Here is a 141,703-nt window from a genome sequence, read left to right on the forward strand (position 1 = left end):
GCCAAGCAGCCAGAAGGTCCTTTGTTCTGATGTAACAGGGAAGGAGCGGATGTTATCTGTAGCTGCTACATCTCAAATTTCTCCAGACGTCTGTGTGAAACTTACTGATTTAAGAGGCAATATTATACCCAGCTACGCCATCTGTTATGGGGCGTCTTGGCAAACGTTTAACCCTTCTTTGTTGGCACCCGTAGGCGTCCTGTGGAACCTCTCGTCATGTGACGCAGTGAAGATGACCATCATCCGCGACGCCCTCTCAACCCTGACCAACACGGTCGTCATCCCCCACTCGGGCTGGAGCAGCGTCTCACACCGTGACGAACACAAAGTGAAGTTCCAGTCCTCCCTGCTGCTGCGTAACACCACCGGCTGTCTGAGGTGAGCAGTGAACCAAACGCACCTCCTGCTGAACGGGTCCACTCAAGTCCAGTGATGATAAAACGATTAACAATCTAATCCCAAACATAATCTTTGCTGCGGATGTTGCTGCATATTTATCACCACCTCTCAAACGACATAAATCCATTCTCATTTCTCAATAGATTTAACAAAGTGCCGTGAAAAAGCAGTGGAGTCGACAGGCGTGCCGTTCGCTCATTAAACCGAGTCTCATTTAGAAATGCAAGGATGACTTTTGGATTTATTGGTCATCTGCGCTGCTTTTCTTTCTGTATGCTTTTCATTTTAATGATTCTGTAAAACCACAGCACATCATCACAGTCGTATAATCATCAATAAAAGCCTCGGTAATGGAGTTTTTATGCAGGCATGAAATCTTAAGTATAAATTTGACCACATTGGCCTCTGGAGGCTAATGACAGCAAAGTGATATCTGTGTGTGTCTTTAAAATCAAAGCATAGGAGAAAGGTTCACATTAATCAGTTTTACACCAAATGAATACAGCTGAACAGTGCATCATGTGATCCACACACACACACACACACACACACACACACACACACACACACACACACACACACACACACACACACACACACACACACACACACACACACACACACACACACACACACACACACACACACACACACACACACACACACACCGTATGGCGATGTTTCACACTGAAGACTCCAGATCAGCAGGAAGAAGTGAACGTCTGAAATGTTACAGGATGACTTGATTCCTTTTTAAGTGAAACACCACTTTTGAAACCCAGACCAGTGTGTCATGTTTTAGAGATGAGAGAAGACAAACTTCAAATTGAATGTGTTAGGGTTTGATAGATTTTCAATCTTTTAAAGCCCCATACAACCACATTTGCAGCCTCACAGCTGTCTCGAGTTGTCAGATAAAACTAACGCCGGTGGCAAACACGTGCCTCTTTCTGGTCTCTACCATCCATCATACATGATTTAAATGCTGCATCAGTGTATTTTCGGGGCAGTGGGGTCACCACACCTGAAACCTGATTAAATTTTACTGAGCATACTGCAGCAGCTGACCAACGGCAGTGTTTCTAAAAGTTCAGATTAACCCTTGAAAGGTAAACCTGCAGAGTGGAGACTTCCCAGTTCTCATGCTGCAAACTGGCCTGACTCCACGGGAAGCCATTGTTTCATGATTTAGTGTCAGGAGCCAATCACCTTCATCCAGGTGCAAATTATACAGCAACTTTATTTTAAACTACTAAAACAAAAATAGCTTAATTGGCGTTATTAAACACCTTTGATCGTGACTGAACTGCACACAAACTGGCTTCTCATTATTTATTCCCTCTGATTGCCTGGAGGGATTTTGAGCTGCAGGGAAACTGCATCTCTGTACACAGAGGCCTTCAGCGTTCCCCTGCATTCAGGCTGTAGATTGATGGTATAGCAAAGCATTGTGGGAGTCATGTGCTGTTGTGCAGTCCTCTCATGTCAGCTCTCTATTAGAGGTAGCCGAAGGTTCCTATTGGAGGATCAGCTCCCTTCTTTACTTGTATCTGGGCAGGTTTTAAGCCACCCTGTGGGGGAATCCACGCACTGCACCTCAGTAATGTGTGTGTGTGTGTGTGTGCTTGTGTGTGTGTGTGTGTGTGTGTGTGTCTGTGCTTGTGTGTGTGTGTGTGTGAGGAACCTGAGCTCAGCAGGGGAGGAGGCGAGGAGTCAGCTGCGTTGCTGTGAAGGTTTGGTCGACTCGCTGCTTTACGTCCTCAGAGCCTGCGTCAACACCTCCGACTATGACAGCAAGGTGCGGCACACACACAAACACACAGTTACACATATTTTTGTTGTCACAATTTATCCCCAGGAGACTTGACCTAACCCTAACACAACCATTATCACATTTTTAAAAGCCTAAAGGGACATAAAGGAAAAAAACTACATGTAATATTAATGTGTCAATGGCCTTTTATTTTTCTCAGATCGTGGAGAACAGCGTCTGCACCCTGAGAAACCTCTCGTACCGGCTGGAGGTGGAGATGCCCTCCTCTCGTCTCCTCGGCAACCAGGAGCTGGACACCCTGCTGGGCTTCTCCTCCCCGGCCAAGGAGCTGGACTACCTGTGCTGGGGCAAGAGGAGGCGTGGCAGGAAGAGGGGCGGATGGCCTGACGACAAGGTACAAACACAGAAGTGTCACACAGTGGTCTCTATCTGAAAAGAACAGTAAAATCATACTTTATATTGTACTTTCAAGTGCAAAAAAAGTTTGAAAGCTGTTCTTCTTTAGTCCAAATTACAGAAAAATATGGATGTGCAGCGTTTAAAGCACATTTTCAAACATGTTTTGTTTGTTGTTGCGTGTGTTTGGTGCAGTGGGACGGTGTCGGGCCGGGTTTCTCCCAGTCTCTGAGGGGGGCGGAGATGCTGTGGCACCCAATAGTGGTGAAGCCGTACCTCAACCTGTTGGCCGAGAGCTCCAACCCCGCCACGCTGGAGGGCGCCGCTGGGTCACTGCAGAACCTCTCTGCTGGAAACTGGAAGGTAGAACTCCTCTCCAAAATAGCAATTATACAAAACTTCAAGAGAACTGATTTAAGCGGTGTTTGTGTGTGTGTGTGTGTGTGTGTGTGTGTGTGTCCAGTTCTCAGCCTACATCAGAGCAGCGGTGCGTAAAGAGAAAGGTCTGCCCATCCTGGTGGAGCTGCTGAGGATGGACAACGACCGGGTGGTCTGCTCCGTCGCCACCGCTCTCCGCAACATGGCGCTCGACAGCCGCAACAAGGAGCTGATAGGTCCAAAGACACAATGGAACACACACACACACACACACACAATCAACAACTTGTACAAGACTGAGGCTTGAAAGCCTGATAATGCATCGCCCCCTATGGACGACAGTCGTGTTGAAGGTGAAATAACTAAACTGGTGATGGTAAACATCTGGAATAACCTGCTTGGAGTAAAGGACGGGGGCTAGAAATAAAAATGCCAACAGTCAAGAGGATAAAACAAATAAAAAACGAATAAAATGTGTTGCACAAAACATGTCACTGTCAAAAGTGCGTGGACTCTCCAACTGTGAAATGAACAAAATAAAAAAATGACAAGATAATTATCAATAAATGGACCAAAACAAACAGAACTAACATTAACGTCAGTCGGTTCAAGGTGAACATGAGTCATTTGCAACACTTTATTATATTATTGCTAATTATATTATAGTTTACTATTAATTATACCTGACAAACCTCACACAGGCTGTCAACCTGCAGTAAAAATGACGGCAGATGCACTTTATCGTAATTATTAAAAAGTACTTCAGACACTTTTAAAACAAATGTTTCAGTCTAAATGAAATCCTGTCTCTCCTCCTGCAGGAAAGTACGCCATGCGGGATCTGGTGAACCGGCTGCCCGGCGGCAGTCCGACGGTGCTGTCCGATGAAACGGTGGCGTCCGTCTGCTGTGCGCTGCACGAGGTCACTAGCCGCAACATGGAGAACGCCAAAGCTTTAGCGGACAGCGGAGGCATCGAGAAGCTGGTGGACATCAGCAAAGGTCGAGGGAAAGGGTACGAAAGAGCAGAGAAGCTTCATATGAAAACCTCTGAAAAACACGTTAGATCTGACTGATGCTGTAATTCTCTCGTGTCGATGTGGTCACAGGTACTCGGTGAAGGTTGTGAAGGCAGCAGCTCAGGTGCTGAACACGCTGTGGCAGTACAGAGAGCTGAGGACCCTCTACAAACAGGTCAGTACCAGGACAAAGCAGGTTTTTCTTTACTTCCTGAGACGTGTTTAAGGTAAACTAACTCTTCTTCTTCTTCTTCTACTTCTTCTTCTTCTTCTTCTTCTTCTTCTACTACTTCTACTTCTACTCTTCTTCTTCTTCTTCTTCTTCTTCTTCTTCTTATAAATACGTGTGAGTGTTTCTAACTAAACTGATGAGCTCTGCGTGTGCAGGACGGCTGGAACTACACTCATTTCGTCACTCCCGTCTCCACTCTGGAGCGAGATCGCTACCTTTCACAGCCGACCCTGCCCACCAGCCCGCTGCAGATGTCCCCTGTCATCCAATCAGGTGAGAAAACCGATGAATGAGGTCGAACTGACGCTCGTGTTGTGTCTACGACAGGTCGCATCCTCAAAGCAACGATAACTTCTGGTAAAAACGTCTTGTTTTTGTCTCTCAGGTGGAAGTGCAACGTCCTCGCCGGCGATGCTCGGGATCAGAAGACACAGTTCAAACTATCAGAGAGCGCAGTCATCTATGCAACTCGACACGTATTATGGAGACAACAGTTTACACAAAGGACAGTTCACAGGTTAGTAATGGCTGCATTGGGGCGTCCCTCAGGAGGTGGGTGTTTCATTAATACGCAAACATGAACTATGAAGAGTCATACAGTATGTTTACCTGTGTTTCTCGTGTCTGTGCTCTTGAATCTTTCTCTCCAGGGTCCGAGAAGAAGACTCCGTATTTCATTGGGACATATTCTTCCCAGTCAGGAGAGGATTTGAGAAGGTCCCGGGTAAGACATCACAGAATTCAGACACACTGGTGTGAACAGGCCTTTGGGTAATCATGATTCCCTGCTCATTAAAAAATCTTATCATTGTTCTCCTGCAGCACACAGAGCCATTCTACGACGAACCCGACAGGAAGAACTACAACAGCTACAGAATGTACCTGTCGTCCCCACAAGGCTACGGAGAGGAGGAGCACTACGAGGACGAACCGGTCCACCTGACCCCGTCCTCCCCCGATGGCTACGCCAGCCAGTCGCTCCAATTCAAAGCCAACACCAACTACGTGGACTTCTACTCCACCACACGGAGGCCTTCAAACAGGGCGAACAAGTTCACCGGCTCCCCCGACTCCTGGGTGTAGAAACAAAAACGGACACCGCGTACGTTGAGTTTCTGTGTCCGTGGGTGTTTTTGTGTGTGTGTGTGGTGAGTGCACGTTGGGTGGGTGTGCTGTATGGTTGTGTGAAAGGTGGAGGGTGCATGTGAATGTGTGTGCATCTGTGTTGAAACTGTAGGGCTTGGTTTGCCACATGCAGCTTTTGACTAAGTTAGACCACGTGCACAATAATGCAGATAAACATGAGCTGACTGCATCAGCTTCAGACCACAACACCTGGTGTGAAATCCCTGTTATGCATCGAGTAGACACAGTGCAACATGGCCATCCCACTGGAGTCCTCTGACTCTCTGCTTGTCAGGATCATGGATGGATTACTGAATGGGCCTACGAGGCACAGGCCCAGGAACCCATAGTGTCAGGGGCCCATAGTCACAAAATGTCGTGTAAAACCCCCACAAAACAATCACAAATAGATGCGAAATTACCACAAAACAACTACAAATGATCCAAAATGACTACGGAGATGCAAAAAAAGCACGAAGAGATGCTAAATGATTGACACACATCGATCAAAAACATACACACAATGACTACAAACAACCAGAAGCTCGGAAAACCACTAAAATAGATGCAAAACGACTATAAAAACAACCACAAAATGACAACAAGGAGGTGCAAAATGATGACAAGTATGCTTTGAGTTTTGGTGTCTAGTTCAGGGTGGGGGGCCTCTCACGTGTCTGTGCCCAGGGGCCCATTGGTTCATAATTCGCCCATGGTCAGGATGCAATGGTGTCATTGCTTCTAACTGGAGAATCAGCATCACCTAATACTCTCATGGACACCGGACGACCAAAACACACATTCATTTGGATTTTCTTTTGCTGCTTTGTGCTAAATTTAGGAGGAAACTACATCAGTGGTGCTGTAAATCACGTGACTCTAATGACTCTCACGACCCACACGTGACCTTAACGACTCTTAAGGTGTTAATGACCCCTTAACGAGAGGTTAAATGCCCGGGATGCTCCAGGTGTGTATGCCTTAGCACTTCGGGGTAAGAGCTTTTATTGTTTACAGTTTAGTAAAGGGAATTTAATGAATGCCACACAGGACATCACTCAACATTTCCACTTCATCTGCATTACGATGCACATGGACTTAGCCAAAAGGTGCTTTTTGACACAAACCCAGCCCTAACCTTGTTGTTTACCAGAGTGTTTGTTAGAGTCAACTGATTTCATTTCTCTCTGCAGTAAAAATGTGCAGTTTGTTGGCTTTATAACATAAATATCGTTCGCCAGCATCATCTTGAATGTGAGAGGAAAGGGATTTTATTGAAGCTGAACTGGGACAAATACTATTTAAAGGGATAAATATTAGCACCACACTTTGAGAGTTATCAAAACCACGACTCCAAACAGGGTGGAGGTCGCTCTGAAAATGAAATTTGACCCAGGTTTGGAGGAACTTACCGACGGGCAGAGTCACTCTTGGGGAAACCTTACAGACTCAGAGACCCGGGGTTACATCTGTAGCCTCTGCGTTTCTGTACGTTGGCCAAAAGTGTGGTATATCATAAAGTATGTGAAATATGTGAAAAAAGTGAAAATCTATTTGTACAGAAACAATGGTTTAACCGTCCTGTTACATTGTTGTATTCAATATGTATGTAGAGTTTATATGTGATCGTGTGAAGACGATTTTTCTATTATTTACTGATTCTTTTTATTAATTTACTTGTGATCTGACCAAAATACCCCATTTGTCTGTTCTGTCCAAAACTGATGATGATGTGCAATGTTACAGAGGGAAATATATGTATAGGGATTAAAGATTATATCATGACAAGACATCTGAAAGTCTTCTATCTTCTGTTGATATAAAACAACAAGCTCCATCAACGTTAAATAGATATATCTTTATTAGCTTCCATTGCATCAGTCGTGGGGATATTCAGAAATACGACGCCACAGCCAAATCAAACAAGGGCACGAATGATAAGTTTGCAAACTAAACAAAATGTACATCCTGATGAGGTGAATGCACGGTGTTTACAAATCAGTGTGTCCTCCCTGAGCATGCCTTTAACACAAGCTCTAGTCCATGCACTTACATTCATGTATTGGTCACGTACAGTGTGACTGTAGCGGCCCAGCTCTCTCAAAAACAGCCACAATCAATTAAACATCAAATAAAGGAGCTGATAATCGGCTCAGAGCGGGGATGTTCTTCGGCAACAGTCCCAGCGCCCTGTTGCCTGAAAAGTTTCCCTTTGTATCGCCGCTCCCAGCAACTAAAAGCATCATTGAGATAATATTGTGCATTCAAAAACATGCTAAACTGGCAGCAGGAAGACAACGCAGCACATACAGCGAATACATCTTTGATTAGAGGGAATCATTGATAACAAGCTTTTGTTATTCTGCAAATCCTTGCAAGGTGTTTTGACCTGTGAAAATATAGAAGTTCAGGTGTTTCTCAAGGCACGAGGTGTGGCAGAGTGGAAAACTAACTTTTCTGGGATTGGTCAGGATACAATATTTCTTTCGTCTGTCATCTGCTCTGTGTTTAAGGTCTCTGATTGGCTGGTCAGGACCTTTACAGAGTGAGTTCAGGGCTTTATTTATTAGATTTGAACGTAAATTTAGCTTTTCCTGCTGTCGTTGTATAAAATATCCAAACCAAACTGTGGTATTGTTCTCTGAGTCCTGGGAGACTCCTGATTGGCTGGTCAGGGTCCCTGCAGGATCACAGATACACTCATTCATAAATCCTTTAGGGTTAGGGGCTAGGGTTAGAGGGTTAGGGTTAGGGTTAGAGGGTTAGGGTTAGAGGGTTAGGGTTAAGGGTTAGGGTTAGGGTTAGGGGTTGGGGTTAGGTTAGGGTTAGGGTTAAGGGTTTAGGGGTTAGGGTTGGGGTTGGGGTTGGGGTTAAGGGTTTAGGGGTTAGGGTTGGGGTTGGGGTTAGGGTTAGGGGTTTAGGTTAGGGGTTAGGGTTAGGGTCAGAGGGTTAGGGTTAGGGGTTAGGGGTAAGGGGTTAGGGTTAGGGGTTAGGGTTAGGGTTAGGGGGTTAGGGTTAGAGGGTTAGGGGTTAGGTTAGGGTTAGGGGTTAGGGTTAGGGGTTAGGTTAGGGTTAGTTGTTAGGGTTTACAGCAGGATCCTACAACCGTGGGAATATTCAATTGCATTTCCTCCTGGGATTCAACAAGTGACAAAAATAAAACCATCGAATGTCCTTTTCTTCTAATAATTCTGCTTCCTACTGAAACATCTCTGCAGGGGACACACGTTTTTAATCTCCGTAGGGTTTGTTTTTTGATGATTGTCACCTGTGAGGAGACGAAAGAGGCTCAAAACCCTCCAAAGACAACACAAAGTATTAGCATAGGTGTCAGGTGTTAGTACAGAAATGCAGCCAGGGTCTCTCAGAGGGGGGGGGGGCTTTAACACACTATTTCACAGGCTGTGTGTTGATATGTTTTCACTGCACAAAATGGCTGCATTACATTTCCACCTCAACTATAACTCTCGCTGTAACCTTCAACTTAATCGAGGGGAGAGACTCAAAGGCTTGAGCTGCAATGGCGTTGACTGTTAACCCCTCCCCCCAAAAAACATGTCATTCTTAAAGCAATAGTTTGCACAAGGCCGGCATTACTCTTCTCAACTAACTCTACGCAAATACGTTTTAAACTGCTCCTTTAAATGAATGCTGGTCTGAGATTAAATTGTAACCTTAAAGATGCACCGGCCCTTCAAGCTTTGGAAAGCTGTACAAAGTTATCATCACATCACATCATAAATCATAACGCAACACCTGCTAAACTTCTCTTTTGAGTCACAATCTTTCAAAGAGAAACTCTGGCCTCGTTCAGAAATGGTGCGTGAGTGCATGATTATGAACACAGATGAAAGACTATAATCAGGAGGTTCACAGAACATTAATTAACTTTCTACACGAGGCCCTTTGATTAAAAACCTCCAGCAAATGAAACATGTTTACATCTCATATAAGTGTATACACCATGGGTTTCTGGATGTTTCTTCTCTGAGCGGTGACAGTCTGTTGTGATGGCCCCCCGTTGGTGCTCCAACAGGAGGGGCGGCGCTTGTGGGTCCAGGTGGGGCGGTGGGCATGCGTCAGTTATTCCTGGTCCGTCTGCAGGAAGAAGCAGAGGTATAGTTTTATGGTTTTGTTTTTCTCATCTCATCTTCAACCGCTTATCCGGGGTCAAGTCGCGGGGGCAGCAGCTTTAGCAGGGGACCCCAAACTTCCCTTTCCCGGGCCACATTAACCAGCTCTAACTGGGGGATCCTGAGGCGTTCCCAGGCCAGTGTGGAGATCTAATCTCTCCACCTGGTCCTGGGTCTTCCCCGAGGCCTCCTCCCAGCTGGACGTGCCTGGAACACCTCCCTAGGGAGGCGCCCAGGGTTCATCCTTACTAGATGATCCTGAACCACCTCAACTGGCTCCTTTCAACACAAAGGAGCAGCGGCTCTACTCCGAGTTCCTCACGGATGCTGAACTTCTCCCCCTCTCTCTAAGAGAGACTCCAGCCCCCCTCCTGAGGAAACCCATTTCGGCAGCTTGTACCTGTGACCTGGTTCTTTCGGTCATGACCCAGCTTTCATGACCACAGGTGAGGGTAGGAACCAAGACTGACCGGTAGATCGAGAGCTTTGCCTTATATTTTTAATCATCCTCCCTCTTTTCAAAGGGAAATATATTTATTTATACCATAATTCAGACATTAAATGGATTCGGAAACAAATAAAGAGACATTCACATTCACAGATACTAACTGGACCATCAGTTCAGATCTTATACTCACAGGGTGAACTTGCTGCTGTGGTTTTAGTTGTGGGTGTAGATGCCACCGGCTCTGATGGAGCTGCTGATGGGGGATGACAGTGGATGATGGCCTGGACGGATGGGCTTTGCTGAGGCACAAAACAAGGAAGAAAGAAAGTATCCAGTAACACGTTTTTACCTTCTCTTAAACTCAAACTTTGAACCTGACTGTGTCGGCTCACCGATCTGTGCAGAGAAGCCCCTCCTGGCCATGTTCTTGGCCCGGACAGCCTCTTTGATGCGGTCCACCTCCTGCTGGTAGCGCTTGCGGTCCCTCATGGCGTTCTCCTTGGCCTCCTTCAGGGCGTTCTCCAGGGCTTTGACTCGTTCGGCCGTGGCCCGCAGACGCTTCTCAAGTTTGGGCAACTCGCAGCGAAGGTCTGCATTGTCCCGAACCAGCTGAACAGTGGTGGAAAGTACATTTATTACTTTATACTTAAACTCTACCTGTTCTGCCTTTGCAGGAACATTTTTCATTTTGATTCACTACAGACTGTATTTAGCAACTAAAGTCATAAGTGTGTATATATATATATATATTCAGCTACACCAGTAAATTGTATATAGTATATGAGTACTTTTACTTTAATACTAACTGTATACGTTTAGTACAATTTGCTTTGTTTGTCCCTAGAATGCATCACTTTTACTTGTACTTGAGTATTTCCACATTTTTCTATTTTTACTTTTGATCCTTTCGATTTCTCATCTCTTGTGTGGTCGTCATACTTTGATTCATTCACCTGCTTGTGGACCTTGGTGAGCTGCTCCAAGTTGTTCTCCAGGAAGGAGATCTTCTGTTTCTGGGCCACGTTGCCAAGTCCCTCCTCACAGTCCAGCTCTGCACTCTGAAAGACACAAACACACAGCACAGGTGAAATTATACTGGGAACAAATGACAGTGAACACCAGAGGGAGGTGACGCACCTTCTTAACCCGCGTGGTGAGGTCCTGGACGAAGAGTCTGCGCAGGTTGTGCAAACTCTGCAGCTCTTTGGCCTGAGAACAAAAACAAAAAGATTCAGAAGGTAAGAATAACGCACAATAGACATTCACCCATGAGACAATTCAACCCTCATTCAAGGAGGACAGAAGACGGGCCAGAGGGCCAGAGGGTCAGAGGACCAGAGAGCCAGAGGACCAGAGGATGTGGATTCAATCCTTAGGATCAAACGTCTAAAGGAAAAAAGTCAGGTATACAAAGAGCTGTTTCAGATAGTGCAAGGAGAGAGTGGAGACTAGAAGACTGGAGGTTGTGGGTTTGATTCTTGAATTGTACTAAAGTTTTGAGGTCCTACATCAATATCGATATCAGCAGTGACATGTGTCAATAAGATCTTGACTGATAGACAATAGATTGTTGTCAATGTTGTACACAGAGAAGACTTAGTGTTGATACCAAACAGGGGTTCAGGTCCTGAACAGTTGGCTCAGTGTGAAAGGTGCTGGGTTGAAAAACGGGAAGTCGTCTGTTTGAAACTTAAGCTGTTCATTGAAGTTATTTATCAATAAAATGTTTATCTGCCTGACCAATGCATCAGTTTATCAGGGTGATATATGAGCTTTTATGACAGTGATTTATGTCAATATTTTACTCAGATCAGTTAGTTTAAGTGTTAAAGTGTTGGGTTCAAAGACAGGAGGTTGTTAGTTTGATACTTAAGCTGTGTAGATGGTTTATTTTTTAAGTACAGCACCATGTCAGCCATCTATGACCTGACCAATGCATCAGTTGGGCTCTACATTGTCAGGTTGAGATCTTTAGCTTGTGTTGGTGCAGAAATATCAATATCAGCAGTGATATCTGTCAATGTTGGATACAGAGAAGACTCAGTGATGATCTCTACCAAACAGCAAAAGACATACCAGATCAGTTAGCTTCATGTGTTTAGAGCTGGGTTTGAAGACAGTAGGTTGTAGGTTTGATATTTATGCTGTAGAGCAGATTTATTTATTTAGATACAACAACATGTCAACCATCTTTTGACCTGACCAGTGCATCATCAGGTTCTACATTTGTCAGGTTGAAGCTTGTTTTGGAACAGAAAAATAAATTTCTGTTAATGTTGTATCCAGAGAAGACTAAGTCGTGATATCGACCAAACAGCAGACAAAGTCTTAGGTCAGTTAGCTTAATGTGTAGAGTTTTGGGTTTGAAGACAGGAGGTTGTCTGTTTGATACTTATGCAGCAGATTTATTTATTTAGATACAACAAAATGTCTTTTGACCTCACTAATGCATCAACTGAGCACTACATTTGTCATATAAGCTTTTTTTTGGCACAGACAAATCTATATCAGCAGTGACATCTGTCAACAGAGAGTGGTGATATCTTACAAACAGCACACACAAACTCTCTCAGATCAGTTAGCTCAGCTTATTATGTGTTGGGTTTGAAGTCAGGAGGTTGTCTGTTTGATACTCTTGCTGTGCAGTAGATTTATTTATTTAGATACATCAATGTTAGCCATCTTATTTCCTGGCCAATGCATCAGTTGACCTCTACATTTGTCAGTTGCTATTATCAGTTTGCTATATGAGTTTTTTTGGCATAGAAAAATCAGTATCAGCAGTGATATCTGTCAGTGTTGTACACAGGGAGTGGTGATATCTACCAAACAGCATATGTGCACTCATATCAATTAGCTCATTGTGTAGAGTTTTGGGCTAGAAGACAGGAGGTTGTCTGTTTGACTCTTAGGTCGTACATTAAGTTTTAAGGACGTATTTCCAAAATAAATGACTAATTTAATGTTGAGCACAAAACGTTTTCGATCAGAAAGCTCAGGGAGTTCAGAGCTTAGTTGAACTACAAGAGGTTGTGAATTTTATCTCAATGTAATTCTCCATCTTTTAAGGTACAAATATAACATCAAACAAGGTATCAATGTGATCAAATGGTGTAAAGTAGTGGGAGAACGCCTTGAAAACAGAAGGTTGTTAGTTCAAGTCCTGAGTGGGGCAGTGACTTTTGAATTTTGGGTTTGATTAAACCCAAATGAAGTCAAAGTCAAATATGCCCAGAGCAGAGATGCAAGTGTCTGAGCACTGGTGGTGCAGCAGGCTTGACTTCGGCATGATGGGCGCCCATGCCGGGTTCAAGACTGACGCCACCAGTGTGCAGGTGTGGGTAGAGTTGTTCGGTTGGTTGGTTGTTCGGTCGGTCAGTTGGTAGATCAGTCGTTGGAATGGTGTGTCGTTAGAGGAGTTGGTTGGTCAATTGTTCGTCAGGTGTGCCAGGTGGTTCACATGGTGTGATGTAAGGAGAGTTTGGTCATCAGAAGTTGGGACAGTGATATCGTAGGTAACATCGTTAGGTGAGCTCGATCGTTGGTCGTGATGTAGGGAGAGAGCAATTGTAGACAGGCTGGGAGAAGGAATAAAAGATTCTTTCAATTTGAGTTTGTTTTTTTTGCGTTTTTTAGTAAAAAAAGCCATTTTTTGCTAAATTCATGTGAACTTTCTGCAGGACTTGAACCTGTGTCTTCTGGCTGCCAAATCTGGCATTAACCTCTACACCATCAGCTCCTCCACACTGAGAAACATCAGAACTTGTATTTGTCATGGAGTCGGTTCGATGCCTCCCACAAAAAAAATACAAGTAGAAAAACCTGGAAAACTCATTAAAAAAGAGGAAAAATCCTTATTTACAGTTGTTTTTGTAGTTGCAACATAAATCTCACACTTTCACACAAACGTCTTTCACTAAAAAGATAAACTGAATGAAAATATATAACATTAAGTTTAAACACATGTCACATGCAGGAGGCTCTACCCTTCAGTCCTTAAATAACAAAGGGATTAAACTCCCACATCAATGGAAACATTCAGTAAATGACATCAACTCTCACTGAAACATTAATGCAAATAACACAGAAAACACTGGAGCACTAAATGGTAAAGATGGTTTGGATCAAATTCACAATAAAAAGTCACAGTAGAATATTTAAAAGGGTCAAATCTAACATGTCCAGACAATGCTTCAGTCGGTCATAACAACAGAATAAATAAAAAATAAAGTCATAGTCGAGTTTGTCATGAAAAACCTCCCAACAACTAAACAAAGGTTAAAGTTCAGCCACTCACCACAGTCTCCTCCAGGCCCTTCAGGTCCTCTCTGGCCTGCTCCCTCTCTTCATTCAGAAGTCTGCACAGAAAAGTAACATGTCCAAATCAAAGTGCATTAGATCTGATCCTCAGAAATGAAGAGTACGGTTCGATGCCTACATGAGTTTCTGGAGCTTTGCATCCTTCTCCTGCTCTTCAGCCTTCAGTTTGTCGTAGTCCAACAGGAGCCGCTCCTGCTCCAACAGCAGACCCTGGTTCAGACTGTGAGAGGACGACAAGTGGCAATAAGTCACATCATTCAATTCAATTCACCAAATCATCACAACAGTTCTCTCAGGACACTTTACAGAGCAGGTAAAGACCACACTCTATGACTTATTTATGATTTACAGAGACCCAACAATTCCCCCGTAGAGTACGGTGGCGTTGAAAACCTTCACTATAACAGACAGGAACGTCAGACAGACCCAGCTCTGTGGAGGACGCACATCTGTCTGCACCAGAGGGAGGAAGAGAAGGAGAGAGAGAGAGAGACAAAGACAGACACAAAGACAGACAGAGAGACAAAGACAGAGGCAAAAACAGACCCAGCTCTGTGGAGGACGGACATCTGTCTGCTCCGGAGAGAGGAAGAGAAGGAGAGAGAAAGAGAGAAAAAACGGACAGATGGACAGACACACTTCTACTTCCATTTATCTAAAGGTCCTATACTGTAAAAAAGTGAGTTTATTTATTATTATAAAGCAGGCAAAGGTGCTGTGTATGACAACACTCAATGCTCAGCCCGTTGTCAGCACTTCTGTACGGTTGTGGTGTTACAACTGTACTCTATGAAGGCAGAGAGTGCTGCTACTGTGCTACAGAGGGTGGACACAGGTGTATTCAGACAGCATGAGAAAAATAACATGTCTTTTGAACATTAAAACATGTATGGATGGACAGAGAGAGAGACAGACACACCACAGAGTAACAGTAACCATAACAACATCTATAGTAATGTGGAAACACAGCTGATGAACCTTTTGTGGGCCCATTTTTACGCCTTAATTAGATCTCTGGTGGCTAAATGACAGATATAAAGGGGAGAGAAGGATGAATACAAATATATAAATAAACCAAACACAGGATTTGACTTTAAAAGCCTTAATCTTTGAATTCACATCAGAGCGTGAGCACACAAGTCGCACATTTAACTGGAGCTCCTTAACCAACTGAACTGATTCTCACAGGTCTTAAGAAGAAGTCACTCCCTGGAGTCTTTTCTCCTCCAGAGTGGGGACTGACTTTGAACCCACGACTTAATGACTTTCATGCTTTATTCTCTGAGCTTCACTTCACTCCGCACTCATGTGCTCTGAGCTTCGTCGTCTCCTTCTCTCTTTTGAAAAGCGTAAATCGAGCTCAAGCTGAAACCCTGAACCCTGTGCAGGAAATCATCTGGGCTGAATGGAGGGACTGTGAAAGGAGTATGACACTGGATGTCACCATTCATAAAAATGCTTTTTTACGCATCAACTTTCAGGCACAATAGATCACAATCCATGTTATTGGCGTATTGGGTCTAGGGCAGGGGTCTGCAACCCGCGGCTCTTGGGCTGCGTGCGGCTCTTGAGCCCCTTTTTAGCGGCTCACTGTAGCTTTGCCAAAAAATAACATGGAAATAATGTGTTTTTTTGCCCAGTTGACAGTCTTTCAAAGGGAACACCTGTTATCTTGGAGTTCAAAGTGATTTTTTTTTTTTTTAAATATCATGTAAAAATAACATATGCGTCACATGCTACGTCTATGGCTCAGTGCCTTTCCCTGCAGGTGACTTATCTGGAGTTTCTGGCCCGCGCTGTCAGTATGCTAACCATGGATAAACCCCCCCAAAAATGATAAGAGTGTTGCATGGAGAGCTTAATTTGCTTACCTGTATACTATAGTTTTTTGTAAATATCATACACCTATATATATATTAAGTTTAAATGTGTTTAAGCTTTCCAGACAAATTGTATCTGGTGGAAGAGGAGGCAAATGGCTCTCTTGATAGTAAAGGTTGCAGAGCCCTGGTCTTGGGTGAATCTGGGTCCAAAAAGCAAAACACATAATTCTACAATACCAAATAAAAATAGCCAGTGCTTCAGGTGTGTGAGTACTGATGGTGCCTTACTCCGTGAGTTCATCCAGCATCCTCTGTTTGTCCACGATCTCATCCCGCAGGCGGCCGAGCTGCTTCTGATGAGCCTCCCTGTGGTTGTCCAGCTGCTCCTGCAGTGTTTTCTGGAGGGTGGAGACACGGAGAAAACAAATGAGAGATTCTTCATTCATACATAAAAAATAAAACCATGTGACTGTTTGTTTCCAGCGGGGCTTTACCTTGATGTCGCTGTCTCCGTCCTGTCTGCTGATGTCCTCTTTCTCCTTCTCCTCCCCCGTCACCTCGTGTCTTTTCTCTGTGAATCGATAAAACATTGTTTTAACTCAGGCGCGTTCGCAAACCGGTGAAATAAACCTGCAAGTATTTAACTTCTTTCAACAGCAAGAACAGGAGGGTGGGCAGGCCAATAAAGACGATATAGTGAGCGGAGGTTTGGAGGGCTGACCCTGATTCTGCAGTTTGGCGAGCTCCTCGGTCAGAGCGTCCTGGCTCTCCTCCAGGTGCCTCTTCTTCTGCTCCATGTTCTGCATGTAGTCCGTCAGAGACTTGATCTTGGCCTGGTGCTACAGAGAGGAGGAGCACAGGGGGGATATGATTGAGAAATCACGATGCTGCAAGTAAGTATAGAGATGCACATTTCATTTGATATTTTTCACATGTATTTCAAATTCTAGTCAATATATCAGTTTATTTAATCTTTAATCTCTTTAATATTGGCGTAAAGGTCTTCTTGGGTGTTTCTTTGACAAAGACAATTAAGTGTGGGATTAAAAAGCAAATTTAAAATGTTATTTCGCTGCCTCTGGTAACTTTAAGGGGAGCAGTGGGGCTCAATCTTTATCATGTCAAAATAGTGTTTCGCTTTAAAACAAGAAAAACGTTTGAACCTCTGATTAGGAGCTACAATTCTCTGTAACATACATATTTAGGGGATGGTTACCTGGGAGATCAGTAGCTGGCAGGACGCAAGCTCCTTCTCATTGGCCTGGATCTTGCGGTGAGCGTCGACCTGAGCGCTCTCCAGCTGCTTGCTGCGATTAACCAGAGACTTGACTTCAGACTTCATCTTGCTGATGTAGAGGCGAGCCACGGTGAACTCCTCCTCCACCGCGGTGCCGTTACCCTTCGTCTCTAAGGACTGAGAAAGGGATGAGGAGGTTAGGGCGTAAGTGTGAGAGATGAAGCGTGAGCGTGTGTTTACGTGTGTGTGTCTGTCCTCACTGTGGCAGTTTTCATGTCACTGGTGCCGATGATGGCGCCGATGTCGCTGAGGTCTCGCAGCAGCAGGTTGAGGACCTCAGCAGCTCTCTTCCTCTGCAGGCCGTTTAGCTCCTGCAGCTGATTCAGCTCCATCTGCACTGCTGTCAGCAACGCCTGTCCACAACACACAAACAAGTCTAATTTCAATGCCAACCCTTTATTGTGTTATATAAGTAGGTAGTGCTTTAAAAAATATCAAGGTACAAGCAGAAAAACTTAGTGCAGTCCACTCACCGTCTTGTGCTGCAGCTCCTCGATCAGCTGCAGGTTGGTCTGATCTCTCTCTTCCAGCTCCAGGCTCTTCTGGTCATAGTTGACGGCCAGCTCCTCCAGGGCCTGCAGCACCTCCTTCACCTCCTCCTTGGCCAGCTCGTTCTCTGTCTGCAGCCGGCACAGCTCCTCCTGGATCTTCTCGTAGTCGCGCCGCGTCGACGCCAGCAGCTGGAGAGAACAACGTGTATACGTGATCTTGACATGCACACATTTATACCAAAACAAAGACTGTGATTTTCAGGGGCAGGCAGAGGCGAACAAACCTCTTCCTGGTCCATCATCTGCTCCTTGAGTTTCTCAGCCAGCTGACTGTGTTGATTGATCTCATCATCCTGTAATAAATCAAAATGAAGTCATTTGAAAGTGATGAGAAAGACATTTGAGCCTTCATCCAGATGTTTCTATCTCCCAACATCCGCCTCTCCGTCAGTGTCACCTTGTCATCCAGCTGTTTGTAGAGGTTACTGATGTCCTCGTCGTATTTGTTCCGCTCGTCCCCGGAGACCGAGACGCCTCCTCCGGGCGGCAGCAGGTTGTCGATGATGGGAGTGTTGTCGCACGGCTCTGCGCTCTTCTGATCTTTGGCGCTCAGCTGCTCCTCCTCAGGAACGTTCTCCCCTGCATGATCAGGTAGATCTTTTCCGTTAAATGTTCTATTGTCTTGTTTTTGTATTAGATCACATTTTTATATTGTTTTCCTGATTTAAAAGGATGCACAGGAGAAGCCGCGTGATTTTAAAAACAGAACAGCCTGTTAGCAGATGTGCGATCTTAAGAATTGATGCCGTAATTGTTATTGGATTTTTAATTGTGAGGAAAAACCGTGAGCTAATGAGAAGATGGAGAGGAGGAGGAGGAGAGAGTGAAAAGGTGAAGAGCTGCTCCATTTGAATGTATCGGCATGGAGCCAGTGGCTGAGTCATGTCAGGATCACTGCATCAGCATAATGTATGAACGTGTGTGTGCCAATTTGTTGCTAAGGAGGAGGAGTGAGAGAGAGAGAGAGAGAGAGAGACAGAGTGAGGGAGGGAAAGGTTACCATGCAACAGAGATGGAGAAAGGTGGAGAAGGCTGTGCAGGAGACACAGAGAGAGGACGATAGTTTGGAGCATGACCAAAACAACAGAGCGTGTAATGCCCCTAATAAAAACATACCGTATGTGCACATTATGGGATTGATTTACTTTAACATGACATGGTAAAAGGGACAATTAAGTGTGACTTTTAGTGCTGTGTAGCTCAAACTGACTATGTATTTATAATTACAGGAGAAAGCTGGAGAACAAACTCCAGCGAAGCAACATGAGGGATGATTGGAGTGGCATGAGAACCATCACCGGGCTCCAGGAGACTGGTAGCACGAGGTTGGAGGACCGTGTGGACCAGGCCAACGAACTGAACCTATTTTTCAATAGGTTTGATACTGCGGCCCATCCCCCACATGACTCTGCTGCTGGCTGCCCCTCAACTACTGCCACTTTACCTCCCCCTACTCCTCCTCCTTACAGGCCCCTTGACTGCCCCTCACCACCTCACTTCACACCTACCTATTGCACCCCCCCACCCAGCTGAGTCATCTGCAGCTCAACGTTACAAAAACAAAGGAGCTCGTAGTGGATCTGAGGAGGGTGAAAACACCTGTGACCCCTGTCTCCATCCAGGGGGTCCCTGTGGACCCTGTAGAGGAGTATAAGTACCTAGGGGTGTACTTCAATAATAAGTTGAACTGGTGTAAAAACGCAGCAGCTGTCTACAAAAAGGGTCAAAGTCGACTCTTCATCCTGAGGAGGGCCGGTGATGTGGGGGAGGAGCTGGACACCCTGACGACTGTGGCAGAGAGGAGGATGCTGTCTATCCTGGACAATGTCTCCCACCCTCTCTACGACACACTGGCCCAGCAGAAGAGCACAAAAACTCTGAGGTCTACGGAAAGATTTGGAAACAAAGCCACGCATCGCAATGACGTCATCAATGCGTGTGACGTGTTACGGCGTGATGACGTATAGGCAGCAAGAAGCATTCGCCGAGGCCCAGGTAGTGTGAGTACAAACGGGCCTGGAGGGGGGGGACAAGGACCTAAAGCACGGGGCACGGGACGGGACGGACGCACAGTGGAAGGGCGCCCTCAGTGGTCAGTTGCAGAATTATGCCTCATTACTTTAACCTGTATTTGAAACTATTCTTCTATCTAAAACGTGCACAGATTTGTGACAAATTAAATGAGACCACTCCTCTGAAAGAATTTATCTGTGTGTGTTTTCTTATCTCACCGTTCCTCCAGCGCTGGAGTTCAGCCTCCAGCCTCTGGATGATGCTTTTCAGGCTCTTGTTCTTCTCCTTCTGCTTCTCATATTTCTTCTTCCACTCCTCGGCCGTCAGCTCCAGGTTCACCGACACTGTGTTCTTAATGGTCTTGGCTCTGACACAGACAGGACACAGACACAGTCATGTTTGAGCCCCAGAACACCCACTTTCATTCACTGTGCTGGATCTTTGGACAGCCTGAACCTTCATCCCTCAGCAGCCACATCACATCATTCTCAGTGTTCATCAAAGTCATCCAAAAAAGAAATAAGGTGCTCCTCAGCAGAAGCTGCAGAGGAAACGTTGCTCACTGCTGCGACTCATCTTGTTTTAGCATCAGCTGTTGGAGTTTTCTCTTTGCATGAGCTACAAACACAACAAACTAAATAAACACATATGTGATTTTCTCTCATACATGTGTATTTTTAGTCAAACTGCTGTGTAACAGTGGGGGATACTCTTTACACATGTGCAGATACACCTGTCAAACACGTCTGAATGAATGAAATATATGAATAAACGGACTTGAAATGAAAAACAGGTTGAGTGTGTGTCATGCATATTGGAAATAGTGCACTATTGTGAATTATTTTTGGTTTTAGAAGACAAAAAAAAAACAAGAGAGCAACATGAGCCTCAGCCAAACACAGAACAGGGTGTGGAGCGTTTGGTCAGAGGAACATGAGAACAGAAATAAACCCAGGTGCACCGTGGGAAACTGAAGCCATCTGGGCACTAGTTCTCAGCTACGCTCCTAATGAGTCACTGTACTCTTCATCAAGTGTCCCAGACTGAGGAGCTGTGTGTTCGGTGGCACAGGACAGAAGAAGAAGTTCTACCTCTGTCCAAACATGAGCGTGGTCTTGGTCTCGGCCTCGTTGTAGATGGACGGCGAGCAGCAGATGATGATGGTGGTGCGACAGTTCCCCCCCAGAGAGTCCTGCAGGATCCGAGTCATCTTACTGTCTCTGTACGGTACGTGGGACTTCTGAGAAAGAGATGCATCAGACGTGTCACACACTCATTGTTCCAGTGCGTGGAGATGAGAGGTAACTGTGAGGGACTTACGGTTCCCTCCGCCAGAGCTGAAATGACGTTTCCTAGCGCTGACAAAGATTTGTTAATGTTCTTGGCCTCGTCCAACACGGCTCCCTCTGCTCCCGTCTTACTGACCTGTTCAAACAGCAACAATGCACAGATTAGACTTCACGTCGGCTTTACATGAACGCATCCTCCTGATGTCACTCAGAACGACCTTCTCGCTGCCCGCCAGGTCGACCAGGTAGAGCTTCCCCGACAGCTTCTTCTCCGTCTCCATGTTCTCCTGCTTGATGTTGATGAGGAAGATGCTGTGGCTGCGAGAGCTGTGCTCGTTCATGTCTGGAGGATAATTGAAAAAGAATTACAGTTGGTCGACAGACATGGTTCACATGTGTGAAGCTCAGGGGTTGGAGCTACTGTGCTTATACTTCTACTCTGCTACATTTCAGAGGGAACAGTGAACTCTTTGCTCTACTACACTGATCTGAGATCTGCTGTAGTCACCAGTTTCTTTTCCAAACGTGTAAAATGAGATTAAAAGGGCGTCTGTGACAGTTCTGGGACCCCCCCTCTGCTGTTGCTGTTTCCTGTCTTCAAGGCTGCAGACCTGCTGGAGCGTAATCAGCTGCATGGGACTCACCTGGAGCCCATGCACATGAGCCAGAGCCTCAGCCAGTGTTTGGATGTTCACGCATGCATGCACACTCCCACACCTACCTACCTACGTGTCCTTAAAGCACAACATCCATGCAGCACATGTTCACGCTTCCTCTGACTTTACAGATTCTGCAAATCTATTTGTTGCATTTGTTTTTTTATTCTGTGTCAAATAAATAAAGTTATGAACTTGAAACTACATTTACTAAAGTCAAGGATCTTTATACTTACTTACTTGAAAACACATTAAATATAAATATCTGTTACAAATTGTGATAAAGACGTCACTCAATGACACAGAACACACATATGAAGATACATACTAGTCACTGCCACGTGCCGATTGTTTTTGCCCTCGTCGATGACGTCCATCACCTCCTCTGGACTGGACACAAAACGCTCAGTACAACCCTGACAGAGAGAGGGGGGGAGAGGGGGAGAGAGAGAGAGAGAGAGGGAGAGAGAGAGAGAGTGCACATGAGTGTCACAGTCACACAAACACAGGGGAGCCACTGTTAGCTGTAAGTGAACACACTTGTGGTGGTGTCTGTGATGCATGAAAGTGTTGCTGTGATGCATGAAGAGCACAAACAGATCAGAGACATCACAGATATCACTTTGACTATTGTTTTTTTTTTACATCTGGCTGCTGAAATATCACAGCTCATGTGAAGGTGAGTCCTGTTTACACACCTTGACGTAGGGCACTCTGTTTTTGTCTTCATGCACGGAGAGGTTCGTCTTCGACACTTCAAACAGAACAAAGATCATCAAGGTCACGTGCTGCTTCTTCAAAAAAGACTTTTGCAAAACACTAAATGTTATATATACACTTGAGATGAATAGACACACTTACCATCCAGCAGGTCTCTGATTTTGTCCAGGTAGATTTCAAAATAGGAAACCTGCACACAAATAATAAAACTCAACTACCTGAACCTCTGCACCAACAGAGTGTTCTTCTAATGTGGGTCATTAAAGTCATTTAGTTATTCAAGCATAAAGAATGAAATGTTTAATGTTTTTCCGTCCTTAAAAGAGTTGAACAGACATCACAGTTTGGCGAACAGATCACCTTATATGCAACAAACAGTGATGTGAAATCTGTGACATCCAAAGAACAACTTATAAATCGTTAAATATGCTGCATCTTTGCATGTTTTGAGTTATTGTCTTCTAATGTTTTTACCTTGATGTGAAACTCAAGGTTCTCGTCCATGGAGTAGATGTGGTCAAAGATGTCGTGGGCAATGCGAGGGATGATTCCCATCAGCTGGGGGTCGTGCAGTTTGCCCTGAACACAGCAAGATGTTTTAGTGCTGCGTGTAAACGCGTCCACATGCATGAAGGTAACTCTCTTCTCAAATGCTTGTTGAGCTCTGGAGCCGGTCGAGGGAGCATCAGGGTCAAAAGGTGGAATTAGAGCTTAATGTACAGACAGAGGTTTTTCATCACGGGCGCACAGATCACATCAGAGAATTAAAAAGAGGCTTTAAGCTTCAGTCTTGGTGGATTATGCGCCCTAAGTCGACTCTCTGAAGTCATTTGCGCTCATGATGAATGATGCATCTCAAGAGGCTGACTGTGCTGACGACAATTCATCTCTTTCCACCTAAAATCTGCACATCGCTCACACAAAAACTACTCAAACAGCCTCTGAAACGGTGACTTTGGACGTCAGTGCCTTGCTCATAACTTCCTTATAGAGTCAAACTCTGCTGCCAGGCTTTTGATTCCTCAACTTCCAGCCATTGTATGATCTTGACTGGATTTAGTGATTGTGGTAAGTCTGTTACACAATCCCTACTGCGCTCGAGTTCTTGGATTGGAGATAGAGGCTCAAAAAAATAAAGGTCATTATTGAGGGTCTTTATTCGACGGCTTTGACTCTGGGATTTGGATCGGTTGATCGATTGACTCATCATCTGAAGACCTCCCCCATGTGTCTGTGTGCTGTGTCAGGAACTCTGGACTCTCACCTCCATGGTGTGTGTCTTCCCGGAGGACGTCTGTCCGTAGGCGAAGATGGTCCCGTTGTAACCGCCCAGAACATCTGGAAGGACAATGAGTGACATGTCATTTCTCTTGACTGTCTTTAGTGTTTGTGCACATACACAGTAAGACCAATGTGTCTTCATACCTTTAACTATCTGTTTGGCACACTGGTCATACACTTGTCCCTGCGGCGTGTTGGGAGGCAGCACGCGGTCGAACACGTAGGGTTTACTCTGTTTCACAACAACACAGGACACATTGATTACAGTACGTACATGACAATACATCAAACAACATCTTTATCTCCGTGTCACTTATTTTATCTGAGATTATTCCATTAATATATTCTGATCTTATTGTTTTAAACAAAACAACACAAGAAAAACAGGTATTTCACCAATATATCATGTTGTTCAGAAGTTTTGACTTTGATTAATTAAGTTCAAGGGCTCAATATAATGATTTTAACTCGCTGTATTCAGGGGAAATGTTTTATTCATGTTATTTCAGGACTTTTATTTGGAGAAAAGTAAACTTTTTTGGGGCGTTTGCATCGGCAGAGTATATAAAATGGGGAAGATGCACATTAAAAAGGTTACTGCTTACTGATTCTTGAGTCAATATCCCATTAATATCACATTTTACTTGCAGTAATGCAGGTTTGAGGTACTTTAAAACACTGTATGTGTATGAGCAGCTGACGTGATAAGAAGATATTGATAAACTCGATCGACTTCGGCTAAAAAGAAATGCTCGTTTCTCTCACTGCAGCAGCTTCCAGCCGATCCATCATCCCTCCTGCCCATGTCCAACCATGCAACCCTCTCTGTCTCTCAGGGGTAAAAGCCGAGCTGCTGTGAACTGCAGCTCTCAGCACTCTGGCGCTGTCTGAACCGTCTGAACCCCGAGACGTAGCAGAGTACTGACGGGAACAGCAGAAGAGGGGACGGACTCAGTGTTGTGCCTCTGCAGTTTGACTGATGGCTCGGGGCGGTGACATGCAGTCTGGCCTGACAGTACAAAGAAGTGTTTCTGGGCTGTGATGCTACAAAATGAATAATGCAGAACGTGCTGGGCTGCTGATGGGGAAGGATCTGCATCTACACACTGTGGCAGGGTTCATTTCCTGTATGTCTGTCTCCAAACTTATAGTCAATTTTATAGATTTGTTATTTTTCTTGTTTATAATGTTTTGTTCAAGGACATGTGAGAAAATATCACATCTAGGAACTTGTATGTTGGAGGAGTTGGTTGATATGAGATTGAGGATTCAGGTGTGAGGACTCACACTGTCCTTGAGTATCAGAGGGTTCAGGTGTGAGGAGGTCTTCGTTAGCGTCCTCCACCTGGACTTCCAGGGGTAGAAAACAAACACTGGGCCCAAGAGTGGTTCTCAATCAGTGTGACATGACCTTTGACCCCTGACCAATAAATGATGACCTCCTTATAGAGTTTTGTGATCAAGAAATCAATATCAATAGATTTAGGAGGTGTGAAAACACATCATACCCCCTGTGATTGTTTGCGTTATTGCTCATCTCTGCTGTTACACCTTTGAATGCCCAGTTGGTAGCCTGAGATTGTTTCTGCATGAATATGTTTATGATAAATTAACTTTGTTTACACTGATGGGATGGAGTTTTGTGTTTCACATCAGCCTAAATAGAAACATAAAGACTTACAGAGCATCTGGGTGGAGCATTATGGTATCTCCACCGTCACATCTCTGTAATGTTGAAGGACATCATTGTTAACCTGCATTAATATCTCATTGGCTCATTGCGCACTTGGCATCCCCGTCCTGCACGCAGAGCCAGGTGACTTTCCTCTACTGCAGTGTTTGTATTTGCAGCTCCACACACACACACACACACACACCATCACCATCAACACCAACACCAACACAACAGCGAGCAGAGAGACTTGCCGTTATCACCACAGTGTCGTCGTCTTTGAATTTGGGGATGTATTTGTCTCCTCTATTGATTTCGGCCTCGTTCAGGGGCCTGAAGCGGCACATCACCCGCACCCCGCACTCCGCAGCATCCATCATGGCTGCTGCTGCTGCTGGCACTGTTTACACCGCCCCTCCAAATACAAGAATACAAACAAACAAACAACAGACTGGAGAAGAACTGAATTTTGGGCAGGGTGGTGCCCAAAGTGAGGTTCAGGGACCAGCAGCGCGTCCCGGGCCGGGCGAGAGTTCAGTGAAACCGAGACTCAGATCATTTTTGGAGAGCAGAGCCTGTCCCGGATGATAACACGTCGGGTGTCCTGGCTTCCTCACCGCGAGGAGCTTTAGGTTTATCCGATGCGCAACGCGTCCTTCATCCAAACCGAATCTGTCCGGGATCCCTCCGCTGCGCCATCCGGTCAAACCGGATCAACCGCAGCGCTGCGTCCAGGTGAGGAGCTCGGACATCCGTGTGCAGGCCTCCCTTTACCGCGGGACGCACCGACAACCGTGCACAACCGGGCGGATACGTGTTTGTGAACGGCGGGGAGAGAGTGAAGGGTGCTGCCCGGTGCACGGAGCGAGAGAGAGAGAGGGGGGGGGAGAGAGAGAGAGAGAGAGAGAGAGAGAGAGGGACAGAGAGACAGACAGACAGAGACACAGAGAGAGGGGAGAGAGAGAGAGAGAGAGAGAGAGAGAGAGAGAGAGAGAGAGAGAGAGAGAGAGAGAGAGAGAGAGAGAGAGAGAGAGAGAGAGAGAGAGAGAGAGAGAGAGAGAGAGAGAGAGAGAGAGAGAGAGAGAGAGAGAGAGAGAGAGAGAGAGAGAGAGAGAGAGAGAGAGAGAGAGAGAGAGAGAGAGAGAGAGAGAGAGAGATGCGCAGACAGCCGCAGCGTCCTGAAGGCGCGCTCCAGGCCCGATGCCGCGGGGCGCGCCCCCGCATCAGCACCATCACTGAGATGCTCGCGTGCACACGCACACACAAAAAGCTGCACTCACTTCTTGTAAATCCTTAAATAAACATTTACTTTAAGGTGAACAGGTAGAAAGTGAGTGCAGGGAGAGACATGATCATGGGTTGAGGCTGTTTATGGGCTCACGAGGGCTCGTGACTGTGCAGATCCAGACTTTTTATTAAGAATATAATAATAAAGACATAAACAAATAATAATAATAAATAAAGACAATAAACTATTGTATGTGAAATACACACATGATGTATTGCTTAACCCAGCCTAACTTTAAATAAGTAGCCCCTCTCCTTTATGAATATTACATTAATTAGAATTACAATATACGCCGTTAATGATTCATTTATGATCTATAACTGTGCATAACGTGTGTAACTCTACTTTTGTTATGACAAGTGGAAACATTTGGACTTTGGGGTAAAAAGACAAAGCATTTTCTTAATCTGAAGATCTATTTTTTTAAATATTTTGGTTAAAAAGCTTATGATACTCACTGTACAGCTCACTATCATGTAATTTAATAAACATTACTATGTTTTTATGTCAGATTTCTTACCATTATTTCTAACCTTATTCTCATATATCCCAGGTGGAGTTAGTTGAATTAAACTCTATTTGCCCACTAAAGGGCGGTGTGCAACAAACAATAGTTTTTAAATCCTTGTTTTCAACACTTTGAGTCTTTAAACCAGCTTTTAAAAATAAAATAATAATAATAATAGCACAGAATGATGAAGAAATGAGGAAAAATAGACATTACACACCAGATTGTTCAAGAGTGACCATGTTTGCCCACTAGAGGGCGGTGTGCAACAACAAAAAAAGTTTTAAATCTTTGTTTTTAACTCTAAACTTTGAGTCTATAAACCAGCTTATAAAAATAATAATAATAATAATAAAAGCATAGAAATATGAGGAAATATAAGGAGAACAGGCAGTAAACAAATAGACGTTACACAGCAGAGTGTTCAAGTAAGAGTGACCATGTTTTTAATATCTTAAACATCTGTGCAACATTGTTCAAAATGTTACATCACTGCATGACCTGTAATGTTTCACAATATTTACAAAAGAAAACGCTGCGTACATCAAACCATTAAAAAAAAGGAGTCAAAACAATCTCAAAATGATGGACTCTGACAAACTATCCCTAGCCCACATTAATGCAAAACAAGGAAAATAAACAAGAGCAATCAAGTGCACATCATACTTCACGCAAGTCTATTTTCTGTAAAGTATATATTAGTGAGAAAATATATACTTCATTACAAGTTGAAAAAATAAAATACTGACAATGAAAGTGTGGGAGAGGGAGAGGGAAACGAGCTTCAGAGAGCAGGAAACAATCAAATCAAATAAAAACCACACTCACCTCAACACACACACACACACGCGCACACGCACACGCAATCACAGGTGGGAGAGGAGGAAGAATAGACCGCACAGACGATCTCAAACACAAAGATGCTTTGAACTCTTGACCACAAATAACATGAAACTGATAGAACAGATCCATAACACATGGGTTCCCAACGTGAGACCGGGTTCCTGCATGTCATTGCACAAAAAACAGGGTTTGGGGGGCGGAGGGAGGAGGGGGCAGAATGAACTTTACCAAAAGAGCTCGTGTTCTCAACATCAACGTCACATTTTTGAACAACGGCCGGGAGATTTCCTGGCCACAGGTTACAGTAAAAACTCCACTCTGACGTTCTTACGCGTGTGCACACCGAGAAAAGAGAGCGACATCGCTTTGAGTCGATGACAATGCGATACTTTCTTTTACGTTAGCACGCTGCGTTGCTACAAATCACCTTCAAAATGTCCGTTTTTCAGTGTGCACACAGCGAAGAAGGTAAGAAATGGTGTGAGATTAGAAAATACAGTACAACTTAAGGTTCCAAGACGTGTGAGACGCATGAAAGAACATTGTTTACCTGGCTGTAACTCATCGTCTGACTTTGAGGCTCCTTTGTTTAAGGATATAAAGGTACATTATAAAACTAAAGTACATCGGTGGGGCTCCTTTGTCACGTGTTACGGTTATAGTCTGGGGGTGTGTATCCAAATGTTTCAATAATAGTGTTTTCATGTTTTACTGAATGAGAAAGTAAAGACTCGTGTTAGAAGGGAGTGTACTATTTGGCTTTAAGGTCATCGTGAGAAACATTAGTTAGTTAGTTTTTGTTATTTTGATCTTAAATCAAAGTGAAATCTGAGCCTGGGAGTAACAGTTGTGTGTTCGGACGTCTGGAGAAAGGTGAATATTGTTGAGCGCGTACGAGGAGATGCTGACAGAAGAAAAGGACTCAAACATTCAGAGATGCAGTGTTTCGAAGCTGTTGACCTTTGCCACACATTGGTATATTGCACTTGATAATTCTGTAGTGATTTCAGGTTGTTGGTTGGTTGGTTTTGATCTGGAGGAGCAGGTGTGTGTGTGTGTGTGTGTGTGTGTGTGTGTGTGTGTGTGTGTGTGTGTGTGTGTGTATGTGTGTTGAACACTGTTTCTTTTTAAGACTGATCAAGTGATGATTCGGCGTTGCTAGCTAGTCGTGTTCAAACTGCATTGGTTACGAGCAGAAAACGCCGCCTGCCTTCTCAGATGTGCATATTCATAAATAGTATGGTCTTGGAGGCAGACGTCGTTACATTTTCTTCCTTTAACTGAGAAGATTCATGACTCAACAAAAAGCCTCACTGTAAAAAAAAGAAAGTAAAGTATCATCTGTAATGCTAACTTAAATAAAAAGGGAACATGACCTTTGCAACGGACTCTGGACACATGATCTATTCACTGTCAAAGGAACAAAACATACATACATATACACATATAAGGCTTGAGTTCTCAACTCTTGGTAGTATTATTGCCATCTAGCATATCTGTAAAGCTTAAAATAAATATGGAGTACTGTACATAAATAATTTACATCAATAACCAAAAGAAGAAAAGAAAAAATCACAAGGCCCCTGGATGCAAGAAATGCTGCCACTGCTCTTGAAAACCGAGTCCGTCTTCCTTTTGATAATCTAGATTCTGCCTCTGAGGTCGGTTACTCTACCTAAAGCTATAAACGTGGCAAGAACAACTACAGTCGTGGAGGAATCACTGTACAAACGAGCAGGAGAACATAATCAAAACAACCAAAGTGACAGAAATCATCATCGATGCAGACGGGGATTCTTGGTTGTGGCTGAAAAGGAAAAATTCACCCAAAAACACCTCACGCTGTGATTCTATGTTGCATTCAGGGTTCACGTCATTTGCTGGAAATACGTCCAAAATAAGGAAGGGGAGAAATCCGTGCTGCGTGTGTGTAAATGCAGTGTTACAGTAACCAGGTCGGTGCAGAGCACGTCAACTTAAACTCATAGGAACAGCTACGAACGAGCTCGTCAAGTGGGGCTGCAACTGGTGATTATTCTCATTTTACATTAAACTTTTATGACTAATGGTTTAATTCTTTGAGTGAAATGCCCCAAAAACTGTGAACAAACACCCTCATGCATACCCAATGTCCAGGGTGATGATGGGAACGGTAATTATGTGAAATCAGAAACAGGAAAACAACCGTTTCTTTCAGTTTTTGCTTGAAAAACTACAATTAAGACATTATCAAAATAGTTTCAGCTTCACACGTGGCGCTCCTGAGCCTCTGTTTGGAGCTGGAGCAGGTGCATCATTAACGTTTGGTTCACCACAAATATAAATTACACATTTTTGCAAAACTCCTGAAGGCACAAAATGTCACTATGACGCTGTAAAAGTGTCTGGGGGTGAATTTTTCCTCGTGTCAAACGTCAGCGAACAAACTCTCGTGTGCCGCGTCGGATGATCGGTAAACCCCGAAACAACCACCTGCCAACCAGATTCTGTTTTCAGCACAAACTGGATCATGATGTTCCTGCTGGGGCGAATGCGGGTGAAGATGTACCCACATTTTCCCGCCCTGCTTCAGGGAACACTGAACACTTTCTGCTGGTAAAGTTCATTCTGTTTCTCTAAACTGTTGCTTCCCAGTACAAATGAACACTTAACTGGTGTGAAGTGACGTCTGTAATGGAGAACTCATACTCATGCCTATCCTGCTGCTGTTCCCTTACAAAAAAACCCAAAAGAAAAGACAGCACGTCTTACAGATCATCATATAAAAAGCTTTAGGCTGTAATCTTATTTATCCTATGCATGCGGCCGTATGCCACCGCACTTCAGTATAGAAACCAAGACATTGGTACACTTCTGCTTTGTTTTTGTACAATAAAAGATAAAATGTGCATTAGGTATGCTTGTACATGACATTGTACAATATTTACATACAATTCTTAATAGCATGAAATTTCAGGATTATCTATATACATATTGAAAATGTATCAGAAATATTTGGACTGTCTATTCTTCTTAAATATGTACGGTAATGCTCGTAGCTTTTTTTGTTGGTTTTACGATCTTATACTAGAAAAAAATAGTTAATTCAGTGAGCTGTAGACAAATTGCAACCAATGTTTTCCTCTAGTTTTGCTTTTTTTACGTCTCTACAGTTTGAACTGTATCGGTGATTGGATTTCCCAGCACCTTCTATGGTCAGTCATCAAGTCAAGTCGATATCATGGAAAAGGGATGTACCACTGAAAGTCCATGTGTAGCACCTGTTAGAGAGCTCAGATCGCATCAAGGCTGAACGGACAAAGTCTCCGAAGGCTTTGAGGACGTTCTTGGGCAGACACATTCAATGTTATCTGGATATCTTCCTCCTCTTAGGCTTCGGGAGCTTCACCTGACGATCCCTCTGATGACAGACACACAGAAACACAATGGTGACGGCTGCACAGGTAGACGCAGTAACAGCAATACTGTACGATGAGAAAGGGTATTTCTTCATGTCTCTCGGAGATCATGAACGGTGTTAACACTCACAGTGCCTGACATCTTATCCAGTTCACTCATGGCCTCGTGGATAGCAGCTTCCAGGTGATTATTCAGTTTCCCCTGTCTGTTGAACATTTATATCACACATTATTTACGTTTACACTAGTGCAGCCACACAGGGAAACATTTGGGTGCTGCAGGGACAGAAACACTGTTGTGTGTCAACTCTAAACTGCACAAAAACCAACCAATCAATGGTGTTAACGGACCATTCACAGAATCTAATCAGGTCCTATTTTACCAATTATTTGATTAATTCACTTGCTGCTAAGATACAGCCTTACTTGCCTTTGTAAAGCAACATGTAGCTTGTCCAAGTTACATATGACACCTCTTTACAGTTAAACAGCCAAACATGTAATACAAGTTTGGCTTTTCATGCTACTGACTGAGTTATTAACATGATATGTACACAACAATTAAATGCAATACTCTTTTACAGGAGTCTGACTTCCATACAAGTCAAACTGGTTTTATCAAACTCACTGACTGAGGGTTGGATTGTGATCTAGCTAGCTGCAGCTGTTAAAATCAGAGACCGTTGCCATTCAGACAAAATTGTTGATCACAGACTAGCAATGAGAAACGTGCTTTCATCTGCCTTGTTTCAAAAATGACCACAACTATGAACGGTAAATCTGCCACTGTTATCAAACTGCAGAGGTGCTTGCTGAACTGGAGAGCTTTACAGCTGCAGCAACAGGAACTGCAAGTGTGGCTTTTGGACAATAAAGGCAATAATAAGACAGAAAACAGATTTAAGATGCAGTCTGTTACTTCATGCTCAATATACAACTGGAATCATAGGTCATCTGGTCTGTTGTTTTTATTTACTGAAGCAACAATATAAAGGGCTGGTTTACTTACTTCAGGCCTCTTTTTGCAGCTCGGTCAAGTGCCTCCAAGTCATGAGTTAGTGTTTTTAGCTTCTCTGGCTCTACCTGGATGGAGAAAAGACAAAGGCATTCAGTGCATTCAGGATTTTTTGGTAGCAGATTGAGATTTTCCCGTCAAATATCAGGAGACAATGCTGAATTTTTGGCTGGTAAGATTGATTGGCCTACTGCACCAGCCAGTCTGATTTAGTCTGAAAATTCAAGATGGCTTACAAGATAATGGCAGGTGGTCACGGGTGGTTGCTTACCTTTGCCTGCTCCCGCAGCTGCATAGCAGCGCTGTGCACTTCGTCACCGGCCAGCTTGGCAGGCCAGGATGGGAAGCCCTTCAGCTGGCCCCAGACCAGCTCTCCCATGTTGAAGGTTCTGGACCGGTAGTGAAGCAGCTCTGAGGAGGGAGAGTCCGGTTGCCGCAGGTCCTCCTCGCTGCTCAGACTCTTTGTGTCTGAGGGGCTGGGCGCCATACCGTTGAAGTGGCCGTTGTAGTGGCTGTATTCTTTGGATGTGGCCAGAGGTCCCTCCAAGCTAGTGGAGGAGCTGGGCGACTGGTCGTCCCCAGTTAGTTCCTGCCGTGGAGGGCCCAGGACATCTCCGTAACCCCGGGTGGTGAAGTGGGGGTTGGCACCGTTGATGTGGATACAGCGTTCCACCGTCTGCTCCAGACGCTCCTTGTAGTTAGCAGGTGTCCGGTTGCAGTTGTTAAAGCGGTAGCCATCATCGTGAAAGGCCTTCTCATGAGCCATGACCAGGCCGTGGTCGTTGGAGCCCTCAGTGGGGCAGGGTGGGGCAGGGGCCAGGCTGGCGGGTCGCTCCATGCAGGGACTACTCCTCACTTGGGTTGAGCACTCGAGAAACTCCTCACCACCCCAAGCACTGTTGTTGCTGTGAGCATCGAAGCCCCCACCGTGCTGCGTCTCCCCGTCCCACTGCCCTCTGGGAGTGCCACGGCCAGGAGAACGAAAGTAGTCGTTGGCCTCAGGGCCGTCTGGAATGCTCTTTCCAGGTTCCATGTTCTTCTGACCCCGTCCCGGCCTCACCTGTCTTTGTCTGGCTTGCTGGGGTAATGCCTCTCCTTCCTGGTGCCTGTGCAGGACTGTGCTAACTACTTGGGGGAGGTTGACGGGCTCCCCTATAGATGCAGTGAAGGCACTCATGGCGCTGAGAGCAGGCACCGGACTCGCCTGTGTGGTCCCGCTCACTGTGGTGGTAATAGTAACGTGCATGCCCTTGCTGGCAGCATCCACAACGGCTCTGTAGATGGCGTCGACCGACTCTGGGCCTCCGCCGGGGCCCCTGTCACCGCCACCGGTACCCGCTGGAAGAACCTCGCCCTGGGGCTGTTGCCCCTCCCTGAACTGTGGGTGTGACAGCATCCCCGGCTGTGGACACAACAGCAAGGTCACAACATGACAACAAATGTTTTTATTACACTTTCTGAAATGCAACAAAACTCATCATCCCACCTGGTAGCTCTGGTAGAGGCAGGCCATGGAGCCAGCGTTAGCGCTGTTGCCGTCTGTATAGGGTGGGTTGTCAGTGAAGTGCTGCTGTCCCTGGTAGGCTGGACGGGAGACCACCCCCTGCTGCATGCCCTGGTGGACCTCTTGCTGGTACATCTGACCTCCGCCGGCGTTGACGTGTGGCGGCAGGCCTCCCATACCACAGCCAAGGGATGCAGGGTTTCCTGCAAAACCATTGGGACCATATAAATCCAAATTGTCCGTTGGCCTACCACAACACGAGCTGATGGGGGATGATCAGCCCAGCTTTCATGACACAGTATCCGTTAAATTACTTGCATTTCTACTTCTTTTAATAGCATATCATTGCACAATTCAAGCAGACTTTGCAAATAACCTGCATTATCAAATGCATTTCTAACCAGGCGTTAGCAAGAAATACACTGCAAAAACACAGAACTATCAGACACATCTTGTTGTGTTAAACTCAGGAAAGGTGAGTGTGTCTCAACACAGACTTTTTACAATCAAAGAAAAAGTTGACAATCTGCTGAAGCCGCAAACAGGTGGACACACTGCCAGATGTGCGGTCCAGACAGACTAGTTAGCAAAGCATTCAAGGACAGCACATGAAAAAATATATAAAAGCCACAGAGGTATCAATGAATGAAGAGAAAGCCCAGCAGCAATGTTATGCAGACAAAGGCGAATCCTAGGCCCAACGTTGCGTTGTTGTGCTGTTGTTGTGCTGTGTGTGTGTGTGTGTGTGTGTGTGTGTGTGTGTGTGTGTGTGTGTGTGTGTGTGTGTGTGTGTGTGTGTGTGTGTGTGTGTGTGTGTGTGTGTGTGTGTGTGTGTGTGTGTGTGTGTGTGTGTGTGTGTGTGTGTGTGTGTGTGTGTGTGTGTGTGTGTGTGTGTGTTGACTGGCAGCTGGTGCGATGCTACGTAGCTGAAGGGCAGCTGTGTGTGTATTTTTTTCCTCCTCTTTTCTTTCTTCCCCTCTCTCCTCTCTAACGCTGAGAGCCGCGACTTGGCCAACCCCCTTCCCCCTTCCTCCCCACATCCTCGGCTACTGCTATGATATAGTGACGGCTGTTGCCGGGGGAGGTTGCCATGGGAACCGAGTGATGATTGGTGGTGCTGTCCACTGCCAGGAAGCTTGTTGGGGGAGTTGGGTGGGTGGATGAGGGGGGCTACGAGGGTCGGGTGGTGTGATTTTATTCTGCTGGGGGATGGGGGGGCAGTCAGCTGGGTAGCAGGAGGTCTGGGAGGGAGGGTTACAATGAACTTTGGAGTATTTGTTGATGGCAAGCGTGGGGGGGTGGGCACGTTCAAAGCTTGCTAGCTGTCCAGAAACAGATGGTTAGAGGCTGATGCTAAAAAGCCAATGACTAGGCCACTTCCAAAGAGCTTTCAGTGCTCTTAAGATCCCCAACATGTCATCCAAATTAGCTTCAAGCATGGAAAATCAACGCAGCTACTCAGAGGCACAACATCTGCCATTTGGTGACAGAACATTCTTTTATCCCAAGCCTGTGAGTGCTTATGTGCTTTTGCCACTGGGGCCCCCAGAGAGTGGAGGGCCCTTCCTGAGGAGCTGAGGTGAGTAGATTCACTGTATCTGACTTCTGCATTTCAAAATGCACGGATGAATTTGGGACCACTAGTGGCACTGCAGGGTAGTGTTTTCATATCACCCTTTTGACAATTATGACACAAGATGCTCATGTGCATGATGAGCACATTTATGCTGACTGCAGAAGGGGGTAACAGCTAATGGCAGTAATGCACTATAGATCGTAGCAAAGCAGCAATATAAAAAAAGAGCAGAAGCCCCACAAACCAAAAGCTATAGATGACAGATACCATTTTTACCTTTGCGATACCTAAACTTGCGTAAAGGCTAACACGAGTACTCTAACAGCTGTGTGTTACTATCCATTTTGGATATGATAGGATTGCTATCGTCGTTGGCCTGGCTAAACCCTTTGTACAACATTAAATACAGAGAATGAACGCTAGAACTGAACTAAAAATGTCTTCAGATTATCAACATACACACATTGCTGTCCAGACCACAGCCAGGGCAATATTAGCAGTGAAAAGGTCCATTGCTCAAAAGGATTTAGCCATTAAATCTGTAGAAACACATTAGTGCGCAGATAGTACAGAGTGGCTACATTAACCCTGAATAATAAAAACAGACACAAGCAACAAGGCAACTGGTTGCCTCTGTTCCTCCTCAGTGTTCATCTCCATATGGTGTTGAATCAGACGCTCCGGCATGTTGGTTCAATTTTAATGCCAAATACAATATTTGCCATGGCCGTTTACATACAGCTTCAGCCATGTCACGTTCTCTTAATTCAAGCTGGACTTCATTTTGAGGAACTGAAAAGGAAACAGGCGCTGCTAAAATCATCACCAGTGTGTCAATACATGTACATTACCTCATGGCCTACACAGAAGTACCTGAATTTCAGAGAAATACAGAATAACGGGACACTTAGTGATAAGAAGAGGTGACCTGCAGCCGACCTTGGTGGTGTTGTCATTATAAAGCATATGAGGACACACAGACGCATAATGAATACATAAACTCATAGTTCAGTCCCACAGCGGCAGGAAAGGGGAAAAAAAACAAGATCTGTCTTTTCAGTGCTTTCAAAACAAACGCTCACATGAATGCACACACAAACGCACACTAACACGCACGCACGCGCCTAAACCCTCATCAAAGGCTTCACTCTGGTCCCTATTCAGGGTCTATCGTTACTATAGCGACCAGCTAGCTGGGAGAAGCTCTTTAGAGCGCCCTATCTGGGCTGCTTCCCTTAAAGCGTGATCCAGATCCCATTTCCATCTTCTTACACCATTGACTGATGCTAGCATACAAATAACACAAAGAGAAACACTGGCTGACTGACAATTAGCTGAGCTCCCAAAGATGAGGGGCCTGCTCATTAGCTCAGAGATACTGGAGGAGCCTGACTGTCTAGGCTCGGGGCCTATCACCTAAATCCTTTGGTCTTACTTCACTCACAACCACAGAAACGACATCTTCATCCAACCGGTAGCTTATCACGAAAAAGAGCCATTAACGGCACAGGATATTAACATCATCATCATCTGGCCAGAGGGTTGGTGTACTGCCTTTTTGAAAAGTCAGTGTCATGTCAAAATTATTTTCTATGTTTTTTATAAAAGGGCTTAATTTAGTGTTTAGGATTGTCATCATTAATGATCAGGGGAGCCTTTTAGCATCTTATTTCGTATATTGCCATTTCAACAACTGATCATTTTGGGATAAGAGTGTAATAACTAGTGCAATCAGTGCCATGCTTACATAATAAAAATAACATATTACATATTATGGCTCTACTGTGTTATTTTAGTAAGTATGAATTCAAATGTGAACATTTAGCAGCACATATACATGATGTGGGTAACCTTACATGGCTCTGAAAAGAGCACAGTGCATCATAAACTGCCTCACCTGTATCCGAGATGGTCTGTGCACAGCTTCCATCGCCAACTCCATGTGACATAACCACCATTGTAGTCCTCCCCATGCCATGTAGGAGGTTCTGCTGTGAGGGATGAGGGCCGGGATGGGACAGCGGTGGGGGGTTAGTGTTTGGGCGTCCCAGTGGCATGCCATCAGGGCCCACTGGTACACCTCCTGGCCCCATAGGCCCACAGTTACTCATGGAGGAGGCCTGCATCTGGGCTATCATGTCAGGAAACTGGCCTGGACGAGAGCCCAGATGGCCTCCAGAGGTGTCCATGTTCTGGCAGTGTTGCATGGCATCTCCCGGAGCCCGCAGCCTCTGCTGAGCTAGGAGGTTCTGCTGAGGGCCACCGGGGACCATACCTGTGCTGTCGTTGTAGTGCAGCTGTGCAGATCCTTGAGGCCCTGCACCAGGGCTGAGACCTTGACGATGACCGTTCCCACCCATGTTGTGGGAGCTCTGGCAGCTCATGGACTGGAGAAGCTGGGCCATGGAGGTGTTTGGGGGAAGGCTTCCCAGTCGGCCCACTTTTCGCAGCTGCTCAGTGGCACTGGGCCCTGCCATGTGGGGTCCTCCCATGCCGCGTTTGTTAAGCATGTTGTAAACCATGTTGTTGTCGTGGTTTACAGCAGTGCTGCCTGATGACTGCTTCCTTTTGCGCATGGGGTCCCTCTGCTGGGCCATGAGCTTGTCTCTAAGAGCTGCCCGACCACTCTGGCCCTCAGGAGTGTTGAGCAGCATGGTGGAGTTGGGCGGGAGCATTGAGTTTAAAGTGCTGTGTCCCTCCATGCCTCGAGGGCCGCTCATAGGGCCAGGTTGTCCACCACCTCCTCCATTACCTCCACCACTGGCCCCCATGCCTGCCATACCACCAGCACCACCACCAGCAGCCATGCCAGCAGGGCTGTTGCCAGCAGCGCTGAGTTTGTTTTGATTTGCTAGCTGTGCTTTGGCTGCGGCTGACAAGAGGCTGCTGGCAGGGAAGGAAGCTGCATTTTGTTGGTTGAGGATCTGGTTGAGGGGCATCCCAAGGAGTCCTGGGTGGCCCTTCTGGGAAGCGCTGGGGGTTGACAGAGAAGAGGATGATGAGGAGGAAGAGGTGGGCGAGTACATAGGGTTGCTGTGCTGCTGGGTGCCAAGCGAGTTTCCCATCCCGGGCAACATCTGGGAGTCTTTGTACTGATGGTGTGGATCAGTTTTGTTGGTGGAGGGGCTGGAGGGCATAGCTGGCCTGGGAGATCCCATGGCTGACCTGGGGGAACGAGGTGGGACCTTCATGTTGCCACAAGGGGCCTGGTGCCCCGAGGGCATTGCAAAGTTCCCATGGTCAGAGGAGGTGGAGGATGAGCGTGAGCGATGAGGGGAGGCCTCCATTCTCCCAAGGGCAGGTCCTGCCATGTGGACAGGGGAAGTGACAGGGGAGGGGGGCATGGAGGAAGTTGGACCACCCTGTTGCGTCCTTTGAACATGGCCGCCATGCCCCACAGGGCCAGGCTTCACTGTGGGTAAAGGTAAGTTGCTTGGCAAGGGAACAATGGCGGGAGGGGGTATGTTTACATTCATCATTTGTACCTGAGAGTGGATGTTAGGCTGGAAGTTGGAGGGGTTAGGGGCGTTGATTGGTGGTTGGCTGACTGGCTTGCTGGGGATGGGGTCCAGGATGCCTAATGGGTCTTTTTCAGAAGTCAACTGCCTTTTCTGAAGGGCACAGGATGGAGGTATGGATGGTGGAGGCGGTACGGGATGCACAGGGGGCTGTGATTTATGGTGAAACACTGCACGGGGCATATCCATAACAGGAGGGAAGTTCCCCCGAGGCATGTTCATGTTCATGACAGGGCTTTTGGCAGTGGCCGTGGGGGAGAGGGGCGTGCTAGTCCTCCCTGTCATGGCGCAGGATGGCTGGCCCACAGGAGAGCCATGGAGTATTACATTGGGTGGGGAAAGCGGCGTCCTAGTGTTCCCGTGAATGGAGGCTGAGCCAGGACTGCCAGCTCCTGGAAACCCACAAGGATTGGTCCTTGGAAAGCCATCAGGGCTACCCAAAGTGTCTGCACAAGGAGACTGTGAGCCATCTCCATACAGCTTTACACTGGAGGGAGGTGGGCTCAGCATCCCTCCGTACCCAACCCTGTAAGGGGATTTGGGGCCTGGCTCCCCACTGCCTAGCCTGTGCGGCCTGGGGTACCCAGAGTAGAGCTCGGGCTGCTGGGCTCCACCCATCTCCTGGAGTGGATATAGCCTCTGCTGCTGCTGCTGTTGTCCAGCTGCCATCATCATCTTGAAAGGATTCTTGCAGTCTGGGCCAACAGCATTGGGCTGGCCGTCGTGGGGCTTTGTCCTTATTGCTCGTTGAGACATGGAATGCGCAGTGACCACAGATGATGTACCTTGAGGCAAAACAAAGCACATTTGAGGTAAATCAAAACCAACACCTCGGAGACAAACATTTCAACTAATTAAAAAAAACATAGATTTCTATTTTATTAAAAATCACTTGCTACATTGACTTACAATTTTTGAATAACATTCAAGAGATTTCCTCCAAGTTTCACCAATATTTGGCTGGTTGCTGGAGTTTCTTTCAGCGGAAACAAACACTAAGAGCGCAGATTGAAACGCCAGCAAACGGCTTACCACTGTATATTATACTATGTATGTCTATAGGCTGCGATCAATCCGAAACATAGCTTTTCAGGTTAAAAAGGAGTTGAAACAACTGGATTTACTTGTACCTCCCCCTGGACTGGTCAGCGTCAGAGGCGGGTGCGTCCCCATGCTCTTGTGCAGCGTGGCCACAGCCAGGAGCTTCCTCTTGTGAATGCAGAGCTTGGTGACGTCTTCATCTGCTTTCACATCCTCTGCTGTCCTCTGCTTGACAGCCGCCCCTGGGTCGAAGTTGAACACCTAAAAAGGAAAAAGATTGGTTGATTGATTTGAACAGATTTGGTTTTTGTAAAAATGCTCCCACTAATTCTTGCCACATCTTTGGTTTCATTCTTTGCAGGTGAAAATTATGTAAATTACAACCCAGCCCAGTGTATTTCCCTTATGCTCGTCTCTTGGGACTGTGCTGCCCTCACAGTGATGTGCGAGTGCAATGTGAATAAACTAACTTGTATATAGAAAAATGGAGGGAGGAGAAGGTTTTGGGGGTTTTACATCAGCTTTATTAAAACATAAATAATAGAGCAGAGGAGTCAACATCTTCCCCAGACGAGATATTATCAGTCTGATAATGGCATGATGGCATGGACATGGTGTGTTGGGGACAAATTTAGCTTCAAGAAGGATAATCGACTGGATTACTCTATGTAATGTGATACAGTGGATGCCTCACGACAGCCCGACATTTGTAGTTAGGTCCTTCACAGAGATCAGTGGAGGTGGTCAGCTTAAATTTATTTCATACATGCTGAGCATATGGAATGGGAGTGGAGATTATGCTGCAGGAGTGGTTTGACAGCCTTCTCTGGACATTTTTATGCTCTTTTCCGCCATGAAAACTGGCCACTGCTAGATTTAATTGCAACTGACACTAATTCAAGCTGACCACAGTCCCCGTGTTCCATGAAGGACAAAGCTACAAACGTTTTACAGCCACCTTTCAAGCCGATAGGGGTGACTTTTGATACGCAAGAACAAAAACAAAAGCATTGCTTTAACAAAAGCTTTGCAGAAGTTGTTTTCACCTTTGTTTGACTAATGTGACACTATTTCCTCCTCACAGACATGTTTACTTTGTCCTCATTCTTCCATCTACCCATTTTCCCTTCTTCCAAGCTGCTGTAACAAATGTCAAATACATAATGTGTCCTATCTTGAGGCGGAGACAAGAGTGGCTTGTCTGCTCTGAATTAAAATGCCACGTAGTCTGAAGAGGCATTTAACTAACACTCCTAAGTGACTTGCAGCAAGTGCTAATCTGTAATAAGTAGAAAAGTTCCTGATCACCTATGATAACAGCTGCTCTACACTGCAGTCAAGCTTACAAGCAATCACCGAAATCAACAAACAGAGGCTTTTAATTCTTGAAAAATAAATGAAATGTTAAAATTAACAACCTTAAAATCTTATTCGGGTATAAATTTAATGTTTTCCCATTCGTGTTCGCCGAGTGCATCAATCTAACACATGCCATAGATTCAAATTAAAGTCTACAGAATATGACCGATTAAAACTCACGCACAGCTAGGCGTGCAGTGTCTCCACTCAGTGCGTTTACATGCACATCAGAAACCCGAAAATGGCCTTAGTCAGATTTTTTTAAGTTCCCCTCGTATACATGAAAGGTGGTTGAATGGGGAAATGCGAGTAACTCAACCTCCGGTACAGTAGGTGGCGCTTCGCCAACATACAGCTAGTCGGAATACAGCTTTTTTTCCCAGTTCACCTTTTTACAAAAACACAAGCGGGGGAAAATGGCCGACTTTTGGACAGAATTACAACAGAAACAGGTCTTTGTGGTAGTGATGGTTCTTGCTGTGGCGAAGTCCTCCCTCAGTTTAAAGGAAACACTCAATTGTGCCTGTGAATGTTCTCATTTGTCCAGGTCGTCGTTATTCTCAAAGCAATTTCAGTCAAAAGCAACTGGACTTGGTTATTTGTCTAGGAAGACGTTTCACCTCTCATCCAAGAGGCTTCATCAGTTCATGTACGCATCTGACCAGGCTGGGACTGGTCCAGGACCAGGACCAGGACCAGGCTGGGACTGGACCAGGACCAGGACCAGGTTGGGACTGGTGTGAGATCCAGGTATTAACCTCTCACAAGGCCGATGATGTCAATTGTTGTTGTTTTTTACGTTGTTTTCGCATCCTGGTTTATAACCCAAGGAGCATGTGCAGACGCGAAACCCGAAAATAAACCAGGAAGGCTGTTTACATGCACAGGAGCATGCCCATAAACCGAATACAATGGGGATTTTAAACTGCATGTAAACGCACTGACTGAAAATGCTGATTTTTTTTACTCTTGGAGGAGAAATAAGTCAATCTGCAAACAGCAGGGACGGGATCAGACACGAGTCCCGAAACTAAACCCAAATCCTGTTTGACGTCACCTGCTATGGCAAACTTAAACAACATGTGGTCGACGTCTTTTCCCTTTTTACCTTACAGAGATCAGCTGATGAACAAAGCTTGTTATAAAAATAATGGCCAAGAGCAACATTTCACGTACAAGCCACCTGCTAATGCAAGTTAAGGTGTGATTGGCAGCTTTTAATCCACCATGGGGGGCTTGTTTTGCTGTCATTTTTGGACATCATTTTAATTTAATTTGCAGATTGGGACTTTCCATCTTAATCTTTAATTAGGGCATCTTCTGGATTCCAGTAAAGAGGCAGCTGTTAAATCTGCACCCGACCACTGTGTTTTAAATGAATCAGGACAAAAAAAAAGTACCTTGTGGAGGATGAGTGGGCACTCCAGGCCGCATTTGCAGGTTCCATCTGTCAGCAGGTAGGTCTTCACCTGCTCCAAGTTGGACAGCAGCGAGCCACTGGGACTGTACACAGGGAAATAACAATTTTAGGCTGAGTGCAGCTACAGGGCACAAATACTCCTATGATATTATGCTGCAGCACTTGCACTGTTCAGTTAAATCAGTTAACACCATTTAGACTGAAGCTCCAAAAAACAAGGCAATATTCAGAATTTAAGTGAGCATCTGTATGTGGAAATATTACAAGGGTTTAGCTCCCCCACCATAATTGTGTGTCTGACTCAGAGGATGAAAAGAAACCATTGCACGCTGAATTGCTCCACTGACAGACATACAAACGATTTTTAGGTGGGTTAGCAGCTCCTTGAGGCAGGTTTCGCTGCAGGTTTTACAGGCTTGCAACCATTAAATCAAACAGTTAAATCCTCCCACTCCACAGTGGGATTCTTCCATCCATAGGAACGAAATATTGAATCATCATTGAAAACATTTTCACCATCTCTGAAGGAAGAGGATCCTGTACCGTACTGGCAGCGGAAAAAAGCAACTGGACGATATAATTTTGAATAAAAAAAATGTGTATTTTTCATTTTTTAAGTAGTCAATTACCAGTAATCATGCAATATTGTGATATATATCATTATCAAGCTATGAAATGACCTATATCTTTATTAGATAATCAGCCAGTCAATCACTCTAACACTAGAACTAAAGACCACTTCCATGTACAGGCATAGCTTGTAATTGCATGCACATCTTTCTCTTATCTGTGTATTAATTTAATTTATTGTGGGGCTTTTTAAGACTTGGAGACACTGTGCCATTGTGGTGTTTCTTTATCATTGCCCAAATGCATGTCTATAAAACCAGGAAATAAACGTAACTATAAGGAATGTGATCAGGAGGTCACAGCTGCAGTAAAGCCATGAGAAAGGAGAGGGAGCTTTGCACGCAAAACGTCTGACAGAATCTGAAAAATACAACCGATGAAACCTTACACTGAATCATCATCAGTCCCTGCCGCCGTGAAAACATCTACTGTGATGATCTACAGTTGCACATCCCTGAAGCGAACACACACACTTTAAATGTATAAGAACATGACCAAATACGAGTGTGCGGTGACAGTATCAGGCCACGGTCACAGAAGTAGACAGGATTCTTTCCAACACCCAAAATAAACCTGACACCAGCCAACTGCTGTAGTTCTTTGTGGCTGGTAAATACACATCCTAGTGTTCATATGCCGGGAAGGACACCGACTTCCACTCTACAAATCACAATGACACGTAAAGGATCCAATCCATTAGTTAAAGTCCCTGTTGCATCAGGTGGATTTTGTAAATGGATGATTTCTTAAAAAGGAGGCATTGTGGAATTTTACAGTTGCAATCAAAATTTACCAGAATTTGGTGTTAATTTCCCGTTCGAGCAAACACCTTCCCAAGAAGATGTTTAAGAGATTTTTACACTGCCAGATGCCAAATACACGGCAGTTTCACTAAAAGAAGTTGAGCGAATACACCATCAACAGTCTCTGTGTTTCTGTTCAGCTCCTGCAGAGCCAATCAATTAAGGATCCAAACATGCGGATAGTAAACAAACCTGTCGGGTGCTTTTCGATTTCGAAGGAATGACACTAAAACCTGATGTTTACTATTGATATATTGCATGAATGTCATGATATGTACAATTTAACTTATGTATGTTTGACCACATTATGCACGAGACATGAAATAATATTAAAAAAGTCAGTTTTGTCTGATCTACAGATTCATATTTGTGACTTGCCTGCTCTTATTCTTACCTTATGTATACGACCCCGCCACCATGATCCGCCTTGCGCTGCCAGCCAATGGGGACCTGCACAGGGACAGTCTGCCTCTCCTCTCCCGCCTCACAGTCCTTTCCGCCATTCATTGCTCCACTGGTTTTACACTCGACACCTCAGAGGTATATATATCAGACATTAACCAGTGTCTTCGCAATGCACATCATGTTTGTCTTCCAAAGCCGTGGTGGAGGAGGTGGTGGGAGGGTTACAGAGATGGGTGGAGCTGCAATTCAATGCTTCAATGTGGGACTCTGCTCTCAGGTGGAGCTGATGGCGTGGTGGGTGGGTGTTTGGGTGGGTAGGGTGAGGCGAGCTCACAGCAGACCCTACCCTTTCAGCTGCTTCATGGCTATAGTGCTGAATCGTGCGTGGACTTCCATTACTGCATCTTGTCATTCAGAGCCATCCGACTCGGGAAGATGCTGGCTGAAAAAGTGGGGATCAGGAGTTGCTGTGCTTTCACAGGAAAGTCTTCTATTACTAATTTTTTACCATTTGTCTTTTGCCGCCCAGGATACAGTCCCTCAGTCGGACAAGAAGAGTGTGGTCAACATATTGGTTCCCAAACGCAGTTGGGTAGTGGTATTCCCATGGTTCCTGTGAGATCAGAACAGAAGAGGAAGGCACATGAATGAATGGTCAAAGGAATATCTTCTACTGTTTAATGACGTGCGTGCTCTCTGGTGTACCTAATAGGGATGGGAATAGAGAACCGGTTCCAGTTGAGAACCAGTAACAAACTGGAATCATATGACTCCTGATTGTGACATTGCACATTGCAGAAACAATGAGCTTAAACTCATCGGTGCTGGAAACTTGCAACGCCTAAATAAAAACCGTAAGCTGTACAAATATCCTGTCATATCATCCACACTGTGTAGGCTGACTTTTGTTTCATCACAGAAAATAATCAAGAATGGATAAAGAATCGGGCCGATGAGCAGAATCCATACCGACATTGGTATCAATAACCTTTTCTAGTACTGTGGGGGAAATATTTAACCATAAACTACAAGATCAGTGAAAAGGCTTCTTATCTCATGCGACAGATATTGCAGGTGTAACATAAAACCTGGTATAGCCAATTAGGATGACATGGATAGACAACAAATATTTCAAACACTGGTAGATCAGACTGAACACAGTATATGAGTGATGGAGATCCATGCAAAGCCTTCTCTCAGCCGCCGGTGCTGCTGACTCATAACTGCCCCGTGAGCTGCTGAGACCGAACCCAGTGACACTACCACAGAGGAAGAGAGGTAAGGAGAGTAGTGCTACCAGTGGCACAGTAAAAATGAGGCAGCAGTTAAACGTCCGCTGTTTATCAGGAAATACGCAGCAGTAACAGTCACACCGCATCATCTCAGGAGAGGTGCGTAGCGCCCTATCAGAGAAACCACCGCATCGTTAAAATCTCATTTCCCAGAGCTCCATGTTTGAAAAAGGTAACAGAAAAACATGTTGGGTTCACATTGGAGGAAATGATTTATTTCTCCCAACAACTACTTAGTGCAGAGAGCTTAACCTTCATTTTTTAGGTTTCTATTTTGTATTTTGTGTTATTTTGTCTGCTCAGAAAGAGACAGGAAGGGATATGGAGAGGAGAGTAATGTGCTGCAAAAGTCCTGGAACAGATTCAGACGTTTTGATTAAAAATGACATCAACACCTCAGCCCAATGTGTTCATCTTAACCTTTGTGAAAGCATCTAAATCTGCCCCTTGCTAATGTGAAAGCACAAATTGAAATCTCACCATTTTACTGCCCATCTCTCTCACCGCCATTTCTTGACATCAAATTACATATGGTACCTGCTAATCTGTAACCTTTTTACAGCAAGGGGGGCTTTTTAAGATTATTTTTGCCTTTTAGCATCTATTGTCCACGGCAACAAGAAAGAGACAGACAGACGAAGAGAAAGGAGCAGAGAGGTGGTTGAACTCAGAACATTGTGGGCACATAAAAGCCTACCAGAAATGAGGTGTGAATCCAATTATTACTCTTTGCAGAGATGTAAGTGGACCAACTACAACTGTATGACATAGCGAGCCTATGCACATGGCTGGTGTAGCCAGGCTGTCGTTGAAGTACGCCTCTTCAAACATGTAGCTAAACGCTGGGGTTACGGCAGCTTCAGATGCACCAGGTGGGGGACACGAGGACTGTGATTTGTATATTTAGCCGAGGGATGTTTTTGCCGGATTAAGATGAAAAAAAGCCCAAAATATTTCAGCCCAATTGGGATACAAGGCATCAAATGTCGTGCAAATTGTGCAGAATTTTTCTTTTTCATTATGAATAGTTGCAATGGAGCCAGTAATATGTAGCTTCAGTATATTAGATTAGAAATGTTACATTTAAAGCCTTTAATTAAGTGGTGATGTGTAGAACGACATGTAGGTTGAATATAATATAGTGTGAATATTTATAAGAGGCTCAGTTCTAGCGATTCGTAAAGTGAACACAAAATATCTTCAAATATACAGATACATCTGGCCCCTCTCCCAATCAGATAGATTTCCAGCAGCTGGAGAGTGTATGGACCAATCACAATCATTTAAATCATGTGGGGCGGGTTTAAGACGATGACTGACAGCGCCACTGTCCAGTCTCCGCGTCTATTCAGCGCAGTTTACCAGACTCACGAAACTAAGGTAAAAGTGTCAAACTAGGCAGCGATGATCAACAATAAATCTAAATTCTGTTACTGTAACGGCCTATTTCCTGCCTTAAATGTTCTAGTTTAACGATTAGCCTGACGTCACTGCCTTGCATGTGAACTGTAAACTTTATACGAGCAGTATGGAACAAGAGTTAATGCAGAAAAGGACAAACACAGGCGCTGGAGACTTACAGCAATGCAGACGCAGAAAGAAAGAAAGAAAGGGAAAACATGTTTTAGATAAGAAACTGCATCAAAATGAGTGGAACGGCAGCCAAAGGTTCCCGAGTAACTGAATTTGCAGTCCATTAAGGATGTTCTTTCTCGACGTCCAAATTTGGAGGAATATGATCAGACAAAGCAGCTTGTGTGCATCTCATTACATGGTCAAGAAATTGTTTTCTTTCTCTTGTGTGCTGGTTTCATTAAAGTGGTTCTTTATGATTTGTTATTCTACAGTGAAATGAATGCATCCTCTTTGTCTCTTGTAGTGATCAAGGGAGCTTCATGTCTGGAAGTTGCCTGGAACGAAGGTCTAGCCAACCCACAATCACATCTAACTGTCTTGACTCATCCTGACCATATCTATTAGCTGGTACAGTAAGCTGGAAAACGGTCCGCCGGCTTGTGATTCAGCTCAGATCAAGATCTTTAAATGGTGTCTGGAGGAGAACACAACAAAAGTTGGACTATAGTAACACCTAGACTTGTGTGTGAGTGCCAAATGAATAAGGCTATTTAGTCATAACTGTGAGAGACTCTGTTTCAGTCTCAGTCCTACATACATCGATAAAAATGCATAGAACCTAAATGAGTCTAACAGCAGCTGTGCCATATTGGGATTTAAGGTCTGGTTAATTTCACACACACACACACACACACACACACACACACACACACACACACACACACACACACACACACACACACACACACACACACACACACACACACACACACACACACACACACACACACACACACACACACACACACACACACACACACACACACACACACACACACACACACACACACACACACACACACACACACACACACACACACACACACACACACACACACACACACACACAGTATGCTGTATGCAGATAAAGCCTGTTTCGATCCTGAAGCAGAACTGATCTCAGAACATTTCTGATCAGGTTTGTTGCTCATGTTTGATTATTATCCAGTGGGCTGCTGTTGAAGAGGAGACACAAATGTGTGCACAGCCACACAGACAAATTAGGATTGTGGGGCTCTTATATGTCACCTTGAAGACAGTGTGTAGGAGGTTTATCATGCAATATGTTCTATATACAGTGAACTAGGCACCGAATGCACTTGACATCTTTTGAGCACGACATTTTTGCTGCATTCATATCTGCCATCCACTTTTGGACCTCTGCATAAAAAAGCATTTAGTGCAAAGACAACATGGACTGTCATGTTGTCAAATAAAGCAAGAGTGGGAAATGGATAGCAGTTCAAGTTACCTGCACACAGTGTGTACTGTTGGTGGAGTATAATCCAGGGCATGACTCTAGAAAAAGAGAGTAAGCCGTGCAACATCAAAATGGTCAGAAACACTATGTCCTGCTGAACCACAGTAAATATACCACTGCTCTTCCCCAAAGTACATTAGATCCATTAATTCTTAAACCTAGCATTTCCATCTTGGCTAAAGTTGGCTAAAGCAAGCTTTGGGCTAAATGAGCCGTACAGTCCTGCAGCAGCAGCCTTCAAAGTTGACAGCCACACAAGTTTAGACTTTTCCCCTAAAACAGGAGAACATGACAACCGCTTGTGTACATTACCAAAGCAACCATAGGTGCTAACAGTCAATTAGCTTGGTGCACATTAGCAGATCAACTGTGCAAAGTGTTGCTTTAATAACGTTAACTGTTGTTTAGTTCATCATGCAGCTGAAAGTCCATCGTCTGTGGGCCTCTGTGTTAAAAAAGTGACCGTGTCAACAAGCGACATCAGTCTTGTCTGACTGTGCTTTTTGATGCATTGGACACAGCATCTGAACTAGCTATGGGGTTAGCATGCCAACCATCATCGTCCTAACGACCATTAGTTATCATGCCAACCGTCAGCGTTCCATTAACCGTTAGTAATCATGCCAGCCGTCACCGTTCGAGCGACCGTTAGTTAGCTTGCCAACCGCCAGCGTTCTCTCTATCGTTAGTTAGCCTAGCCGTTAACTACCGTTAGTTAGCCTAGCCAGCTTAGCTTGTTGTAACGAAAATGAATTAGAGGGCGAGCTCGGCTACCACTAATCACGTTTTAGCATTTTAATTGGGGAACCGTAACCGGGGGTCGTGCACGTCGAGGACCCGCAAACCCCATACCCCGACTTCAAATTGTCGAAGTTTAAAAAAGCAGCTTAATTAGGCCCCCGCGGCAGGTCTCGAGCCAAGGCAAGGCCAGGACCAGGGCCAGGGCCGAGTTAGCACGGGTTAGCTTAGCATGCTAACTAACAGCCGTTGCGTTTGCAGAGAGAGAGAGAGCGAAGAAGAAGAAGAGAGACGCTTTTCAGGCACTAACGTTTCTGTCTGCGTCAAATCAAACCGTAAACAGTCCCCTCTTACCCGGGCATCCCGGCGAATGCACACCGGTGCTGAAGCAGTGAACTCGGGGGAGCAGCGGTGCGGTTCCGACCTTTTAGAGGAATAAAGAATAACAAGCCTACCCATTAGTTCTCTGCCTCTGCTGGTTCCATAGACTGGTTCTCCTACACTGGGATATTGGAAATGATGGAGAGCCACGCTGCGCATGCGCGGCAGGAGCAGCCAGCAGATGGGAGAGAGGTGATGCACATTACCCCCAGAGCTCAGCTCCATAAACTCCTGCATGGCAAAACTTGGGAATACAATTATTGTGTGAATTAGAAACAACTGGATGTGTGGGTGGGGACACTCACAGATCTGTAGTTGTCAGTTAATGGCTCCCACAGTAGGATCAGGGGGCCTCGGGGGGCTCCTGAGGATGAAGAAACTAGTACATTTAGCTGTTATTTCACTTATTAGACAGATTATAAGACAGTAAACTCTCAGATCATCAGGTTGCACTCTTCTTCTTTTAAAGGATACTGATTTTGGTCACAGGGAAAAGTAAAAATAATCCCTATAAAGCTGCAGAAAAGGTGCAGAATTAAAGATATGAGCATGTAAATTAAAGACATTTCTGATAAATACTTCATTCATTCATCTTCAGCCTCTTGTCCCTGTCAGGGTCGTGGGGGCCTGGAGCCGATCCAAGCTGACATCGGGCGTGAGGCGGGGTCCACCCTGGACAGGACGCCAGTCTATCACAGGACACATAGAGACGAACAGAGACAGACAACCATCACACCTACGGGCAATTTTAGAGTCATCATCTAAACTAAATACTTGTGCAATATTCAGGTTTAAGTTAAAGTTATCATGGGTAGGCCATAGCATAGAGAAATTTAAAATAATCCTCACTCATTTCACTAAATATAAAACCACAAAACTCCTCTGCGGTGTGGTTCCTATTTGCAAACCCTCAGTAATTAGCTGGTTGAGCGTGTGCAGAGTTTGTGGTTTAAGTTTAATAGATGAATGGGCTTTTGGCTGACACCGATCAAAACAACTAATGGCACATACCAGCAGTCCGACAGAGGATGTTTTCCCCATCTAACATGTTTCCAGAAGAAGCATCATTAAAAGCTGAGACTTTTCCAAACGTCCCTCAGCGATCATTAAGCGTTATCGCACCATATGATGCCATGTACCCTGTCAAAAATAAAAACTATGTCAATGTGATGGATTACCTACTATTTATTTCCATCTATTCTAAGATATGTTCAATTCCCGTCTTTGCACAAACCTTTAGTTATTAGAAATATATAAGTTAATGGCTACATATGCAATGTACCGGTTAAACAGGATAATCATCCCCTCATTAATGTTATTAAACTCACTAATAACAATCCCATTAAAAGCAGTTATTTTGCTAATAGCTTGGATGTATTTTGTCGTATTAATGAGGCGTATCGTGTTAAGATTAATAGCTGTAAACTGTTGTTGTGATGATAATTAATTACATTAATTGGAGGGTTTCAATTTAAAACTTTACACACTGAATGTATCACCTCTAGCGATTCATCAAGCATTATGAAACAATGCTTTTAATCATATGAAAAGGATAATATTACAAATACAAATGATACTGAAGATTTATTTTAAAACAAAAAAACATAAAAACCTTAATGCAAAGCTGCAGCGGGTAGAATTACTGAACAGTAACGATGAGTGAGACACTGTTGTACCGGCTATTTCTCAGTTACTAATGTATTTAAGTGTGAAGATATGAAACATACTGGTACTTAAGCAAAAACAGATGCTACACAAAACAATTTCCCTGGATAAATAAAGGTCACAATAGCTCAAAAAGAGGAATTCTGTCATCTGAAGTGAAAAGGAGATGCATCTCCGAGTGCCTGAATTTTGCCTGAAGGTCAAACCTGAGGAGACGCTATATTAATTCAGTGTACGGCTGCTGTAAAAGGGCCGCTTCATATGTTTTTAAGGGCAAACACAGAGCTGAATGTGTGAGCGCGGAGCCATATTTTAGGATAATGAGACAGCCTAAACGCACGCAGAGACGAGGAGACGACACGCGAGATATCTGGTGGTTGATTTTGCTTTTTCTCATCAGTTAAACCAAAAGCCACAGGAAGCGTTTAACGTATCAACCGGAGCTTTATTGTCATTGTAAGTGAGTAAAAGATGTTATGCAGCCATTCAGATGAACCCTTCCTCCTAATTTGATCAAAATCAAAGCAGTGGTGGCAGTGAGGGCTTTACAGATTAAAAAAAACATCTATTCATTATTATAATTGCCTCTTTTAGGGCAATCAGTGTCAGCATTTTAAAATGCTGTGAATCACACAGATGTTTTCCAAAATCAGAACTTCTTCATCCCAATCAGAGAGTGGATGAGTGGATGATCCTACCTAGATTTAGATTATGGTAAAAGGAGTAGAAAAGTGGGTATAAAGACTGAAAGCAACATTAAAATAAAGTGTACAATAAAGGTTGAGTTGAACGTTACCAGGGTGTTGTTGCAACTTAACTAAACCAACTAAATACGGGCATTTAATATATGTTTCATCTCACCTCATCTCATCTTCAGCCTCGGGTCGTGGGGGCAGCAACTCCAGCAGGGGACCCCAAACTTCCCTTTCCCGGGCCACATTAACCAGCTCTAACTGGGGGATCCTGAGGCGTTCCCAGGCCAGTGTGGAGATCTAATCTCTCCACCTGGTCCTGGGTCTTCCCCGAGGCCTCCTCCCAGCTGGACGTGCCTGGAACACCTCCCTAGGGAGGCGCCCAGGGTTCATCCTTACCAGATGATCCTGAACCACCTCAACTGGCTCCTTTCAGCGCAAAGGAGCGGCGGCTCTACTCCGAGTTCCTCACGGATGCTGAACTTCTCCCCCTCTCTCTAAGGGAGACTCCAGCCCCCCTCCTGAGGAAACTCATTTCGGCCGCTTGTACCCGCGACCTGGTTCTTTGGGTCCTGACCCAGCTTTCATGATCACAGGTGAGGGTAGGAACCAGGACTGACCGGTAGATCCAGAGCTTTGCCTTCCTCAGCTCTCTTTTTATCACAACGATGCCTGTTGTTTGACGTACATGTAAGGTAAGAGACATGCAGTGATTTTTGAGCGTCATATGTGAAGTCAGTTCGTACCTTTCCTGGAAAAAAGCTGATTAAACGCAGTTTTAATCATTTAAAGCACCTTAAATATAAACCATTGTTTTTATACTCATGTCAGTCTGCCACAATGTCATATATACAACAACCATGTGGTGTCGTCTTTAAAATACTCTGCACAGATTCAGTGAAATTATGCAGAATAGCTGAGATGTATTTTCTGCTGACACTTTATACCATGCAAACTAAATACTGGTCAATCTTCTGTTTATATTGATGGTAAACCAAAGATCTTCCAGGAGGACAGACACCCCTCTGGCTGCATGGGATCAAGTGAACATAAACGTGTGGTATTTATTATTATTTAGCAAATCTAGTAAAAGAGGATGTGAAATAGAATTACACTGTGTCTGTAACTTCTATTACCTGTCTTGAAAATGATATTTCTTTAGCCTTGTCGTGGTCCACTTGTTAGACGTCCACTTGTTAGACGTACGTGCTGCAGTTAGTCTGCAGGCAGAGTTGATCCACTGCAGGATGTTGTTTTATCCTGATTTAAATATAACTTTATCTGTTCCTATTGTGTTATGTAAAGCACCTGGAATTACATTGCTGTTGAATTGTGCTATACAACTTTCCTTGCCTTGTGCTTGTGCGAATGTGTGTCTTTGTATTTCCAGAGAATTAAGATCTGATTGTTATTAGGCTTTTATTAATAATGCCCGTATTTTCAAAAGTACATTTTTTAAGGTGGAGCAAATGCTGGTCCTCGTGGTGCACAGGGGTGATTTCATGTGTGTTGTGGTCACCTCAGGTTGGTTATATGCATGTTTTGGCTGCAGTCATGATTAAGGTAAATTACACTAGTGCCACACTGTGCTGCCCCCTGAGGCATCTTCTCTCCCTTCAGGCTCCTTTAGCAGGACCAGCAGACTTTTATTCCTTTGACCAGGAGCGAGATCAGAGCAGTGATTCTGAGGGACACGTCCAGGATGAGGAGGTCCATTCGAGCAGCTCTTTTGAGTCCTTTCAAACCCCGCAAGTAATGTAATAATAGTAATGTCCAAGAGTACACTACGGGGTTGACTCCATGCAGTGGCAAAAAGTGTGGTATCCCTTTAACCTTTAGTTAGTATTAGGGATTATTTGACCTGTTTGCTATACATTTATTTTGTATTTAACAGTAGTAATACCTGGATCTCACACCAGCTAGTTGGACCAGTCCCAGCCTGGTCCTGGTCCTGGTCCTGGTCCTGGTCCTGGTCCAGTCCCAGCCTGGTCAGATGTGTACATGAACTGATGAAGCCTCTTGGACGAGAGGTGAAACGTCTTCCTAGACAAATAACCAAGTCCAGTTGCTTTTGACTGAAATTGCTTTGGGGATAACGACGACCTGGACACACGAGAACATTCACAGGCTTTTTAACAGTAGTATTGTCATAGCTGTTAAAATACATTTGTATGTATCTTTTTTTGTCAAAGCAATGCAGTACAATTATAAGTGTTGCATTGAATTGATGAAATATATATGTGGTCTATACCTACTCAGTAAAGTGTCCTGAGATAACTTTTGTTATGATTTGGCACTATAAATAAAATAAAATTGAATTGAATTGACTACTGTTGACGACAGTCGTCATAAAGTACATGAATAAATATACATTTGTTATTTACTGTCTGGGGTACAAACGTGTAACATCTTAAACAAACTCAAACAGCAGATATTAAAACTAAAAAGGGATAAAAAAAAAAACAACAACTTTTATGTGACTTCCGCTTTAGCTGCCATGTGGTCTGAGCCTCAGCCAATCAGGACCCGAGAACCCGTCCAAACAGGAAGTCGTCATTGCTGGCAGAGCGGTATTCCCGCGAAGATCGCGTCCTCGGCAGGCTGTTTTACCAGGTATGTCCTGTTGTTGTTTGAGTTCACACAGCTGGATATTATAACGGTGACCCTGGGACATGATCAAAGTCATCTCACCTCGCGAACACAACGCGTGCTGCTAGTTTTACCTGCTCACGCGCTGCTGACGTTCACTTCCGCGTTGGGAGAACGTCACACCAAACCCCAGCCGTGAATTATGACATTTAAGCATGTGCTTGCTTTTTGGCGTATATAATATAACATTGAATACAATTTGTGACCGATTATAGACAGTTACGGGTCATTTTATAATTCGGCTTATACAGGATCATCTAAAGCTTCATGGGTTTAGTTATAAAGAGTCTGTAACCACACATCAGGGGCAGTCATTGAAGTGGGAAATGCATTCAGATGTATTGCTTTAGATGCCGAATTAAATGTTAATTTGCACTTTTCCTTGCACTTGCACACTCTTATAACATGAGTGCACGGATGGCACAGAGTGAGGTCAGTGTTTGTTTGCGTAAACTTGTCAGCATCACATTTGGGAACCCTGGAAGTCCCTGCAGCACATGATGGATGGATAAATGGATAGGTAGATGGATAGATAGATAACTTTATTCATCCCCAAGGGGAAATGAGGTCATCATAGCAGCGGTACAAAACAATCAGAAATACAAAATATAAACTACATAAGAGTACAGTATCGCAGACTTAAAACACTATATATAATAAACTAAGTGGGTTTTAAGGTGCTAGATAAAGAGAGAAAGGTGCATTTATAGGACTTAAATAAGTCACTTGAATGATGTGTGTGTTTCCTGAGCGTTGCTGTGCAGCGTCGTAGAGTCTGATGGCAGCAGGTAGGAACTGTTCCCTGTGGCGTTCTTTAAGGCAGCAGGTAGGAACTGTTTCCTGTGGCGTTCTTTAAGGCAGCAGGTAGGAACTGTTTCCTGTGGCGGTCTTTAAGCAGCGAGGTTGAAGGAGTCTGCTGCAGCTTCAGCTTCTTCGTCCAGGGTTTCATGTAGTGGATGAGAGACATAGGGTGCTGCAAATGTCACTCTAATCAATGAACCACCTGCTTTGCAGCTCAGGATCACAGCAGCATGAGTAAGAGGAAGATGAAAGATGCTCCTTTGCCGGTTGGAGAATGCATCACACAGGTTTGTATTTCCCTGTTCGCCCATTCTCGTCTGACTGGTTTAAGGTAAAGTGTGACCATAATGTAATGTCTTTCTTTACCTTCATCTGCAGGTCCAGGAGATTTTAAGGGGGCGGCTTTGCCATCAGCAGCTCCCTGACAGGCCGGAGGGAGTGGAAGCTCAACACAAGTGGGTTTATTTGTTTATTTATGTTTATTTTAACAAAAAAATGTCTTTAGAATAGAAGCAAATAATCCCAATCAAAGAAAAGTCCTTGGATTTTGAGGATTCAGGGTTGTCATCTGTAGTAGAGAGATGTTTTGGACTCTGCAGGTCTCAGTGACCTGGTTCAGTCGTACCTGTCTCGCTGACAGCACTGTCTCAGTCTGGGTGTTGGAAAAGCTCCAGTTCCCGCTGACCTGGTCACAACACGAGCATCCCAGGTGTTTCTCTCTAGAGCAGGAAGTGAAATCCACCTGCAACACTGAGGATTTGGTCATTTATCCTGCAGGTTACTCTCTAAAAGTAGGAAGTGTCACAACTGCACAAGCATTATGGGTATTGTAGTCTAAACCCTGTATTTTCAGACACCTCCTGGAGCTGCTGAAGCGGACGGCTGTCCACGGGGAGAGTAACTCCGTGCTCATCGTCGGCCCCAGAGGAGCAGGAAAAACCATGGTGAGCCTCTGCAGATGAGGAACTGTTGGTTGAAAAGTTTAAATCCTGTGATGTTGTGTTGTCTGATGGTGTTTTTGTGTCTGCAGCTGATGAAGTGTGTCCTGAGAGACCTGCTAGAGGAAACAGAAGCCCACAAAAGCCTGCTGCAGGTTCATCTCAATGGTACAGGCTCTGATTCTCCACCGTAGCTGATATTCATTCAGAATGTAAGGCTCTAAACGTGTAGATTAGTCTCCGTCTGGTTCATCTGACGCCTCTCTCGCCTGTCGTGCTGTAGGTCTCCTGCAGACGGACGACAGAATAGCGCTGAAGGAAATAACGCGTCAGCTCCACCTGGAAAACGTCGTCGGTGACAAAGTATTTGTAAGTGTTTTGAAAGCGTGTATCTACAGTTTGTAACGAAATAATGCAATAAAAACACTCTAAATACTGGCTCATGTTCCATTTCAGGGAAGTTTTGCAGAGAATTTGGCATTCCTGTTGGAGGCGTTGAAGAAAGGTTAGTGAATGTAAAATGCATCACTCATAACGCAGCGTTTAAAACCGAATCATCTCGATTTAAGGATTCACACCGTGTCTCCCACCCAGGGGATCGCAGCAGCAGCCGCCCTGTGTTGTTCGTCCTGGATGAGTTCGACCTCTTTGCCCACCACAAGAACCAGACTCTGCTCTACAACCTGTTTGACGTCTCCCAGTCTGCGCAGGCTCCCGTCGCTGTGGTCGGCATTACCTGCAGACTGGTGAGCCCAAATCATCCCTCCCAGCCTTGCAACACAACACCGGACATGGTTTGACGATGACATTTAACTTAGTGGCGGTTTCATTTTCATTAAGGATGTTCTGGAGCTGCTGGAGAAGAGGGTGAAGTCCAGATTCTCCCACCGTCAGATCCACCTGCTGAGCAACCAGACGTTCGCTCAGTACCTGGAGCGGCTCCGAACCCAACTCAGTCTGCCGGACGGCTTCCCTGATACCGTGTTTGCTCAGGACTGGAACGCCAGCGTGAAGGTTCGGCTCAGTCCAAACATCTTGAATCAGATGTGAGTGAACCAAAGTGGGTGGATCAATACCTTGTGTTTGTGTTCTGCAGACTCTGTGTGAAGACAAATCTGTGGAGGACGTTTTACAGAGACACTACAACTACAGCAAGGATTTCCGTTCAATGCACATACTCCTGGTACAGCACACCTCATTCTTATTGTTGCATTACATCTGGTCTTTTGTTTTGCAACACTAAAAACTAAAAGCCTGCTAACTCTCTCCGTCCAGATGCTGTGTGTGAGCCGCGTGTCTGTAGCCAAACCTGCGATCAAACCTGCAGACCTGCTGGAGGCCAGCAGACTGTGTTTTGCAGACGGCAAGGCGAATATGCTCCACGGTAAAAACTGAACCATAAAAGAATCACATCTTCCACACTTTGGACACTCCAGTCAGTTCACACTTGTCGTACTTGTTTTCTTTAGGCCTGTCCATCTTGGAGCTGTGCCTGATCATCGCCATGAAACACCTCAACGACGTCTATGAAGGAGAGCCCTTCAATCTGCAGATGGTTCACAACGGTACTGATGCTAAAACGAAAAATCAAACATCAGCCAGAGGGTCGCTCGTCCTTTCTCACTTGTATGTGTCTTGTTGTTTTCTGACTGTTCTGTGTTTTTAGAGTTTAAGAAGTTCCTGCAGAGGAAGTCGAACTCCATGTACAACTTTGAGCAGCCTGTCATCATGAAGGTGTGTAAAAAGCATTTCAAGAGTCCATGATCCACATCTGGTAAGGATGAACCCTGGGCGCCTCCCTAGGGAGGTGTTCCAGACACGTCCAGCTGGGAGGAGGCCTCGGGGAAGACCCAGGACCAGGTGGAGAGATTAGATCTCCACACTGGCCTGGGAACGCCTCAGGATCCCCCAGTTAGAGCTGGTTAATGTGGCCCGGGAAAGGGAAGTTTGGGGTCCCCTGCTAAAGCTGCTGCCCCCCGAGACCCGACCCCGGATAAGAGGCTGAAGATGAGATGAGATGATGCTTTAGCAGCTGTTAAAGAGTTGATTCATTGAGTGACAGCAGCACTTCTCACCCATCTTTAGGCCTTCGAGCACCTGCAGCAGCTGGAGCTGATCCGGCCGGTCGACACATCTGTGGCCAAAACTCAGAGGGAATACCAGCTCATGAGACTCATGCTGGACCACAGTCAGATCATGGAGGCCCTGCAGAAGTACCCACAATGCCCCACTGACGTCAAGCAGTGGGCCATGTCGGCGTTCGGCTAGGACTCTGCATCTGCTGGACTTTACGGGGACGTTTATTTGCTGTGTAGTCAGTAAATGTGATGATTTATCTCAAAGTGTTGGAAAATAACAGAAGAAAGAAGCTTCTGAGGTTCTGCACACAGATACTGGACTGGACTACTTGAACGAAGGACCAAAATGAAAGTGCCGGTGACCTGAACCGTGGACAAAATGCCAATATGTCAGACTGTTACATCTACACCAGTAGTAAAGATGCTTCATGACTTATGCCTTTAGTATTTCAGATGTTGTTTTTCACCTAAAAGCTCGAAAAATCACTCGATTCTGAAAATGGATTTACTTTAAAAGTGAACAAATTTCCCGAGATTGTGAATAAAACCAGACATTTATGTAATTCTGACTATTTTATGGAAAATATCTTACCCTGAAAAACATCGAGAAGTTTGTCCTCAAAGCAGTTTAAGTCAAAAGCAACTGGACTTGGTTATATTATTGGTTACTGCGGACCAGACCCAGCCTGGTCCTGATCCTGGTCCAGTCCCAGCCTGGTCCTGATCCTGGTCCAGTCCCAGCCTGGTCAGATGCGTACATGAACTGCTGAAGCCTCTTGGATGAGAGGTGAAACGTCTCCCTAGAACAGGGGTGTCAAAGTGATCCAGTAAAGGGCCGCTCTGGCTGCAGGTTTACGTTCCAACCAAGCAAAAACACACCTGACCCGAGTCATGCAATCACCTGAACTGTCTTCACACAGCTGATTTGTTGCATCAGGTGTGTTCTTGCTTGGTGGGAATGAAAACCTGCAGCCACAGCGAGGCGGCCCTTTACTGGATCACTTTGACCCCCCTGGTCTAGACAAACAACCAAGTCCAGTTGCTTTGGACTGAAATTGCTTCGAGGAAAACGACGACCTGGACACGAGAACATTCACAGGGTTATTGAGGAGTTTGGATACTGGGCTGTCAGCACTTTACCCACTGAGTGCTGCCATCTACTGGTGAATTGTGCAGTTGACATCAGCCTGGACTGTAAGAACAAAGACCCAGATTTAAGGATGCAGTTTTCAGGCCAAAAGCTCGTAAAGGTGCAAAAGTGCGACTGAGCAGCGGCATTCAGTCTGCACGGACAATGCAGTGATTTAAACACACTGCGTACTGTGCATGTATACTGTGCATGTGTACTGTGCGTGTATACTGTGCATGTGTACTGTGCATGTATACTGTGCATGTGTACTGTGCATGTGTACTGTGCATGTATACTGTGCATGTATACTGTGCATGTGTACTGTGCATGTATACTGTGCATGTATACTGTGCATGTATACTGTGCATGTGTACTGTGCATGTATACTGTGCATGTGTACTGTGCATGTATACTGTGCATGTGTACTGTGCATGTATACTGTGCATGTGTACTGTGCATGTGTACTGTGCATGTATGCAGTTAACAGGTCTATTATTAACAAAGGGAGCTGAACAATTTCAGGACTTGGAGTGAAACAGACTCTGGTTTATCGACCTTTAGTCATGCAGAGAAGATGCTGTCTTCATTCAGAAGCAACAATACAGGTCAATATTTTGGTTTCAGTCATTTAGTCCCTGGTATTTTTATGCTTTTTCTAAAGGACGCCATGTTAAAAGAATGTTTTTCATTAAAAGTGAAATATTTCTGTGATTAAACGCACCGTAGTCTAAATTTCTGACCTCAACAAACCCGTCAAAGTGCTCCGCGCTCAACAGGAATGAAGAAATAATTTGATTCTGTCAGTGAAAAAAAAACCAACCCATCAGCGTTCACAATCTAAAAACACATTTATTTACATCACGTGGATCACTTCAGCTGATAAAAACCATGAGCCCGGAGTCACAGCGCTGATCAGGGATCAGTTTTGCCTCCTCTCTGATAACGTGTGCAGAGCTTCTGAAGGGTTTTCTGCAAGAACACCGAGTGGGGACGCTTTTGTTGTACTTCCTGTACATTTTCCAGTTTGAAGTTACAGACGAGTTTCACATCTTGTTGTCAGTTGAACTATAAAGTCACAAGTATCAGGTGTAAAGGAAAGCAGACTTTTTTTTAGATTTTTCATCATTTTAGAGACTTTTTTTACACCATCAGTTTCTTCCAGCCATGAAAACCAGAAACCCTGAGAGCGTCATACCACGAGAGGCTGCGTTGGCAGATCCTGGATCAGCGCTACGACTCGAGGGCCTTTAGAAATGTGGGGTCAAAAATGCTTGTAGTGTTTTGTTTAATAGAAATTTCAGACCTGGCATCCAGACTTATCCTGCTGCCAAGACAGTCTTGGCGCTGAGGTCACTGGAGTTCAATGTTTCCTCTGAAGTTCTTACCAACAGTGGGAAAAGGAGGAGACTGAGATGCTGGAATGAAATACCTGTAGTGGGTGATTGCGTTTTCACATATGAAGCAACTGATCTTTAAGAGCTCTGCGACTGTCAGGGGACCGGAGGAGGCTCCTCGAGGCAAAGGAGACTCTACGTGCGTTCTTGGATGTTTTACCCCGATGAGCCTCCAGCTTTTAGGTTACACAAAGCACAACTTAGAGTTATTTTTCATATCGTCAAGGACCGTTTCGTTCATGTCAAACACAATAAAAGTCAAACTGAACGTAGAGGAAACACTGAAGTTCAACACGCACTTATAAAGATTCAGCTCAGAGTATATACGTGACACAGGTATTTATGTTCTCACGTCTGTACAGATCCTAGACCGCCTAAAATAGTGGGGGCAACAAGACACAAATGTTTCACTGGTAGTTTATATGCACAGCAACGTGACGTGCTGGGCTAGAGGAAGTCGTGATAGAGACACGTGAAACCTGCATGCTCGGGGAAACCATTCATACACCTCTAAAAAGGACAATGTTGGACCGTGTTGAAGCCTAATCTGAGTCAGAAGGATTTGGTAGAGTCAAGATCCGACTGAGAGGCAGAAGAGGTTCAGATTATCTCCAATCGCCTCAACCGAGTGTTTGATGTTTTCCCATCTGAGCGCAGGATCAGATGGCTGAGCTGAAACGCTTCTTAAAGATTGAGGAGCTTACGCAGAGCCAGATTTGAGGATGGGCCAAAGTGGCGAGAAGCCCAAAAGCAGATGTTGGGGCTTTTAAGGTCACATCAGATCCTACTTGTGAGCTTCACGACCGAACACAGATCGTTTGCCTTTACTCTTGTTTTCTTCTCAATTGAACCGTGTGGTCGTTCTGCTCGTGTGCAGGCACCCGAGAGGTGTATGAGTAGATCTCCGGAGCGCGTGGGTTTTACGGGTTTCTACAGCGACGGGTCACAATCACACGAAACCAGCCAAATCCAAAGCCCTCTAAAGTTACACCGGGCCGGGCTCAATCCACCAAAGTACACACACAACACTGGAATCCAGGAGTCTGAAGAACATTCATTCTCGGTGGTTTGTCCATAGACTGATTATAAAGAAGCACGATACAGTTTATATCTTTTCTTTTTTTTACTTAAGTATTTCCTGAATTACAACTGAACTCCCGCCCCTCCCAACAACAACAACAGCAACAGCAACAACCGGAAACCGTGCCAACTCTTACAGCTTTATTCTGAGTTGCACCTGAGCTCTGATCCCCAAAACCTCAGGCCTGTCAATTAGAAAATAAATACAACACATCAATATGCAAGGTCACGGATTTCAAAATAAAACAAAAATAATTCAAATGCTACAAGTTATTTGTGTGTGTGTGTACTGAAAGTCACTCCTGCAGCTGGTCCTACAGAGGCGTAGGGTCGTTTGCGGCACTGGTTGCATATAACTTGCTAGAACTTAGAAAAGCATAGTACTGAATCCCTGAATGGTAGTTTGTGGGTTTGGGTCGGTTTCTCACGCGCAGTTTAACCTCAAGCTGTTTAACACTGAAGATGATCCACCGTCTGCCTGCAGCGCTGCTCGCTGACCGCCAAACTCAACGTTGGCACGGTTTGTTTTTGCTGTGGCTGAGAGGTTCGTCCTCTCTACCCGTCACTTTGGCAGCAAACACCTGGAGGCTGCTCTCAAATACTGGCGAGTAACTTTTACATTTAGGGGGTAATACTGGTGTTTCTCCTCAAAGTTCACGCCAGTCAGCACTTCGTTTTGAATCCGAAGCCTTCTGCTGTTGTTCAGCCTCGTACAGCGATGAAAAAGGTTTACAAAATACACGCATAATGGTTAAAATTATGCTTTTTTAAGCCTTAATTTGCTTCTGTCAGTCATCTCAAATTCAAAGGACCAAATGAGAGTTAACTCCAAGAAATAATCCCCAAGTTCAAGAACGTTTAAAGGAATTTTAATCCCCTTTCTACGAGGAACAAGGTTGCAATTTTGGTTTATTTCCACACTTTCCACCCCAAAGAAACTCCCGTGAGTGAGGTAGTGCGTATTGAAGGGCTGCTGGGGTTTGCAGCAGTGAACGTCCCTGACTCTTTAAGCTTCATGAGGACCTCAGACGATGGCTGTTAGTTGGGAAACAGCAGCAGCAAAAGGAAGCGATACTGATGCAAATATCGTACTCGCGCTACAGTAAGGTAAAACAGGATGGCTTTGACTTCCTTCAGGTTTGCTGTGTTGTTGCAATAGTCTCATGTTGTTGTTGTTTTGACTGTTTTAGAGGTCGAGCAGGAAAACAAAAACATGCTCAAGGAACTTTTAACACTTTGTAGATCCGTCACTTTTAAGTTCTTCTAGTTTCCTGTTTTATTTGGTGGAAAACCAAACCGATCTTTTACTATTAAACTAGTTTTATTTGACTTGTATTTAACAAGAAACTGTGAGAAACTGATGCTACAGAACAGAAATCAATACAGCATGTATCACAGAACAACTGCATGCATGTAAGCACTCACAGCAAGTACTTAGCTCAGTTTTAGACTTGGTTGTGATTTGCAACCATCCAGAAATGATCGCAAAACACTTTAACTTGCTCTAATTTCCTTGAGCACTACAGCACGGCGTTAGCTTAAAATGCTAAGCACGTTATAAAGAAAGCAGAACTATGAATCGCCCTGAATGTGAAATGGTTTCATAGAAAGAAGTTTCCTCCTGTTTTTAAGCATTTGTTTTAAGCATTTTCCAAACGAACCGCTTGATTTTAAACTGCAGCGCGTGAAACCGCCCCAAAGCTTGAGGAGAGACTGCGGGTCTGCGGGCACCAGTGTTCAGTGTCCCTCAGAAGAAAGAGACTCAAAAATGTCACTGTTGCCTTCACAACAGCGACAGATACATCCGTTTTGCCTGACATCTACAAGAGTAACTAATATGGAGACGGAGAAATGGCACCAGGATGAGACAGAGAGAGAGAGGGAGAGAAAGAGAGAGAGAGACAGAGAGAGAGAGATTTCTCACCCCCCCTCGTTGAAACTGCAGTGAGTCGTGCAGTCGTTTGATTTTTCTCAGCAGGGTTTCAAAAGCATTTATCAAATCCCTGTGTGAGGAACATACAATACAACTGAGCCTTTTTATTTGTCATCTACTTATTTTGTGGAAACCGTGGAGTCTGTTAACTGGTAAGGAATAAAGTTTGGGCAGCATTTGAAGTGGAGACGTCTCTCAGACTTTATAAACTCCTGTATATGTATATGTATAGGGGTGTGTAAGGTTTGAGCAGGTTCTAGAGACAGAACAAATGAAAGCTTACTGAGATTAGTATCCAGATTAAATCAGATCCGCTCCTCAAGGCAGCGGAGACACTGCACGCGACAGCACGGCTAAACTGTGACAAGGAGAGATGAGGCGCTGAAGAGACAGAGAGAGGGAGCGTGAGAAGCGTGAGAGAGGAGGTACTCCAGTCCAAGACAGGTGAGGGATGAGCAAGAAGAGCATGTGAGGAGGAGGTGGTGAGTAGCAAAGATTCCTGAGGTGTATCAAAAGAGAGCAGAAACTCCTGATAGTAATCAAAACAAAACAAAAGATGTGTGCAATCAAATCAAAAGCAAGCTGGCTCAGCTAAATACAGGTATAACTCCAAATCAGGGCTGGGGGCCTCTGCACTTCCACTCTGACACCCCTCTGAACAGAACCACGTTGGATTTTGTTACCGAGAAAAAATAAAGAACAAGACGAACAGGCTTCAGGAGTTCAACAGTCTTGAAGCGTGCGGCGGCTGATTTGGGAGTGACACCGTGTGTTAAAGTCATCATTAGTCGGTACCCAGCACTAACACAGAGCAACAGAAATACATGTGCTGTGTCCAGATCTCACGGCCAAACTCAGGCGTGTCAGCGATACGCGTTATTACGCCGTTGACAGTTGACACGGCAAACCAAAAAACTGTAAAAACAATCACTTTAAACAACTTCATGACCCCCCTCCCCCCCGTTATCTGGATAAAATCTCTAAGAGATTTAAAAAAATAAATAAAACTGTCAGAAAAGGAAAGTTATCATTCAGTCAAAAATCAAAGTGGAGCTAATGTGAGGCTGCGAAAGGGGAGGGGAAAGGGAGAAACCCTCTTTGACGGTGTGCATGGCCATGTACTGTACATCCAGGCTCTGCTGACTACATTACCCATGAGTGTCACGGCTGACAGCAGGTTGTTCGGATGTCATAAGGAGCCGAGGCTGTGGAAAGTTTGAGCTATGACTGTGATCAGGGAAGTGGACTAATTCAAACTGTGTCCATCTGAACTGAGGTATACCTGGTTGAAGGAGGTTTATGGTTTTTATCGTTGTAATGCTTGAAAATGGACCGCCCTCCCCCCTCTAAAATAAGCTTGATTACCAAGTTGTTTGGGTCCATAATACACTATGTACAGCAGCATTACACTATGAACATTCACAAGCTGTTGCTTATTGGCAGAACGATAGTCGCTTCTTCAGAAAAACGCACACGAGAAAACAGCAAATGTCTCAAGAGCAAGGTGCTCGGCTTTTTTTCTTATTTTTTTTACACTAAAACGCACTGAGAGGTCTGTGAAACTTCCACCGACAGATCGTCTCTCTGTAGAAAACCGAGCAGAACAGGTCGCCCTCCTATATGTGTGTGTGTGTGTGTGTGTGTGTGTATGTATATAAAAACAATACATGACAAAAGTGTCTGTTGAGCGTCGTCGTAGTCGTCCCGGCGTGTCAGCACTGTCACTTGGTGACGTCGTCTGCTGTCGTAAGATCCTGAACCATTTGCTCGAGGTGAGAGAGGTCCGACCGTGAAAACGTTAAAATCCTCAGGCACACATATCAAAATGAGGTGGATATCAACTGATGTGGTGAGGTGGGCGCAGGGTGTTCCCTGAACGCAAGAAGCGGCCCACGCTAAACGAAAAAGAGAAAAAACGCAACGAAAAACCACGCCAACCAACCAGGGTCGGGCGTTCATCCCCTTGAGATGATCCGTGTTTCTGCTGGCTCAACCGGGCCGATCATAAGCTGGACTCCTTGGGCGGGAGGTCCACATTGGTCACCATGGTGACAACAGTGACAATCTCCTCGGGGCCGATGACGGGGGCTTGGCGCTGCATTTGGCCGACGCGCTCCTCAACGCAGCCAGCGGACAGGCGAGCCTCAGCCTCGTGGTCCCAGCAGTCCTCGATGGTTTCGCAAAGCATGGCCAGACCCTGAGAGAGAGCAGCAGGTCAACGTTACCGCCCGTCAGAGCTATCGGCATATACTGCGTGTTTTCTAATATGTAAAGGCTGAGTGGATCAAACCAGATACCATCAGGCTACAGGACAGTCTCTGAACGACTCAACAGTGCCGACAAAAGGACCTTCTCAGCACTCACCGCGTGTTTCTGCCAGCAGTCTCGCAGAATGGGCCGCAGCTTCTTATGAACGACGACCTCCTGCATGTCCTCCAGAGACGGATGCTGACCCACCTCTTCCTCAAACGGGAGCATGTACTCATCCACCGGGCCTGCGAACACACGACCACGTGCCCAGAATTAGAGTTAATCTGATCATAAATCACAACAAGTTCAACGCAGCGTTTTTCTTTTTGACGCGTCAGTCTCACCGTCAGCGGCGGTGCATCGGGCCGCGAGCTCCCAGAGGACGAGGCCGAAGGCGTACATGTCGATGCGCAGGAAGGAGTCCCGCTGGAAGTTGATGGCTCCCTCCAGGACTTCAGGGGCCATGTAGCGCCGCGTCCCCACCTACAGGTTAGAAAGTCAAAGGTTAGCTTCAGGACAACAACATGAACAGAAAACCAAGCGTATGCAGCGAGGGGGAAGAAAGTCATGACACAGCGCACAGATGGGCTGAGATTGTGAAAAGGGGAGGTTAAAGGGCAGCTGTGTTTTGTCCGTACCTACATTTAATATGCCCTACGGATGTTTAAAGCTACCCAACAAGGTTTTCCAGACCTTGAAGGCCAGTGCACGAACAGAACCAGGCCCCATCACTAGAATTTGGGCTCACACTGCCCCCCTCAGTCGCTCAGAGGCATTTTCACACACAAATACTGATAATGGTGACTCAGTAATATTCCCCACAGTAAGCAGGAGTGCCATTCAAACTCACTAAAACAATCCAACACACTTGCATTTGTTTGCTAAAAAGGATCAGACACACGGTGAAGAGGTGGATGAGCAGAAAACTCTACCTGTCCATGAGTGTCTCCTGCAGATTTCCCCGCTTCAAACTGCAGGGCCAGGCCGAAGTCAGCTATGCAGGCTGTCAGGTTACTCTTCAACAGCACATTCTTACTCTTGATGTCCCTGAGAGACAAAAAGAAACAAGGAAAAGACACTCAGTCAAACAGTGTGGAGAGCGCAGGGCTCCTGGAGCCAGACGAAACCAGACAAATGTTTTGGTAGAAGCTATTAGAGGTACCGTATTTTCCGCACTATAAGGCGCACCACATTATAAGGCGCATAGAACAGACGCTACAGTGGAGGCTGGGGTTACGTTCTGCATCCATTAGATGGAGCTGCGCTAAAGGGAACGTCAACAAAACAGTCAGGGGAGGTCGTCTTGTTGCTTCCTCCACTTCGGCACCATTGATTGGTTCATGTTCAACTCTCTGGCTGCTGCTCTATTCCCGTGTTCTACTGCGTGACTAATGGCCTTGAGTGTAAACTCTGCGTCGTAAGCGTGTCTCTTAACAGGAGCCATTTTGGGCTCTTTACACAAACACACACATGGAAATGAAACGGCACGCTTCACACAGTCGTATATCTCAACATGCACCGCGCGTTACTTCTTCTACGGGGGAAAATAGAGTCGGCGGCTGCTCACCGTAGTTGGAGACCTGTTGTGGCTCAATATTGGTCCATATATAAGGAGCACCGGATTATAAGGAGCACTGTCGGCTTTTGAGACATGTGAAGGTTTTAAGGTGCAACTTATAGTGCGGAAAATACGGTATTCTGACAGTGTACCTGTGAGCAATGGAGGGCTTGTGTCCGTCCTTGTGTCCCGGGATGTCTTCATGGAGGTAGGCCAGGCCGCGGGCCGCCGTCTGACTGATGTGGCAGAGCTCGTTCCACGACACCACGTTGGCCTTCAGGTAGTCTGTCATCGAGCCCTGGGGGAAGATGGGGAAGAGAGAAGACGCGTCAAATTTAATTCAGGATTTTTTTTTTCTGCTTAACAACACATCTGGAAATGAGTGTGATGTCAACAAAGTGAATCGACAATAATGCCAAATAACACAGCGAGAATAAAAACGTAAAAGTAGAGTGACGGCTGGAGCGGGCAATGTTTCCATGGTAACAGCAGTAGTTCCTAATGGATGGAAAATCACTGTGGGTATTTAGTGTGGAAGGGAATACACAGTAAAACTAGTTCTTTATAATTTCATTAATCATTTCATACATCCACAAAATATTCAATATAGATATAAATATTTAAAAGATGTATTTGCAATTATTATAATGATTAATTTTGTATTTTATTTACCTGATAATATAAATAGAAAAACAGAGAAAGATAAAATAGAAATACATATAATTAATACTGAAAGAATAAAGGAGAGTTTTATTAAACTGACTCGTGGAGCCTCATGTTTGAAGGGTGATTACATTACAACGCAACTCACGACCCATGAGTGTCCTCTTAAAACCACAGTGAGGTCCTTCGGCCGCCTCCGTCACCAAGCCAGCGTCCTGCACATTCATTGTGCTCGGTGAATAATGGATCTCTGATAAATGCTTTTCATTTATCTGCTTGTTGTTGTGGTGGTGATCGATCGTTGTTCTTTAATCTCTATCTATCAGTGAACGGTTTGCTGAGCACGCAGGTTCTTTATCAGCAAAGATGTTTTTGTACTATTTCACTCTGCGGAGACGCATCTTTCATCCCCTGGAAGCCGTTCGTCTTTGGATACAGGTCACATCTGAAGACACGCGCTTATATTAAATATGCACTAAAGACAAAGAGAAATTTAATTTGAGAGATTTCCACACTGACATTCAAGCAGCATCTGTTTCTATTCCTTCTCCGTTATCCGTATTTATTCTTACATAATGGATGTCAATATGATACAAGGTCACTTGTGGCAAGACCAAAGACAGATGTAGTTGCAGGACTAACCACCAGAGGGAAGTCTGCGCCAACAGTTGCAGAGAGAAATTCAGTTGTCCTGTTTTTGGATTAATGCTTTTCCATTGTGTGTGTTAACACCTGGGTTTGTTCACTGTTATGTTCAATTCCTGTTAAATTGTTAAAAAGAGGCGACTAATTAGACGATATCCCTTTGAAAGGAACCCATTGGCAGCTAATGTGCATGCAATGTCCAAGAAATGAAAAGATTAAGTACAGGGAGTTTTGGAGGGGCCTGCATCCTTTAAAGCAAGGGTTTCAAACTCCAATTCACTGTGGGCCAAATTTACAAACTGGGACAAAGTTTGGGGCCAAACTCAATATCTACTAAAAAAACAAACAAACAAAAAAAAGGTCCTTGGTGTTTCTTCTGTTTTATTCTTTTGTAAGAGCAATGGTGGCTCTGCAGACGAGACAAACAGCTCTTTACCTTCGGAACAGATAATCTGCCTCCCACCGCTGCTGAAAGTTCCTGTTCTCCATCTTTCTTATGGTCGTTTTTGGGGAGGGGTGGATTCAGTGTGTCTGCAGAGACTGGCAGCATGGATGCTCATGTTTGTCAACAGAAAAGTAGACGTGTATGTGCTTTAAACTCGTGGGCCAGCTCTCACAGAACCTTGATATGATCTTGCGGGCCAAATATAATAACACTGCAGGCCAGATTTGGCCAACGGGCCTGAGTTTGACACCCCTGCTTTAAAGCAAGCCGCTGCACGTCACGGACACGGCAAACCTCAACACATAACGCTGCATCCATACACCAATCACTGAGGCATAAATCCACTGTCAACGAGACTGAACTCTGCAATCACGGTTCCAGCTGCGTTACACAATCTACGGTGCAGCCAGCGTTTTGACACCTGCTCTCAAAGAACTGGCAGGAAGAAAAAAGCGTTTCGTTGGTTACAGTTTTAGTTATGTATCCTCAAGACTCCTCCGTTCAAAATAATTACAGTGCGTGCTTGACAAGGCATGAAAGTGTGTTTCTGATATACTGCTGGTAGGGTGACCTTTCCAGAAAGAGCTGCTGCAGGGTTAAGTGGCTCACTAACAGTTGTATTGTTGGGTTAAAGCCTCAGCGCCACACCTACATCCTTTCATTTTTTTAACCTTTATTCACGGAGGGAAAGTCTCAAGTACAATCATTTGAATCCTTGGCCCGGCTGCAAAACTCAAGCAAGCGGAGCGTACAAGAATCACTCTCCACTTCATCGAGGCACTCAAAGCACCAAATGCTTCCACGACTGTGATTTGGAGAGTGAGTGCAGCACGTCGGTGCTAACAAAAGCTCGAGCCTACCTCCTTTGGACAATCAAGGCTTATGCAAGAAAAGAAAACCAGCCCTGAATATTGTAATTATGGATTAACTTCTGAGGCTCCAAACACAATCAATACACTGTGGAGGTCTTTTATGCATGTTTTTCCTCTTTTCAAGTGTTTACAACTTTGTCAACTGCCTGTCCTGGGGGCTTTCAGAGCTGTTTAACATCAGCATAAGATGATATGTGTAGACTACTTTATAACTGTGTTTACACGGAGAGAACAACCGAGTTAGGCAGGAAATCAGATCAGTAGTAAACTGGTTAACACACGTTTTATGTTTTTGAACCAAAGCAGGTCTATGTTTTCTTACCACTGTATGTTCATGTGTCTGAATTATACATACATTATACAGCTGATGCTCGTCACAGGTGGATTATTGTTAGACTCAGGTGTGTTAGGGTAGGGAGAAACCTAAAACATGCAGGACAGTGGCTCTCTAGGAGCAGAATTGCCTAGCCCTGCCTTAGAGCAAGAAACAATGGTTTAAAATAATACACATTGAATTATCACCCAAGTGTCACTTGTTTTGACTAAGGGCGCACTCACACTGTCCTTCCGCACCGGGCCAAAACAGGTTTTTCAGCTAAAGTCTAGTTCCTTTGACCAGTGTGAGTGCACCTGCTCCGTGCATAACTGCGGCCAGCTGGCCGTCCACAGCCCGTCAGAGAGAGGTGGGCTTTTGTAGAGCGCGTTTGCACATGTACGAGCAAGAGCGTGCGCACGTGTACGAGCACGAGGCCTACGACGTAATTTATGTGCGCCTGTTTGGACATAGTAAAAAGAAGGACGGACCATGCGCGGACATTTAACAACAACAACAACGGCGGCGAAAGGTTCATGTTGGTGTGATGCGGAGGTGGAGTGTTTACTGCAGATTTGGTCGATGAAAAGATTCAAAAACAGTCGACAAGACGCACAAAAACTCCGAGGTCTACGGAAAGATTTGGAAACAAAGCCACGCATCGCCATGACGTCATCAATGCGTGTGACGTGTTACGGCGTGATGACGTATAGGCAGCAAGAAGCATTCTCCGAGGCCCAGGTAGTGTGAGTACAAACGGGCCTGGAGGGGGGGACAAGGACCCTAAAGCACGGGGCACGGGACGGACGGGCAGTGTGAGTGCGCCCTGAAGTAAATAAAAACATGTACTGCCCTTCAGAGATTGAGAAAGCCATGAACATCGGCTACTGGTTAACACACGTTTTGTATTTTTGAACCAAAGCAGGTCTATGTTTATGTTTTCGTACTTCTGTATGTTCATGTGTCTGAATTAAACAAATATGCTTCTGTTCAGTTGTGGAAACTCAAGCACTTATTTGGACTCTTCTTCGTTTCAGTTACACTCTAGATTGAATTATTTTGAATGCAAGGATGCACCACCAACAGCTTTCCTTTCATCCAGTCGACTGCGAACAAGGTGTTGAGTTAAAGCTAACTCATCTTAGCTTTGGTTGTTAGATTCAAACTGTAGCTTGTCTCACGTTGAGGCAGTTAAGCACAAAATCTATTAATGTAAAAATGGTAAAACGGTCGTTATTTTAATCTGATGTAATGAAAAGAGACATTTTGTTTCCTGCATTGTGAACAACCACTTCTTCTCCTGTGCTCAAAAACCATGACTCAACAAATGAAATAATACATTTAGCAGTTTGCTTGTGGTATAGCTCCATCCCGCACATACAGCATACCTTGTCGTGGTAGGCGGTGATGAGCCACAGCTCCAGGTCCAGGTTGTTGTTCCTCTTCTCCGCGCCGATGAAGTGGAGGATGTTGTCGTGCTTCATGCCGCTCACGCTGAAGATCTCATACTCGTTCTGCCAAGACAGTTTGTCCTGGACAAGAGCAGACGGATGCAGATGTTAGTCCTGCCGTCAAGCCACAAACTTCACAGAAGAATCAAACACAGTGCGTAGAAGAAAAGGTGTCACAGAAGAAATGATTAAATAGCACACAGAGTTTGAAGCTCAGCAACAAGCTCATGACTCAACACACTTCTTTGTCTTTTATGTTGCAAAGGGTCTTTTTTTGTATGTTCTTTATTCAATCTATGAGCGAGGAGTTATCGTCTACTTCACCATCCAGTGTTTTACCTGAATGGGGAAGATCTTAACGGCCACAAAGTCGTTCAGCAGCTGGGCCTTCCAGACACAACCGAAGCGCCCCCTGGCTTTCATCTCGATCAGCTGCAGCGGTTTGTGTCCCAGAATGGGGGACGGGGGCGAGGGCCCGGGATCCTGTAGAGCGAGGCAGATCAAAAAGACATGACATTAATTTTTTTTTAACAGGGCATTAAAATAGCATCGGCTTACACTGAAGGTGACAGGGCTTTTGGCTCAGCGACAGCGTGCCTGAGGAGCTTAGGTCGGCAGAATCAGCAGCATCTTCACATCTTAAATCACATCTCACAACACACATTTATAGACTTGCATGTCACCGTGCTCTCCTCTGATATCTTGCTGTAACACACCATTTTTAGCTCATTTCTTTGTTTTTAAATGTCGTGTTGCCTCATTGCTTTAAGTTTTTGCCTTATTTATTTTATGGATCTGTTGCTTTGCTTTGTTTGAGTGTTAAAGCCCTTTGGAAAGTCTGCTTCAGGAAGTGCAGCATGTTCTTAAGTTCAGCTTTATTATTATCATTACTGGGATGTTTCGTTGGCAGTGAGGACCCAGCGCACCAAGCAGGGTTCAGATTCATTCATTTTAAATTAAATTTAACTCCTCTGGGCTGCTTTTGAGTTTACAGAAGCTGCATTTTAACTGGAAGGTTGCCAGTTGCTACAACTAAGCAAGTCACATTCAAATCAGACTCCAGTGCATGTGAAGCAGGCCGATTAAAACGTATACATGGTTAAATCAAAACATTTGGGAGCTGTCGTGTCTAACCCTGGCAGGTCAAACCTCATGCGTGTGCTGTGTTCATGCTAATCCCGTATAAACAAAAGTGAACGCAAGGAAGCCAAGTGTTCCAGATCTAAAGTAGGTTAAACAGCTGGTGATCGGGATTAAGCTGATCACTTTCACATGTGACTTCACCGGGAAGGACAGAGGGCGAGCATAGCATAGAGAGACCCAGAGAGAGAGAGAGAGAGGGAGGGAGGGAGAGAGGGGAAGGTTAAGAAGAAGCATGCAGTGAGGGGAGTCACATTTCCAAAGGATAAAAGGTAGAGAAGCTAGCACATGACTGATGGCCATTGATGAAACCAGATATGCTGCTGTTAAATCTCGACTTCACTTCCATGCTCCTGTATCGCTGCTGTCAGTAAAAAGTAAAAAGCAACGGAGCCGATGTTCATGTTTTTACTTGAAGTGAAGGCTTAGAGGGTGCTTGATAAGCTGGAGCAAGCCTCCAGACCCTGGGGCCCACAGGATCCACTCAAACACTGTGATAATATATCAAAAGTCCCGGTGTGTCTTTCCCAACTTCCCGTAAAAGGCCCCCCTTCTGGGTTACGAGGTTTGCTACTGATAGGAGCCAGGTTTAATGTACGGAAACATCACTCAAGACAATGAGCTCCTTTTGCTTTAGTAAGGAATAAAAAAAGAGAAAAGGTACATTTCTGCACGCACAGGACGCTTACTGTCAAGGTCTTGGCACCCACCCCTTTGAAAGACAAACACTGGTGGGATCCAAATTCTTTTTTAACCGCTTGTCCTGACAAGATTATTGTGGCAACAGGAGCAACCTGTACATCATTTAGTAGCGTTTATGGGTTTCGGTGTTTATCCGTTTGACGCTTGGTCGTAAACTGAAAACAAGACACTACTGTTTGACTGTGAGGGCTTTATCGTATCAGATACAACGAGATTTTACACTTCATTTGGTGTCAATCATTCAGTCGAAGTGTCCAGTTTAATACGCTCTTATTTAGGCCTGTTGGTACACCATGCTGTCCAGGAAAAGGAATGCCTGTTATGGCACGTTAAACTACAATAGATAAGTAAATAGATAAATAAAGGGAATAATAATTGGTTCTGTAGTCACCACAAAAGTCTGCAATAATAAATGAAGGCGCTGAAATCAAAAGGTAACAAATAGACACAACGTTCTACATCGACAAGCAGTTGAAGTTGTGCGGACTGCTATGAATAATCATGCCGTTTTTTAGCAACTAGTTGCTAAAGACAAGTTATATTTGATCTATCTGAGGGCTGCTCGCTTGGCTGTAAACGCGCAGTCTTGTTAATATCCAATACATAATCATGTAGTGTTATTTGCTGGGTGGACTGGATGAAACTTCACCCTCGTAGCAGCTGCAGATTACCAAGGAAAAACACTTTTCTTTTGTTTTTGGTGGAAACACGGTGCAGCATGTCTGCGTCTTTCACCAGCTGCAAAAGGGGGAGTGAAGGATTGGAGTGGGAGCTGCCGTGTTTGCCTAAAGCCTTTTCCCCTCTAACAGAGAGCTGCGAGGCAGACCTGCTGTCTCTATGGCCGCTTTCACACTGAACGCCAGCCAAATGACGGGGAAAATTACCCATGATGGTGCTGAGGTTGGATTACAGAGCGGCCCGAGAGGCCCCAAGGTGGCACTTTGAAAAACGTCTTCAGGAACACATTGTACCGCACAAACCAAAAAAATGAACCTTTTCACAGGAATCTGTTTTCTATACATGAAAACTTCGTGTGCGGTGCCTTATATTTTATCTTTTCTAGCCTCATGTTTGAACGTAACCATCCACATAGTAGTTTAGAATACATTCTAGCATTTTCTGTTGGTCTCTTTCCCTTTCTGATTGTGTTGTGAGTCTCTTACCCGACCCATTTAAGAGTCCCCAGCACAGGAAATAATGAAATCCAGGGAAGTAGCATATTTTAGGCCTTGAGACGAGCAGCACGACCGTGCAGGTTGTTAGAGAAAGTTTCAAATTTGTCACAAAGACTAATCCCAGCCATACAACTTAGCAAGAGGAGTTTCTGTATTTCACGTCCTTAGTGCTGAAAGTCATCCTGATTCTGGAGACGATGTCGTTAGGAAATCAGTAATGGCTGCGGCACCGTCTTATCTTTTTCTGCTCCGTCTCGACTGCGTTGGGGCACAATGACAGTCATCAATATGTCTGCACAAATGTCACCAAGACACATTCCTGTGCATCCATTTTCCTGGGTGAAAAATGTGACAGAGTCTGATCATGAGGTGCGTGGCGAAGAAAGATCCCATAAGTCTGGCGAGCTCGGCATACCGGTGTTGTTCAAGGGTACAAAGCGAGTCGTAATGAAGTCTTAAAGACTCAAGACCAAGGTGACTTCCTGCACGGTTTACTCCAGGCAACAGAGATGACTGACATTGGCCGTGATTTTGATGTGATTGATGATGGATGATGGATTTATTGGTCATAACCAGCAGCGCTTCATGTTACAACGCGAGTCATCAGCATGACATCATCACATCACTTCCTGGCATCTGAGACGATACTGATGTTGACGAGCATGAAAAACAAGTTACCGCAGGACTCTTTTCTCTCTTTGTTTTGGCATGGTTTCGCTTTGTCGGTCTTCTGGGCCTCGGCTTGGCTGGGCGGCTCAGCCCGACCAGCACCGGTCTCCCTCAGGAGTCACCGGATCCCTTGTCCGATCACAGGGCGCCGTGGCCTCAAACGGGGGCGCATTACACTCAGTCAGCAGACCACAGGAAACAGGAAAACAGAATCTGCTGCTTCACGCCCTTCTTCGCAACCCTAAACCATCTCCCATGTCCTAATCGGATTACACCTTCATCTATTACATCAGAATGGGTCCTTTCGGTCGGGTTTGTCCTGGGTTTGGGTGCAGATGAGTATACTTTTACACTGGAGATGAAAATTAGAGAATAAGTTGTTAATACTTGATTTATTCTGAGATGTTATTTGTTATCGTTCAGGGTTTGATAGCATATCCGCTGGGGCTATACCACTGCTGTCCTTGCATGAAATAACCAAGGCACTGCCCTGCTAAAGCTGCTGCCCCCGCGACCCCAACCCGGATAAGCGGTTGAAGATGAGATGAGACTTCAACAAAAACCTTTATTTTGTGGAAAACTGTCTATTCCATCTGTGGATTTAAGTCACATCCTAAGGTCATATCTTCTTGTTGATAGCAGCATGACCTTATAACCTGAGAGGATGGGTCTAAACTCTGAGTGTTTGGGTTTTATTCAGTGACTTACCTAACATTTCTTTAAATGGGGATGTTCTGTGATGTCTGCAGTCGTACTTCTACTCTAGTTTGATCACATTTGAGCCAAAGTACATTTGCAAAGGCTTATGCTCCTCTTGTACTTAAGTAATTCACACTCTGACTTGAAAAATGTTCCAGGTAAGTGGTGATTTTCCTACTTATGCAAAATGTATCTGCACTCCCCCTCACTGCCTGTAAGATGGAAAGGCACGCTGCACTTTCAAACACTTCTGCTCCGTCTCTCTGCATGGGAGACATGGTGAGCCATAGGTCTCGCTGATACAGTTCTGGAAACTGGGTCACATCTCACACACACACACACACACACATAATATGTTACATAAACATCACAGGTGGACATTCGAACAAACAAGGGGGGCTGCATTCGGAGCCATGTCGACCACTTTCAACCATGCACGATGCTTTTTCAGCAGGAAGCACAAAAGACATCCATCCATGCAATGAACTCAATAAACAAAACAAAAAAACAACAGACAGAAATGTGCTATGAACTGAAGTAATGACATAGAAAGTAACAAAATGGTGGTCTGGGATTGAGTCGGAGAGTTCAAACCAAGCTTTTAACCCAAAAAGGGGAGGGGAGGGGGTGAATAATAGTTTCCAACTTCAATTGAACTGCTCTTACCTCCACCATAATGTGAAAGGCGTGCTTGTTGAAAAAGAACATAAGCAAACAGATGAATTATTTTCTGTCAGTTACTTCGTTGAAATAGAGGCAGATCAAAAAGTAGGACATGATGGGTTTGCCCCTGAACATTATTTTGTTGTTTGGTATTCACAATCCAGACCGGGGCTTGGAAAGCTATGGTTTGGGAAGCATGAAGGGCGACAGGTGATTGTAAGCCCACAGCAGGTTAATAAGCATGACACAGAAGGTAAAATGGTATATTTTAGGAACTTGAATGATGCTCTTAAGCAGAGCAACTGAAAATGGACTGCGTAATGAGTAAAACGATGTTCCTCCATCATCTGTCACAGTGAAACCAAGCAAACACAAATGCAAAGTTTAGAGCCCCCTGATGACAGATACATGAACGCACCCACACAAATCATGTAGACCCGGAAATGTTGGGATAAGAAAGTGAATGAGGACAACACAGTAAGGGCTGTGTACTGTTCTTTAGACACTTACTTATAACACATTTTAATCAGGAATGATCTGATCAAAGATGTAAGACATAGACATAAAGACGTGAGGAGAGTTCAACCATTAACAACGTAACAAACAAAACCAAACACTAAAGAGAAGGAAGTCTTTCTCAGCCTTTCTGTGACATTTCAACATGGCAGCACATGTGAACCACATGTGCATTACAACTGCAGGTGCACAGCAAAGACAGAACAGGAGGCAGAACTGTTAAAACTCTGTCATATAATCTCAAAGGCACGATGTTCTCCCCGTGTCTGCGTGGGTTTTCTCCGGGTTCTCTGGTTTCCTCCCACAGTCCAAAGACGTGCAGGTGTTCGTTTCATTGATGACTCTAAATCACCCGTAGGTGTGAATGGTTGTCTGTCTCTGTTCGTCTCTATGTGTCCTGTGATAGACTGGCGTCCTGTCCAGGGTGGACCCCGCCTCACGCCCGATGTCAGCTGGGATCGGCTCCAGCCCCCCCGTGACCCCGACAGGGACAAGAGGCTGAAGATGAATGAATGAATGATTTTGGGGGCTTTCCAGGATTTTTGGAGTCTATTGGCTCATTAGGAGTTCTTTAGACAGCCAGACAAACAAGATGCACTGAGCTCTATGATAAAGCGATTTTGGGGGATCGATCTGCAAATGGATAGAGTAAAGAAAAAAAGGTCTAGGTGGAAAAATGGGCAGACTTATGTTTTAAGTGTTGCAGGCCTCTCCGTGTGAAAGCTGTGGGTCTGTGTACTCAGACAGAATCAATTCCTGTTTGCCTCGACTTCGCACTGTGGTGTGAATAATAGAGGCTTGGTGGCAAATATGCACTCCGTGATGGACCACGGTCATAATGACAGAGTGCAATCAAGTTACTCTGCTGCACATCATTTCCTGCATTTCACACTGGATTTAGTCTTTTTAGAGGGGCGCAGAGTCTAAAGCAGGTGTGCAAGACAATAACGCATGGACGATCATTTCATAAATGAGTGTCTCTGATAACTGACAGGTACACTGTCAGTGCAAGTACAGCAGAAGCTCTTTTCACAAGGTTGCTGTTCTTCCTTCCTTCCTTCCTTCCTTCCTTCCTTCAGTGTTTTGCAAAACCAGAGAACAGATGATGAATTAATAATCATTAAGTGGGAACAATTACTTTTGCTTTGCGAAGACCGCATGTTTCATTACCTTAGAAAGAAAATAATGGCAGCGACTGTGATGTAATTTTCTATTTTAACTGATTATGAACTCCTTCACTTACAGAAAATCATACAGCATGAGACGTTTTAAAGTTTGATTCGAATCTCACTAACAACTTTAATTTAAACACTTTACCAGATACTCTGAGCTTTACCAGATACTCTGAGCTTTACCACATACTCTGAGCTTTACCAGATACTCTGAGCTTTACCAGATACTCTGAGCTTTACCAGATACTCTGAGCTTTACCACATACTCTGAGCTTTACCAGATACTCTGAGCTTTACCAGATACTCTGAGCTTTACCGGATACTCTGAGCTTTACCAGATACTCTGAGCTTTACCAGATACTCTGAGCTTTACCAGATACTCTGAGCTTTACCGGATACTCTGAGCTTTACCAGATACTCTGAGCTTTACCAGATACTCTGAGCTTTACCAGATACTCTGAGCTTTACCAGAGACTCTGAGCTTTACCAGATACTCTGAGCTTTACCGGAGACTCTGAGCTTTACCAGATACTCTGAGCTTTACCGGAGACTCTGAGCTTTACCAGATACTCTGAGCTTTACCAGATACTCTGAGCTTTACCAGATACTCTGAGCTTTACCAGATACTCTGAGCTTCACCAGATACTCTGAGCTTCACCAGATACTCTGAGCTTTACCAGATACTCTGAGCTTTACCAGAGACTCTAAGCTTTACCAGATACTCTGAGCTTTACCAGATACTCTGAGCTTTACCAGATACTCTGAGCTTTACCAGATACTCTAAGCTTCTCTCCTCTCTGTCTGTATCATTCATGTCTCATCAGTGCATGTTACTAATTCACTTCTTCCCCGGAGTTGTTTGTGCTTTGTCGTCTCTAGCCTTTGATCCTTTTGCTAATTTTCCCTCGATCAAAAACATGAATAATAACTAGTATTAAGAAGTTCAATGTTCAGTGCCATAGTGTCCTGAAGTTAAAATAAATAAATAAATAAATAAACAAATAGAAGCCAAGGACATGGTTTTACTAAAATCAGAAACCTGCATTATGTATATGCTACATCTTTGTCTCTGGCTCTAATCAGCCTGCAGCTGCTGCTTTATGACATAATCACATTCCCACTCCTTTTAATTATAGATTTAGATTAAATGTGAACAGTGTGATGCAGAGCTCTGCCAATTTTGAAAGACGCAGAATTGTTGTTGTGCATGGATGTTAAAAGAACAGAGGAAAATCTGTACATTACTACCAACACCTATGACAAACAACTTTGATGACTTCCCATATAGAGTGCTTTAAAACCTAACAGGCAACGAGCGTGGACTGTTTGTTACTGTCACATTAAAAATGCATGACTAAGTATAGTGCATTATGCTCTGATGAATGCAGTGTAGTACAGAAACAAGCATGATGAAGCATAAATGAAAGTCCAGTCGAGTGGCGCTCCTTTGACAGGAGGTTTTCATTCAACTGATGTCTCTTTCAAAACGTATGGACAGATAAATTGGGTAGGCTTGGGTACAAGTGGCCAAAATGTGTTTCCTCAGGAGGGTGGCTGGAGTCTCCCTTAGAGAGAGGGGGAGAAGTTCAGCATCCGTGAGGAACTCGGAGTAGAGCCGCTGCTCCTTTGGGTTGAAAGGAGCCAGTTGAGGTGGTTCAGGATCATCTGGTAAGGATGAACCCTGGGCGCCTCCCTAGGGAGGTGTTCCAGGCACGTCCAGCTGGGAGGAGGCCTCGGGGAAGACCCAGGACCAGGTGGAGAGATTAGATCTCCACACTGGCCTGGGAACGCCTCAGGATCCCCCAGTTAGAGCTGGTTAATGTGGCCCGGGAAAGGGAAGTTTGGGGTCCCCTGCTAAAGCTGCTGCCCCTGCGACCCGACCCCGGATAAGAGGCTGAAGATGAGATGAGTGAATTGCAAAATTTTTGCAACGCCTTTGGACAACACATCCGATGAGTGTGCATAGAGGGTGACGTTAAAAAAAAAAAAAAAAAGGTTCTGCATCCTGTAGGATACGCTGATTTAACTGCTACTCTAAGAGCTGTATGAGACACTCATGTTAGTGTGTCATAGTGTGTGACTTCAGGCCGTGAGTAATTTTTAACGGAAGGCGCTCCTTACTTTTCAAATGTCACATACAGTAGAATACCACTGTCCAGAAAGAGTATAAACAGTATATATGTTTAATGTGTGTGTGTGTGTGTGTGTGTGTTTTCATCAGGCAGGTGTTGCACTCTGTTTTTACTCTCAGCGGTGTAAGAATTGCTAGAAGCTCTCCTCAATGACTTTTGCGAGAATGAGCTGTTTGAGTGATTGTCAGAGTCACCTCTGCTTTTTTTTTTTTTAATACAGCCCGTGGTGCAACACAAACACATTCTTCAACAACAAACCCCCCTACAAAAAGAAGACAAATCCCTCCACATCTCCCCTCCCTCCCTCCTCTGCACGGCTTTCTCCGGCTTCTTTATTGAAACGACCGAGCTGCGGATACCGGAATAACTGAATGTGTATAAGGTAGTGATTGCAAACATGTCAGCGTTCTTTTTATCCTCCTTCAAGTCACAGGCAGGTGGGGTTTACTGCATCACCTCCTTCCGGAAAGGCATATGAGCTAATACATTCTTATATGAGTGACCTCCTTTCTTCCTCCTGTCCTTGTACACCCACTCATTCATGCATAAAGTACTTCACACCCACATGCACAATTACACACATCCAGCATGACTTCATTTGTTCCATTCTGGAGATCTGTCGGCAATTTTCTTCTCCTTGTGATTTTATGAATATTTGAGCTGTTTGTTTGTTTCCGCTGTGTCATAAATAGGTATCTGATCCACTCTTCCATGGTCATGATCTTGTTTTGTTTTATGTTGTTTATTTATTCATTCATCTGTTTCCAGGTAAGATGTTTCATAAGCCTCTTAGCAGTGTTGTTTTTCCAATACACATTAGCATTAGTGTCCTGATTGTATTGTGTCGTTGTCTTTTTTATCTCTTTCCTGCGATGCTTTAGCTACGTGCAGATACAATAACTAAGTTGAAAGAATTGCATGTCTCTCCTCGCTCCCTCCCCCGCACTCCCCACACACCCACCCACCCACCACCACCACAATCCTCCGAGGCAGAGCTGCGAGCGTCTCTGTGTTTAGTTTTGTTTGCCTATATAAAGCCTCATCAATAATGCAGAGGCCCCTGACTCCTCTTCCATACGGTGGAAGCTCTGCATGGGTTTCTTTTTCCCCTGCTGCTGAGCAGCAGAGAACATAGCTCTTCTGCTGTCGGGTTAAAACCGCCTTCAAATCATAAAAAACAAAATAAATCAGCTGCAGAAAAGCAGCCGTATACTCAGACCTACACGAATGGAGATTTGGTTTACAAAAGGTGATGAAACTGGCCGATTCAAGTGAAGACATGAAAAGATCAAATGGGCAGATAAGACGTTTTTCACACTAAGCAGCTGTGGAAAACGCCTGGTGGCAAGTTTGGCAGAATAGGAAAAGAAGTCTATGAATAAGTGAGGAGTGCTTAAAGGTGAATGAGTACATGATCCAAACTCTGTTTTGCAATTATCTCAACCCTGTGTGGTCTGACTCAAAAAGTGTCTTATGATCAACTTCAGTTTTCTCAGAAAGAGACTCAAAGAAAAATAATCCGATAGAACCAGGGCTCCTCTTCTCATCTATACAACTTTGAAAAAAGAAAGTGAAAAAGCAATTATCGCAGCGTAAACTCCTCGCACAGTGTGTCTCTTCTGACTGACCATAGCTCTGTCCCTGTGCTGCACGGGGCAGGAAAGGCCAAGGCTGTTTTCAGCCCGCTGAGAAACTGGATCAGTGGTAAAGTTGAAGGTTGGTTAAATAGAGAAGGCAGAGCACAGTGTTTTTACTGTGTCACAATGCAAACTTCAAATAATGCAAGAGTCATAAATCAACTAAATCAAGCAGAGCAGAGTGACACGATTTCTGCAGTTCATTATGTGAGAGTTTTTAACCGTCTGTCGGGAACTATCTCGGTTATTGCTTCCCTGTTCTACTTCACAGTGTGTGTTTTCAGAAAGAACCAATGCGCTTTACATTTCCCCTTTGTTGCTATGAACAGATGAAGTGGGGAGCAATAGCTACTGTGGCTGAACTGGCGAAAAGAGAAACTCTAAGAAAGAGGACACCAGTCCCTGCCTCACTGTTTGATTGACAGGTGACCTCTGGAAACACACTGCAGTGATGAGCGACGGGGACCAAAGAGGAAGACAGAAAAGTGGTCATGGGGTAAAAGAGTCAAGGTCTAATTTTCTCACCCCGGTAAGACTTACATGTGTGGGGACGAGGGCTGCTGGGTAGGCAAGTTTGTGATGTCTCCACATCCAGAAAGAGAAGAGGACGACAGCGGCCAGGCCTATGATGGGAACCAGGGAGTACAGCAGAGTGCTGAAGAGCTGGGGGTTCTGTGAAAATGGGTTGGAGGTGGCTGTGAGGAGAGAAAGAAGAAGATAAATTACAAGATAGGACTTATAAGTTGCTTATTTTATCCTCATAGAAACAAAAATAAAGCAGTAGAATATAAAAATGATGGGCATTGTCAAGGTGAAAACAAAAAAGGAAGAAAACAGCACGCCTGATTGGAGAGACATTGTGCTACATCATCTCTAAGTGCAGAACCAACCCTGCTTAATGCCACTGTGATTAGGAATCATATCAATGTGTACACACACACACACACACACACACACACACACACACAGCAGGATTAGCAAATCTAACTCGTGACATAACGTAATCCGCCTGCCAAAAATAACAGAGCTCTGAACTGTGCCCGACCCCGATGCTGGGTGACGCCTGCTGGCTCAGCCTGTCCTCCCATCACAAGGTGCGACAGTCTGATTCGGCAGTGCTGTCAAAAATGCCGACGCTCGGACGCCAAGCGCCACTGCCGTCCTCGGGGATTGGGGTGAAAGCAAGGGGGGTGGGGGGAGGGGGTGCAGAGTGGCGGGGTTGAACCAGCTGCATCACAGGACACTCGGGGCGTTTGTCAAAGAATGTTTCTCTACAGGGTGTCTGCAGGTTTCACAGAGTCACATTTAAAGGGATTTGAAGAGACAGACGGGCCTGTTGGACAATTTAGCTGTAAAGTGATGAGCGCAAGGACACCAGAACCCGTAAAGCGTGCAGAACAGCTTTGTTGAAAAACCCCCCGAGAGCCTCATCATTGTAAATTAATTCAGTGGTAAATAACTCCTTTGATAAATTGTCTCTACTCTCAGCGTACTCCGGTCTCATCAGGGCTGTTGTGTGTCTTTTAGTCTTGTTTTATCTGTTTTTCTGATTCGTGCTGTTCTGCAGTGGTTCACTTTATTGAGTGATGGCGCTTAGATGATTCGAGTTGATAGTAGTTTCAGTTCTTTGGGCCTACTCTTAGGGCGCACTCACACTGTCCGTCCGTCCCGTGCCCCGTGCTTTAGGGTCCTTGTCCCCCCCTCTGCTGAGAATGTGTGTGTGTGCAATACTGCTGAGAATGTGTGTGTGTGCGTGTTGGTTTGCACATACTGTAGGCGGTTGAATGGTGTGGGTCGCTCTGTGGAGGCGCTTCAGGGGCGTACAGGAACCTCTCGTTGCACATGTTGCCTTCACAGCAGCAGAAGAAAACGTCGGGACTCTCCTTCCTCTCCACACACTCGTTACTGCAGAGGACATTGAGGTGGGAATTAGAAACAGGAAACTCACCAGGCCCGTCTCTGTCTCTCTCCTCTCCGCACGCTGCAAAGGACATCATTTATTTTATTTAAGTGTGAGTGAGTGCACACAAAATCATCATCTGCATGTGCACGCAGACAGAACGCATGTGTGCACACACTTCTGCATGCATTCACTGCAGATGACATGAAGTTTTCTAAAGAGCTTAAACGCGCACACACTTGGGCCATACACACACTCTCCTGCCGCAGAAGACCTGAAAAAAAAATAATTATAAAATAACTCCTACACACAAAACACACGTATGCAAACAACACACATGTACACTAACAATCACACACACACACTCTCTCTCTCTCTCTTTCACACTTATGCAGTCATCAGATAAAAGCCAAAGGAAGTGGCAGCCGCCCTCGCCTTGTTCTGGACTCTCCAGGGAGGCAAAGCGGCGCCGTCTGAGCAGAGGTACCCAAACTGTGCGGGCTGCAGAATCTACAGCAACTTTATCGCTCAGGAATCAAAGGAAAACACAAGCAGAACCGGCTGAAACCAGCGTCTGGTGCCAGGTTCATGTTCTGTCTGTTAACTGTTCTGGGTTTGGACGCATACGTCAGGCTGATCCATTTTCATTGGAGTTCCAGACATCACTTTCAGTCTCCTCTGTCTGGTACGTTAGATGCAGCCTTGTGTCAGTCATTCAGACGAGAAAGCCCACCAAGGAACAAAAACTGTGCTCAAGGGGATTAGAAGAGTATTCAGAGTTGGGTCCTCATTGTGATGTGCTGGCTTGAAATAAACGCAGAGCAAGGACGCGTTGCATTATCAAAATAAGCCGAATAAATGCCGAATAATAAGCTGAATAAATGTATTCTATACAATTGTATGTATGCTGTGTTTTTGAAGGATGCAGCATGGGTGAAGGGCCCAAGACAAACGTTAATCTTGATATTGACCTTGATGGGATGGAAAAAAAAAAGCAAACATACAATATACCATTGAAACCAGTCTATTTCTGAGAACAGGTGAGCAGGCAGCTGTGTTTGGTAAAACAGAATAGGATGCTGTATTTTTGGGGCTGCATTAATAACTCTGCAGACTACGACACAAAAACATGGTGAAAAAGACAAACAAATTAAGGAAGATGTTAATTTTGTAGGTTATAAAACTCCATCTGTCTTTTTCGAGAGGACCTGACGAGAGCCCGACCCTGATTCAGTGATACTGTTGTGCGTACCTGTCATAGCAGTTGACGTCGTCCAGCCAGCAGCCCTGCTTGACGACCTCCACGGTACCGGAGACGTTCTTCCACGTGGCGAAGCAGTGCCGTCGTTTGTCTTTCTCGCCATAGCAGGGCTCGATGCCGCTGCGGTTGGTGCGCTCCTTCTCCCAGCTGGAGTTGTAGTAGGCGCACTCTTGCGTCTCCGAGCGTCCCAGGATGGCACCTGGAGAAGACAAAGAGGGGATTCTTTAATTTTCCTTTCTGTTAAGTCGCCATCCAAGCATCGACTCGGAGATACAGTACCAGGGAAACCTTAAAAACGTGTGAAAGCCACTTTTGAATTTGAGGATTTACGAGCTGCTTCGGCTGGGAGATGAAAAGTTTATTTTCCTCCACTGTCATTGACAAAAACATAATTTAATTTGCATCCATGACTGGTGAAAGGGACATATGTGATGTAGTGAAGTCGTCGTATTCATAATAAAATTCACTTCACTCAGAGTTCCCGGTTGCTTTAGAGTCAAAACACCAATGAAAATCGAAAGCTTTGTTGGGATGAGCAGTAAAAACTCTCCAGGCATGACGGAGAAAATAAGGTTACAGAGGAAACCAAAAGCCTGCTCACAAACACAACTGAAGCTCCCTCCCCGCCAAAATAAAGGAGACTCTGACTTCCTGGGGATGAACACAGGCAGCAGGTTTTTGCAAACTGATATCCAAGGAAAAATACGGCATGACAGCTTGTCAGTTTAGCGTCGCTGCCGCCACCGCCTCTCATCGCCTGTCAGAGAGTTAGTCCAGTTTAGACTGCTGACAAGACTGGAGATAGTCAGCCTCTGCCTGCGCACTTGCTTCCAAGGTTCAGACACACAGGAAACCAGCATTTTATTTGCGTTCTCAAAGGTGCATTAAGTAGCTTTAATGTTAAGACATCCATGCTTACTCTCAGTCATTCGATTGCAATGCCCAGTGCTCAAAGCCATGATCCTTTTTCCCGTTTCACTTATGACATTTCTGCTGAAAATAACACTCAGCATTAGTCATCCTGGAGATGCAACTTTACTTGTTTGTGTGGAAAAAAACACGAAGAAGAAGGAAGGCAGTGCATGTGTCAACTTCCTCAGGCTGCTGATAGAAAAAACAAAAAGTTTGCAAAGTCATGCACTGTTCTCGGTGCCTGCAGCCTGTTTGTGTGTTCGTTGAGTAAATGTGTGAATTAACTAACTAACTTAAATTATTTAATTTAGTACGTTTATTTAGGGGCCTTCGTGAAAACATTGGAGGAAACCGTCCTGTGCAAATGTATCGGTGCTTTAGCAAAATATTTTTTACATGTGGTGGTTAGCACTGTCGCCTCACAGCAAGAGGGTTCCTGGTTTGAATCCTGGCTGGGGCCCTTCTGTGTGGAGTTTGCATGTTCTCCCCGTGTCTGCGTGGGTTTTCTCCGGGTTCTCTGGTTTCCTCCCACAGTCCAAAGACGTGCAGGTGTTCGGTTCATTGATGACTCTAAATCACCCGTAGGTGTGAATGGTTGTCTGTCTCTGTTTGTCTCTATGTGTCCTGTGATAGACTGGCGTCCTGTCCAGGGTGTACCCCGCCTCACGCCCGATGTCAGCTGGGATCAGCTCCAGGCCCCCGTGACCCCGACAGGGACAAGCGGTTGAAGATGAATGAATGAATGTTTTATTTATTTCATAGCCGTTGATTGACTTTAAGTTCCCGTCTTTTATTCTTCCAGCCATTTGCCCACACCAGCTTTTATTATTGTTTCTTCTAATGTCTCAAACGCACCCTGTAACATAATGGAAAGTGCAGGACAAATAAAGAATAACGCTCTAATTTGTGATCATTAATTATCCACTACTCTCCTCTACCAGTGAAATAACAATGCAGCAGAAGTGCTGCGACCGCCCTGACTGCGTCTCCAGTCACAGTAGCTTCCAGAAATGAAGGCTTGACTTCCATAATGTAGGCTACCTTTAGGAAGAGCATCTATTTTTCATCAAAATGGCTGCTTACGTAAAGCAGGTTAATGCCAACCCTGGCCCCTGACGCGCTGCAGGTCTCTTTTCAACAACATTAACAGCTGCAGATGGAAGAGAGAGAGGCTGCTTCGCTGGCGGACGAGGTCACTCTGCCTTTTAACAGCGCTGATGACCCTTCCTCTCGTCAAATCCATTTCTCACGAAGCCCCAAACTATTTCACAGCAACAGGTGCAAGTGTGAACTGTTGCCTGTGTGATCGAGAACGAATGGCAGGAAGAGAAAAATAGTCTGGGCTGATGAACGAGTGGAGCCCAAGCGAGCGTACGGTACGTCTATAATGCAAATGGATAGAGTACAGAGAATATATAAATATATATCAAACAAATACTGTTTCCTTTAGATGTCCCATCATGCCCTCAGGCTGTTGCATCCCTCCAACTACAGATCACCTTAAGGCAACAGAAGATAAGGGAACCGGCACGATGCTTTCCTCAGAAGACCCTGTCCTCAAATAGCTTATCTAGTGTGATACTGCTCTGGAATGATGTATGCTATGACTTTGTCTAAAAAGGTCGTACAACCTCCCTGGCTGTGTTTGGTAAATACATCCAGTCCATCAGGCCCTTCAGCAGTTTAAGTGTGCATTGTATGGCGCCTGGTTTCTCCCTTCGCTGGCCCTCGTGGGAGCTGAAGGCGATAATTATGGAGAGGTATGCAGAGGTAAAGCGGAAGGTTAGCTCATTAGCCACTTCTGATGTAACAGCGTTAGCCATCATAGCACTGATCCCCAAAAGACGTTAAATCGAGGTGCTTGGAAAACGCATTTCCATTTGACTCTGTGATTTACAACAAATGCAACAGGAAGGATGAGCCCGGGTTCCTGTGTGAACTTCATTACAAGCACCTCATGATAATGAGTGTGCAGTACACAGAAAACAGGTGAAACACACACGATTTGTTCGTATTGCTAGAAAACTGAAGGATAAATAAATCCAAGGTAAAGGAACAAAAAACAAGCCATGAATAAGAATTTAATAATAATATTTTTATATTTTAGTGTGTCTCTAAAATGTGTAAAAACCTCCTGATGTAATAAAGACTTAAGTTCACTAAACGTCACTATAAAAGGGTTAAAGGGCTGCAATTAAATACTCATTCATCTGCAGAGGACTTTGTCTACTCGTCCATAATATATATATATATATATATATATATGAGAAGTTGGAACCAGCAAATGTTTGTCGTGCTTGGTTTGATCCCCTGAACTGACAGGAAAATTAGCTCTTTCTATGAGATGAGTTGGTTTCCACGTTCATTCATTCATCTTCAACCTCTTGTCCCTGTCTGGGTGGCGGAGCGTGAGGCGGGGTACACCCTGGACAGGACGCCAGTCCATCGCAGGGCACATAGAGACAAACAGAGACAGACAACCATTCACACCTACGGGTGATTTAGAGTCATCAATGAACCGAACACCTGCACGTCTTTGGACTGTGGGAGGAAACTGGAGAACCCGGAGAAAACCCACGCAGACACGGGGAGAACATGCAAACTCCACACAGAAGGGCCCCAGCCAGGATTTGAACCAGGAACCCTCTTGTTGTGAAGCAACAGTGCTGACCTTCCACGTGTTTATCTATAACTACAGTAATATATACACTTTGACGAACAGCTGACTGATGTTTTTTTTAAATATTAAATGACTCAAGTTTAAAAATCAAGACAAAAAGCCGTTCGTCTTTGTTCTCCGACCATGGCAAGCTGCAGCACCTTCACAGGCCCATGATGACGCCTCCGTACAGGTATTACACTGCCTGAGAAAGAGCCGTGAGCCGTGTGAAGTGCAAATACAGTGGTCCGTTGTAACACAGCCGTTAAGAGCTCAAATCAATCACTTCCCTGAAATGAGGTGACAATACAGGCCGGCTGCCTATAGCGCTGTGTGCCAAAGGTGGGCAAGAGCTGTCCGGCAGTATGGCGGATATGAAGGATATAAAGCAGAGAAATCAATCTTCTGACTAAGTCGCAGCTCAGAGTTCACTAAAGCGGATAATGTCAGTGAGTGCAGAGCCTACACGAACGATTGTGCAAGGACATACAATAGAGCTTCCACCCACAAGGACACATCCAGGCAATAAAGAGAGAAGCCTCTTTGTCTCAGAAATATATTTCACGCACGGAAATGGCTCACTTTGTCGTAATAAGTCTGTCGGAGAGACGGATCGGCACAGCATTGGGTGACAGTCGCTGCATGCTGTTAATGCAAGGTCGTTTTCTTGGCGATGGCACTTGTGACATATAGTTTATTCATCGTGCTCTAAAAGGAAAATGTCACAGAGTGTCAAAATAAAATGAAAGCAAGTGAAACAAAAGTAAGGGAAGAAAGAGGGGAAATGAGCGATTGTGAGGCCGTGCTCATGTGGGGTCAAAGAGCAGCATCTATTTGAACATCATATAGATATGAGTCACCATGAGGGCGATTCTGAAATATGTTTAATTTATTATCGCCTCCCTCAAAGGGAAAGCTTCGTCCGTCCTTTAATTCATCAAGATGAACATTTGCACAAAAAGGGACAGAACCAGAGTCTCCCGGGAGAAGAACAATCAGTCAAATCACTGCAACGCCTTAAAGAATGCATGTTTTTCCTCGCCACACGATGATTTCCTTTCGTCCCTTGAAAAGAAGTAACCACAAAGCATTTTATACAGGCTCATTTCTCTCTTCCAGTCATAAAAGAGATTTATCAAGGTTAAGTGCGACCTACTTTAGCTGCGGACATTTCAGCAATGCCTCCCCTGGAAAACGTCTAAACACCCGACCCACTTCTCAATCCACAGGGGCTTTTTTGAAAAACTGCTTCTCACCCACCCTCACGAACTGCCTTGTGGCTGCGAAAATTCACTCTGACATTTTAAATTTTACATTTGAGGCATTTAGCGGATGCTCTTTTCCACAGTGATTAAGCTCCCAGTCCCCACCAAACTCACAGGGAATACACTGTAAAGGGGGGAAGATATTCCTGTAACCACAGGACAATCTGATGAGGCAATTAGACTGGATCCTTTAAAGAACAATTAGACTGCAAACAGGGGATATGAGTCACTGGGGAGTGTGTAATATAAAGATGGAAAAGATTGTGAACTTGGCAGAGATGCTGCGACTAGAGATTACTGATTATCTGCAGCCGGCTTGGAAAATTCAATCTTTTGTATGGCGGCCAAGAGGTCATGTTAGGTAGAGGCAATTCCGAGAACCCAAATCTAAGTTACAGCTGAGGCCCTGACACTGAGAGCAGGACGCAGAGGAGGATACTTTCCTCTTTGATTACCTGATGCATTGTGATAGACCCGAAGGCTGACAAATAGCCAACTTGCTGTCGGCCCAAGTTCACCTGAAGCTTCAAAAAGGAAACCGTATCTGCAAAATTGATTCAGGCTCCCAGAGCTTAAATGTGCGCTGAGCAAATTCGCAGCAACGCCACAAATAATCAACTGAATTAGAGCTAGGAAACGAGCCACACAGGTTGTTGTTATTAAGTGATTATTATGGGACATTAGCAGAATGTGCTAAAATTACATTACAGTCATACAGTCATTAAAATTACTTTATACTTGCTTTTGTGTTTTTGTGTAAAATCAAGAAACTTACAAGCTTAGAAAAAAGGTCTGTGGCAAGCTTTTAAGGAGTGCTGACAGGGCGCATTCACACTGTCCATCCGCACCGTGCCCAAGCAGGTTTTACAGGTAAAGCCTAGTTTGTTTGACCACTGTGAGCGCAACCGTACCGCGCCTAGCTGCAGCCAGCTTACCGGCCACGGACTGCTTGGGAGAGGTGGGCTTTTGTAAAACACGTCTGCCCAATTACAAGCACGAGTGTGCGCATGTGCACAAGCACGAGGCCTACGGCGGTTCTGAGGTAATTTCCTGTGCGCCTGTTGGGACGTAGAAAAAAGAAGGAGGGACCATGCGCGGACATTTCAAACAATGGCGATGAAAGGTTCACGTTGGTGTGATGCGGAGGTGGAGTGTTTACTGCAGATTTGGTCGATTAAAAGATTCAAAAACAGTCGACAAGACGCAGAAAAACTCTGAGGTCTACGGAAAGATCTGGAAACAAAGCCACGCATCGCCATGACGTCATCAATGCGTGTGACGTGTTACGCCGTGAGGACGTATGGACAGGCAAGAAGCATTCGCCGAGGCCCAGGTAGTGTGAGTACAAACGGGCCTGGAGGGGGGGACAAGTACCCTAAAGCACGGGGCACGGGACGGACGCACAGTGGGAGGGCGCCCTAACAAGAGGCTGGGCACCAACTACAGGAAGAAACGTAATCTTGGAAGTCTAATTTTTGAGTTTAAAAGCTGTTCATCACTTTATGTTACTTTGAGACAGAATTTCACAGTAAAGTTGCCACTGTGACCACCAACCATCTATCCGTCCTCTAAACATGTCAATAAACATTTGGACCTCTTCTGTACCCGAGGGCTGAAAGTTTCCCTTCAGCGCTAAAGGTCTCAAAGTCTGAATCTTCTCTGCCTGCAATGGGCACTCTACTGAAATACTGCATTATCGGTTGTTTCCACTACTTCACTGTGTTTCTCCAACCGTGAAATATGACCATAAGCAATTTCTCCCTTAAGCATTTCCTTTTATGAGACAGGAAGTAGCCTAAGCTGGCACACATTCACTTTCTTACTCAGATGACAAACACTCTCTCAACCACCACTTCCATCTCAAATACAAGCCAGACTTCCAAAGAGGAAACAAAAATCACAAGGGAGAGCTCCGGCAGATCCTGTGTATTAGCACATGTCCCTTTATTAGCAACGCGAGAGGGCTGCGAGGTTGGAGCCGCACAGCAGAGATGCTTCTGGTCTGATCTGCGGCCAGGCCAGAGAGGTGCATGCTGGGTGGGAACTGACCACCAACCACCTGCCAAACGTTGGAGAAATTTCGACTAAGCCACTTTGGCAGGTATCCAGCCAACACCTGGGGGGTTTGTTCTCCAAAACTACAGCTGGCTGGTGAAACAGATAAAGTGTCTGATTAATTTAGGAATCATTGAGCTTGTGCGGCAGCAAAAGAAAAACTGTTCTAACAGCAACAAGGAGAGAAACACAAACATCTGCTGCAGTTAAGCCTCAGTTTTGAACATATACAATCATATGTTTTCATAAATAAATGTACACTCTGCTTATCTCCATTGCCACTTGTCCTAACAATGATTCAGCCTATACTGTGCTTGCTTGTTCACTGACAGGTGCATCTCTGGGCAGGAAACACCTCAGCAGTAAGTGCCCAGCTCCAATCATGCAGAAAGAAATAATGCAAAAAGTAAGAAAAATAATACAAGTGGGGTTCGTTATTGGTCGATAATTGCATGCAAGTGTGACATTTCAGGCTCAAGAACTGTCCATCAGGCATGTTTTGCCTGACGACTAATATCCAATTTCCTCTCTGTGACTGGTCACAGGGGCAGGCTGTGCTGCACTCTGCTCTGTAGCCGCATAATGAAAAGGCATTTTGGCGGGCCAGGCCTGCACTCGGCACTGCATGCACTGAAGTAGGTAAACAACTCATTCATCAAGGCTTTTTTTGTGCGACTGCCAGGAGCAGGGATTGTTCGTTATGATGGCATTTGTTCCAAGGATCAACTTATCATCTGCATCCAGGCAGAGATGAAATAGATTTGAGGTGATGTATGGTTGTTCGGGGCGCTGGTTTGCGTGGGATATTGTGCAACCAGCGGTTAAAAAACACAAATGTGAGTGTTGATTTTTGAATAGCGTTGAATTAGGCTGAGGCCAGGGGTCAAATTGCTGTCTGCAGAGCTGGCCTCTTGGCTTTCTTTCACCAATACTTGTTGTTTCTCCTGATGCAATTTGACACTCCTCCCCCATGTAACAGACTCAAGACACAAATGCATATACACAATGCTTCTGCCGGTGTGTCTAACAACATACATTTAGGCGAAATCTTCTAGTAGTGTCAACACCTTGCTGCACTGATTGAATGAAAGCAGTGAAAAAAGTCCAATAAATCCTGCAAATACTCTGCCTATGTTGTCGAGTTTAGAGCGTGTGTGTATCAGAGATATGAAGGGAGTGAAATTGAAAGATCTGATATGGTTTGGGGGCTAAGTTGGTTTCAGGAAACAACATTTTGTAAGGTGTCGGGCCTGGATCTGGCAATAAATAGCTCTAATAAAATCTTCTCCTAAAAGACGGCTTGATAAACGAATAAACAGCTTCTACTAGCTGTCTACTATGTATGTAATTTCCCTGCATGGCAGCAAACAGATTTTATAACAGGCAGCAGTGTTTAGGACAAGAGCAAGCAGCAGGAGTAAGAAACGTAGGGGCCGCCGGTGAGAAATGCATCCAAACATTTGCCTTTAGGGCAGCTCCTGGCCAGTTTGGAAAAAGAGTTTTATAAATGATTTATAGTTGTTTGGCTGTTACAGGCCTTAGGGACCAGGGGCAGCATGGGAGACAGTGAGGTTACCACTATCTTAGAGGTGGTCCCCTTGCACTAGGTTTAATAAAAAGAAAGCCACGGTACCTGATGGTAATTAACAAATAAATGATTCTAGTGGTGTGGGGGAAATAATAAGAGTAAAGATAGCCATCCAGTGACAGTTGAGGTTGTTCTTTGGATGAAATGATAAGATGTATAATTTCATGTTCTCTCCAGCAGGAGTGGTAATCTTGTTGCTGCAGCCGAATGAATAGAGAGGTAGCAGTCTTGTCCGTGAAGAGAGACGCTCACAGTCAGACACTATTTTACAGTACACAGTCATTTTACAGAGCAGACTGGCTCTCGCTGGAGTGCTACATTAATGCCCAATCAGATGGTGTCGTGACATGGCAGGGGTGGTCGGGTTGGCTCGGGTGAACCGGTCACAAAGACTGCAGTCTTTCCATGGCAGGGAGGAGGGACATGGTGGGAGTGGAGGGGGCGTGGGGGCATTAAAAACCACAGCACTCAGCAACTGAATCCAATCCCTTTAATCCCCGCTGGTATGCCAGCCGACAAACGCCCATTGGTCTCTGCCTCAATTAGCACTGATGGGGCCAGTTGCCGGACGGGTCAAGAAAGCTCCTGAGTCTCTCGCCGTGAATCGACGACTGTACCGTTTGCACATGAGCACATACCATGTCCCCCGTGCGTAATGGGCTGCAGTTGTCTACTGCATACCTCACATTCTTTATAGGACGAGCAATTTAAAACTCCTCGTTAACCCCCTCCACCACCACCACCAACACCACCACCACCTACCCTTCTGTGCTTCAATTGTTTGGATTTATGTGAAGGGTGCTTTAAGTGCCACTTTGGATTAAAGCTGAACTCTGTATTAAGTTTGCAGTGGTCTTGTAAAATCACAAAGCCTGCAGCATGGTCATTTCAATTCATTTTTATAAAACAAGCAATCGATAAGTGAAGACTGGAGGGGGGAGAGAGGGAGGGAGCCACAGAGAGACCGGGGGACACACCATCATATATATACTGCAGGTGGGATTGCTCCTTTGTGAATCCAGTCCGGTTCAGTGAGAGACATTTCCCATAATCCTTTACCGCAAAGCTATGGAGTGTGCTTCAAGCACCCATCACAAGATAATGGAGACTTACAATAAAACCTTTAAAAACAGTATCGCCATTCATATTTCAAAGAGCATTACTGTAAGGTAATGAAAATATGATATTGTGTTCAGCTTCTGCAGCTTTGCTGATATTAGAAAACCACCGGTGTACAGAAATACATTCAGTGGTCAAGGTTAGCCCATGCTACATCACAGGCTGCTGCCGACGTGTAAAACTAATGCCGCCCCATTCTGAGTCATCTCACATGGCCCTCCAAGATATGCAGCCTGCCGCTCAATTACGTTCACTGCGTGCACTCGTCGGCCTCACATTTGTACAAGACAAACCAATAAACGTTGGGAGTCAATAAATCCTTCCAGCCATCAGACGACCCCGCTGACTCCTGGCTCATCTTTATATTTAGTGTTAACTAATGACACATACTGGTCACAAGGCCCCTCACAGCCAAAATAAAACATCAACACTTGTGTATTTTTAATTAAGATTATATTACAGGTGCAGTAAGCCTAAGAATGTGCCTCCCTCCATGCAGAGAATAACTTTAATACATCTGCAGGGTGTATAGTTTTAACTATCAATACCAATGATGACTCAGTGATTACCAGGCACTGCTGAGATTTCATAACCATCTTTCCCGTCAATGTTAATAAGAAAAAAGCATCAACCACCCAAGAATTCAAGACTGAACAAATCCCCTCTTCGCCTCACAGGCAACTCAGATAAAGGTTCGAGCTACAAATCAGCTGCCGTTGTCGAAACACAAGTCAGCAACCAGAGCTGAAAAGCAACGGCAAGCAATTCTATGACACTGATCATCAGTGGACTTTCCTTTCAGTCTTTTATACTTATTTTCCAGCTTATTCCTTTGGTAAATGTGTTATTTGTGTTGATTACAGGACAATGAATGTCAGATGAAAGACCTGTTGATGTCTTTACAGTTCATACGGCTGCTGCTGCTCAATGCATCCTACGCGTGGTTTGAGGTTTATCAGTGACAGCAACAATAATGGGCGGATAACAATCCAACAATATCACAAGCAAACACTGTTCACCCTGGCCCGCCGAGTGCCCGAGACACCATTACCCTTTAGTGGCTTTGGTGATAAGAGGTTAGAGCGACCTTCATGACAGTGAGAAATCTTGGCAAGAGACGGACGAAGACAAAGAGGAGGAAGAAGGAGGGAGCGTAAAGCAGGCGAGGACCCTCGAGAGAGCCTGAAACAAGAGCATGATGAATGTACAGCTCGCAGTTTTTAATCAAGGATCAAAGCAGGGCCTCTCCGTCTGAGCAGCCAGCCTGTCTAGACTGAAACTCTCCCAAGCACATAAAGCAACATCTGCAGGATGCATTAATTAGTAAAGGACCATTCTGGACCGGCCTTTGGAGTACTGACACATCAAGTGGTCTGGATAAAATAGTCCTGTATTCAAATAGTTTTATCCAAAAAGCTAATAAAGCGTATAAATATCTAGAGACTTGGATAGCTCATGTTCATCACCGAGAATACAGGCTCCACACTCAAAGTGAGGATGTTTTTTCAACCTTGGACTCACCATTGTCCCGATCATTTATTTTACTTTGAGTCAGTAATGGTTTCAGGGGCAATTCATCGACTTCCCATTACAGAGGTGAGCGCGGCCTGCATTTACATTTTAGGCTTTTAGCTGATGCTCTTATCTGACATGACTTACAATGAGCTGAACAGGTAGGGCTCTGCTCAAGGATGCAGGCGCTGGCAAGATGAACGCCGGTAGCGGATGTCGAACATGTGACCTTTTGGTTACAGGCTGAATGCTGTGGCCTCCTGCCGACCCACCTGTCTCCTGTGACTACACACTTTTACAGTCATATAAGGTATAGTCGTAGATTACTCTACCTTGGGTTATGTGGTCAGCCATAATCAGCAAGTATCGGTTAGTTACTTACATACATTGGAACCACATAATAAGGATAAGGGACCATGCAGCTCAAACCGCCCAAGTTGGCAGCAATGCTTTCTCCAAGGAGAGGAAAGTGAATGAAATATGAAATATTTTATTTTAGTCCCTTCACTGCCCCTACCACTGCACTTATGAAAAGATTCTTTCAGCATTTGCAAATAACCCTTTGTCTTTGCTTTGACCTGTTTGGAGTATCCAAGATTCACTGCATCAGATGGTGTCAGCCGCCGAAGAGTACACTACACTGGCTCTCAAATGATTCCCTCCCATTACTTCACCTCTATGGTGCTTTTCCAGTGTATAGTCCTGTGTGGCAATACTCAGCCCAGTGATACCAAGAGCAGGTTGAAACAGATTGCTGCTGCTGAAAAAAAAAATCCCCTCAATAGCAATTATGGTGTTTTGATGACTCTTAATTGTAGTGAAAGTTTAGATAGTCATTCATGTGGTGTTTTAAGAGGCCTTAGGCCTTTAAAACCTGTTAATACATCATTGTGTCATCTTTAAAAAGGTTACCCAGCATGCCTGTCACATATGATAAACAAGATCAATCAAGTGACGAGAGGTCGATTTATTTTCAGCGTAGTTCAGTGACCACGGAAACTTTACCGATACGTAAACAAGCAGAGAAATAGTGATCGGAACTGAACTTTCCAAAGGTCGCCTGCACTTCTGTTTCCAGTGTTATTTAGTTTCATTAATGCCTGTCTCATGCAAAATAATAGAGATGAAGTCGGCTGCAGCTGAGCAAGATTTCAACTCACTGTCTGCGTGGGTTTTCTCCGGGTTCTCCGGTTTCCTCCCACAGTCCAAAGACATGCTCGTGTGAGGTTAATTAATGACTCTTAAATCACCCGTAGGTGTGAATGGTTGTCTGTCTCTGTTCGTCTCTGTGTCCTGTGATAGACTGGTGTTCTGTCCAGGGTGGTCCCCGCCTCACGCCCGATGTAAGCTAGGATCGGCTCCAGCCCCCCCGCGACCCCGACAGGGACAAGAGGCTGAAAATGAATGAATGAATGAATGGGGGGGCCGGTGACACAGTGGTTGGAGCAGTCACCCCATGTAAAGAGGCTGAAGGTCCTCGAGGCAGCAGCCGGGGGTTCAACTCGGACCTGCGGCTCTTTGCTGCATGTCTCTCCCTCTCTCACCCCATTTCTTGTCTGTCCTATCTAATAAAAGGCTTGAAAACTGCCAAAAAAAAACAAAAAAACACCACAACCTTCATTTGCAGAGAAAGCTATCGCCTATTGTTGGCCTTAAAAACACTTCAGTTCCTAAAACTACCTCGATATATACACAGATATTTATACAAAAGTTATTTTCCAATTAATCAGTGCAACGAGACTGTTATGTCATGATGTTGTTTGTAATGTGTACAGAGCCCAAAACCCCTGGCCATGGACTAAATATAGGAGGCTCATAATTTTCCCTGCCCAGATGCGGCAACATGCTGTTCTTGGTCACCGCTGTACCTCTGCGAACATGAACTAGTACAGCCCTTTGTTTTTATGATGTGAAAGCACAGAATGATACACGGCCCTGGAAGGAAGCAGTCTGACTAGTTGGGTCCGATGGGAAATTGGGGCTACATCTGGCCTTAACAAATACACCTGTGCTTTTGGAGCCTAATGCATAATGCAAGAGAACATATTAGAAATAGATAGGGGGGAAGAAATGGCACAGAGCTGGTAGCCATCCTCTGACCGCTCCAGGAAACACCCAAATCCCTGCAGCAGAAGGGCACAGGGTGGTTAGGATGAGTGGTTTAGTCACATTCAAAATGCTTTCAATGTCGGGATGATTTATACACCTGGTGTGCATTAAATAACCCAGTTTTTATTTAAATCAGGTCACATATCTTACTGAGTTTAACACTTCTGACAGTAGTTCATATATAACATATGCTAATGTTGTGTATAAGGCAGATTTGGGCCATGCCACATACAAATGTAACTCAAATATATTCTGTATTGCTGGTAAAAGCTTCAAAAATGGCCTGTGTCATGATTTTGAACTATTTAAAGAGTTGATAACCAGCTCAGGCAGCCAGAGTAAATATTAGTTTTAGTCAGCGATTAGGACAGTCTGTAACAGCACAGTTTGTCTTTATTCAAGTTTCAGATTTGGGGGTTTCTAGGTTTTTAACACTTCCAATTCCTTCTAATGACCTTCTGTGTCTAGAAAGGGGAGTCGTTCGCCAAAATGTCACCTTCCCTGAACAACTATAGGTGTTTTCGGTACCTTAGGAACCTTTCCATAGTTCTTAGAGCCCCCCCTTTTTATTATATCTGCACTGCAAGAATAAGGAACGATCGTAGTTTGGAAAACGCTGTTTGTAGGGATTTCTTTTGCTCCTACTTCAGAGTAGGCATTCTCGCAGCACTTGGTCTAATGGTTCCTCAGTCCAAATATCCAGTGGACGGCAGCAGAGTTGAGAGATGTCCAACTCAAAAACACTTCAGTGAATGAGACACTTAATCTGCTGGCAGGGGCAGTCAACTAATTTGCTCAGTTAATGCAACTAGTAAATGTAAGTTTTTCCCCAGTTCAATGGGACGGAACAAAGAGCCTGGTCCGATGACTGAGTTCAGATACCATTTCAAGTTGAGTTTGATGTGTAGCAGGGCTGAAACTGAACCATTGGATCTGTTGTGCTGCTGCGGATTAAGAAAAAAACAGAGCTGCTTCATCCTCGCCATATTGATGTAACCTTACACTGGTGTGCAAGAGGATCAATGTCTATGTGAAACTGCTGCAGTGTACAGAAAAGGAGGCCAAATGTGAAGGCAAGGCACAAGACTAGACTTATCCATCCATCTGTCTCAGCGGTGGATGTATACAGAAATTTAAACAGCCATTTCCCCTAAATTACCAGCAAAACATGACTTCTGCAGCCCGGGGGCTGGTTGCTCCAATTGCATTCAGATCATGTCAGAAGAAGAGGAGAAACAGGGCAGAGGGTTGTTGCTTTACCTCAGACCCTTTGTACTCATCAACTAATTAGAAACAAATGAGACGGCCAAGGGGTCAAACAGATATTGTTTGCTTTTAATGTGCATAATAACTGTTAGCATGGATGTGATGTATTGTTGGGTTATTATCTGATGCATGTGTTGACAATCAAGGCAAAAAACAATAATAATATCCACAACATCTAATTTTCAATCCCCACTAATTCCTCTGTGCCTTCAGCTCATTAAATCTACCAGGATGTGAACGTGCCATAACCAATGAGGCAGCACAGTCAATATTTACCCAGGAGTTCAAGCTCACATGAGACCTGAGGCCGAGGTCGGCTTTCCAACAGATGACCTGGGTGGGTTCAACATCCGCCTGCTGCAGAGTCACATCCCTACAAGTTTAAAATGCCACTTTCCCTTTGAGCAGAATAGCGTTTTCACACTCAGCCCAAAGTAGCAAAACTTACACAAGAAGCCGCTTACTTTGCTGTCACATCCACGCTTTGGCTGACAACCTCGACCCACCGTGTGCTACGGCAGCTTTTCACACATGAAGGAAACATTACACCAGGTCAAATTTCTAGGGCTGCCCCCGGCCAAGGATTTACTTAGTCGACCAGTGGTCGTCATTTAAAGCGATTAGTCGACTAAACGACGCATATATAAAGTATATATAGAGATATATCTCTCTATATATGTGTACCCCCCCCCCCCCCCTATAGCCTCAGCAACTGAATAACATAATTCAACATAATTAATAACCATTATTTCTATTATATCTTTTTAAATCAGCAAGCAGACTGTCGGATCATGGGCAGATAGCAAGGCTAACGTTACTTACATGTTTTAAGGTGGTAGGTCATGTGACCTTCTTGGGGTCATGGTGTTCTTTTTCAATGCGATCCCATATTTTAGACGTTTTTGCCGACATGATTGACTAGCAACTGCAATGTACATCCAAGGGAGCTTTCCTGTTCCTGTGTGTGAGTGTCACAACTTCCTGTATCCGGCCTATCAAATTAAAAGCCCTCCAGCCTTTTAGGCCAGCCGCTGGTCAGTTTTCACTTAATTATGACAAGAAACGGCTCACAATGTTATTTTTTCCTACAACGAATTGACCAATGACATTTTGAACCGCCAGTTTAGGTCGACTGTTTGGGGGCAGCCCTACAAATTTCCCATCTATGCCTTTTTTATTTGTGAACACGAACACACTCTTTCCAAGAATAATAGCATATAAAATGGGATCCCATAAACTGCATACAGTAAGCACTATTAACGTTCGTATCAATAACATACTGATGAATAATTCAAGCCATTCATTATCAAAAATACTGAACTTCTGCTGAGCACAAGGTCTTAAAACACACATACTTAGGAAAACAAGCAACAATTCATTTATCCCTGATTAATCTGCCAGATACTTTGTCAATAAACAGATTTTCTGGTCTCTAAAACGTCGTGAATCGATATCTCCCAATTGTGTGTTTTGTTCAAACAGTACAAAATGCAAAGATGTTTAATTTACTATAATATGCAATGAACTACAACAGAAAATCTTTGCATTCAAGAGGCTGAAACCCGCGATCTGTTTGGCATTTTGGCCTGAAACAACAATGAATCCATCACAGTTGTTGTTAAAGCTCAGTTTGATATCACTGTACACTGAAAACGAGTTAAGAAAGCTTATCCTTTCATCACTTCCAGTCAGAAAGTGAGTAAATGAAAGAACAGTGTTAATTGAGGTGTTAGTCGCCAAACAGTTTTTACAAACAGGGTCCTCCGCCTCATGAAGTCTTTGAATAAAAATCTCAGCGTTATCTTGAATATTTTGTCGTGTTGTAATCGAATAAAACCACTCTGAGCTAAGTGCCCTGTCCTCATCACAGGTGTTTTGGTGGTGAGCTTCACCAACTCAACATGGATTTCAAAAAAGGATTATTATTCCACCTCAAGTAGGAACCATTCATTCCCCCACTTCAGACGGTAATGAGCTCGAATAATCACCTGCTGCACTGTGCAATAAAGACAGCACCTGGCTTATATTCCAACCAACCCCAACTATTACCGTGTTTGAGAAGCCTTTTAATTTCAACTCAACATTCAAAGACACCCCAGGGCTCGGTCTAAAAGGACAATTCCTCAGCAACGACAGATTTGATTCGACCTTTTCCATTTCTTGAGTCTTAACTGGAAGTGGGTACCGTGGATACTTAAAAAGCAAGGTCATTTGCTTCCAAACCCCATTTTTGACAAGTTGTACAAGCATGCAAACACAAGGAAACAGCATTTTAAATTTCAAAAGACACTTTGATGTGCTTACTATAAGGCCTAATGCACCAGTAATCCCGTTTCTGCTCATGAACAACAGGAAAGTACGGCCTCCAGGTCGTATTTTTGTTTGCTTTTACAAATGAGTCCTTCGACTCGTACTCAAAATCCCAATCCAGTCAAAACAACAGAGCATGCAAAGTGAAACCATATTTAGTATTTGACAAATACAGAAGTTCAAAGCAAAGGTTCACTATTTGTCATGTTTCTGTCACGTGTTGGAGTTAACATTGCATCAAATGTAGGTTGTATGTTCTCAGTTGCAGCTTCCCACATGCATTTAGAGCCATTATGGGAAAACTGCCTGGTCATACACGTCATCCTGTACCATTTTGGTGTTATATGAGGATAGGCTGTGGCATTTGGGGAGATGAAGCTAGTTCAGGGATGCATCTGCTCGAACAAACCTGAGTCTAATGAATTGCTCGTTATCAAGCAGCTGATGCTCGTCACAGTTTGATTATTGTTAGACGCAGGTGTGTTAGGGTAGGGAGGAACCTAAAACATGCAGGACAGTGGCTCTCCAGGACCAGAATTGCCCACCCCTGGGATAGGCTGTCTCGTTTGGGGAGATGAAGCTAGTTCAGGGATGCATCCGCTGGAATGCATGAATGAAACCCATGATCAGGGCTGCAACTAGTGATTATTTGCATTGTAGATCAGTCTGTATGTTTGATTTAAAGTTTGGTCTGCAAAATGTCAGAAACACTTTTAAGACGATGTCCTCAAACGCCTTGTTTGTCCACAACTCAGTTTACTGTCACAGCGGAGGGAAGAAACCAGGAATTATTCACATTTAAGGAGCTGCAATCAGACAGTTATGACTTTTTTTCTATGTAAAAACCGACACACAGTGATTACATACGTCAAACTGATTGGCTCTATTTAGTTTGTTTAGACTGCAACGTTTAAAAAATATATTTAGTCAGGTAAAAGTTGAATGATGCCTTTAGATTACCCAAGGACCTGCCTGTGCCTTCTGAAAAGCACTCCTGAGTTGACCCCTTTCGGCTTATTATCACCTCACTGACCCCGTTGACATTCATTATGCATCGTCCCCTGGGAAAAGAGGACACACGAAGAGTGTTCACCAGCGCGCCGGCTGAAAATCGCTCTGCCACGATGAGGTTTGACAGTTACATTGTTATAAGTAACAAACAGTAAACACTGGATGTGCTTTACCTACCTTCATAGATGTGCACCGACCTTTGAGCTATGGTATATTTAAGTTGCATAAACGATAAAAAGCCTTTTAAGAACATTTTCTATTGTTATCAATTATATTGTGGTGTCGTCTTCATATCTAATGCCAGAGTTGACTTTTGTTATAAAGTACATATCTGTCTTTAGCCTTCTGCGTGTTTGGAGATCATGTCCCACTATAAGCGCCTAAAGGACCCCCTTGAGGTCCCCATGCCCCATCTTGGACTCACCACTGTCATCTGCAACATGCACAATGCATACTCACACATGGAGGCTGCAAAGAAAGGGCACCAGTAATGACAGAGTGGGGCTTTCCTCTTTTTTTCCCACAGGATTGCATTTGCACTGCATTCTCCACAGATAACGAGCTATGCATTGCACTCTGGAGAGGTAACAGTAAGCGTCACGCTGACAATAAGCCATGCCTTACCACCCCCCTCCCCTCCTCCTCCACACCCACCTGAAGAGCAGGAGATGAGGAAAACGGCGAAGGCCAGTTTGGTGGCGTCTCCCATTTTCCATCCGAATCTGATCCTCTGACTAAAAAGAGAATTATTACCAAAAAAAGTCCCAAAAAATCTCAAATTCAAGACTCAAATTAAATGTCTCGTTGCTCCAGAGAGCACTGTCTTTGCAAAAAGGGCATCTTTTCAGAATGGCAACTCTAAATCCACTGTAACCCCGGGGTAATGCAAAGAATAAGGGATGAAGAAGAGGAGGGAGGTGGAGAAGAAGAGGAGGGGATGGTTGGAGGTATTTCCAGGTTTTACAGGCAAGCAATGGAGAGCGACTTGTTGGCAATCAAGCCGGGGCTGTCATGCACTTGCCAGATGTGCAGCATTGTTATGAACAGACGTGTTCACCTGCGCCGGGTGGAGCGCGATGACCAGCGGAGCACAGAGCCGAGCCACAGCCGGGCAGGGCTCACATCCATCGGACTGCAAATCAAGCGCGCTCCGCTCTCCAATCAAACTTCTCCCCCTTTCGCAAGTATCTTTTTTTTTTTTCAAAACAGTCTTTAAAATAACAACTTCAAATCTCGAGGAAACCGGATGTTCAGAGTGAGTGTTGTTGTTTTTTATTCCGTGTGGAAGCGTCAGTCTTTAGTCCGACGGTCCTGCGGTGCTGCCCGGCCACGACCAAGAGCTCCGTCCGCTCCGAGAGGAAAACAACCGACTCCCCGGGTGTGTTAGCCCGCTCCAAAGTGGGGCCAAACAAACCTCCGCTCCCGGCCAAGTGACTTGAAACACCGGGTGGAAACACGGTCATATGTTAGCGATAACCCCGGGAGCTGCCGTTAATCCGCGTATCTAATGAAGCTGTCGAGTTTAGGACGAGCTGCTTTCCCCCTCAAAGTCCGTCTCCTCCTGCCTCCTCTGCTCGGGACGATTTCAAGATGGCGTCACTGATTCGGCGTCAACGCGCCCAAACTGACATCCGGAGCTTCCGGTTGAGTCTTTCAAAATAAAATGTCAGCTGAGATAGATACAAATTATGGAATGGCTTTTCCCATCTGGCAAATAACTGTTCCTCCATAACATGATGTAAAAGAAACTTAAAAGATAATTTAATGAATGGAGTGTGGACTGGTGGCTGGAGAGGCGCAGTTCATCTCCTGGGTACTGTCGAGGTGCTGTTGAGCAAGGCACCGAACCCCCAACTGCTCGGGGCGCTGGTCACTGGCAGCCCCCTCGCTCTGACATCTCTCCATTAATTGCATGTATAGAGGTCCTGTTTGTGCATGTGTGTGTGTGTGTGTGTGTGTGTGTGTGTGTGTGTGTGTGTGTGTGTGTGTGTGTGTGTGTGTGTGTGTGTAACATGAATAATAATAGAGTGAAAAACTTGAATTTCCCCGTTGCAGGATTAATAAAGTGATTCTTCTTCTTCTTCTTCTTCTTCTTCTTTGTAATTGCTTTTCTTCTTCTTTTTTTCATGTATCGTTCATTATTTACACATTGACCATTTACATATTATATTCTCACTTTCTTTGCTTTTATATTTATGTTATTATTTTTTGTAACTATTTATAATTTGTTACGATTGACTTGTTATTACTTTATGTAGTTTTTATTTAACCACTGGGTTTTCTGCCTCTTCCTGCACTGTATGTTATTTGTATTCTGTGTCACTATGTGTATTTTTATATGTATTTTTTTTAATTGTGCTAGATAAATAAATAAATAAAAAGATAGATCTACCTAATTGATCCCAAGCTGGGGAATTGCAGTTTAGCAGCAGCATTGCACACAGTAACAACACACAGCCACATCAAAACACTCACTCATCTTCAGCCTCTTGTCCCTGGGAGGGCTGGAGCCGATCCCAGCTGACATCAGGCGTGAGGCGGGGTCCACCCTGGACAGGACGCCAGTCTATCACAGGACACATAGAGACGAACAGAGAAAGACAATCTCAATCAGATTTGGCCTGTATAAGTAAATGTTAATACAAATAAAAATGTTGCAGTTTGTGTTTAGTATTTCTAATGTCACGTTCATCTCATCTCATCTCATCTTCAGCCTCTTATCCGGGGTCGGGTCTCAGGGGCAGCAGCTTAAGCAGGGATCCCCAAACTTCCCTTTCCCGGGCCACATTAACCAGCTCTAACTGGGGGATCCTGAGGCGTTCCCAGGCCAGTGTGGAGATCTAATCTCTCCACCTGGTCCTGGGTCTTCCCCGAGGCCTCCTCCCAGCTGGACGTGCCTGGAACACCTCCCTAGGGAGGCGCCCAGGGTTCATCCTTACCAGATGATCCTGAACCACCTCAACTGGCTCCTTTCAACACAAAGGAGCAGCGGCTCTACTCCGAGTTCCTCACGGATGCTGAACTTCTCCCCCTCTCTCTAAGGGAGACCCCAGCCCCCCTGCTGAGGAAACACATTTCAGATGCTTGGACCCGCAACCTGGTTCTTTGGGTCCTGACATGTTACGTTTGTGTTTATTTTAATTTGAAAGGCCAGAATAGTCCATTTCCTGTATGGGCATGACCCAATTCAGAGAGCCTGATCAAAGTGTTTTACGAGCTCGGGATTGTTTTTATTCGGCAGGGCCGCTTGTTTTGTGCTCTGGCGCGTGCTGGTGCAGGAGAGGAAGGGCGGTGGGAGTCAGCCATCTTTTCAAACATAAGCAACAACCAAAAACTGTGTTTACTGTGTAACCTTATCACACATGGGTGCAGATAAGGATCCATTATAGGCTCTAATCTGTGTGCAGGTGCACAGTATCATGCATTAAATGGAAATACATGTATTTTCCCAGCATGCATAAAGACAATCTATACAGGAGATCCTTAACAGCATCCACGGCCAATTATAGTGATGCTTCATGAGGTTTAGACCGTAAAATATATTCTATTTTTAATCAACAGCATGCTCATAACATGTAGCCTGCCACTCTATGTAGGTCAACACATACCGCAGCTATGGTGCTGCAGTATGTGCTACTATACAGCCACGTATCAGATTTCACCATGGGTTGGGTGTTCAGTGATAAATGCTGAGAATACCATGAAGCACAGATATAGGTTTGGCCCGTTCCCAAATCTGCGTGACACTAATCTCTCTAATAGCCTGGAGCAGATCTCCAACCATAAGCGCTGCTAAACGATTAGGAGGTCAAAGGTCTCAGGGGATTTCTCTGCCAAGCTGGAAGCTGAGTCACCTGTTCTGTAAAGGAGCGTTCAGTGAAACACACAAACCTGCACACGGCCTTAATGGTTAGAGCTCGATGCACGAACACCACTAACACTGGGCGGGTGAGGAGTTCAGGACCTGTCCATGTTGATGTCCTGGCAGTGATTTTCAACTCTCATCACAAACAAACTAGTTCTCTCTGGAAAGGGCAACTTTTTCGGCTCGGTCCAGAAAGTATCATCACTCACATGCATCCAAAAACATCTGATTATAGATCCGAACACTGCAAACGGCCCAAACCCAAGTGTGATTAGAATGCAGTTCATTGTTAGAGTCCATTGTCTTGCGTCACAAGAGATTAACTAATTCAATTACAGGAGTTTACAGTGAACCCTGCACGAACTCTTGCGTGACCGCACTTCACCTGCTGGATTTGCACGGCGAAGTAAAACCACCAACCACAATGATTTTGGCAGTTAATGAGGATTCATTTTGAAGATAGTTCAAGGACACACACATGCATATCATCACACATGGGTGTGTGTTATTTATGACGTTATATGATGGACTTTTTTGGTTTCTTTGGAATAAACAGAAGAGTAGTTTGCATGAGAAGCAGTAGCCTGTCAAACATGTAAGGCTGTGATAGAGATTATGTCTCGGTCGTGTGGTTGAAATCAATAATCACAATATTTCTCCTTTGTTTGTTTGTTTGTTTTTTTTCAAATTAATTCAATTGTAGAGCTAAAATACAGACTGAATAATGAGTATTTCCAATATGGTCGGACACAAAACATATTAATTAGACAAAAAAGGAAACGTTGCATGGAAACACACTGGCTTTGCTGTTATATTGATGATTATTTTTCCGATTCCAACATGCTATATATGTCACAACATCACGCTGACAGCAATTTAAATGCCCATTTTTGCATCGTGCGACACGTTGGGGTGGTGGTTAGCACTGTCACCTCACAGCGAGAGGGTTCGAATCCCGGCTGGGGCCCTTCTGTGTGGAGTTTGCATGTTGTCCCCGTGTCTGCGTGGGTTTTCTCCGGGTTCTCCGGTTTCCTCCCACAGTCCAAAGACGTGCAGGTGTTCGGTTCATTGATGACTCTAAATCACCCGTAGGTGTGAATGGTCGTCTGTCTCTGTTCGTCTCTATGTGTCCTGTGATAGACTGGCGTCCTGTCCAGGGTGGACCCCGCCTCACGCCTGATGTCAGCTGGGATCAGCTCCAGCCCCCCGTGACCCCGACAGGGACAAGCGGCTGAAGATGAATGAATGAATGAACTATTGCATTGCATCAGACAAAACTCTTTACAGATGTAAAAGAATAAATCCACATTTGTTTGTTTTTAAATACGGTTTGATTGAAAACTACTGTACACAATCAAACAAACCTGGTAAATAACCATATTGATTTAATTTATCAGGAAACAAAATGACTCTATTCATGTATTAAGTGACGCACACGATAGTTTTTAGACTCTCTGACCTTAAAGACACTCTCCTCTCTCTGGCACCTGTTTCCAAGCGTGTCAGCCAGTAAAGGATGACAGGAGGACACTGTTGTAATCATTTAACCTAAATTAAACATGAGCCTAATGCCAGGCCCATCTTACAGCATGGCACGCTGACAGCTAAGTACACACGCTGCTCTCTTCCTTTGGCCTCGCTCAGCCTCCTTGCGTTTTAATGGCGTCACTCAGCCCCGCTTGTCTCTTTGTAAGTTTTGCTCCAAGGTCGCTGAACACGTCCAGCTGCAGTGAAGCAGGTAACAGAAGCAGAGTTTGATCAACTGTATGTGGAAATGTGTGGGTGGCTGTTTCAGAAGCGTTTCAATTTGATCTAAAAGGGAAAGGAATGAATCCCAGCAATTATTCAGCATACACAAAACATCAAATTTAGTAGAATTCACCTCAATACGGCACTTTTCCTTTCAATGTTACACGTGCTTCTTAAAATAAATGCAGATAAAACAATAAATACACGACAGAGGGATCATAGAAACACCAATAAAGTTTAAAATCAAAGGAATATTCATATTGAATATTCATAAACACTCTCCTAAAATAAAGTAGAAGGGATTTAAAAGGTGTAATATGTAATATTGAGTCTTTGTTCATGCTTTGAACATATAAAACATGAATTGTGTCCATGTTTGGTGTAATAAACAAATCATTTCAATGGGTTTTCATAAAAAGGGGCAGTGAGGAAGTAAAGCCCACGTAACATGAAATAAGCATTAATATGAAGCGTCATAAAGTAGAATAATAACAAGTAAAAGTAATTCTTCTTCTTCTTCGTCTTCTTCTACTTCTTCCTCTACCTCTTCTACTACTTCTTCTACTTCTTCTTCTTCTACTACTTCTACCTCTACTTCTACTTCTACTTCTTCTTCTTCTTCTTCTTCTTCTTCTTCTTCTTCTTCCTCCTCTTCTTCTTCCTCTTCTTCCTCTTCTTCTCCTCCTTCGTCTCCTTCTTCCTCTTCCTCTTCCTCTTCTTCTTCTTCTTCTTCTTCTTCTTAATATGAAGCGTAACTGTCCCGTATAACTCAGGTTGGTAGAATTAGGCGTTAAAGATGCCAGCGTTAAAAAGCGTTGGTGTAAGTGTTTGGCAGTACGTGCACGCAACTGTCTGTGTGGGGGAAAGAAAGGAAGAAGAAGCAAAGAAAGACAGTGTTTGAAGTTAAACCAACGTCCTTACACACACTAGTTCTCACAGTGTGGACAATAAAGGGTCCAGGATCAGTCAGAAGTGCTTGTGCAACGCTCTGATATCTCTGGAAACCCCCAGACCTTGACGCTGTCAGGTTAGGGATTCTGTACGTGGCTATTTCTGTAACTTTCCGAAACCCATTCTCGCTACGCCGTGAGAAAGGATCCGGGGTTTGAACTTCTCTCTCTCTCCTTTTTTCTGTCGCTCTTAGTGTGAAAATCCAAGTGCCGCACTTTGAATGTCATCCAGGAGAGACCGTCTGAAAATGAGCAACATTATCCTCCTTTCTATGACGACTGTCGTTGATTCGGGTCTGGTTAAGACACTCTGGACTACACGTTACATCATCCACCTCTTCTTCAGTATGACCTGAAGCCTGATGATGCTGTTCCAGATCATTTCTCTCTAGCCTGCTGTGCACAATCCAAAGAAACGTTTGTAAGCATGCAACCATGACAAAGGGATGACTTGCAATACACTCTTGTGGAAAAGGTGGGTTGGGTTGTGTGTCTGTCTTCCTCTGAGTGGGGAAGACCCACAGTTCTGGCCCTGGAGATTTACTGCCGAGCTAATCCCATTACTCAACTATCAGATGCCAAATCCCCTCTAATGGCATTACACGTGCCAGAATTACGTATGATGATGCTTGCTAATGAGAGCTCAGCAGATATACCTTACTGGAACCAGTGGACCTTGCACACAGAGTAGCCCCATGGTTCTGCAGCTTAATGGACTCAGTATTGAGTGTCGAGGGAAGTCAAATTTATCGACAAAGTGCTTTTAACAAAAAGCAGGTTGCTTGCAAAGTGCATTGCAGAGCAACAAAGGATGTAAATACATCTAGAAGTGCGAGCATGTGCGGCGAAATGTTAATTATTGAGGATGGAGATGTGTGTCTGCGATGTGTGTGTGTGTGTGTGTGTGACAAAAAGAGCTGCAGGACAACGCCAAGGACAAGTGGACACTTTAAGATGCAAGCATGAATGATGAATGGAAGGATAGAGTTGCCCATACAAACCTCAAATCATCACGTTCTCTGCTGCTGCACCACTGGAAAGGTCATGCAGTTAGTGTCGTCTTTGCTTCTGTAGAATATCAGCCGAGGTAAAAAACCTCCAGTGGTTTAACTTCTTACCTTGATGCAGTAAAGTAGAAATGAACATCCATCAGGACACTGTGACATCCCTGTCTTTGAGGCCTGGTGTTATGGTTAATGTCACCATCTCCAGACTCCAGACTCAACCCCCCAGGGCCCTCATCATCATGTCGGGAGACTTTAACCACGTCCCTTTGGACAGAGTTCTGCCGACCTTCCACCAGTACGTGAGCGGTCCTACCAGAGAGGAGAGGACTCTGGACCTGATGTATGCTAACATCAAGGATGCATACAACAAGACAGATGTGCATCCTCCACAGAGAGTCTGTCCCACGTCCCTGCCTGTAATAGGGAAGGTTTTCGTTGCCTCAGTACTCTACGTGCGAATTGTTGGGTCTCTCCTAGCCTGGTTCATCTCAAACCCTGCCATGTGCCTCTTGTGAACGGAAGCCTACGAGCACATGGACTGTGAGGAGGTGGTTTGAGGTGGATTATGAGACCCTGCAGGGCTGCTCTGAAGTGACTGACTGGCCTGCACTTTGTGAGCCGCACTGTAAATATTCATTTCTGTGAATTTAAATGTGATATTTCATATATATATATATATATATATATTCTGTGTTTCTTATATATGCTGTCTGTATAATATTTTTTGTTCATTTCCCTCTGGGGTTATTAAAGTACATCTGATTCTGATTCTGAGTACGTCTTTAAGGTGACATGCTACGTGCAAAAACATTGTTCATGCAGTCTTCTCTTCTTGCGTCTCTGTGGCTACACTTTGTCTATTTGAGTGTGTAGATTTCTCCTAAATTGACCAAAAGTAAGCATTAGATAAAACCTCATTTGCATATTAAAACATAACTTGTCTTAATGTTAGTAGTCAGCTGGGGAAGTTTCATGGTGCTATCTCTTAGTTATCTCCTCTTAAACCACATGCATTCACCTCTTTCCACCAGATGTTTGAAGCCTGTTTGCAGGGATTTGATCCCTTTCAGCAGCAAGAGCGTTAGTGAGGTCCAACACTGGTGTTTGGTGATCGGGTCTGGCCCACAGTCAGCGCTGCGGTTCATCTTAAAGCTGTTGGATGGAGTTGAGGTCAGGGCTCTGTGCAAGTTCTTCCCAAAGCGAGAGAAAACATTTATTGGTGCACCTGGCGTTATTCACTGGAGCGAAGACACGTTGAAACAGGAAACAGGCCTTTCCCAAACACAAAGTTGGAGGCGTGCTGTTGGACAGAGGTCTGCTCATGCTTTTAGCCCTACAGTGTGAATAAACCCTCCACTTTCCACGCTCTTATGATAATCTGAGATCTGGCACTACACGTGTATATTCCTCCAGTTTCTGTTCTGATACTTAACCACTTGTTTTGCACGCATAAAAACTACAGATAAGATTTGCAGCCGAGTACAAAAATAGAATCAGGGTCACATTAAAAAGACAGCAGAGTTATTAATTTAGTGGGCAGTGGTCCAATAATGAACCAGCAGCCTCCTTGTAGGCTCGAAATGTTCCAGTCGTTTTTGAGATTCTTCAGCCCCGTGCTCACATGGGACGCCCCTCATGTCTAATTAAACACTCGTGATTAAAACAATAGCAGGTAATTTAGTGGCTGGGCAGCACGGCCGCTGCTGGCTCTCCAGCTGAAATCAAAGCCTCTCTTTCTGCTCTTAAAGTGCACAGGAAAATGATTTATACGCCTGCTCTCGGCTTGTCGCGATGCCACTCAGAGCGATTTATCTTGTCTTGGCTCTGGCTCTCTGTAGCAGGAGCCAGCCAACCTCCCCCTCCCTTCCTTTCTGTTGTTTCAGCATGAATGATCTTTTCCATTGACAGCTTTGTTCATCGCTGCAGGCAGATCTGCACCTGTAACCAAAGCCCGGTGGATACCGGCCTAATTACCGCTCTCATCTGGCACCCAGCTGCCTTCCTTGTCCTTGCACGAACTCATACAGCAAACCACAGAAGAGGAGGCATTAGCGAGTTAAAAAATGAGCCCTCATTCCTGTAGCTGCCAAGTGAAAACCACGTATCTCCGAAGCAGCAAATGTGAAGCTGTATAAGAAAGGCTTTTCAATGTCAGGAGGACACAAGGCATCAGCCGAAGACGGAGCGCAAATCTACTGTTACATCGTCAATCGTTGACGACAGTTCACGCTTATGTCATGGAGCCAGGTATCACTGTCCTTTTAATCCCCAGTGTGCCTTACGTGATCTGCAGCAGCTACTGTTTTTACACCCAGACATGCAAGAGCTGTCAGCGGCCGAGCCTCTAAACATCAGGCTGACTGGAGGGTGAAATGAGCCGGCGGTGCCCGAAAGGTTGATGGGTTCAGTCTCAAAAAAGGAAATCTGTGCCGAACAAAGGCACAGGAAAGTAATAGGCCCACTGGTTGAATATCAGTATGACTGCTTTTATCTGTATGTGAGGCATGTGGGCATTGAAAAATGAGCATGCAGCCTTCTCCGCCTGAATAAAGGTCATATAAATGTATGAAGTATTTCCTATACCGGAGCGAGTATTTGGTGGACGCATTGAACCAGAGCACGTAATGATGTACGCTGCAGAGATACATTGTATGGTATAAACTCAACGAAGGACAAACATGTCGCCGGGGTTAAAGCTGTGTTATCAAATGCTTTTCAGAAATTCTGTTTCATGCTCAATACTCTGTGTACTCAAACAGGCCTGCTGCTGCAGCACACCGTCAGACTTAACTGTGGATGCTGTTTCCACTATGGTAGTTTTAGCATTATGGAGGATTTAACGGCACGTGTTTATGAATACAGGCTCTGTGGCTTGAGCATCCCCCTGCTTTATAAGGAAGACATGGAAATCTCATGTTATACAATCTTTAAGTTGACCTCTTTTATATCTCCGTTTATGTTTAAATTATATAGAAATGTATTCTTCTTGTGTTGCTATTGGATTTGTGTTGTCTGCATTTATTGTTTGTGGGGTGACACGGTGGACTGGTGGTCAGCACTGTTGCCTCACATAAAATGGGTTCATGGTTTGAATCCCGGCTGGGGCCCTCCTGTGTGGAGTTTGCATGTTGTCCCCGTGTCTGCGTGGGTTTTCTCCGGGTTCTCCGGTTTCCTCCCACAGTCCAAAGACGTGCAGGTGTTCGGTTCATTGATGACTCTAAATCACCCGTAGGTGTGAATGGTTGTCTGTCTCTGTTCGTCTCTATGTGTCCTGTGATAGACTGGCGTCCTGTCCAGGGTGGACCCCGCCTCACGCCTGATGTCAGCTGGGATCGGCTCCAGCCCTCCGCGACCCCGACAGGGACAAGAGGTTGAAAATGAATGAATGGATAAATTTATTGTTTGTACCATTGAAAATGAGTCGGTTCTCCCTCATTGTGTTTTCTGACGTTTTAAATAAATGAAGTGATGAGGATTTATTTGCAAATCTCGACCTTTGCCAAGCTATGAGCTGAATACTGTTGTTTTTCCACTCCCATTCTTACCCCCTAAACAGTGGTTCGCTGTCAGATTTGCTGAATTTCCTTCTGGATTATGTTTCAGTGCAGTCATTTCATTCCTCTGAGCCCTGATCAGTCGTTCAGAAAATGGAGTTTGATGTTTTGAGGTCGGGTTTAGGATCAGTAGCAGTGGAACTGAACTACCTCTCTTGAAATATGACTTGTTCTCCTCTTTATTTTCTTCTCTGCAGGGAGTTGGGGGGGGGGGGTGATGTGGTGCTGACAGCTCTAAATTTAATACGCAGCAGCCCATAAATATGTATCGGCATGACCAGGCTAGTTTGAAAATAACACCACGTTAAAGATGAGGCGGCTCATGCTCCGAGCATGATGTGACTCTTATGCAATCACACAATGAGGCTGTGATATTTGGGGAATGTAACTCAATACCCCAAAACCTTTATAGACAAGTTGTTGCCAACGTTTAGGGAGGCAACTGGCAGTTGTCTATTTCCAAAACAAGACAAGTTTCTTTGAGGCTGAAATGAAAATGTATATGCAGATTTCAGGATTTAAGTTAATGAAATCCACCAAATACCCTCTTTAAAACTTGGAAAATAGCTTCCAGACACATTAAAACTACATGAGACATCAAACAATGATATTCAGACATTCAAAAAACAACCACAACATGTTTGCCTGATGATTTAACTGCAGAGGTAAAGGTTATAATCGCTTCCCTGTGTTAAAACCATTTGTTCTTACATTAAAGAAACTCACTTTTGACTGAAATAACATGATTAAGAACCGGATGCGACAAGGCTCGACGTCTCTCGATCATCCAGCGTCTCACCACTTGTACTTTGTCATTAACCTCTCTCACAGCAGTCATTTTCAGTGGGGAGTGCACAGGTGTGACAGGTTACATAACCGATGGCTCTCCTCCAGCTGTTGCAGTATTGCATTGCAAAGCGGCAATTAATAATGTTATGAGGTACACCTGTGTTCCCCTTATTTTGGGTGAAACTCTACATTAGGTCAGTCAGCTCCCTCTTTAGTAACTCTTCTGATTTTGCCCACCTAATGATGACACAGCACAGTGTAAGGACAGGACAGTGTCAGTTGTTATCACTCCCAGATATGAGGCGGTGTGACCCTACTCTACTTCCAGGTTGGGGTAGAGTTGCCGCATCTCGAAACTCCTGAAAATCTTTCAAACCGCCTTCAGATTCATTAACTGCATAGCTCATTTCTTGCATAAAATGTCTTCAGACGCTCATTTTGGTGTCTCCAAACCAGCCGCCATGATGGTACTGCCAGACCCGGGAAATGAGGAATGAGGACTCAGATGCGGAGGTTCGCAGATCAAACTGGTGTTTATTCTTAAAATCCAAAGCGTGAGGCACAGAGCCGATAAACCACAGAACAAAAGGTCGCTCAACAGTCAGCAAAGTTATCAATTAAAACGCAAAAACAAAGTCGCTCTGACTGGAACCATTCGGCATAACGGACGAAATGTTCTGCCCACAAGACAGGGGAAGACACGGACTATATACACATGAAGGGAGGGGAAGACATGGACTATATACACATGAAGGGAGGGGAAGACACGGACTATATACACATGAAGGGAGGGGAAGACACGGACTATATACACATGAAGGGAGGGGAAGACACGGACTATATACACATGAAGGGAGGGAGACACAGACTATATACACATGAAGGGAGGGAGACACAGACTATATACACATGAAGGGAGGGGAAGACATGGACTATATACACATGAAGGGAGGGGAAGACACGGACTATATACACATGAAGGGAGGGAGACACAGACTATATACACATGAAGGGAGGGAGACACAGACTATATACACATGAAGGGAGGGGAAGACACGGACTATATACACATGAAGGGAGGGAGACACAGACTATATACACATGAAGGGAGGGAGACACAGACTATATACACATGAAGGGAGGGAGACACAGACTATATACACATGAAGGGGAGGGAGACACAGACTATATACACATGAAGGGAGGGGAAGACACGGACTATATACACGTGAAGGGGGGGGGGGGACAGGTTGAAACAATAATGGAGGACGTCAGACCGGTGACACAAGAGGAAGAGCAAGTGACCTGAAACGAGAGGAGAGTTACCTTTCAAAATAAAACAGGAAACTCACAGGACAAAAAACCCAAAGACGGGACAGAGCTCACCGCGGCGAGACAGGTCCGGGTTGAAATACGGAAGTAGGCATCCCACCACTGAGGTGTGCGTCGAATCGGGTGCAGCCGTCCGTTGTAGGAAGGTGTAGCCTGCGTTCTTAGTTGGTCATTGAGGTGAAATTGATACCTGCCAATGAAAAAGCCCATAGGAAGCGGGGGCACCACTGTGGACACGCACCTTAAGATGACATGAACAGCGACTATGGGAGGGAGTAGAATTAAAAGACTGAACACACCACATGATATTAATCAAACTTTTCAGCCAATTAGCTTCTACCTAATTATAATTATAGTTATGCTTGTTCACAAGGTCAGACTGGAAATGTATGAAATCATTATGAGAGCTGTCCTGTCCCGTCGTACCTTGACTGAACCTCTTCTTTGCTTATTTTTGTTCTCAGCTGCTGCAGCAGCAGCAGCAGCAGCAGCATTTTCTAAAAGAGGACGATGTGACGTGATAACGCCACGATTAGAGACCGCGTCGTGCTGGGTTTCCTCTCAGAGGTTAACGTGTTCATCCTACTGTTTTATACGCGTTCCTCATTGTTTTAGACGTAGGGGAGAGTTAAAAACAGACCGTCTGGTTGTGTCCCCAGTTCCACCAGTGTAGTTTTTACGGAGAGCATTTTCAGAGCATCACGCTTTCTTAATGTGAAGTATTCTCTGTTGCAAGGATAAAGAAGTGTGACAGAAGGCTCTCATAGCAACAGCTTAGTGTCCTCATACTGTATAGTCGTGTGTGTGTGTGTGTGTGTGTGTGTGTGTGTGTCTGTGTGTGTTAAATGTGCTGTGTTGTGTTGGAGGGAGTTGGTCGTCAGCCCGGTCTTCATCAACTTGTCATGAGAAACTCAGTGAACACATGTTTACATGACTAAAAGGGGGATGGATTACCACCTCGTGTTTATGTCCAATCAGACGGTGCAGAGGTATATTCAAAGTGTCGTCGCTAGCTTAATCCCTGCAGAGTGTGTGTGTGTGTGTGTGTGTGTCAGTGTGTGTGTGTGCGGTCATAGATAATAGTTCTGGCCTTTGTGAAGAGTGTGACAGCAGTCAACAGCTGTGCAAGGCTCTGCCAAGGACCTCCCCTGTCTCTCCTTCTGTTTCGGTTCCTCTGTCCCTCTCTGTGATTTTCCCCTAACCAGCTTTCTGTGTCTCTCCATCTTTCCACTCTTCCTCCTGTTGTCTGCCTCACTCTTTCTGTGTCTCTCCATCTTTCCACTCTTCCTCCTGTTGTCTGCCTCACTCTTTCTGTGTCTCTCCATCTTTCCACTCTTCCTCCTGTTGTCTGCCTCACTCTTTCTGTGTCTCTCCATCTTTCCACTCTTCCTCCTGTTGTCTGCCTCACTCTTTCTGTGTCTCTCCATCTTTCCACTCTTCCTCCTGTTGTCTGCATCACTCTTTCTGTGTCTCTCCATCTTTCTGTGTCTCTCCATCTTTCCACTCTTCCTCCTGTTGTCTGCATCACTCTTTCTGTGTCTCTCCATCTTTCCACTCTTCCTCCTGTTGTCTGCCTCACTCTTTCTGTGTCTCTCCATCTTTCCACTCTTCCTCCTGTTGTGTGCATCACTCTTTCTGTGCGGGGATAAAACATTGCTGTTATCATGCAGCAGATGGCTGCACTCTTCCACCCCCGACTCCCATAATGCACTGGTGCCCCATAAGGGCGTTAAACACATGCAATACTATGGCCTCTGTGTACACATACACATCACCTACACTACTATACAGTAACCACACGGACACTGAACTACATTTGTTTGTGAGTTCTTGTTTGATGCTAAAAATGTTAGAAATAAATTGCTTGAACTCAAATATCAGAAAATAACATTACATTTATCTTCTCCACAAATGCAGATATTACTTATGTTCATTTGTCATAGAGATGTAATAAAAACACGCTCATACATCCACGTCTTATATTGCGATTTAAATATTCCTCCACCCGCACATGAATGTGAAAGAAACGCTTTCTTGTGTCAAAATGTCAAGCTGTGCACGTCGTCCTGCACAGTGGAGTCAAAACTGAACAACATGTGTTTCTGAGTGTGAGTCATCTGCATAACTTAAATAGCTTTACCTTGTTATGAGACAAAGACAGAAATACGCAGAGATGAATGTTGTTCATTGCAGTTTTGCCTCTTTGTGAAAGATACTTACGAATAAAATAACTTTAACGTCACGTCACCTCTGGTCTTATGTTGCTTTTCCTTCCCTTTAATGAGCAGGGCCATAAAATGAATCATCGTGTGACCTCAGAGTTTCTTTGTGACACAAATACACTGATAAAAGATTGTGTAAGTTGTTTATCAAGCCAAAAAATGCCAAACATTCCCTGAATTCAGCTTCTGAATGTGAGAAATAGCTTATTTATGATTAAATATCTTTGGACTTTGGACCGTTTGGACCGCTTCGCTGCACTCCCGTAATGCGTATGTTGTGCTGGATGGAGCAGCTTTACCTCGTTTTGGAACCAAACTCCTCACTTGGCATTTCTTCTGTCGGAGAGCAGGAAGTGAAGGGAGAGAGGGAGGGTTCTCGGCCCGGAGACAGTGACATCAGCGGTGCCTTTGGCGCCACTTATCTCCCCAGGATCTCCCAGCTGCCCTGGCATTTCCTGAAACGGGCCACACACTATCCAGCTCAAAAGATCCAGGGAAACTTTAAGGAGATTTGTTTAATGGAGGAATCCCTAAAAGCTCTTGAAGTGTGTTGGTTCTTTTTCACACAACTTGTGTCTTGAAATAAATACAAGGATAATGAAATGTGCAAGTCCAGGAATGTTTCCGTTGCATCAAGTGTTGGATGTCAGTAGATCCATCGTGCTCCTGCGCTGATTCATTCGTGTCACTGGTGGATCTGATGCATGTTGTTGTGATGGTGATTGGGTGAAAGCTTGTTATCTCAAACTTTCATTCATTTATCTTTAACCTCTTGTCCCTGTCGGGGTCGCGGGGGGCTGGAGCCGATTCCAGCTGACATCAGGCGTGAGGCGGGGTCCACCCTGGACAGGACGCCAGTCTATCACAGGACACATAGAGACGAACAGAGACAGACAACCATTCACACCTACGGGTGATTTAGAGTCATCAATGAACCGAACACCTGCACGTCTTTGGACTGTGGGAGGAAACCGGAGAACCCGGAGAAAACCCACGCAGACACGGGGACAACATGCAAACTCCACACAGAAGGGCCCCAGCCGGGATTCAAAGTTTATGTGCAGCCAGTTTAATAATAACTTACAGCTTAACAGCATTCTTTAACATGTTATTTTAATCAAAGGAGAATAGATACTGATATCCATCCTGTGTTGTAATCAGGGTTAAGGGTTGTTGCAGTTGCTGCTCAACAAACTGCAGCCAGATCAGAAAGGAACAACATGTTCTCGTCACCGAAATGACAAAGCAAGTATTTTATCAGTTCAATTGAGTTTTGGTCTGTTAGTAAATGTAGGCACTTAAAACCACTCTGTTCTTACGGTCTGGTGAAAGATCAGGATGGAAATGATCTTCATGGTTGGAGGTGAAATGTTTTGCAGCAGCGTCACGCTACATTTCCTTCTTCATTCCGCACACGAATGCAACCGGTCATAGAAACGTAAACACAGCTTTTCTAAGGCATCTGGAAAGAAGGCCGATTTCTGAAGAAATGCACTTCAATGAAAACAACAACGGCGTCTTGAACACTAAGATCACACACATGAGATCTTTCGTTTTTCAGTAGTAGTCACTCCCTTCTCCCCGTCTCTCAGTTTGAGCATCCTTGATTCATTTCCTCTCCTCCTTTTCTGGCATCTCAGTCCCTCCCACCTGTAAACAAGTCCTCCAAATGAAATGACAAATTACACACGGAAGTGATGAAATATGGTTCTTGGACAGACATAATTAGGGTGCACCGGCCCTGTTTGGATGTTAGCCTAACCCCGGCTGAACTGTGTCTTCGAGTGTAACGGTGGGATCCACATTAAGTCAGAAACAGGCGAGGCAGAGCCGGCAGGGGAGGATGAATGTGTGCAACAAATTGGCTCCATTGAAGTTATTTGCGAGGGCACATCACAGAAGGAGAATTTAATCGCGAGACATAAACCACCTCTGTTTGTCTCTCGTTTACTCTTGTTTATTTCTTTTGGCTTGTTTACGCACGCTCACATTTTTAAATGCTTATTCTGAATCTGCCAAATGATGATTAATGACGCGTTGAAGCTTATGGCGCTTTAACGCTGGGTTAAGAACGATTTCTGAATCGACTGACAGAAATAATGACGCTTAAACTCTCTGCCTCGCATCGCTGTTTATCTCTTCATTAGTGACGTGATCAAAAACAAACTTTTGAGAGCTGTACGCACACCGAGACACACACACACACACACGTGACTCTGATCTTCACACATGTGCACACACATAAAGTAATGAACTTTAGCAGACCAGCTATGCACAGTAAGACAATTTCCAACCCCTCACACTCACACAGCGCTGCCAGCACAGCTTGCCATTAGCCCCGAGTTGTCCGACTCCAGACGATGTTTCCAATCTCTCACACCATCTGCTCCTCGCCTCAGCGCTACCAAAAGGAGGAAGAGTGCAGCTTCCTCTTCTCCCTCCTCCCCCCTACGAGGCTGGCCATCTTGTGTGGAGGTGTGAAAGCTCTGGGACATGATACCCCTGAAAGTATCAGTGATAGTAGTCCATTTGCACGTGCGCCATTGTTCCCATAAGAGCTGTCGTCCTTTGAGATGCATGTTTGGATTCGTGAATTCTTCAATGTGGTTGCAGATGGTTAAGTAGCAGCAGCTCGATGTAATGTCACGGGCACGACAGCCCTCTAAAAGCAGACAACTCGCACAATCAATACAACACTAAAGACAGCACACTGAAAACAAAGCCCCATTAACATAAGAGAGATCTGCAGGTAGGAGCGCAACAACATCCATAACATTTGCTGTTAATATCCTGGAAACGATGACTTTGATGGATTTGAGTCCTCTGGCAGGAATGTTAAGAATAGCTTGTCAATATTCTCTTGTCACCCCTTGATAAATGTGTGTTTTAATGGTTATAGTGTGCATATATAAATGATGGGTATGCTGCAAAGCCAGGGCAGACAGTAAATGTTTTTGCGAGTCTGAATAAAGAGATGTATATTTATTTGCTGTTCGGTTTTCAGTGGAAGGCCTCGGCATCCCTCCGCTCCTCCTTCAAGGCTGAGGATTGAAAAATGAGACGGGTGCTCGCTGCAGAATATAAAGCAGAGGATGTGATGCATCGCTCCGAGAGCTGACAGAAATGCTACATGAATCATATGTGGTGATATTACACAATGTACTCTCTTTCTCCTTTCTCCGCGCAGCTTGTTTTCACACGGCCGTCGCTGACGTAGGATGGCTTTCAGGTCGCTTTGTCCATTTCTCCTGCAGCATTAAGAGGGATAATTGTTTTCCAGTGAAGTGTGTTTCTTTAATTTGCTAAGTAAATCTTAAGGTCTTGGTGTGGGGGGGAAGCGTCTGCTGGTGATAACAATCCCATCCACGTCAGCAGCATAATAAGTCATCTGTTTTCATTCTTCGTGTTCGATTTCTGTTTTCCTGCGACAGAAAAAGCGATGGAAGAGGGTTTTGAAGCACATTTAGCACAAACTTCAAGGACATCAGCCGCGTGCGACGCTCAAAACAGGCTCTTGCAGAGAAATGTCATTTATTTTGTTCACCTTCTCTACATTCGTGATTTCCTATAATCGTTGGGTCATACCCAGAATGACCCGACATTTTGGAGACTTGAACCTGTTTAAACATTTAAACTATCCATCAGTCAGTTTTCCTGCCCAAATGTCCTTTCCCCCTCCAACAGCTCCCTCCTGCTTGGGGACAACGCTTTCTCCCAGGCCAGCTGGAAGCTTGAAATCCCTCCAGCAGGTCCTGGCTCTGCCCTGGACTCTTGGCCTTTGCAGCTGGTCGGGACCAGAACAGGCAGCCAGGAGGCACAGAAACCAGTTAACCAGCCCTTAATTGTTCTTTGTCTTGCATTAAATCATGCTTTGCTTCCCTCCCTCGCAATTTGTCAAAGGTGTAAATGTAAACTGAGAAGCCACAAAACATCCAACATGGAGATAACTTCACAGTGCTTGTAATGCTGGATGTAGCCGTCAGTGCTAATGGAGAAAAAGAGATGTCTGAAGCCTCACTTATCCTGTTTATGCAGTGTTTTAGAGGACGGTTGCATAGAAACAGTATGTTCGACTGTATGTATGAAGGGTTTCCCCAGACACGCCTGTGTTGACGCTTGTGCAGCATGCAAGTTTCGTCCTATAGGCGAACTAGGGTCGTAGAAATATGCTCCCCTTATCAGTGCATTGCCCGAGTATAATGGACTTGACCGCTCTTGTCTTTCTCTGGGTGAAATCTGAGGGTCCACTCCCACTGTTCCTCCGTCCCGTGCCCCGTGCTTTAGGGTACTTGTCCCCCCCTCCAGGCCCGTTTGTACTCACACTACCTGGGCCTCGGAGAATGCTTCTTGCTGCCTATACGTCATCACGCTGTAACATGTCACACGCATTGATGACGTCATGGCAATGCGTGGCTTTGTTTCCAGATCTTTCCGTAGACCTCAGAGTTTTTGTACGTCTTGTCGACTGTTTTTGAATCTTTTCATCGACCAAATCTGCAGTAAACACTCCACCTCCGCATCACACCAACGTGAACCTTTCACCGCCATTGTTTGAAATGTCCGCGCATGGTCCCTCCTTCTTTTTTCTATGTCCCAACAGGCGCACAGGAAATGACCTCAGAACCGCCGTAGGCCTTGTGCTCGTACATGTGCGCACACTTGTGCTCGTACATGTGCAAACGTGCTTTACAAAAGCCCACCTCTCCCAAACGGGCCGTGGCCGGCAAGCGTGCTGCAGCTAGGCGCAGTGCGGTTGCACTCACACTGGTCAAAGGAACTAGGCTTCACCCGTAAAACCTGTTTGGGCACGGTACGGAGGCCCAGTGTGAGTGCGCCCTGAGTCTTTGTCACTTCTGTGTTTTTTCGCTGCTGCTGCTGGTTCATAATAAACCATACAGAATGTGCATGTGTTTTTTCAGTGTCCAGCAAAAGGAAAAGTCAGGTCCTTGAAGTAAACGCTTCTCACAGAAGCTCAGTGACATTTGAATTCTTATCATTTCTGGCACAACATCTCGTGAATTTCCATCTTCACGTAGTTTCTCCTCAGATTTGGTGAAAGTGTTTTTACAGGCAGGCGTTTCTTTTCTCTCCTCCGACCTCATTTATCTTGTTTTTCCATAAACCCGAGTGCTTTGTTTCTCCATCAGCCCTTTTCCAATCCATTCATCTCTCACCCATTTTCATTTTCTGTGGATTCTTCTTTTCCCTCTCTTTAAGTATTTACCTGTCGTAAAGTCATCCATCAGCCGCACGTATCCATCTCTGTGAATGATTCATAAATGCAGACTCTTTCGCTCTTTCGCTCTTTCGCTCTTTCCTCGCTCTTCTTTCTTTAAATGAAATGCAGACCTCTCTGCCCTTTTCTTCTTCTTTCACCTTAATTATGACTCTTTCTTCATTGATGTTGCTCTCTCACATTTCTGCAGCTTTTTTTAAGAGGACAGAAGGGAAGAAGTGGGACACACTCACTGTGCAATTAATAAACTTACACACCTGGACACTTATCGGCTTCTTTTTGGTGCAATAACTTCATCCACCACTTAAATGCAATCATTTAATCTTTCTGCTCATTTCTTTCATATACAGTCAGACATATCTTATCTTATACATTTCCTTTTACATTTACCTAAACCAAAATCAACTAATTTTAACTTACTTAAGCCTGTGAATGTTCTCATTCGTCCAGGGCATCGTTATCCTCAAAGCAATTTCTGTCAAAAGCAACTGGACTTGGTTATTAGTCTAGGAAGACGTTTCACCTCTCATCCAAGAGGCTTCATCAGTTCATGTACGCATCTGACCAGACTGGGACTGGACCAGGACCAGGACCAGACTGGGACTGGACCAGGACCAGGCTGAGACTGGTCCAACTAGCTCGTGTGAGATCCAGGTATTTAACCTCTCACAAGGCCGATGATGTCACTGGAACCCTTTGTGCTCCAAGTGCCAACGACCGTCGTTAGAGTGACAGTCGTTGGTGGAAGTAGGTCTGGACTTTGTGAGTGCTGGTCCAGTCCCAGCCCAGCCTGGTCCTGGTCCTGGTCCAGTCGTTGGTGGAAGTAGGTCTGGACTTGGTTAATGCTCTATTGAGTCTTAACGACAGTCGTTGGAGTCACAGGAGGACGTTTGTGAACAGTTGTTCTTTGAGGTTAGATTGTTGAATGAAGGGATGAAAGGGCAGCATTGTAAATTGGAGATAAGTGGTGTCTCAGAGCTCCTCCTCTGTTTAGCGATAGTTTCTCTAATTTTACATAGATGGCGGGTTTAACTTACTTACTTTTGCTTGTAACTTGCTTAGTTCACTAACTTCACGTACGTACGTTATGTGCCATGTTTATTTTAACCCCGAGCCACGATCTCTTCCTAAACCTAACCAAGTAGTTGTGTTGCCTAAGCAGACTGTGCACTGCAGGGGGCCAAATAATCGTGCATAACCTTTCATAAGATATCGTACGAACCCTTTTATGAGGATGCATTCTTCTAACAGACTGTAGGAGGTGCACTCGCTATCAAAATTAGCTCAGTTTGCAAACAATGTAGCGGAGAAACTAGCTCAAAGTCGAGCAAATGGGGACTTAGTATTTGTGGCAGCAGCACAGTGTGTGTCTGTGTGTGTGTGTGTGTGTGTGTGTGTGTGTGTGTGTGTGTGTGTGTGTGTGTGTGTGTGTGTGTGTGTGTGTGTGTGTGTGTGTGTGTGTGTGTGTGTGTGTGTGTGTGTGTGTGCGTGTGTGTGTGTGTGTGTCAAAATTAACCACAGTATGTGTGTGTGTTTGTGGTAATGAAGCAACATGTCACCTAGTGCAGCAGTGGGGCTCATTGATGTGTTTTTAATAGCTTTTGGACAACAAAGGAGCTCTATAGCACTGACAAGGAAGACATAGGCTGTTTGTGTGATAGGTCCATTGTTTTTCTCACAGGAACAGCCGACAATATGAAAAATGTAGAGAGCGAGCCCCATCCTTTCCATCTTTCTTCCAGGATTACTCCGGCTCACATTATGTATGTGAAACAGTTGTATAATATCTCTCCTCATATGGAACACAGTGTCCTGGCCTGACCCTCCAGCACACAGCACATCCAGCAGCACCCTGGCAGCGCTAAAAGCATGTTTGTGTAACCGCTCGTGTGAGAGTGTGTGTGTTTGCATCAATTTCTCCTCTCATCGTTGCCCCACAGACGCGAGGTGCTGCAGACTTCTTCTCTGGGTGCAAAGCATGATGGATAAAGAAATGAAATATGGATGCAGAGTCCAACGATTCTGTCTTCTTACGAAACAGATTATATAATCAGAGAAATTATCACCAAACATTTAACATTGGAGCGCCTCTTTGAGCGCACAGCGAGCCCAAAATGTGCGACTCTCTTGTGAAGCAGAGACTGCCAAAGATTTCTGCTTGTGTAATTCAAAACTTCCACGGTGGAACGAACACATTGCTGCTAATTAGAACAACTTTGCTGTCTGTGTCTACAGTTTAGAGTCAAATCTGTAACTTTGCAGCTCCGACATGTAACAAAAAAGACATTTGAGAACGGCCTGCTGTTCGGTTGAATGTGTAAAACCTGCAGAAATGTGATACTACCGGGCCCTGTGCTGCTGTCTTCCAGTATGCTGGTTCTGTTCTGAGCAGCTTGTTCCCGGACAGGTGCCAGCACACATGCTGATCAACATTTCTCAATAGCGCTTCCAACCACGGTGAATGTGACAGCTTCTGTGTTTTATAATACTCCGACAAAGACACGATGTATTAATTAGAGAGTACATTGTGGCTACTAGCTTTGAAAAGTGATCAAGAGAGAGCTGTTGGTGCTGCAAATGAACTATTTACTGAGTGTATTTTGTTTTGTTTTTCTCAGTAAGTTAAATGTAGAATATGAAGAATGAGAGAAACAGGACGCAGTGAAAACACGCACAGCTCCACTGTGAGCTTTAGATGAGTACACTGGATGTTGTTATGAAGACAGAGAAAGCATCCCACGGTTTGTGTGTCTACATCTGGGTACCTGTTACCTGTTGCTCAACCACGACACAAAGAATCATAATTATGGACCCGACATGAGCTATTGTTCCTCATGCAGGCTGTCCTCATTCACTGTCTGTACCAAAAGTAATTCATGTGCAATCCATGTTTTTATTACTGCAGTAACTCTGAAAAATAAGAATCTGCATGGGGAGGAAGGTCCGGGTGTTGTTGTTTTGGTGCATAACCTGCAGCCCAAAAAACGTGACTGCGCGTCAGTCAGACACCTCTGGCTTGTTTGACCGAGCGGACCTTTGTGAGTCCGTGTGACCGGTAAAAGTCTGTAGAAGCTTACGTTACTATCAGAGTATAACCGCTTCTTTAACTGATCGTAAAATGGTCGTTTTGGTGCCTGAACTTAGTCGTCATAACCGTCACAGTCACATACCGGTTACGTTTCACATAGAAGGCGGTATTTTGTAAGATATCAAACAAACCTACTGATGAGAATGCGTTGTCTCACCTTTACCAAATCCCAGCTTAATAATTCAGTGGTTATTAGAGACATCAGAAACACATTCTCCTCTTCCTTCACTTCCATCCATCCGCCCGTCCGTCTGTCCATCCATCCGTCCTTGAGGGTTTCTCTGCAGTAATTGCAGCACAGGGTGGTTCAGCAGGAGGCTTTTGCTTCCTCTGACTTGGATAGAGGATAAGAGGCGCCAGCCTGCCTTCAGGGCTTTAAGGCTTCCTTAAATCTTTCTCCTTTCTGCCTTTGAAATAAGACACCCTCCCTCGGCTGACTACAGACCACCAGCAATCACTCACGGAGGTGTTGGGGACCCCTGTCGAGCAAACCGAGGAGGCCACAGAGCTCCCGGTGTCAGGTTTAAATCAAATGCTTGTCGTGGATGATGCAGGTAAAACGCTGAGGGATGTAAAGGGAGCTTCTTTTAAAGAATCTTTTCAATTTCAGGCTGGTGTTGGAGCGTCTGTGCATCGTGCCCGCTCGATGAAAGGAGATGGAAAGTAAAGTAAAGAACGCTTCAAGGACAGTGGCATGATGAAAGAGGGGACAATAAGCAGGAGGAGAATAAAAACAACAATATTATTCTCAGATGTAGCTAGCTAGAGAAGTTTTGATGCACTTGTAGTCTGACGCAAATGATGAGCATTATATATAGCTGCTGGTGTTCAGCTGCTGCTCCCCTGAGATGCTGTTTTTGTTGCAGGATCAGGTAGGGCACTGACAGGTGTGTATGTGTGTGTGTGTGTGTGTGTGTGTGTGTGTGTGTGTGTGTGTGTGTGTGTGTGTGTGTGTGTTTGTGTGTGTGTGTGTGTGTGTGTGTGTGTGTGTGTGTGTGTGTGTCTTCTCAGGAGCATATTCAGGGAGCACTGACACACACACGTACACACATTGAAACAGCCACTTCTGTCGCTGCTGTCTCTGGCGATGGTAATCCCAGCTGTCGGAGAATGTTACTATATTTGCACAGCGGACTGCATTAAATCTATTTTTATACTTTAATACAACTGGGTTCCACTGACACCTTTTTTTTAAATAAAGAGTTCAAAATTCCTGTTTAAGTATTTGTTCATCCGTCTTATTATAGCAAGCAAAGATCCCTTCACCTCAATAACAAAGACATCATGTCTGACCTCCTAGGGCGTACTCACACTGTCCTTCCGCACCGCACCCCGGGCTTTAGGGTACTTGTCCTCCCTCCCTCTCCCCCCGCGCCCCAGCCCCGTTTGTACTCACACTACCTGGGCCTCGGAGAATGCTTCTTGCTGCCTATACGCCATCACGCCGTAACACGTCACACGCATTGATCGCGTGTGTGTGGCTTTGTTTACAAATCTTTCCACAGACCTCAGAGTTTTTGTGCGTCTTGTCGACTGTTTTTAAATATTTTCATCGACCAAATCTGCAGTAAACACTCCACCTCCGCATCACACCAACGTGAACCTTTCACCGCCATTGTTGTTGTTGTTAAATGTCCGCGCATGGTCCGTCCTTCTATTTACTATGTCCCAACAGGCGCACATAGCGCTACCGCCGTAGGGCTCGTGCTCGTGCTCGTACACGTGCGCACGCTCGTGCTCGTACATGTGCAAACGGCTCCGCTAAAGCCCAGTGTGGAACGGGTGCACTCACACTGCTTAAAGGTACTAGGCTTTAGCTGAAAAAACGGTTTTGGCCCGGTACAGAACGACAGTGTGAGTGCGCCCTTAGTCTCAGGTTTATCTGGGGACCACAAACTACACAGTCCTCAGTATTAACCTGACACCTAATTAAAGACCAGAATCTGATTTCTCTTATCTTGCATCATCCATCAATCTTTTTTAAGTCCATCTTAAGTTAAAAATAAATATAGTGAATACATCTTCCCCAGATCTGAGTCCGTACATAATCATCCGTTTTCCCAACCAGGATTTGAACTTATTCTCCAAAGTAAAAGCTGTTCTTCAAAGAACCTTCAGAACTTGCTGAGGATCCTAACACGGTGCCTTGGGGAGCGCCTTAATGCTCCTCCGTGAACCTCTGGGCTCCGCGCAGAACATTTCAACAAACCCTGAAGTCTTAAGAAGCTCTCATCAGATCCTCAAGGATAAACTTTGGGCTTCGGGAGGGGAGAGATTCCACCAACACACGCTCCTCAAAGCGAGAATCGATTCTTCTGCCTCGGCTTGTCTGGAGACTTTTTTTGTAAAGCAGCAGAAACACAAACCTCAGAGTTTGGGAGGTGTTGCAATGATAATCAATTCCAGCTTTCTGTAGTGGAGCAGATACTAATGAGGAGCACATCTGCAGCACCGTAGGGATGACTTTTATTAATGCCGTCCAGCCTCTGCAGAACACAAAGCTTGGCCGTGCATCAGCGCTTACTCAGGTAAAGATGTTACAAATCATTCAGCTCCACGTCTTCTGCCTGAGCGCCGCGCTGTAGCCGTGTGGTGGGGTGAGGCGAGGCTTCTGAGGAGCTTAGCCTTGTTTTTCCATTGATGAGAAAAGAAAATGCTCTACTTCCACTTGTTAAAACATTAAAGAAGTGATCCAGCAGGGGAAAATTTCATATACTATGTTCTCTTTTGTGGGGCGACATGGTGGTCTGGTGGTTAGCACTGTCGCCTCACAGCGAGAGGGTTTCTGGTTTGAATCCCGGTTGGGGCTCTTCTGTGTGGAGTTTGCATGTTCTCCCCGTGTCTGCGTGGGTTATCTCCGGGTTCTCCTGTTTCCTCCCACAGTCCAAAGACGTGCAGGTGTTCGGTTCAGTGATGACTCTAAATCACCCGTAGGTGTGAATGGTTGTCTGTCTCTGTTCGTCTCTATGTGTCCTGTGATAGACTGGCGTCCTGTCCAGGGTGGACCCCGCCTCACGCCCGATGTCAGCTGGGATCGGCTCCAGCCCCCCACGACCCCGACAGGGACAAGAGGCTGAAGATGAATGAATGTTCCCTTTGTCCTTCTCTTCTTATTTTTGCGACAGTTTTGTTTTTCATTATCAAATGTTTTTCTCTCGTCTTCTCACTCTCTCTCTCTCTCTCTCTCTCTCTCTCTCTCTCTCTCTCTCTCTCTCTCTCTCTCTCTCTCTCTCTCTCTCTCTCTCTCTCTCTCTCTCTCTCTCTGTCTTTCTCTCTCCATCACATGACTGTCACCCTTAAAGCCCTGCTCTATTTTTGTCTTCTCTTTCCTGTATGTAAATGACGCGAGCACTGTGCGAACACACCGTGGCTTTCAGAGGGGGATTCAAAGAAGGAAACATTGATAACTGGAAGCAGCACACAGGCCTACTTGCTTGATGTCAGCACCAACACATTATAATCAGCTAATGATCACATGAAGCCTCCACACAGGTATCAAACACCACAGTACTGTTGGGCGTTGTCACCCCGGGCGCTGGCGGGGTTTTGTGTTGACAGCGGTCCCAGCAGGTGTAGCATCAGTGTCACTTGTCATCAAGCTAACAAGTGCGGTAAAAGATGCCTCTGGCTCTGGTTGTCTCTTCGGGGGTCGATTGGCTTTGATTTTGTTTTTGGTACATCCAGAATTTGCAAGTAAGCGTCCTTGATTTCTCGTCTGTATGCTACAAAACAGAGAAATGGATAACGCCATTCAGCGTGCAGTGGGACTAAAACTATTTTATTAACTGAGTTAAAGGGGGTAAAGTTTCTGACATTGCGCTGCCACACTTGGATGGTGATGTCATGAATAGCATGCATGCTGTTATCTTCATTAAAGTGAATCATTAACAGCCTAAATTTACATATGATCTATGACAATGGGCGGCAGCAGCTCAGTCCATAGGTGACTCGGCTGGGTTCGAGTCCCTGTGTGGACCATGAATGGAGCGTGGACTGGTGGCTGGAGAGGTGCCAGTTCATCTCCTGGGCGTGCTGTTGAGCAAGGCACTGAACCCCCAACTGCTCAGGGCGACGATCCATTGGCAGCCCCCTCGCTCTGACATCTTCCGTTGAATTGCATGTATATTGTCATGATTGGCGACGGAGAATACACGGAGGAGACCCAAATGCAGACACGGAACTCAGGAGACGGTATTAACAAATTTAATAAAACTTATTTTACAAAAAGGTGCACTAACACAAAGAAAAAACACGAAGAACTAGATACAAACTCACACGATGAATGGACACAAGAGGAACAGGTACACAGGGAGACATCAGGGTAGGTAGAAGGTATGATCCGGCATTGAGTGAGGCTCAGTACCGGATTATATACAGAGTGGCAGGTGATCAATGCTAACAGGGATCACCTGCCAGGAAAACAAACTCAACAGAGAAAAAGAATTGCACATACAGAAAAACACCGACAGGGAGACAAAAACAACGATTAAAGGGGAGAAGGCACAGACTGTCCAGAATCACAACATATATAGGTCCTGTTTGTGCATGAGCCTCGACAACATGCAACATATTTCCTTCCTTCTTAAACCATAAACACAACAATAACATGGACACTGATCATTTGAAGTCAGGCTTACTTACTAACCACCCTCTTTGCCCGTTACTGCAGCCCGAAGACTCTCAGTGGAGTCGGGCAAGCACAGGCTCCATCAATCACACAAACAAGCTTCCATACAAATGATCGTATAAGAATAGTTTTGTTATAATATCTGTCTAATCCCACACACTACTGGTCCCATCAGCCTGATATGTCTTGTGCACATGATTGTAAGCTCTAGGACCTCTTGATGATTCAGTGTTTACAAGAAACTCTTTTATTGACTTTTTACTATGATGTTAACTCTACTGAGTCCTGACCCCAGGTGAAGGAGTTCAAGTACCTCAGGATCTTGTTCACGAGTGACGGGACGATGGAGCGTGAGCTTGGTCGGAGAATCGGAGCAGCGGGGACGGAGCTGCAGTCGCTCTACCGCACCGTTGTGGCGTAAAGAGAGTTGAGGAAGGATCTGGATCTGGATCTACCGCTCAATCCTGGTTCCTACCCTCACCTGTGGTCATGAAAGCTGGGTCATGACCAAAAGAACCAGGTCGCGGGTACAAGCGTCTGAAATGTGTTTCCTCAGGAGGGGGCTGGAGTCTCCCTTAGAGAGAGGGGGAGAAGTTCAGCATCCGTGAGGAACTCGGAGTAGAGCCGCTGCTCCTTTGCGTTGAAAGGAGCCAGTTGAGGTGGTTCAGGATCATCTGGTAAGGATGAACCCTGGGCGCCTCCCTAGGGAGGTGTTCCAGGCACGCCCAGCTGGGAAGAGGCCTCGGGGAAGACCCAGGACCAGGTGGAGAGATTAGATCTCCACACTGGCCTGGGAACGCCTCAGGATCCCCCAGTTAGAGCTGGTTAATGTGGCCCGGGAAAGGGAAGTTTGGGGTCCCCTGCTAAAGCTGCTGCACCTGTGACCCGACCCCGGATAAGAGGCTGAAGATGAGATGAGATGAATGCACTTTTCTTGTATACTCTGTGTTTTTTAGAGACTTTAAAGGGTCCATCTGAGTGTTGCGACCTCAGTCTAATGGCCGTTATAGAAACACATGCTTTAAAATGACCATTATCAAGTGGTTTTGTGCCTTTTGTGCATTTCAAAAGCTGAAGGATCGCCTTGTATTTTTAACAACTTGTCCCCTTCCTCCGCTCTCGTCATTCATCTGACTCTTTTCCACTCTCCTCTCCTTCTCTCACCTTTAAGTGTCTCATTAATAATCCTTCAATTCTCCGTCTCCCCGAGCATTCATTATCATGGCGGCTGCAACACCTACGCCACTGTAATCAATCCAAATTAAAAACTTAAAGCCGACTTGAAATAGAAAGAGTCGGGAGTGGGACGAGTACGGAGGGATTTGCTATCCTCAGCGGCCTTTGGAGGAGAAACGCCGGCTGTGTTTTGTTTTTTTGATGTTGTTGTTTTCATTTATTTCTCGCCTGGCACCTCGGAAAGAAGGCAACAGTAATTGAAATTAATGTTAGTGTTTGCATCAAACAGGCAGGGGTTTGTCTGTGTGTGCTGTGGTGGAGTGAGTCAAATAACGTGTGCACACACACACAGAGGAATACACACACACTGTTGAAGAAGACACAGAAAATCACACACACACACACACACACACAGAGGAATACACACACACTGTTGAAGAAGACACACAGACACAGACACAGAAAATCACACACACACACACACACACACACACACACACACACACACACACACACACACACACACACACACACACACACACACACACACACACACACACACACACACACACACACACACACACACACACACACACACACACACTCACACACACATACACACACACATACCCAAAAGACTCCTGCTCTGACAGTGATGAAGTGGAGAGTGTGTTGGAGGCAGGCAGAGAGGAGTGATGAACACGGCCGCTGAGACGAGTGGAAACCACCTGGGGGTAGTGTGTTTGTGTGTGTGTGTGTGTGTGTGTGTGTGTGTGTGTGTGTGTGTGTGTCTGTGTGTGTGTGTGTGTCTAAAGGAGAAGAAGGAGAGATGCTGTGTGTGAAAATCATGTGTACAAGCAGTTTTATTGTAAATAATCCAGGAATTTTAATAATGAACATTAAAAATGGGGACAGAATTTAATGAAACAAGCAAACAATGAACAAAAGCCCAGTTTAAATGTACTAATTTTTATATTTTAGATAATGAGCAACAGCTAACTGACACCGGGATTGTAATCTTAAGTGTTATCAGTCGATGTATCCGCCCTCAGTTTCTGCAGTATAACACAATCCCGTCCAGCTCAAAGATGCCTTCTGTTCGTCTTCTGTTCAGGTTCATCTCCTTGTTTGTCAGTTGGATCGATTTGCACATTTGTTTGTGATGTTTTGAAGGTGTTGGTCAAACTGCCTCTACAACAAATGCCTGTGCACACACAAGTAAAGGCACCAATGCTCCTGCAGCTTTGTCTGCAGCATGTGCACATTGGTTCTGACTGTGGCAGCAATACAAGTTCAGTAAGGCTGCTGTCAGTACAGGAGGATAGTCTTTTGCACGGTGGGTTATTTTGAATATTCCTCCAATTTTGAGGTCAAATTTGTAACAAATGACTGAATCACCAATTTTGAACTCTGCAAATGTACTTCAACTAACTAACTAACCTCAGATCAGTCTGAAAGATTTGATGAAATTCAGTTGTTCCAACATGTTGATGTTAAACCATCCCCTAAACCACCCTGACTGCTAATGTAGCCGCGACAAGGGGTAGTACAAGTGGATTAGTACAAGGGGGCAAGAGGTGAAGTGCATAATTCTACTATTAAAGAAAGAGTGTGTGTATGTGTGTGTGTGAGAGATAGAGAGAGAGAGGGGGAGAGAGAGATAGAGAAAGAGCGTGAGACAGACCAGGCCAAAGGGAGGGTGAATGCATTATACTGAAATGTGTGTGTGTGTGCGTGCGTGTGCGTGCGTGTGTGTGTGAGTGTGTGTGTGTGTGTGTGTGTGCAAATCCTTCCAGGAAAAAGTCCGGCTGAATGCAGTACTTGTGCACGGTGTGTGTTCTTGCAGACAGATAATGTATTTGAGGAGTCCAGTCGTCTTTCTGGCTGGCTGCAGACCTCAGCACGGAGCCGCCTGATGGAGGAAGCACCAGTAACTCACTACCTTTGCTCTTCTTTGTTGTAACTAACTCTTATTTTAAGACTATATTTCTTTTTTTTGGGTCCAAATCCGTGGTCTAAATATTGTATTTCTGCCAGTTTGAGTTTGAAAATGAAAATCTGTAAAAGGTCAGGATGGATGCTCTTTGTTCCTGCACTCTCCACTGAAGAGCAGCAATCCAAGAGGGAGGACTCCATCAAAGAGGAGGCACAGAGATCAGTGTGTGTGTGCACAAGAGCAGGAAATAGGCTGGAATCCACTGCAGCTTTACAAGACAGATCTTAGGGGATCCGGTCTTCCTGGGAGATGAAGGAAACCACTAGTGGTCATTGGGGAAGGTTGGGAGGAAGTTGGTTGATTGGAGAATTATAAGAACACCTAGAAGTGCCCAAACCCTTTATTCATATACAAATGTGGTTATGTAGGTTGAAGCACCAGGAGTCAGGACATCATCTTCGTCCTTCACAACAATCCTCGTCCTCTGCCTGCAGTGCCCTCTGCGCTCTGCCAGTGTTAATTGCCTTTGGAGTTGAGTCGGAGCATCGTCTCTGAGCTAAAGCAGTCTGCCTCACAGCACCCAGACCTCTCTCTCTCTCTCTCTCTCTCTCTCTCTCTCTCTCTCTTGCTGTTTCTTTTGTCTCTCTTATGTAATTAAGCAAATGTGGTTACAATGAAATGACTCCCTGAGCTCCCGAAATAGGAAGGAGGTGTTAATCACGGAAATGTACATACGCTGCCTGTGGAGGAAGCGCTGCAGAGAATAGGATTAACACGTGAAAGCGGAGCTGTTAAGGCCGTAACACCTCGTCTGCAGATGTGTTTCCTCCACAGGATGAAGAACAGAGGGCGTCTAGTTCCCTTTTTTCTCACTGACATCCATGTAGTCGACGCAACTATGCTGTCAGTTAGGATACACAAGGAAATGAAAAGGCACCCACACAGCCGTTACATCACATCCATGACTGCCTGGAGGTATGGTGCAACTGGTTTTTGAGTGTGATGCCTGAGGGCGCATGTGAAGCAACACGAGCTCATAAAAAATGCAAGTTGCACTAACTTGTTGCATTTTAGAAACATGTGTGGACACCAATTGCTTACAAATTCACTGTCAAAAAGTGACAGCAGCGGAATGAAGCATTTCCCCTTCACGGGGCGCTGAAGCCGTTGGTTGGTTCATTTTAACACAGGCCCTTTTAGTCATCCATAACCAGATGACTCAAAGGGCCTCTCTTGCAGCCTCTTCTCTGCTCTGCTCTCTCCTTTTTTGGTTTTCTATTGACAAAAGTTGTCTTCGTGCAGATCCACTGAGGGCGCACTCACACTGTCCTTCTGTACCGTGCCCAAACAGGCTTTTCTCGGGTAAAGCCTAGTTCATTTGACCAGTGTGAGTGCAACCGTACTGTGCCTAGCTGCCGCCAGCTTGCCGTCCACGGCCCCTTTGTAGAGCGTGTTTGCACATGTACGAGCACGAGCATGCGAACGTGTGCGAGCACGAGGCCTACGACGTGTCTGAGGTCATTTCCCGTGCGCCTATTGGGACAAAGAAAAAAGAAGGAGGGACCATGCGCGGACATTTAACACAATGGCGGTGAAAGGTTCACGTTGGTGTGATGCGGAGGTGGAGTGTTTACTGCAGATTTGGTCGATGAAAAGATTCAAAAACAGTCGACAAGACGCACAAAAACTCAGAGGCCTACGGAAAGATCTGGAAACAAAGCCACGCATTGCCATGACGTCATCAATGCGTGTGACGTGTTACGGCGTGATGACGTATAGGCAGCAAGAAGCATTCGCCGAGGCCCAGGTAGTGTGAGTACAAACGGGCCTGGAGGGGGGGACAAGGACCCTAAAGCACGGGGCACGGGACGGACGCACAGTGTGAGTGCGCCCTGAGACTCCTCCTGAACTGAGGGGACACAAAGAGAAAAGTACCAGTAGCAAAAAAAGTGAGTGAAGTGGAGCAGAGCCGCAGCATGCAGTGGAAACACAGCACTATGAAGCAGGTCTCCTCTGCACACCATATGAAACTCCCCTGTAATATCTCAGCCTCTCCTTCCTCCCTGCTGTGAATGTTACACATCATCGCAGGGAAACATACTGTACCTCACGTGTCCCTGCAGCTCTCAGCCTCAGACTTTTCATTTCCATTTCCACACGTCCCACTGCCTTGTGGGAAGGACCTTGTTATCTGAGAGCCGGCGTGGAGGACGACAACACACAGGAGGGCCGCGGGGCTGTTTCACCTCTTTCACCAGGTTTATTACAATTCTTTTCCCCTTTTTGATTCCTGTTTCAACCTTTAAGTTGCAGGATCAGTTGCACATTTGCATTTAGATTTTCCAAGTAACTGAACTCATGAACTTATAACTCATTATAGTGAATATTAGTTTTTTTAATTTGCATCCATCGGGGTCTATATGTGCTAGTAGAAAGCGGCTACAGTTCATTAAAATGGTCCCAGAACTGCCTAACCATTGCTCCTTTTTAAGACCACCTTAAAGTATTAAATTCCTCAGTTACCATAAACATGAGTGCACTTCTTTCCACAGCTCATAAAGGCATTAACCCACGTATTGACAAACAGAGGAGTTTCAGCGCCACATGATGAATAAAACATGTGACTTAAGGCTGAGTTGGTGTGTTCGATCACATCCATTTGTGGAGGTTGGGGGGTGGAGTTTAGAGGTACAGATTGATGTTTGCCCGTGTGTTTGGGAGCACAGGGATCCTTTTGTTGGCGAAAAAAGCTCCTCGCTCTCTCTCTCTTTGCCTCCTTTCATCTTTCATTTGGACTCGGGGCATTGATTGAGAGAGCAGGGAGCCATTGACATCAAACCTGGCCACTGTCTTTCATTTCCTCCAGTTTTATTGAAGCAAGGACTTACAGGTATTCCAGCTGCCGGGTTGCCAAGCTGCAACATAGGATTTGCTTCAAAAGGCAGGATTTTCTGTTATATATGTCACAGAGAAATGTCCTTCAGTGAACAAACACCAACAGCTTCTATGAATGAAAATGAAGTGCTCCTGGAAACAAAGGTCGCTGGAACTGCAATCTCTCTAGTGTCAAAGTAAGACACTACAGGGCTGGGCAGACAAAACCGTATTGGTCATTTCATATCTCAATTACAATATATATCCTCTGTGCATACAACTATGAATAATCAAGTAATCTGTCATGAACGGTTCAGGGAATAACACAGTGAACCGGACCCAAATGCAGACAAGGACACAGAGAACGGTTTAAACAAATATTTAATCCACAAAGAAAACAAGGGAATCCAAAAACAGGAGAACAGGGACAAAACAAAACGTGACGAGGCGGTCGAGGGGAGGCGGGGACGGGATCTCGGGAAACTCAAACGAAAGGGAACAAAGAAACAATCATTATCAAACAGATCTACAAACAGCGAAAATAGCTTCAAACAAAGTAAGGGAGCCAACCGACGAGACGCTACCACGTAAATGAGGACAACGGGCTGGAGCCCAATGTGTCCCACATACGGCTCTTTATGCTGCAACCGCTGATTAGGGGATCAGCCACAGCTGGGTGGGACCACGCCGACCAGACACACAAACACATGCAGGGAAAACACAGACAGGGGGAGACAAACCAACACAACAGGAAGAGGGAACGGGCTGACAGGACATGGATCCTGACATAACCAAGATATTTACTACTGTAGCAAAGACGGAAATCAGGTGACATAGTATAAGAGCACTGAGAAGGGATGAGGGCGATGGTGTAGCTTGTCCACTCAGTCAGATCATAGCTATTAATAATAATGATAATAATAATAACTTTTACGTATATAACGCCTTTCATGGTACCCAAGGTCGCTTAACAATTGGGGGCGGGGGTCAGGGGTCGAAGGACTTGGTGAAAAGAAACGTTTCGTGGTGCTTTTCGAACATGGGCAGGGACGGGGCAGAGCGGACATGAGGTGGTCGGCTGTTCCAGAGTGTGGGAGCGTTGACAGAGAAATCCCTGTCCACAAAAAGTCTGTGACCTGGTGCGGGGGGTGGCCAGCAGGTCCTTGTCAGAGGACCGCAGGGAGCGTGACTGAGTGTAGGGTGTAGGGGTGGAGGAGATCTGTGAGGTGTTGTGGTGAGAGTCCATGGAGAGATTTGTAGGTGAGCAGGAGGATCTTGTAGGCGAGGCGTGACTTGACTGGCAACCAGTGGAGCTGCTCACTAATGCTACCTGGATAAAACTCACTCACTCACTCATCTTCAACCTCTTGTCCCTGTCGGGGTCGCGGGGGGCTGGAGCCGATCCCAGCTGACATTTGGCGTGAGGCGGGGTCCACCCTGGACAGGACGCCAGACTATCACAGTACAATCCCATTAAATAAGAGCATCGTCTGATAAAACGGTGCATTCAAGGTCATTCTGAAGCCCTCGCTGCTCTGTCAACGACCCTGAATCAAAACGCCCCCTCCAGATGTTTACTTTGACACACAATCAGCGTGATGAATTTGTTTGTGCGTACGTCTTCATTAGGCTCCGGGGTTAAACAGCAACCAATCAAATTGCTCCGTTAATTGTGAGCCTTATTGGAGGATTGATAATAATTAGACGTGCTTGATGGGAAATTAATATCCGTCAATTATGCAAGAGACAACAGAATAACAAAGACGAAACACCGCTCATCGTTATTCCCCTGCTGATGATTTGTTTGGAGCGGAGGATGACAGAGACTCCAGGCTGGCCTCAATCTGTCTTCAAGAAGAAATACATTTGAATATTAAATAATCTCCAGGGAGGGTTGCCTTAACAATGTGTAATATTTATAAAGCACCTTATATTTACACCGAGAGCTGTCAAAAAAGTGAATATTAATAATAGTAACCTCATTTTCTGTGGCTCTTCTATTTATTTAAATAAGGAATTTCAACACATTTTTCAATTCAATATCTTCACAAGTGAGGGGAGGATGGAGCGTGAGTTTGGCCGGAGAATCGGAGCAGCAGGGGCGGAGTTGCAGTCGCTCTACCGCACCGTTGTGACCAAAAGAGAGCTGAGGAAGGCAAAGCTCTGGATCTACCGGTCAATCCTGGTTCCTACCCTCACCTGTGGTCATGAAAGCTGGGTCAGGACCCAAAGAACCAGGTCCAGGGTACAAGCGGCCGAAATGTGTTTCCTCAGGAGGGGGTCTGGAGTCTCCCTTAGAGAGAGGGGGAGAAGTTCAGCATCCGTGAGGAACTCGGAGTAGAGCCGCTACTCCTTTGTGTTGAAAGGAGCCAGTTGAGGTGGTTCAGGATCATCTAGTAAGGATGAACCCTGGGCGCCTCCCTAGGGAGGTGTTCCAGGCACGTCCAGCTGGGAGGAGGCCTCGGGGAAGACCCAGGACCAGGTGGAGAGATTAGATCTCCACACTGGCCTGGGAACGCCTCAGGATCCCCCAGTTAGAGCTGGTTAATGTGGCCCGGGAAAGGGAAGTTTGGGGCTAAAGCTGCTGCACCTGCGACCCGACCCCGGATAAGAGGCTGAAGATGAGATCTGTGCGTGCTTCTACAGCAAATAGAGGCATTGGATATACTCATCACTCTTAGAGTATCTTACATAAAATTGTTACTAGCACTATTGAATTTATGACTTTATGTCAAAAGTACACATAATTAAATTAGTTTACAAATAAGAGAGAGAGAAACCAACCTGTAACAACATATATACCATGAGTTCTGTCTGAAAGGGAGCAGGAGTTGTCACTATAGAGAAAGGATGGAGAGAATAACCTTGGAGGTTTTAGTGCTAAGGCTGAAGAAGGAAGGGAAATATTATGGCGTCTCGTTCTTTGGGACATTTAGACTGAAGACCTTCAGATGCACCAGCAAACAAACAGCCACTAAAGGAGGCGACAGGATGTTGCATTCACTGTTTTGCATCACACTTTCAAGGCTTTGGATAAATATCCTCAGGGTGAATCAGAAAGATATAAAGATTACAACTATAAACTATAGAGCTCAACTCTAAATCCTCTCAGAAGGGAAATGAACTTTGA

General features: G+C 45.0%; 5 protein-coding genes across 5 annotated transcripts in view; 2 read left to right on the top strand and 3 right to left on the bottom strand.

Moving 5' to 3' along the window:
* LOC310964524 (plakophilin-4-like) overlaps positions 1-6,121 on the top strand; it is a gene marked incomplete at its 5' end in the record, with an annotated part of 29,741 nt that extends 23,620 nt beyond the window's left edge. The window contains 11 exons of the mRNA XM_083937697.1: positions 195-378; positions 2,080-2,197; positions 2,373-2,567; positions 2,765-2,932; positions 3,033-3,183; positions 3,769-3,961; positions 4,056-4,140; positions 4,353-4,470; positions 4,583-4,714; positions 4,848-4,921; positions 5,020-6,121. Of these exons, the coding sequence (XP_083793823.1) occupies positions 195-378; positions 2,080-2,197; positions 2,373-2,567; positions 2,765-2,932; positions 3,033-3,183; positions 3,769-3,961; positions 4,056-4,140; positions 4,353-4,470; positions 4,583-4,714; positions 4,848-4,921; positions 5,020-5,280 (1,679 nt within the window). The 3' untranslated portion in view covers positions 5,281-6,121. The remainder of the gene's footprint in view (positions 1-194; positions 379-2,079; positions 2,198-2,372; positions 2,568-2,764; positions 2,933-3,032; positions 3,184-3,768; positions 3,962-4,055; positions 4,141-4,352; positions 4,471-4,582; positions 4,715-4,847; positions 4,922-5,019) is intronic.
* Positions 6,122-9,287: 3,166 nt separating this feature from the next.
* Positions 9,288-26,231, bottom strand: LOC310964959 (kinesin heavy chain-like). The gene is made up of 26 exons (XM_083938299.1): positions 25,780-26,231; positions 23,998-24,085; positions 23,837-23,910; positions 23,047-23,151; positions 22,714-22,762; positions 22,551-22,606; positions 22,181-22,268; positions 21,415-21,539; positions 21,228-21,332; positions 20,999-21,147; positions 20,126-20,274; positions 18,292-18,473; positions 18,119-18,187; positions 17,817-18,023; positions 17,544-17,696; positions 17,263-17,460; positions 16,768-16,885; positions 16,541-16,617; positions 16,335-16,444; positions 14,342-14,443; positions 14,201-14,261; positions 11,041-11,112; positions 10,857-10,961; positions 10,296-10,512; positions 10,094-10,202; positions 9,288-9,420 (listed from the first exon to the last, which is right to left on the bottom strand). The coding sequence occupies exons 1-25, from the start codon at positions 25,903-25,905 to the stop codon at positions 10,117-10,119; spliced, it is 2,871 nt and encodes a 956-aa protein (XP_083794425.1). The 5' UTR covers positions 25,906-26,231; the 3' UTR covers positions 9,288-9,420; positions 10,094-10,116.
* Positions 26,232-31,080: 4,849 nt separating this feature from the next.
* On the bottom strand, positions 31,081-45,233 carry mbd5 (methyl-CpG binding domain protein 5). The gene is made up of 9 exons (XM_083937616.1): positions 44,823-45,233; positions 42,976-43,078; positions 40,306-40,477; positions 37,555-39,960; positions 34,064-34,284; positions 32,849-33,979; positions 32,572-32,645; positions 31,693-31,768; positions 31,081-31,564 (listed from the first exon to the last, which is right to left on the bottom strand). The coding sequence occupies exons 1-9, from the start codon at positions 44,933-44,935 to the stop codon at positions 31,511-31,513; spliced, it is 4,350 nt and encodes a 1,449-aa protein (XP_083793742.1). The 5' UTR covers positions 44,936-45,233; the 3' UTR covers positions 31,081-31,510.
* Positions 45,234-55,069: 9,836 nt separating this feature from the next.
* Positions 55,070-59,510, top strand: orc4 (origin recognition complex, subunit 4). The gene is made up of 14 exons (XM_083937724.1): positions 55,070-55,110; positions 56,161-56,234; positions 56,326-56,402; positions 56,801-56,891; positions 56,978-57,053; positions 57,169-57,254; positions 57,342-57,390; positions 57,480-57,631; positions 57,726-57,899; positions 57,982-58,068; positions 58,161-58,269; positions 58,355-58,450; positions 58,552-58,619; positions 58,971-59,510. The coding sequence occupies exons 2-14, from the start codon at positions 56,178-56,180 to the stop codon at positions 59,151-59,153; spliced, it is 1,305 nt and encodes a 434-aa protein (XP_083793850.1). The 5' UTR covers positions 55,070-55,110; positions 56,161-56,177; the 3' UTR covers positions 59,154-59,510.
* Positions 59,511-60,921: 1,411 nt separating this feature from the next.
* LOC310964672 (activin receptor type-2A-like) lies at positions 60,922-105,724 on the bottom strand. Its single transcript, XM_083937889.1, has 11 exons — positions 104,823-105,724; positions 86,354-86,561; positions 84,973-85,106; positions 83,742-83,896; positions 73,036-73,179; positions 72,634-72,777; positions 68,460-68,605; positions 67,682-67,796; positions 67,094-67,232; positions 66,864-66,994; positions 60,922-66,696 (listed from the first exon to the last, which is right to left on the bottom strand). The coding sequence occupies exons 1-11, from the start codon at positions 104,875-104,877 to the stop codon at positions 66,502-66,504; spliced, it is 1,566 nt and encodes a 521-aa protein (XP_083794015.1). The 5' UTR covers positions 104,878-105,724; the 3' UTR covers positions 60,922-66,501.
* Between the last annotated feature and the right edge of the window lie 35,979 nt (positions 105,725-141,703).

Source organism: Echiichthys vipera (genome assembly GCF_963691815.1).
Source record: "Echiichthys vipera genome assembly, chromosome: 23".
Classification (NCBI taxonomy): Eukaryota; Metazoa; Chordata; class Actinopteri; order Perciformes; family Trachinidae; genus Echiichthys; species Echiichthys vipera.

Coding starts and splice junctions, on each gene's coding strand:
- mbd5 (XM_083937616.1), bottom strand. CDS start 44,935: ATGAATGGCGGAAAGGACTGTGAGGCGGGAGAGGAGAGGCAGACTGTC. Junction 40,478..42,975: donor GCCCACTCATCCTCCACAAG/GTACTTTTTTTT, acceptor TTTCCTTTTTAG/GTGTTCAACTTCGACCCAGG. Junction 31,565..31,692: donor TGGATAAGATGTCAGGCACT/GTGAGTGTTAAC, acceptor GTCTGTCATCAG/AGGGATCGTCAGGTGAAGCT.
- LOC310964672 (XM_083937889.1), bottom strand. CDS start 104,877: ATGGGAGACGCCACCAAACTGGCCTTCGCCGTTTTCCTCATCTCCTGC. Junction 67,797..68,459: donor AAGCCCTCCATTGCTCACAG/GTACACTGTCAG, acceptor TTTGTCTCTCAG/GGACATCAAGAGTAAGAATG. Junction 66,697..66,863: donor ACTGCTGGCAGAAACACGCG/GTGAGTGCTGAG, acceptor GCTCTCTCTCAG/GGTCTGGCCATGCTTTGCGA.
- LOC310964959 (XM_083938299.1), bottom strand. CDS start 25,905: ATGATGGATGCTGCGGAGTGCGGGGTGCGGGTGATGTGCCGCTTCAGG. Junction 22,763..23,046: donor ACCTTGAGTTTCACATCAAG/GTAAAAACATTA, acceptor ATTTGTGTGCAG/GTTTCCTATTTTGAAATCTA. Junction 17,697..17,816: donor AGGAGCTGCAGCACAAGACG/GTGAGTGGACTG, acceptor TGTTGTGGACAG/GCGTTGCTGACAGCAGTGCA.
- orc4 (XM_083937724.1), top strand. CDS start 56,178: ATGAGTAAGAGGAAGATGAAAGATGCTCCTTTGCCGGTTGGAGAATGC. Junction 56,403..56,800: donor GGAGTGGAAGCTCAACACAA/GTGGGTTTATTT, acceptor CTGTATTTTCAG/ACACCTCCTGGAGCTGCTGA. Junction 57,900..57,981: donor ACTGGAACGCCAGCGTGAAG/GTTCGGCTCAGT, acceptor TGTGTTCTGCAG/ACTCTGTGTGAAGACAAATC.